This window comes from Narcine bancroftii, chromosome 12, assembly GCF_036971445.1.
Source record: "Narcine bancroftii isolate sNarBan1 chromosome 12, sNarBan1.hap1, whole genome shotgun sequence".
Classification (NCBI taxonomy): Eukaryota; Metazoa; Chordata; class Chondrichthyes; order Torpediniformes; family Narcinidae; genus Narcine; species Narcine bancroftii.
In genome coordinates this window covers 28023670-28167848 of record NC_091480.1, presented here as the reverse complement: position 1 = coordinate 28167848, position 144179 = coordinate 28023670, and the positions used below count along the sequence as shown (strand labels likewise).

At 41.1% G+C, this 144179-nt stretch overlaps 2 protein-coding genes and 1 long non-coding RNA gene across 8 annotated transcripts; 1 reads left to right on the top strand and 2 right to left on the bottom strand.

Moving 5' to 3' along the window:
• Nucleotides 1-52050: 52050 nt before the first annotated feature.
• fbxl18 (F-box and leucine-rich repeat protein 18) lies at nt 52051-109724 on the bottom strand. Of its 5 annotated transcripts, XR_011347503.1 has the most exons (6): nt 98870-99334; nt 85066-86645; nt 79637-79855; nt 61356-62811; nt 58039-58086; nt 52051-52135 (listed from the first exon to the last, which is right to left on the bottom strand). XR_011347503.1 is itself a non-coding variant. In XM_069906675.1 (4 exons), exons 1-4 carry the CDS (start codon nt 109378-109380, stop codon nt 62655-62657), a joined length of 2094 nt encoding a protein of 697 aa, XP_069762776.1. In that variant the 5' UTR covers nt 109381-109724; the 3' UTR covers nt 55671-62654. The 5 variants fall into 5 exon arrangements, 2 of the variants coding, with proteins under 2 accessions (XP_069762776.1, XP_069762775.1); XR_011347501.1 differs by having other exon boundaries at nt 58039-62811; XR_011347502.1 differs by lacking the exon at nt 52051-52135 and having other exon boundaries at nt 55671-58086.
• A 14063-nt stretch (nt 109725-123787) lies between these two features.
• Nucleotides 123788-127353, bottom strand: LOC138746525 (actin, cytoplasmic 2). 2 transcript variants are annotated; one of them, XM_069904766.1, is made up of 6 exons: nt 127247-127353; nt 126109-126242; nt 125790-126029; nt 124840-125278; nt 124554-124735; nt 123788-124425 (listed from the first exon to the last, which is right to left on the bottom strand). In XM_069904766.1, the coding sequence occupies exons 2-6, from the start codon at nt 126229-126231 to the stop codon at nt 124282-124284; spliced, it is 1128 nt and encodes a 375-aa protein (XP_069760867.1). In that variant the 5' UTR covers nt 126232-126242; nt 127247-127353; the 3' UTR covers nt 123788-124281. The 2 variants fall into 2 exon arrangements, with proteins under 2 accessions (XP_069760867.1, XP_069760868.1); XM_069904767.1 differs by lacking the exon at nt 127247-127353 and adding an exon at nt 127079-127176.
• LOC138746527 (uncharacterized) lies at nt 127300-141147 on the top strand. Its single transcript, XR_011347006.1, has 3 exons — nt 127300-127564; nt 127758-127905; nt 141017-141147. It is a non-coding gene; the product is annotated as an uncharacterized lncRNA (long non-coding RNA).
• Nucleotides 141148-144179: the final 3032 nt, after the last annotated feature.

Sequence of the window (144179 nt, the reverse complement as noted above, 5' to 3'; positions counted from 1 at the left end):
CACCTTCTGGGAAATGCAGTTCCTCCTCAACTTCATCCTAAATTTACTACCCTGGATCTTGAGGCTATGTCCCCTAGATCTAGTCTCCCCCACCAATGGGAACAACTTACCTACCTCTATCTTATCTATGCCTTTCATAATTTTATGTTTCTATAGATCTCCTCTCATTCTTCTAAATTTAAGTGAGTATGGCCTCAGATGACTCAGTCTCGCCTCATAAGGTAACCCCCTTATCTCTGGAATCAACATGGTGATCCTCCTCTGGACCGTCTCCAAAGCCAGTACATCCTTCCTCAAGTAAGGAGGCCAGAACTGTACTCCAGATGTGGCCTCACCAGTACCTTGTACAGTTGCAGCAGATCCTCACTGCTTCTAAATATAAATACAGTCCCTCTAGCAATGAAGGCCAACATTCCATTTGCCTTCTTGATTGCCTGCTGCACCTGCAAACCAACCTTTTGCGATTCATATTCAAGCACTCCCAAGTCCTTCTGCATGGCAGTACGCTGCAATCTCTTGCCATTTAAATAACATTTTGATCTTCCATTTTTTCCTTCCAAAGTGAATAACCTCACATTTACCAATATCGTACTCCCTCTGCCAGACCATTGGCCACTCACAAAACCTTCCTATATCTCTATCAGATGCTCCGTATCCTCTGCACATTTTTCTTTTGCACCTGTAGGATGGGAGTTCATGGACCAGAGCATTTTGTAGACAATTATTGTGCACTGGTAAGAGAAGGAATGAATGGTCAGGATGATGGATGAGTTGGCAATCAATTGGGGTGTTTATTTTTGAATGCTGTTGCTGGAACTGCATTCATCCAGGACATTAGTAGGTCCTCCAACACATCTCTGACTCATGCCTTGCAAGAGGCGGACAGGCATGAGGATCAGCAGAGAGTCGTTCACCATGGGATAGGCAGCCTGTGAACTGCCTCTGGTCCAGCTGTGTTTCTGGTCAGAGGTGAATCCAGGATGATGGAGAATTCATTGAAGGTAATATCATTGAATGTTAAGGGTAACTGGTAAGAGTCTCCCTTGTTGTAAATGATCGTTGTCTGGTACTTGGTGGTGTGAATTATCGGCCCATGCTTAAATGTTCTCTTAGTCTTCTGCATGAGAACATAATTAATTTGCTAAGGAGGCTTGAATGGAATTGGACGTTGTGCAGTCATTAACAAACAACTCCATTCCTGAACTTCTGGCCAAATGAACTTCATTGAAGAAAGAATTGGAGGTGCTGACCTAGAACCCTGCAATGCGGATCTCCCGCAGTGATGTCCTGGGGCTGCGATGCCTGATCCTAACCCATCTTCCTTTATTTGGGTTATGAATACAGGAATTGAATATTGTCCCCTTGATACTCATTGACTTCTGTGCTACTAAGGCTCTTTGATGTTGAATACTTGGGTGGCAACAGTTGTGCTACTTCACAGCTCCAGTGACCTGCATTGAATATTGATCGATGTAGTATGTTCTCCCGATGGCCTCATGGGTTTCCTCTGAGCACTCTGGTGTCCTCTCACATCCCAAAGATGTGCCGATTGGTTGGTTAATTGGCCACTGTATATTTCCCCTCTTGTGTGTAGGTGAATAGAAAAATCTTGGGGGGGGGGGGGGGTGGAGGCAGTTGATGGAAAAGTGGGGAATACAAAATGGATTAAATTACATGATGGCCAATGTGGACCTGGTGTAGTAAAACAGCTGGTTCTTTCTATGACTTCATGGCCACCTTGATGTCCATGGCAAGCACTCTCACCTCATTTCTGAAATTCAATTTCTTGTCCAAGTTTGAAACCATCTCTGATGTGTCTGGAACTAAGTGTTTTGAGTGAGACCCAGACTTGGTGTCAGTGAGCTGAGAAAAAATGATTGCATGCTACTTTATAACAATGTCCATAACAACTTCCAACACTTTGCTGATGGTTGAGAATCAAGTGGTTGGTAATAATCTCCCAGATTGAATTTGTCTGAAATTTTGTGATTTTCCACGTTGTTTGTCAGATGCCAGTGTTGGAACCGCTTGGCAAGAAACATGGTTAGTTCTGGAATACAGGTCTCCAGTACTGCAGCTAGGATGGTGTCCTGGCCAATAACCATTGCAGCATTAAATGTACTCAGCAGGTTCGTGCCATCATGTGAGAGAATCAAATTGGCTGAAACCTTATTTCTGTGAGCTAGGCTCGATCATTCATATCTGGCTGATCATGGTTATGAATGCTTCTGCACGTTCCGCTTGTGCTGCTCTAACAAGCTGCAAGACACTTTTGATGATGCGTTGAAGTCCACCATCCAGACTACATTTTGTATCCATGCCACCCTGTGAATCTTCCAAGTGTAATTCAACACTGCATTAACACTGATGCCACTTGAGGGAGGATAGCAGATGCTCAGTAGAGAATCACAGAATCATAGAATGGCCAGACCAAAAATGGAGACCAATTGGCCCTTCATGTTTCTGTTGGCTCCTTACCCAAACAGTTCATTAGTTCCACCCAGCAGCCCTCTCTCCATTGCTTAGAAACTTTTATTCCAGGTGATGATCCCACTGACATCACTGAGGTGGGGGTGGGATGGCGGAGAGGGGTTACGGACCGCACCGGGTGACACCATCAGAGGGGGTGACACCAAAATGACTGTCTATAAAAAATTTGGTGCAGTGTTTCAGCAGAAATTTATTATTTTTTTATAAAATTATCCCTGCACTTAGTTGTAACAACAAATAATTTTTTGTAATATGTATCCATATACCAACAAGGCTAAAACTTTTTGCTAGTTTACTTTTCGAACCTTCTAATATGCTCCGGTTAGAGCCCCATCCCCCTACTTCCCTGCTCAAAACCGCCGCCACCACCACTGTCACCCTGGCACACAAAGAATACACACCTGTTTCTTCTATGCTCGATACATTCGCTCCATGGGGGGAGGGGGAGGGAGGGGTGACATCAACCCTAGTGACACCACTAGATGATCAGCCAATTTGATCGGGCAACATGAGACTTCATGGGCCCTGGACTTTGAAGACTTCCAGGCTAATTCCTTCCTAATTCTATATCCCCTACGGCACAAGTGGGAAAGGATGCTCCAGAGATTGTTATGTGAGCATAATTCCATGAATATGACCATGTCAGGTCTGCTGATTGGGACAGGTCTGCTGAGACTAGTCCCCAGAGGTTTGCTTGTGAATTGTGTCTTAATTTTCTGCTTTGGTCAATGACAAGTGGTCCCTTTAGATTTGCTCCTGTTTCATTATTAGCAGCGATGCTACAACTGAAGGCTTGCTACCCATTTAATAGTCATCCACATTGTGGATCTAAGCAAGAACAGCACAGCAAGTTCAAATTCAAGCTTACTGTCACATGTACCAAGAGGCAGTGAGAACGGTTTTTTTGAGCAGTCCAGCTGGACAAAGCTGGCACTGCCGAAGCGGATACAATGGCAGTGCTGCCATTGGTGCAGACCCACAGAGAATGCAGATCGGTGACACAGTACTCCTCTGTAGGATTCTACCACCCAGTCCTACATCCTACAGCCCCATATGTCCTGCTTAAGAAGCCAACGGTGCTTTATTTAAATCCTGCAACTGCAAGGAACGGACCAAAGATGGCACTGGTTGTGACGGTAGGAGATTTCAACTTTCACCACATTGTCTAGGACTCCCAGACTGTAAAAAAGGCTGGATGGCTTGGAGTTTGTCAAATGTGTCCAGGAAAGTTTTATAAGTCAATATATAGAGGTACCAACCTATATATCCCCTACGGCACAAGTTCATATGCAATACTGGATCTCCTATTAGAGAACGAGGCAGGACAGGACAGGACAGGACAGGTGACAAAAATATGCGTAGGAAAACATAATGCCATTCGTTTCAAGTTAATTATGGAGAAGGATAGGTCCGGGCCTCAGGTTGAGATTCTAAAGTGGAGAAAGACCAATTTTGAGGAAATGATAAATGATCTAGAATGTGTGGATTTGGGATAAATTGCTTTTTGGCCAAGGATGTCTGAGGTAAGTGGAAGATCTTCAAAGGTGAAATTTTGAGAGTATGGAGTTTTTATGTTCCTGCCAGGAACCTTGGTTTTCAAGGAACATTGGGGATCTTGTTCGCAATATGAGAGAGGTGTATAGCAGTTATAGGCAACATAGAGCAAATGAGGTTCTTGAGGAGGATTTTAAAAATGCAAGAAAAAACTCAGGAAGGCTAAAAGGAGACACGTGATTACTTTGGCAGACAATGTGAAGGAAAATGCCAAATATTTCCACCAGAAAGGATAGTCAGGGACAAAATTGGTCCTCTTGAAGATCACAGTGGTCAGCTATGTATGGAATCAGAAGAGATGGGGGAGATCTTAAATGAGGTTTTGCATCAGTATTTACTCAGGAAATTGGCACAGAGTCAAGGGAAGTTAGGAAAACAAGCAGTGAGGTCGTGAAACCGATACAGATTAAAGAGGAGGAGCTGTTGTCTTAAAGCAAATAAGGTTGGATAAATCCCCAGGGCATGACAGGATATTCCCTCAGACATTGAGAGAGGCTCATGTAGAAATTGCAGGGGCACTGGCAGAAATATTTAAAATGTCCTTAGCCACAGGTATGGTGGGGAGGATTGGCAGGTAACGCATGTTGTTCCGTTGTTTAAAAAAGGCTCCAAAAGTAACCCTGGAAATTATAGGCTGATGAGGCTGACATCAGTAGTAGGTAAATTATTGGAAGGTGTTCTAAGAGATCGGATGTACAAGTATTTAGATAGCCAAGGACTGATAAGCGATAGTCATTGTGGCTTTGTGTGTGGTAGGACATGCTTAACTAATCTGATAGAGTTTTTTGAGGAGATAACCAAGAAAGTTGGTGAACGAAAAGGTGTCAATGTAGTCAACATGAACTTTAATAAGGCCTTTGACAAGGTTATGGTAGATTAGTCAGGAAGGTTCTCACTCAGTATTCATGGTGAGGTAGTAAACTGGATTCGACATTGGCTATGCAAGTGGTGGTGGATAATTCCTTCTCAGACTGGAGGCCTGTGACTAATGGGGTGCCTCAGGGATCAGTGCTGGGACCATTATTGTTTGTCACAATGATCTGGATGATCATTTGTAAATTTGCTGATGACACAAAGATAGGAGGTGTTGTGGACAATAAGGACGGTTTTCAAAGGGATCTGGACCAGCTGGAAAATTAGGCTCAAAAATGACAAATAGAATTTAATGCAGACAAGAGTGAGGTCTTGCACTTTGGAAGGAGAAACCAAGAAATGGACAAACACAGTAAATGGTAGGGCACTGAGAAGTGCAGTAGGACAAAGGGATCTGGCAATATCTCTACATAGTTCCCTGAAAGGGATATCACAGGTAAATAGGTTTGTAAAAGGAGCTTTTGGCATATTGGGCTTCATAAATCAAAGTATTGAGTATAGGAGCTGGGATGTTATGGAAAGTTGTCTAAGACATTGTTGAGGCTATATTTGGAGTATTGTGTGCCCTTTAGGTCACCTAACTACAGGAAAGATACCAATAAGATTGAAAGAGTGTGGAGAAGATTTACTAGAATGTTGCCCTGACTTCAGGACCTGAGTTAAGGAGATTAGAACTTTTTTCCCTGGAGCATAAAAGGATGAGGAGAGATTTTATAGAGGTATTTAGAATTATGAGGAGCTAGATAGAGTGCTGCCTGTACAGAATTTGTACATTTTTCCTGTGACTGTGCAGGTTTCCTCCAGGTGACCTGGGCTGGTAGTTTAATTGGCCACTTGTAATTTGCCCCTCATGTGTAGGTGAGTGGTAGAATCTGGAGACAGGATATCATGGGGGGGGGGGGGGGGGAGGGGAATGAATGGGAATGTGTGGAGAATAAAATTAATCTATTTAGGATTGGTGTAAATGTGTGCCAATTGGTCAGCATGGACTTGAGGGGCCAAATAGCTTGCTTTCATGCTGTATGACTTTCATTGATACAACTCTGGCCCTCATGTTGAAAAATGGCAACTGAGACTCTAAAGGTGATCAAAAGCTTAGAAGCAAGCCTAGCTCTCTTATATCTGCACCAATGAAGCAATTAAACGTATCTGCGTAATCACAAACTCCTGTGAATCCAAATGTCCCAAACATTATGTCAGGATGGCTAAGCCGCCTAAGGTTCTGTGTTCAGTTTGTAGTCTTCCCTGGAGGCGTGGGTTCAAATCCCACTCCTGACATTGGTTACCTTTGGGTGGCACGATTGGCGTAGTGGTTAGCGCAACGCTGTTACAGTACCAGTGATCGGGACCAGGGTTTAAATCTCGTACTGGTCAAAGAAGCTGAGAAACAAGAAGAAAACAGTAAGAGATATTGCTCAAACCTGAAGGATTATCAAAAATAAACTGTTTGGAATATCATTAAGAAGAAAGCATACTGGTGAGTTCAGTAATCGCAAAGGGACTGGAGGACCACCACTGCTGAGGACAGAAGAATTCTCATCACAATGAAGAAAAATCCCCAAATGTACATCCAACAGATCAGAAACACTCTTCAGCAGGCAGCTGTGGATACATCAAGGACAACTGTCCGCAGAAGACTTCATGAAAAGAAATGTGAATTGTTTGATTACTAATTTAAAATTGTGGAGCACAGAGGCAAATAAAGGAGAGAGAAAAAAGTGTCTTTGTCCCAAACATTATGGAGGGCACTGCATGTTACAAATTCATATGTTTTCAGTCAGACTTTTTCTAAAGCACCAGATTTGGCTTGAGGATCGACACATCACATTGTGTTTTATCCTTGGAAGTGAGACAGCAAGGTTCATGATAAGATTGAGGCTAAAATGATGAAGGGTTGCATTTTCTGAGCCAGTGTTCTGAGATGCAAAAGATTAAGAGATGATCCAATTGAATGATTTAAGATGATTAAAGGATTTAAAAAGGCAGTTGGAAAGAAGCTTTCCTTAAGTTGAGGAGTTAGAACGTTGTGATTGGACCCAACCTATGTGTGGGGGGTGGAATGGGGGAACACGAGTAAATGATGCTCTACCACAAACACAGAGGAGACTTGTCTCTCTCAATACAGCTGCTGAAGTTGGAGGCTGATTCACAGTCGCTAAGCTGAATTTAAAAGTAAATTATGATGTCTTCATTGGCTCAGGATATTAGGGATACAGAACCAAGGCGGGTAATGGAGTTGAGGGGCAATGGTCCAGTGGGGTAGCAAATCGATCAAGGGGAGGAAAGGCCTGGTTCTCATAACGCAGAAATGCTGGGGGAGCTCAGCCAGTCTCGCAGTGTCCATAGGAGGTAAAGATATCTTACCAACGTTTCAGGCCTGAACCCTTCCTCAAGGCCTGAAATGTCAGTAATGTAATGTACCTCCGATGTTTTGACTACAATCACAGCATCTGCAGACTTTTGTATTTCAAGGCCTGGTCCTGAGGTGTTTAGGTGAATGACAGTGCAGCCTGCACAAAAGATCAACCTTGTGATCTACTAAGCAGCTGTAACCTCATACCTCCAGTGCAATTTGTAAATATGATCTCCATCAGGTCACTCAGAGCACTGGAAGATACCACAACTGTAAAACCCACTACATTAACTGACTGATAGGTAAACCTTGCTCAGGCTCAGTTCCGATGACCAGGCCTCATGCCCGACATTAGACCCTTCTTACCTGTGACACAGGACCAGGAGAGCTCAAACATGCAAGGTGGTCGCCTCTACATCGGAGAGACTGGACGCAAGCTGGGAGGTCACTTCAGTGAGCATCCTGGCTCTGTCCGCCGCAATACTGTGGATCTTCCAGTGGCCACCCATTTCAATTCCCCATCCCATTCTCTTGCTGACACATCTGTCAATGGTCTCATGTACTGCAAAATGATACCACCTGCAAATTAGAGGAACAACACCTCATCTTCTGTTGGATACCCTCCAACCAGATGGCATTAACATCGACTTCTCAGGTTCCATTAAGAAAATCCCCCCTTCTTCCCCATCTGCTTCTCTCTTTTTCTCTCTCTCTCCCCTTTTCCCTGTCTCCTTTCACAAAATCAATTCTCACTTATTTTATCCAATTAACACCTTTTGGCTGTTGGTCTGGATTCCTCTCTTTCCATTCTTCCCCCTTAATCTCTAGTTTTTATGTAAGACGCCTGCCTGCTTTTTGCTTATACCTTGATGAAGGTTTCAAGCCTGAAACGTTGGTCATATATCTTTACCTCCTATGGACGCTTCAAGACCAGCTGAGTCCTTTAGCATTTCTGTATATTTTTAAGGACATACTCAAAACCACCTTGGAAAAAAATATAACTTTTCCATTTGCTGTTGGGAACACCTCACCCACTACTGCTTAATATGGAGCACCTTGCATCCTGGATTCCATCCTTGCATCCACTCCTGCCCACCTTCAGCCTCCTCAGAACCTATAGAAGGGGAGACTGTCTGAGAATAATAGAAGAATCAGAATTTATTGTCATGAACAAGTCATAAAATTTGGTGTTTTGAGGGATCATCATAGGGCAAATATTCATATTATAACCATCTTGTGACATTACTATAAAAAATAAAAAAAATAGGGCACAAAAAGTAAGGCAATGTCTTTGGTTTGTTGATCATTCAGGAATCAGATGGCAGCGGGGAAGAAGCTGTTCTTGTGCTGTTGAGGCCTCATCTTTAGGCTCCTGTACCTTTTCCCAATGGTAGCAGAGTGAAGAGAGTGTGGCCTGGGTGATGGGGGTCTTCGAGGATAGAAGCTGCTTTTTTAAGACACTGCCTCATATAGATGTCCTCGATGGAGTAAAGTCTGGTACCTGTGACGTTACAGGCCAGGTTAATAACCTTTTGGAGTTTATTCTTGTCCTGAGAGTTGGTGTCTCTTCAAATGAAACAACAATTGGAGAATTATCTCTCTAATATCCATACGCACAATTACCTTGTCTGCATTCACACCTCAAACCAAGGGGTTTAAGCTGCTTTCACATTGAGCCACAGCTACTTCAGTTTCTAAATTCACTCCTTTGTTTTCAAATCCCTCCACAGCTTCATGTCTACAACCTCCTCCTGATTACAAACCCTCTACCCTGCTTTCCTTCAACTCTAGCCCCCTTCCCTTGTCTCACCCTCTACATTCATGAAGTTCCTTCGTAATGTTCTTAGCCTAGCCCTCCTTCTTTGAAGGAGCCCCTTAAAACCATGATGAGAGCTGCTTGTCACAATGCCAGCGTTGTTTGATATCACCAGGGACACTTTCACACCCAGAGGTCCTGCTGGTCTGATTGATGTTGGAAGGAAGGTAGTTGAACAGCATCCTCTCTTCTTTCAAATGTCCTTCCAACGCAAGTGGGGGGCCATAGAAAGTAAAAAGTGATCGTCATTTACAGGCCCAAAACGCCAACTGTCTTTTACTTTTGATGTATGCTGCATGACCTGCTGAAGTTCTTGTGTATTGAGCCAGGAGCTCAGATGGGAGGGCGATCAGGGTGTTGAGGCTTAGATGGGCAAGCGGCCAGGGCATCAGGAGCTTGGATGGAGGGCGCCGGGCCATCATGAGCTTGGATAGGAGGGTGCCTTGGATCACACTTACATTGCTCGCCACATTCACGTGACTGTAAGCCACGCCCACTAACACGACTGTACACCGCCAAAATAGCTCCACGAGCCGTACATTCATGTCAAAGAGCATATGGCTCGCGAACTGCAATTTTGCCACCCCTGCTGTAGACCTTAGTAGCCAAGCTCAGCACAGCTTTAAACTTAACAACCATGCCAAAGAAGAAATCAGAAACATTTTATATTCACTCTTATTGCAATTGGCATTAAAAACATTCTAAGGAAAATGGTTTTGCCTCACTGAATATGAATAAAGGCCAAAGATCATGTGTTGTATCTGAAAACATTGCGCTTCTTAAAAACCACTTGTCAGTTGCATTAATGGGGAGCTGGGACAGTAATTGAAACCTCCAAATGTGGATTATACATGAGTATTATGACAGTGTGCAGACAGCAAGTGAGAGGATCTGGCAGAACTGGAAACTTGTTCACATCACCATATAGCAGCCTGAGACTTACCATGTACCTGACAGCAAAAGGCGGCGTTCACGGGGAGAGGAGTGTATTCAGTGACACTCTCCCGTTAACATAATACAAGTTAAAGCAGACAGGACGGAAAATTATTCCTACCTCACATTCAGCCCTCAGATGGAAAAATCTGCACCAAACAATCATTGTGAGGGAGCCCAGCGCGGCCCAAAGACAAGCGTTTTACAAATTATTTATGAGGAACAAGGAACTATTTCATATTGGAAACAAAAACCTTGAAATGGTATCAATAGTCCATACCTCCAGTGCTGAAAACCTCCCCTCCACTGATGAAGCCCTCCCTTCATGAAACCGTCCCCTCCACTGATGAAGCCCTCCCCTCATGAAACCGTCCCCTCCACTGATGAAGCCCTCCCTTCATGAAACCGTCCCCTCCACTGATGAAGCCCTGCCCTCATGAAACCGTCCCCTCCACTGATGAAGCCCTCCCTTCATGAAACCGTCCCCTCCACTGATGAAGCCCTGCCCTCATGAAACCGTCCCCTCCACTGATGAAGCCCTGCCCTCATGAAACCGTCCCCTCCACAGATAAAACCGTCCCCTCCACTGATGAAGCCCTCCCCTCATGAAACCGTCCCCTCCACTGATGAAGCCCTGCCCTCATGAAACCGTCCCCTCCACAGATGAAACCGTCCCCTCCATTGATGAAGCCCTCCCCTCATGAAACCGTCCCCTCCACTGATGAAGCCCTCCCCTCATGAAACCATCCCCTCCACTGATGAAGCCCTGCCCTCATGAAACCGTCCCCTCCACTGATGAAGCCCTCCCTTCATGAAACCGTCCCCTCCACTGATGAAGCCCTGCCCTCATGAAACCGTCCCCTCCACTGATGAAGCCCTCCCTTCATGAAACTGTCCCCTCCACTGATGAAACCCTGCCCTCATGAAACCGTCCCCTCCACTGATGAAGCCCTGCCCTCATGAAACCGTCCCCTCCACTGATGAAGCCCTCCCCTCATGAAACCGTCCCCTCCACTGATGAAGCCCTGCCCTCATGAAACCGTCCCCTCCACTGATGAAGCCCTCCCTTCATGAAACCGTCCCCTCCACTGATGAAGCCCTGCCCTCATGAAACCGTCCCCTCCACTGATGAAGCCCTGCCCTCATGAAACCGTCCCCTCCACTGATGAAGCCCTCCCCTCATGAAACCGTCCCCTCCACAGATGAAGCCATCCCCTCCACTGATGAAGCCCTCCCCTCATGAAACCGTCCCCTCCACTGATGAAGCCCTCCCCTCATGAAACCGTCCCCTCCACAGATGAAACCGTCCCCTCCACTGATGAAGCCCTCCCCTCATGAAACCGTCCCCTCCACAGATGAAACCGTCCCCTCCATTGATGAAGCCCTCCCCTCATGAAACCGTCCCCTCCACTGATGAAGCCCTCCCCTCATGAAACCATCCCCTCCTCTGATGAAGCCCTCCCCTCATGAAACCGTCCCCTCCACTGATGAAGCCCTGCCCTCATGAAACCGTCCCCTCCACAGATGAAGCCCTCCCCTCATGAAACCGTCCCCTCCACTGATGAAGCCCTGCCCTCATGAAACCGTCCCCTCCACAGATAAAACCGTCCCCTCCACTGATGAAGCCCTCCCCTCATGAAACCGTCCCCTCCACAGATGAAGCCGTCCCCTCCACTGATGAAGCCCTGCCCTCATGAAACCGTCCCCTCCACAGATGAAACCGTCCCCTCCATTGATGAAGCCCTCCCCTCATGAAACCGTCCCCTCCACTGATGAAGCCCTCCCCTCATGAAACCATCCCCTCCACTGATGAAGCCCTCCCCTCATGAAACCGTCCCCTCCACTGATGAAGCCCTGCCCTCATGAAACCGTCCCCTCCACAGATGAAGCCCTCCCCTCATGAAACCGTCCCCTCCACTGATGAAGCCCTGCCCTCATGAAACCGTCCCCTCCACAGATAAAACCGTCCCCTCCACTGATGAAGCCCTCCCCTCATGAAACCGTCCCCTCCACAGATGAAGCCGTCCCCTCCACTGATGAAGCCCTGCCCTCATGAAACCGTCCCCTCCACTGATGAAGCCCTGCCCTCATGAAACCGTCCCCTCCACTGATGAAGCCCTCCCCTCATGAAACCGTCCCCTCCACAGATGAAGCCCTGCCCTCATGAAACCGTCCCCTCCACTAATGAAGCCCTGCCCTCATGAAACCGTCCCCTCCACTGATGAAACCCTCCTCTCCCCTCATGAAACCCTCCCCTCCCCTCATGAAACCCTCCCCTCCATTGCCCATACCCTCATAAAAATTAAAACCACTGTACTAAAGCAACAATGTTTGTTTTTAATTCATTCTGTAGGGCTTGTGATGTTTTAAGATTTATGATGTCATCTGAACGGTTTGACTAAATTACAGCCTAGTAATTCATCCTTCTCTCATTATTATCCTGTATTTGCTTGGGGAAGTAAAAATAAAGAATGGCTCTCTATATAGGCTTCAATTTGATGATGAAATATTTGGGGCAGGGGCAGTCATTCTTATTACCATTCATGTAACAAAACACTGCAGTGACTTATCAGGATGCACAAAGTCCAAAGATAATCTTACAATCGGTTTTTTCTCTCCACAGTGAAATTAGTGAGAGATACAGACTGGAGTTCACTCCTGCCACTAAAGCAGATTGCAATTTGCCACACAATCAGGAGCCGCTGGGTATTTAGAGCAAAAGCAGGTTACGGGGTGGCAGGGGCCAAAAGCATGGACCTATTATCAGCGAGCTTTGTAATCTTTTTCTTTGTGTATTCATAAAATGTGTCTTTCCTTCTTTTTTCTCTGCACCATCATCACAAGTTTGCTTCCTGAGCCTTCAATTTTACTGCCACTCAGCAAATGAGCAAGTGTCGCGCAGGCTGACTGAATGATTAAATACTTTGTTCCTCCCCACATCCCCACCCCTAATACATTTCCTCATCGTACTGTGGGAGCTTTCATATTCTGTACTTCCATTACTGGCTCTTAAGAAACTGCAGCCACAAATGTTCAGTTTGGTTCTCATTGTCTTAAAAAAGGAGAGGTGGAGAGACAGCCACGACATGCAGCACATTAGCAGGCCAAAAGTCAACCAAGTGAAGCTAGATATAGTGTTTTTTTTCCAATTGAAATTTAAAAAATTTTAAAATGTAAACAATTCACCCTATAAGTCCCGCCACCCAATACGTTTTTATTTTAAGGGTGGGAGGAAATCGGAGCTCCCAGAGAAAACCCATGCAGACATGGGAAGAATGTACAGATGACGTGGGATTCAAACCCAAGTCCGGTCCCAATCGCTGGTGCCGTCAAGACGTTGCGCTAGCGGCTACGCCAACCGTGCCACCCTATGATGTTCAACAATGTTGCCTGTCGCAGTCAAATTTGATTGTTACCTACAATCCATATCCATAAGAACTATGCTCCTCACACGATTTGAAACCGTGATAAATTGTCAATGCAAAATATTGCAGAATTGTGTACACTTTAGCTGTTTATTCTTTGGTGGTTACACATGAATTTAATCAGTGGGAGGTTATGAATAGAAAGGTTGATATTTATTTGGAAATTGGAGAAAGAGGAGAGATTGAGCCAAGTTGACCAGCTCTTTGAAGCACGTTAGGTTGAATGACCCTCTCTGCTTTGTTGTTCTGGCAGTACAAATTGGAAACACGAGTAAAGAGGAAGCAGAAAGAGTGTAAATGGAGTCGAGGAACAGGGCACCCAGTGTTCAAGTCTGCCAAATATTAAACGGTGTGGTGAAAACAAATTTTTAAACTTTTATACATACTGCACTGTAACAGGCCCTTTCAGCCCATGAGTCCGTGCCGCCCAATTCAGAATCAGAATTTATTGTCATGAACAAGTCATGAAATTTGGGGTTTTGCGGTAGCGTCATAGTGGAAACATTCATTATACCTAATGAACCTACAACCCTGGTACATTTTAAAGGGTGGGAGGAAACCAGAGCGCCCAGAGGAAACCCACTCAGACACAGGAAGAATTACAAAATCTTTACAGACAGCTCCGGATCCAAACCCCAGTCGCTGGCGTGGTTAAAGCATTGCACTTACTGCTATGTGAACCACGCCACCTTTTAAATTAAAAACCGTTAAAAAGTCATCGTAGTCACTGGTTGTCATACAAACTTAAGCAAAGCAGACAGCAATTGAAACATTGAGCATTGTTTTGATCAGCCCATTTGGGAACAGTAACAGTGGAGGGACTTGCAAAGCCATGTGCAGGGGCTAACAGGTTACTCATTGGATGCTTTCTAGATTACAAAAGTCTGCAACAAAATTATTACTGATAAAATGTTTCAGTTGGTCACCTGAAGAGTGACAAGACTAAATAAATTTGAGATAAACACCAAAAAATATTAAATGACTAACGTGGAAAAAATTGCTTTGCATAGATTTATTTGTGGAGAATCCAGAAGTTTGTTAAAAAAAATTTTAACTTCCTCTTGAAATTTATTAAAAGAGTACAGCACAAGGGGAAAAAGAGATTAGATAAATTGACCTTTGTGAAGAATACTAGATCTAGACCTTGATGCACCAAGTATTTACCTCGAGTTTTATGCTGCATTTCTGAGCTGTGAGAAACTTCCAGCAGAGGGGTCAACTAGTTCCGTCCAAACCATGTCACATTCCTTGGCTATTTTGCTGGGTGCACACCTCTGAGTGAAATCTGAGGTCAGCAGCTTTGGACAAATGTATTCCTGGAGATTTCACCACAAGGCCTCCCAGCTAGTGTGAGCCTGCTCCTTCTGTAGCCATTAGTGCGATGCAATTACAGCACCAGTGAGCCAGGTTCTAATCGAGCACAATGTGTAAGGAGTTGGTACATTCCCTGTGACCCGCGTGGCTTTTTCCCACGTGCTCCAGTTTCCTTCCATGCTCCAAAACCTACGCTTTTGGAAACTTAATTGGGTGGTATCGGTTTCATGGACCGGAAGGGCTTTCTACCGTACTGCACCATTAAAATTAACATGTAAAATAGAATACCCGTTATTACTCATCCAACCAGCTCTGTTGCTTGCAATGTGAACAGACCTTGTTTTTGGATATCAGCCCCATAGCCTTTTGATTCAATATCACATGAATGGAGCTATGACAAAAGCATGTACAACCATAGAAAACTACAGCACAGAAAACAGGCCATTCAGCCCTTCTAGTCTGTGTCAAAACATCATTCCTCTAGCATCCATTCCATAACCCTCCAATTATCTAACCAATCTATTCTTAAAACTTAAGAGTGAGTCCACATTTATCACATCAGATGACAACGCATTCCAAACTCCCACCACTCTCTGAGGGAAGAGGTTCCCCCTAATGTTCCACCTAAGCCTTTCACCCTAAAGTCATGTCCTCTCGTATTTATCTCTCCCAATCTAAGTGGAAAGACCCTACTCACATTTACTCTGTCTATTCCCCTCATCATAAACCTCTATCAAATCTCCCCTCATTCTTCTACACTTTAAGGAATAATGTCCCAACCTGTTTAATATTTCCCTATAACTTAACTCCTGAATACCTGGCAAGATCCTAGTAAATCTTCACTGCACTTTTTCAATCTTATTGATATTTCTCCTGTAGTTTGGTGACTAGAACTGCACACAATACTCCAAATTTGGCCTCACCAATGTCTTACACAACCTCACCATAACATCTCAACTCCAGTACTCAATACTTAGAATTATGAAGGCAGAGATGCCAAAAGCTTTCTTTACAACCCTGTCTACATGTGACACCACTTTCAGGGAATTGTGTATCTGTATTGCCAGATCCCTTTGTTCTTCCACACTTCTCAGTGCCCTACCATTTACTATGTATGTCCTACCTTGGTTACTTCTTCGAAAATGCAACACCTCATATTTGTCTGCATTAAAGTCCATCTGTCATTTTTTGTCCCATTTTTCCAGTTGGTCAAGAACCCTCTGCAAGCTTTGAAAGCCTTCCTCACTGTCCACAATGCCTCCAATCTTAGTGTCAGCAGCAAACATGTTGATCCAATTTCCAACATTATCAACCTGATCATTGATATAGACAACAAACAACAATGGTCCCAACATGGATCCCTGAGGCACAGCACTAATCACTGAGAAGCAATCATCCACTACCACTATAGTCCATATAGACAACATCCACAGCCTTTCCCTCATTTACTTTTTTGGTGGTCTCCTCAAAAACTCTACAAGATTCATTAAATACAACCTACTATGCACAAACCATGCTGATTATCCTTAATCAGCCATTGGCTGTCCAAATACTTGTATACCCAATCTCTCAGAACACCCTCCAATAATTTACCCACTACTGATATCAGGCTCACCAGGCTGTAATTTCCTAGTTGACTTTTGGAGCCTTTTTTAAACAATGGAACAATATGAGCTACCCTCCAACCCTCTGGCACCTCACCTGTGACTAAGCACATTTTAAATATTTCCACCAGGGCTCCTGTAATTTCTACTCTAGTCTCTCTCAAGGTCCGAAGAATATCATGTCAGGCCCAGGGGATTTATTTACCTTTATTCACTGTAAGGCAGCTAGCATCTCCTCCTCTTTAATCTCTATAAGTTCCATGCCACTACTGCTTGTTTCCCTTCCTTATACACTATACCAGTTTCCTGAGTAAATACTGATCCAAAAAAACTGTTTAAGGTCTCCCCCATCTCGTTAGGATCCACACATAGATGATTACTCTGATCTTCTAGAGGACTAATTTTGTACTTTACTGTTCTTTGACTCTTAACATACCGTAGAAACCCTTTGGGTTTACCCTCACATGATCTGCCAAAACATCCTCATGCCTTCCTGATTTCCTTCTTAAGTAAATCTCTCACATTTTCCATACTCTTCTAGTACTTCATTTGCTCCTTGCTGCTTATACCTGCTATACACCTTCTCTACCAGATCCCCAAGGATCTTGTGTAAGTCAAGGAAAACCAAGGTTCCCTATGCCTCTTAACTTTGCCTTTAATCCTGACAGGAACATGCAAACTCTGCACTCTCAAAATTTTGCCTTTGAAGATATTCCACTTACTGAACACATCCTTGCCAGACAACAGCTTATTCCAATCCACTCTTCCTGAATCCTTTCTCATTTCCACAAAATTGGCCTTTCTCCAATTTTGCATCTCAACTCGAGGACCAGACCTATCCTGCTCCAAAATTAACTTGAAACTAATGACATTATAGTCACTGGACCCAAAATGTTCACTTGCACATACTTCTGTCACCTGACCTGTCTGGTTCCCTAATAGGAGATCAAGCACTGCATCCTCTCTCATTGGTACCTCTATATATTGATTTAGAAAACTTTCCTGAACATATTTGACAAACTCCAAGCCACCCAGTCCTTTCACAGTATGGGAGTCCCAGTCAATATGTGAAAAGTTAAAATCTCCTACTATCACAACTTTCTGTTTCTTACATCCATCTGCTATCGCTCTACAGATTTGCTCCTCCAATTCTCTTTGACCATTGGGCGGTCTATAATACAACCCTTTCCCGATCCTCAGCTCCACCCATATGGCCTCTGTAGATGAGCCCTCTGGGCTGTCCTGTCTAAAAACAGCAGAGTTATTTTCTCTGACTAGCAATGACACTCCTCCTCCTTTCAACCCTCCCCATTTATCTCGTCTGAAACAATGGAACCCCGGAACATTGAGCTGTTCCTCCTGCAACCAAGTCTCACTAATAGCAATAATGTCATAATCCCAAGTGCCAATCCACGCCCTAAGATCGTTTGTCTTTCCGACAATATTCCTTGCATTGAAATAAATACGCTTGAGAACATTTCTATCATGTACAAACCTTTGATTTTTCTCTATACATGCAGTCCTCAAGTGACTTTATCCTTCTCCACCTCACTATCTGCTCTAACACATGCCCTTTTAATTCATCAATAGTTTTCACCTAGTTTGCTTGCTAAAAGTGTTGGTAATTAACACTTTTTAGAGGCTCTGAGACAATCCTTGGAAGATTGACAATCCAGCCATATCCTTTACATCATAGTCTTAATGACTGAGCACTTTACTGTTAGCATTTGCACTGGAAGGATAACCTTTAATTCTCCATAAAAATTCACCCTTCCACCCCAAGCAAATTGAGTTTCCCTTATCTGCCCCAGCCAGGAAGAAGGTAGAAGGACACATTGGTGCATTGCCTTTCTCTTTGGTTGCAGTGAGCCTTCTGGTGCAATGGGTTCTAGTGGCATATAGATCGTTTGTCAATGTAAACATTCATTACTTTTCCCACTAATTCCACTTAATGTGGGGGAGGAAGCAATAATAATGAAAGGGAATAGGTCCTTTGCACTGTGACCGATTGCGGGATATTTTCAACATTCCATAACTGTTTGTGCAAAAGACGTGTTTTATGAGTTGATTTTCATCACAGGGCTGGGTGGTGATTGAACAGGGAGGATTGGATAGCTATTATAAAAGTCGCTGGTCATTTACTTTGGCCATTTTGCTCAAACATTTGTCTGAAAACAATTTTGCATTATTGTGCATTCTGACTGCACAAATCTATGCAAATAACTGTCATTTTAAAGCACCTTTCATCACTTTGGAGCACAGGAAATTTGCCTGGTCACTTTTATAGGAAATTCAGTAGCTCAGCAGTACACTCCAAGCTAGGTACAGGTTGAGTACCCCTTATCCAAAATGCATGGGACCAGAAGTGTTTTGGATTTTGGAACACCATTTTAAAAATGCATTCATTCACTCAGACTTAAAGATAACATGCATTCACATTACAATACAAATATTTACATATGCACAAATTAACTGAAGTAGACATATGTTGAAAAATCTACATTCAATAATGCACTAATCATGTCTGCTATGTCCCGTTCGTTGATCGGGACTTCTGAACTCTATTACTTAATATCTTATGGGACCACAGATGAAAAAAAGTTTTGGATATTGGAGGATTTTGGATTTTCGGATAAGGGGTACTTGACCTGTACAAGCAGCTTTGAAATAAATGACCAAATAATTCTTTCACTGATGTTGATCAAGAGAAAAGTATATATCACAGCCACAGGAACAAACCCTTTTCTCTTTTTCAAATAGTGCAAGGAATCTTCAACTTTGTACTGGGTGAGAGCTCACTGGATTTTGCTTATAAATCTCTGTAATGGGGCTTGAACCATTTAGACACAATCATTGGGAATGCCATCTAAGAGTAATGTTGGCATATATTGTAGGTTTCAACAGTTAAATTTTTACAGAAAGGTATGACCAGCATTTATGCTTCACCATCTCAGATCACAAAGGCCTTTGCAAGAATTTAAGTATTACCAACAGGAAGCCAAAGTTGAAAAGTCAGAAGGCCAGCAACGTAAATAAGCTTCAGAAATAGCAATGTGACCAGATCATTTATTTCAGTCTTTAGGGCAGCTCGGATAGCATAGCGGTCAGCGCAGTGATTCAGATTTGAATCCAGCACTGTCTGCGTGGGTTTCCTCCGGGTGCCACGGTTTCCTCTCCCCCTCCAAAAATGCATGGGGTTTGTAGGTTATTTGGTGCATTTGAGCAGCACGGGATCATGGGCCAGAAGGGCCTGCTACCATATCTCTAAATTAAAAATTAAATGAAATGTTTTGTGGAGTAAGACTTGAAAATTCAGCAAGAAAGCTTCTTGGCTCTTCAAAATGATTCATGGTATATGTACGAGAGAAAATAGGCCCATGGTTGATCTGAATATAGCAGCTCTCCAAAGTCCAAAACTCCCTCAGTACCATACTGAAATGTCAGCCCATATTTCATTGCTCAGATTTCTGGAGTGTTCTTTGAACCTGCAAATTTCAGAGATACAAGTTGGAGTCTGTTGAGGATTGGTTGGAGTTTGTTGATACAGATGAATGTCAGTAGCTGTGCCTTGTTTCAAGATAGTTTAAATTGAAACAGCAGCTAAACAGACGGGAAGCTCAAGTGGAGAGGCCCCAGTGTGAGAGTGGAGATGCAGAGGCTGAGGACATGCCACAGGTAAAGTCAGTTAAGATCTGTTCATTATAACCCAGAATATGCAATGGGAAAGGCAGATGAGGCGTGTGCTCCAAATGCAGGATGTGGAAAATCTCGAACACCACAAGTGTCCTCGATGACTACACCTTCAAGGAGTGCATCCAACACAGTTCCTTGGAGACCATATTAGTGAACTGGAGCTGGATGAACTCCAGATCATTCCGGTGGCAGAGAGGAGCTATAGAGGAAGAGTCACCCCCAAGATGCAAGAGGCAGGTAACTGGGTGAATGTTAGGAGAGAGAAGGGAAATAGGTAGTCACCACTGTGGCCGTTTCCCCAACAATAAGTATACTGTTTTGGATACTCTTTAGGGGAACAGAGGTCAGGTCTCTGGCAGAGACTGGCCCTTTGGCTCAGAAGGAGAGAGGAAAGAAGTGGAGAGATGTAGTAATAGGAGGATTCAATAGTTTTGGGAACAGAAAAGGGATTCTGTGGACAAGATCAAGTCTCCCAGATGAAATGTTGCCTCCCAGGTGCCAGGGTCAGGAATGTCTCAGATTGAGTCCATGGCATTTTCAAATGGAAGGGTGAGCAGACAGATGTTGTGGGTCTACTTTGGTACCGATGACATAGGGTAAAAAGCAGAACCTCAACGGAGGTACTATCTGGATTGCGCACACTGTTGAGAGCAGATGAATTTGTGGCTGAAGCAGGGTTCGTGGGTTCAGATTTGTGGATCACTGGGATCCCTTCTGGGGAAATGATGACCTGTATAAAAAGGAAGGGTGGAGACCACTGTCCTGCTGGGCAGGTTTGCTGGAGTTGTTGGGGGAGGGTTTAAACTCGTTTGGCAGAGGGATGGTAACAAGAACGAGAGGGAAGGTGATACACAAGTAGATGGGCTGTGTGTCGAGATTGTGAGGAAGGAAAGGCAGTCGATGGGGCAAAATTGCAAAGTTAAGATTTATTATTTAAAATTGGTGCATGTTGGAAACAAAATTGAAAAGGGTGATGAATGCATCACTGAAGAGCTTGTCTTGAAATGCATGCAGTATAAGAAATGAGGTTGATATTCTTGTTGCGCGGCTGGAAATTGGCAGGTATGATATTGCAGCCATCAGTGAGTTGTGGCTGAAGGAAAGTCACAGCTGGGAACTAAACATCAAAGTGTACAGTGTACGGAAAATACAAGCAGGTCGATGGGGAGGGCAGTGGGGGGTGGGTTTGGGGTTCTGTTGATTAAAAATTGAATCAAATCTTTGGAAAAGGAGACATTGAATCAAAAGATATGGAATCCCTGTGGGTAGAATAAAGGAGCTGTAAGGGCGAAAAGATCCTGATGGGAGTTGTGTACAGGCCTCAAATAGGAGCCAGGATGTGGATTACAAATTACAGTAGGAGGTAGAAGAGATGTGCAAAAAAAGGCCATGTTACCCTAGTAAAAACTCAATGCTGGAGAAACTCAGCGGGTCAAACAGTGAGAAGTCTGGTGTAGGCCATGGGCGACTTCAAATGTCGGTTGATTGGGATTTATAAAATGTCTTTAGGGTGGCTTTTTGAAACACCTCGTGGCTGAGCCGACCAGAGAAATGAGGAGCTAACCAAAGTTCTTTGGAAGCGGACACTAGCAGTGATGACGGCTGAGCAGCAGTGGCTGGAGTTTCTGAGATCAACTCGGAAGGCAGAGGACAAATTCACATCAAGGATGAAGAAGTATTGGAAATGAAGGATGAAGCACTGTGACTTGCAAGGGAGGTCAAAGACAGCATAAAAGCAACAACATGGCAAAAATTAGTGGGAAGCAAGAGGTTTGGGAAGCTTTTAAAAACTAACAAAAGGCAACTTAAAAAAGCAATAAGGAGAGAAAAGATGAAATACAAAGGGAAGCTTGCCAGCAACATGAAAGAGGATGTGAAAAGTTTCTTCAGATACATTAAAAAAAAGCAAAAGAAAAGCAAGGATGGAATTGGACCTCTGGGAAACGACCCTGGGAATTTAGTCATGGGGGAAAAGCAATGATGGACGGACTTAATAAATATTTTGCACCTGACTTCACTGTGGAAGACACCAACAGTGTGCCAGGGGTTTAAGGGTCAGAAGTGTGTTGTGGGCACTACCAAAGAGAAGTTGCTGGGAAAGTTGAAAGGTCTGAAGGTGGATAAATCACCTGGACTAGATGAACTATACCCCAGAATTTTGAAAGAGGTTGCTGAAGAAATTGTGGAGGCATTGGTAGGTGATCTTTCGGGAATCGCTGGAATCTGGAATGGTTGTGGAGAATTGGAAAATTGCAAATGTCATTCCAGTCTTTAAGAAAGGAGGGAGGCAAAAGGCAGGAGATTTTTGGCTGGTTTGCCTGACTTCCATCATTCATAAGATGTTAGAATCAATTATTAAGGATAATCTGTTTACAGTTCTTTTACTTGTTTACATGTTTATGCTGGGTACAGTTTATTTTTTGCTCTATCAATCTGATGCCATGTATGTACTCTGACAATAAATCTAAATTTTTTTTTTCATTTCCATCTACATGGAGTTACATGGTAAAATAGGTTAAAGTCAGCATGGTTTCCTGAAGGGGAAATCTTACTTAACAAATCTGTTGGAATTATTTGAGGAAATAACAGAAGGGACAGTTAAAGGAGAGTCAGTGGGTGTGGCTTACCTGGATGTTCAGAAGGCCTTTGGCCGCACATGAGGCTGTTAAGCAAGATGAGAGTCCCTGGTTTTACGTGAAAGATTCCAGCCTGGAAAGAAGATTGACTAACTGGCAGAAGGCAGAGAGTGGGGATAAAAGGGACCCTTTCTGGCTTGTTGATTGTTGCCAGTGATGTTCTGCTGGGCTTGGTGGCTGAGGCCGCTTCTTTTCATTTTATACGTCAATGATTTGGATGATGGATTAGGTAGCATTGTGGCCAATTTTGCGAACAATACAAAGATTGGAGGTGGGGAAGGTAGTGTTGAGGAACCAAAAAGTCTGCAGAAGGACCTAGACAGGTTAGAAGATTGGGCAAGGAAATGGCAGATGGAGTACAGTGTAGAGAAGTGCATGATTGCGGTGTTATGACTACCAGCCTACTGCAGGGGGCGATCTCTGTACCTGCAGGAAGACCACCTAAGGGGCTGATTCCACCTGGCCGGCTGTCAATCAGCCGACCTGAAAAGACCACCTAGGGGGATGACTCCACCTGGTTGGCTGTCAATCAGCCGACCTGAATATAGACCTGAGCCGGCCCCTCCTGAGCCAGCCACACGGGGAGCCACCAAGGCTTGAAATGGTGTCCAGACTTCTACTGGAATAAAGCCTGTTGTACAGTCTTTTGAGTTTTGAGGTAGCTCACTGCTACCTCAGCCCACCACAATGAACATGTTCTTTGGTGGAAGGAATAAAGGCGGAGACTATTTTCTAATAGACAATGCGTTCAGAAATCAGAGGAACAGTGGGATTTGGGAGTCTGTGCTCAACTTTCTAAAGGTCAACTTGCACGTAGAGTCAGTGGTACGGAAGGCAAATGGAATACTAGCATTCATTTTGAGAGGGATACTTTATAAAAGCAGGGATGAGATGTTGAGGCTTTATATGGAATTGATCAGACCACATTTGGAATATTGTGAGCAGTTTTTGGCTCCATATATAAAGAAGAATTGTCTTGAATTGGAAAAGGTCCAGTGGAGGTCAGCATTGTGGTAAACCACTGTATATATGTTTGGATGTACTAGGACATGCCCCTGGCTGACTGTGCCTCCTCCCACTGGCCCCTAAATAAAGGTGACTGTGTCACAGCCCCCTCCACAGTTCAGGGCAGTCAACCAGCATGGATGGACATCCATTCAGGAGTTAATAAAAGCCTATTAGTTTCTCTACAGATTCTAGTCTTTGAAGTTATTAATGGTGCATCAAGAAGACAAGCATGCTAATTTAGAAGAGAGATGAGGAGGACTTTCTTTACCCAAAGGGTGGTGAATTTGTGGCTGCAGACAGCTGTGGAGGCCAAGTCATTGAGGGTATTTAAGGCGCAGGTAGATGTGCTCTTGATCAGAAAGGGAATCAAGGTTACGGGGAGAAGGCAGGAGCATGGGGTTGAAAATTTTTAATTTTTAAAAAAGATTTAATTTAGAATTTTTTTTAAATTTTCAAAGGATAGTACAAATTATGGTGGTACTGCTGGAACGGCAGCACTGCCGCAAGTGTGGACCCACGGAGAATGGGGAGCGGAGATATGGTGCTCTCCTGTGGGGTCCAGCAATCCAGTCTGATTGCTGTCAGTTCTGTACAGGCTTTAAAGGGACTGTTAAAGGAGTTGACGGTGGTTTATTTTAAAATCTTGTGACCGCAGGGTCTGGGCCCAAGATGGCGACGCCTATGTTCGGCAGCAGCCTCAAGAGATTGCAGACTCCGGGGAAGCAGAGGATTGGCGCAGGGCACCAGGAAATGGGGAGAAGTGAGGAGACAACCCATAGGATGGTCACCATGGCAGTGGACCAGTGAGGGGCTGTGAGGCTGAAGAGCACACAGGCAGAGGAGGACTATTGGCGACTCAAGGGAAGAAACACATACAGACTTCTGGCGACTGACATCAAGAGACTCAAACTAGACTGTGGACTACTGGAGACTGGGTCAAGACTGGCTGAAGGGGTACAAGGTATCGGAACCGATTTGCAAGAGGGCGCCAAAGTTGTGGGATGCTTCCTGATCACGTCGAAAGTTTGCATCTGGAGCTCGGGTTGCTGATGGTTTGGACCGTAGGCTGTGTGGCTGTGGAGGCTGCCGGAGTATTGGAGGTGAATCCATGGACAAGCAATGACCCTGGGTGGGGGGGTTGGGGGGGGAATTCTTTTGCTTCTCTTTCCCTGACTATAAGGGGAGCTAGACGATTGCTGCTGGTAGCTAATCTTTGTCTTCCTTACGGTAGACATAAAGGAACTTTTGTGTAATATCACATCTTGTTTTATGACATGACTGTAAAATAATCTTGAAATCAGCCATAATGGAATGGCGAGGCAGACTCAATGGGCCAAATGGCCTAAATTCCACCTCTATGTCTCATGGTCTTGTGATGCCGCTGAACTATAATGAGTTGAAACAACTTATTTTTCGTATTCACTGATTAACTGAGGTAGGATGTTCACCAGCAGGCCAATCAGATGGGAGGCAACCATCAGCAACCCTTTGGATAGTTCTGGGGGGATATTCAGTGTTCTGATCAATCTCCGTGTTTCTCCTGCTCCATGTTCATTTTTTTTTTCAAAGAACAAAAATACAACAGCATTTGGATGGATTACATCGAATTCTGAAAGATCAAAAATAAATTATTTGCACCATTTTGTCAATTATTTTGACAAAAAACAGAGGTTGGCTAACTTTTACAAAGATACTGAAACATTTTGGGGAAAAAAAATTAATGGGGAGTATCTGGAACACTTGGATCAGTGCCAGGACAAAATTTCTTTCATTCACTCCCCCACTGCTAGGCTAAAAATAACCTGCCTTTAAAAGGAATGTAAGAGATCATCAGATATTTTAAAAGCAGTCACAAACCCACAAGGGGACTGCATGTTCAGGCTTCAGCTGAATAGGATGGAGGGATGGGCAAATGAGCTGAACCCATCCATTCTGCTCACTCAAGAGAACATGTTTGGCATGGACCCCTCCACTCTCCTCACTGATGGAAGAACTCAAAGGCCGTGGCAGTGAATCTACTGCCTCTTGTACTTGTGGGAATGAGATGGTTATGAGGGAGAGTAAATGCCTGACATAGAGCTCTCTTGTTCATAATCCTATATTCTGGTCAGACAAGATAAGCTGAATATGCAGAAGATTAAGGAATAATGCAAATATTTAAGATAATTAAATTATTCCATAGAATAGATCAGCAGTTCTCAACCTTTTTCTTTCCACTCACATACCACTTTAAATAATCCCTATGCCATAGGTGCTCTGTGATTAGTAAGGGATTGCCTAAGGTGGTATGAGAAAAAGTTTTAATTGTACCTAATTGACATTATGTGCATGGTTTTACAATTCCAAAGGAAATGGGCCAATGACAATTTTTCTCAAGCAAAATATTTCAATAACAATTGGGTCTAGAGCAGTGATTCTCAACCATCCCTTCCCACTCACATCCCACCTTAAGCAATCCCTTACTAATCATAGAGCACCAATGGCAGAGGGATTATTTAAAGTGGTATGTGAGTGGAAAGAAAAAGCACTGGAATAGATGGAAAGAAATTCCAATAGAATTCATCCTAAATTGGGGCAAGGTTAATTTTGATGGTAAGGGCAACTTGCAAAGTTTGATTGAGAGTGGCTACTTGCACGTAAAGGGAAGTTTGGGAAGTGAAGGAGCAAGAGTTCCAAGCCAGTATGTTCCTGTTAGAGTGAAGGGCAAGGATGGCAAAAGTATGGACAAGAGATCTAGAGGATCAATTCAAGTAAAAGGAGGCTGATGTCAGATATAGACAGCTGAGAACACAAGAGGGAAATCAGGAGGGCAAAAGGGGATGTGAGCTAGGTATGTCAAATAAGAAAAGGAAGAATCCTAAGTGAATCTCAAGTTTGTTTGTTATCATCCAATTGTACAAATACAGCCAGACAAAGCAACATTCTCCAGTTCTCAGTGCAAAAAAAAAATCTGTAGGTATGTAAGAACAAAAGGGCAACTAAGAACAGAATAGGGTTCTTTAAGAATCAACATTGCCATCCATGTGTGGAGCTACATGTTCTAAACAAATACATCTTATCCTTATGAACAGCGGAGAAAGACATTTAGAGTTTTTAGACTGCAGGCATGTAACGGCACAATCAATGAAATCTGCCGTTATGTGGGCAGTCTAAAAAGGAAAGTGCAGGAATTTTAGTCAGTTCCTGCACCGCGATCTATCCTGCAGGACCCCCACTACTTTTCAGGGGAAGCCTGCGGTCTAAATCGCACCGCAAAACTCACCTCATGAATTTGATGTCCAGCCACGTTGCTCCACATAAAAGCACCAGAACTAATTTGCATGCAGTGTAAACAACCATAAGGTGAGTAATTATGTTAATTTATGTTACATTTTTTACAGATTTTTCTAACATTGCAGTCTAAAAAACACTATTGATATGAGGGAACTCAGGAGAGTTAATAGTGATATCTTGAAGAGAGGTCCACGTTATAGAAAAGGAGATGATGCCTATCTTAAATTGCATAAAGAAGATAAATCCTCATGGCCTGACCAAGAGTACCCAAGGACTTTATGGGATGCCAGGGAAACATTACAATTTGCAGACAGGGACATTTGTATCACAGGTGAGATGATGGAAGACTGGAGGATGGATAAATAAAGGTTATACTTTTTTTTAGAAAAACTGCATGGACTATCCAGGAAACTCTAGGGCGGTGAACTTAACATTCATTAGAGGGGATTCTGAGGGTCGGACATGCATTTGGAGATGCAAAGACTGATTAGAATTGTCAGCGTGGATTGAGCATGGGAAATCGTATCTCACAAATGTGACTGTTTTTTTGAAAGACGTGACCATGACAGAATGGTAGACGATGTCAACATTGACTTCAGGAAGACCTTTGACAAGCTACCACATGGTTAGATCATATGGAATCCAGGGCATGCCAGCTGATCGAATACAAACTTACCTTGGAAGAAGGCGACATAGAGTGATGGGGAGGGATTTGTTTTTCCAGATTAGAGGCTTGTGACAAGTGGTGTGTCACAGGGAATGGTGCTGGTTTCAGTGCACTTCATTGTTAATATTAACGATTTGGATGAGAACGTACATGGCATGGTCAATAGGTGTGCGAAAGGCACTAAAGTTGATGGTATAGTGGACAACCAAAAAGATTGATGGGAAAAGAATGACAGATGGTACTTAATTTAGGTAAGTACAAATTGTTGCATTTTGGTAAACCAAATCAACACAGGACATATGCAAAAAATGGTAGGGCTCACCCAGAGAATGCTTATTTGGGGAATTCCCACAGGAATTGGGAGCCAACCGAGGAAGGGAGAAAACTATGTCGTCATTGGGAAACAGTCCAATTTGGAAATAAAAATCTGTGGCAGGCTCTTGGACTTCTACAAGGAAAATATTTTGCCACAGTGATCATGAACTTTTGGCCCTCCCATTCCTGACCGTTGCACGAGCCATTTTCACCCAGAAACAATCAGTCCCTGTACTGTAATTGTGATGTAGACAGAGCTCACGGCTAAAGCAATTTATTTGAAAGCACCCACTAATGTTGTTTTCATCTCTGGCTTATTTAATACTGCTGCCTATCCTATCTGGTAAATTGGTGCAAGCTCTGTGATTGCATTGGATCTGATCTAATGGTAACCATCCGTTATTTTTTCCATTTATAATCCAATAAAGCAGTAGCACGCTCAGCAATAATAAACCAAATGTACTTTATTGTGTTCAGCTGAGCTTGTGGTTTTTGGAAAAATTTAAGAGAGATTGTGCAGAATGGGGGTGATAAAAATCCCACTTCTGCACTTTGAAGTTAGGAATTTACTTTAACAGAGTCACTGACTTTATTATAAAAAAGAAACCTGATTATGGCTCTTTGCATTTCCTATTAAGTTTTCCTTTGATCACACATCAGCCAAAGGCAACAAATCAAAGTTCTCTAAATAGAGACCAAGGTGAGCTGCAGATGTTGCACGCATTACCAGAAAACACTCCATTTTCAACTTAAGTGGAGTGCTTGTTTGCTCCCCCTTTTCTCAGAAGGGTGGCTCTCGAGAGGAAAAGGTTTAGATTTCATTGTTTAAGATCTGCAAAAGCAACAATTAAGTCAAAACTGATTGGGTTTGTCGCAAACACAAATCTACAGATTCATATGAGCTTCACAGACAAAGTGTTCCCTTGGTCACAAGAGATTTTATGCAAAATAGTCTGAGGGCTATACGTAAACAGTGATGAAGTGTTTTGAGAATCTGGTGTTGAAACGTATCAGTTCCTGTCTGAGCAGCCACATGGAAATTTGCCTACCGCAGCAACAGGACTGTGGCAGATTTTACACAAAGCCCTGGAACACCTGGACAGCAAAAATACATACATCAGGATGCTCTTTATTTGCTACAGTTCAGCATTCAACACTGATCAGCAAACTCCAAGAGCAAAGACAGTCCCCATTCCCCTTCCCTCCTTGGACCCCACTTCCCCCCATCCTGGTCCCTGGGTGCAGTGCAGGCCCCATGTAAACTTTCAGGCCAATCAACCCCTCTGCTCCCCTTAACCAGAGTTCCTATACACCTATGTCCAAGAGCTGGCACTCAACACCCCAATGTGTAATTGGATCCTGGATTTCCTCACATCTAGACCCCAAACAATGTGGATTGGGAAGAACATTTCCTCCACAATTGCCATCAGTCTGGAGCACCACTGGGCTATGCACAGCCCCCTGCTCCACTTGCTTTACACTTATGACTGTGTGGCTTGGTACAACAACACCATGTACAAATTTGCTGACAACCCCACTGTAGTGGGCTTCATAAAAAGGAGTGATGAGACAGCGTATGGGGTGGGGTGGGGGGAGACTGAAAATTTGGCTGAATAGTGCAACCTCACTCAATGTCACCAAAACCAAGGAGCTGATTGCAGACTTTAGGAAGGGAAAACCAGAGGTGTGTGATCCAGTGATTCTTAGTGGGGGTCAGAGATGGAGAGGGTGAGCAAATTTAAATTCCTGGGAGTCACTATCTCAGGGGACCTTTCCTGGATCCAACACACTAATGTCATCATGAAGAAACCACATCAGTGCCCCTGCCTCCTTAGAGTATGCGGAAGTTCAGTATGAACCCAGAAGCGTTGCGAAACCTCTCCAGAGGTGCAGTGGAAAGTGCATTATAGCCTGGTATGGGGACACCAATACCTCTGGTGGAAAGCCCTGTGAAAAGTAGTGGATGCAGCTCACAGGAAAAACTCTCCCCACTATTGAGAACATCTACATGGAACGTTGCCTTCAGAGAGCAGCAGCAAACATCAAGGATCCATGCCACCCAGGACATGCTAGTTTTCGCTGCTGCCATCAGGAAAGAGGTATAGTTGCCATATGACTGGCATCAGGAACAGTTACTACCCCTCCAACATCAGACTCCAAAACAGACTCAATCAGCTCATTTAAGGAGACTTGTAGATTATTTATTACAGAATTTTTCTGTATTCTACACTTTTTCTTTGTTTACATTTCCCTCTTTTGCATATGTATCTTTCTTCTTGTGTGCAGTTTAATTACTGAGAAGTAGAAATTCTACCTGCCTGCAGGAAAAAGAATCACAGGAGTATATGTGATGTCATATATGTACTCTGACGATAAATTTAAACTTTAAAATTTAAACATGGATAAGTCCTCCAACCACCTTACCTGGAATCGCTGGATTAACTTTAGGATTGGAATATATACGATGCAATATATACTGCAATATTTTTCTGCAAAAAGAAATGGATTGTTTTTTACTGTAGATCTGGTTATGAGTTCTGTTTGTGGTAATTTTCATGAGATTGAGGTTGTTCAAACAGTGAGCAACACATTTCTGGACGTCACTGAATCAAAGGACAGTATTTTAATGCTGAAAAATAGTACACTGCATTTCTAATTATCTAAAACCACTTAACCGATAATCTCAGATAACCAAAATTTTTTTTGGCAGCAACATGAAGTCACAAGTTGGAAAAAAAAGTCACCTGTGGGGCTTTGATGCGTTGTTTGCACCAGTTTGGTAACAATAGAGCTCAGAACCAGCTGGGAAGACAGACACTGCTGGCTGGATGCCGGCTCAGAGAAGCAGGCTGGAAATCTTGAGCCATCAGTGAGCGACTGGGGGAAGTTAATGGATCAGGTATTGCAAGGGGAGATTGTCCTTGTTTCAGGTTACTCCCTCCCCTCCCTCTTTCCATTTATTCTTTACCTTCCACTGCACTTGGTTCTCCACTGTCCCAGCGTCAACAAGGAAAACAGCCTCCCGGGCAGGAGCTGGGACCTCGGGCTCCCGGTTAGGAGCTGGGACAGCTGCAGGGAGGTGTCAGGGATCGGCGATGGCCAATACAAGTATTCTGCTGATGCTATTGGTTTGCTTAAAGGAATTTCTCAGTTATCAAGAAAAAATACAGTTAACTGATTGTAGAGCTCGTCGAAAGAACCAAAGACTTGTTGATCCAAACCAAGGCTTTTATTAGCAAAAGACCGGAGCTCTTCACAGGTGGCCGACCAGTCCGGAATGATCCGACCTGGCTAGGGACACAACCCTTTAAGGCCCAGACAGTAGGTGTGGCTTAGCTCTCAGCCAATCGCTGTAAGCACAGTCTAGATACAGTAACTATATACACTATGTACATTGGTGATAGATCTGTACTATCACACTGATACATGTCCGGTCCCAAGCATTTCAGATAATCAGAAACTTCGGTAATAAATTAGCTGGGTTCTTGATATATTGGGGATGAGGCTAAAGGAGCCAAATGGCCAACTCCCTACTCTTAATTCTTTTTTTAAATGTTTAATTATATTTAAAGCCATATTTCAAATGATATATTCCTAAGAAATCAAATGAGATTTGCTTTCACTTGCCATTTTATACAAATCTACTGGCCACATGAAGCAATTATTCTTGGAGCAAAGTTTGTTCTAAAGATGGACAAAGGATTCCATACAAATTCAGTGCAAAATATGGCAATAGAAAGCTTCAAAGAAGCAACATAAAAGTGTTATCTGTGTATCCAAAATCTCAAAATAATTGAAATTGAATGCCATTCCAAGACGGAATGAACTTGGTACTGAGTTTATATGGAGGTTAGAGTTGAAGAATGGATCCATGATTTGCTGGCTGCCGAATGATAGTCCCGTGGTGATGTTATCATGCAAAAGATAAACATCTTCTTAAAGCCAGTCATTCACTGTTAGTATGACTCACAGTCCAATTTCCTGCCTGCTCTCATTGAAGTTTATGATTTATACCGATGTTTGATTTGGTAGTTGCTGGCTGGCCTCCAGCCTAGGTAAATGGTTTTAATGCTTTATTCTCAGAGATTTCTAGCGATTTATACAGAGATGTGGTGGAAAGTGTGCTCACGGTCTGGTATGGAGAAACCAATATCCCTGAACGTAAAACCCTGAAAAAGCTCAGGACATCACAGACAAAACTTTCTCCAGGGAATGCTAATGTCAGAAAGCAGAGGCCATCATCAAGGATCCACATCACCCAGCACACTCTCTTTTCTTGCTGCTACCATCAGGAAAGAGATACAGGTGCCACAACACTCATACCACCAAGCTCTGGAACAGCAGCTACCCCTCCACCATTACTCCTCAACAACAAACTCAATCAGGGACTCGTTTAAGGACTTGACTTTTGCACCTTATTGATTTTTTTCTCTCGGTATTGCATAATAGGTTTGTTTACATTTCTTTATTTGTTTACATGTGTATGTTGACTACAATTTTTTTTTACATTACCAAATGTGGTAATTCTACCTCGCCCACAGGAAAAAGAATCTCAGGGTTGTATGAGGTGTCATGTATGTACTCTGACAATAAATCTGAAATGTGAAAAGTTTGAGGATCACCTGACCATTGACCATTCCCTCCAAATAAGCTGACTCTGCACACAGGTGCACACACTCACACACTCACACACACACTCACACACTCACTCACACACACACACACTCACACACACACTCACACACACACTCACACACACACACTCACACACACTCACACACACACACACACACACACACACACACACACACACACACACAAGCACACATCTATGCATACATACACATCTGATAGACACATGTACACACAAGACCATTCGACTTAGGAGTAGAATTAGGGCATTCATCCCATCGAGTCTGCTTGTATATTAAAATCACAGCTGATGTAATTTTTCATTCAACCCAATTCTCCTGTTTTCTCCCCATAAGCTTGGAAGCCATTATTAACCATGAACTTCTTAACATCCGCTTGAAATATGCACAATGACTTGGCTTCTAGAGTTATCCATGTTAATAAATTCTACAGATTCACCATACTCTGGCTGAAAAAAACATCTTATTACTGTTCTAAAGGGACATCCTTTTATTCTGAGGCTATACCCTTTTGTCTTAGACCAGTGGTTCTCAACCATTTTCTTCCCACTCATATACCATTTTAAGTCTTCCCTATGCCATAAGTTCTATGTGATTAGTAAGAGATTATTTAACGTGGTATGTGGGGAAAGAAAAAGTTTAAAAACCACTGTTTTAATCGTACCTCATTGACTCGTTATGTGCACGGTTCATAACTCCAAAGGAAATGGGCCAATGACCATTTTTCTCAAGCAAAATATTTCAGTAACATTTGGGTCCAGAGCAGTGATTCTCAACCTTCCCTTCCCACTCGCATACCACTTTAAGCAATCCCTTACTAATCACAGAGCACTGATGGCGTAGGGATTACTTAAAGTGGTATGTGAGTGGAAAGAAAAAAGGTTGAGAACCATTGTCTTAGATGTTCTCACTACTGGAAACATCTTCTCCGCGTCCACTCTATCTAGTCCTTCGGTATGTTTTGAAACGATCCCCTTATTCATAAACTCCAGCCAGTATAGGCCCAGAGTCATCAAACACTCCTCATACATTAACCCAGTGTCAGTGGCAGAATGAATGATAGAGGGAGGCATTAGCGGAACAGTGGAATGCTCATACACTCGCTCGGCAAGTGGGGGGTGCTGTTGGATACTGGGGCCTACCTGCCGACAAACGTTAACACCATCTGCCTTCCAACGTAGGAGACGAGGGCGCTGTTTCCATTGTGTCAAGCATCACCTAATGCTATTGATACTTGACATGCTAGTGACGTGGGAGGGGTGGGGGATGGGTCTGACGGCTAGTGATAGCTACGACCGTATGGGGGATAGCACCTCTTGGGGGGGGAAATGCCTGCGGATGCCCCCCCCTTGGTGCTTACCCTGCCTTAACCTTCCCGTCCCTGGGATCATTCTCGTAAACCTCCTCTGGACCCTCTCCTTCCTTAGATATGGGGCCCAAATCTGCTTGACATTCTCCAAACATACTCATGTGCCCCCACATACACATGCTTACATGCATCTAAGCACACACATGAACACATGTGTATGCAGCAGGGTATAATTGTCTTTGAGCAGCATTGAATCTAATTTAATACCCTGAGAACTGCCTGAACTGACTGGAGATCCAGTTTTGAAACTTTCTGATCTAAACTGGGCTTACACCAATTTGCAGAATCAATGGTTGACTCTCTCCACTCGCATACTTGCTTGAATATAAATTTGCTTCAACTTTCCCCCCCATATAATTAAATTTATATGCAATTTGCAAAGTGCTTTAAACAAAAAAGGAAGCAATAATATTTTGGCAATAAAATTTTATGTTCAACTTACCATCCAAAGGTTTTTATTTGTTTTACTGAGGGTTAAATTCTCCTTTTGAACTATTCCTTTTTTTTTTACCCACCAATGTTTTTGAAAATTAAGGATACAAAGAAACTACTCTCTTGTAACTTGCAATGCTGGAGTGTATTTTTTAGTTTGTGGTTTACTGTGAATGTAACTAACTGGATGAGTTTTTCAAGCTTTGTTGGGACCAAGGTAAACTGCCTCAGGATCTTCGTGATGCCACCATCATCACCCTGTACAAAAACAAAGGCGAGAAATCAGACTGCTCAAACTACAGGGGAATCACGTTGCTCTCCATTGCAGGCAAAATCTTCGCTAGGATTCTACTAAATAGAATAATACCTAGTGTCGCTGAGAATATTCTCCCAGAATCACAGTGCGGCTTTCGCGCAAACAGAGGAACCACTGACATGGTCTTTGCCCTCAGACAGCTCCAAGAAAAGTGCAGAGAACAAAACAAAGGACTCTACATCACCTTTGTTGACCTCACCAAAGCCTTCGACACCGTGAGCAGGAAAGGGCTTTGGCAAATACTAGAGCGCATCGGATGTCCCCCAAAGTTCCTCAACATGATTATCCAACTGCACGAAAACCAACAAGGTCGGGTCAGATACAGCAATGAGCTCTCTGAACCCTTCTCCATTAACAATGGCGTGAAGCAAGGCTGTGTTCTCGCACCAACCCTCTTTTCAATCTTCTTCAGCATGATGCTGAACCAAGCCATGAAAGACCCCAACAATGAAGACGCTGTTTACATCCGGAACCGCACGGATGGCAGTCTCTTCAATCTGAGGCGCCTGCAAGCTCACACCAAGACACAAGAGAAACTTGTCCGTGAACTACTCTTTGCAGATGATGCCGCTTTAGTTGCCCATTCAGAGCCAGCTCTTCAGCGCTTGACGTCCTGCTTTGCGGAAACTGCCAAAATGTTTGGCCTGGAAGTCAGCCTGAAGAAAACTGAGGTCCTCCATCAGCCAGCTCCCCACCATGACTACCAGCCCCCCCACATCTCCATCGGGCACACAAAACTCAAAACGGTCAACCAGTTTACCTATCTCGGCTGCACCATTTCATCAGATGCAAGGATCGACAATGAGATAGACAACAGACTCGCCAAGGCAAATAGCGCCTTTGGAAGACTACACAAAAGAGTCTGGAAAAACAACCAACTGAAAAACCTCACAAAGATAAGCGTATACAGAGCCGTTGTCATACCCACACTCCTGTTCGGCTCCGAATCATGGGTCCTCTACCGGCACCACCTACGGCTCCTAGAACGCTTCCACCAGCGTTGTCTCCGCTCCATCCTCAACATCCATTGGAGCGCTCACACCCCTAACGTCGAGGTACTCGAGATGGCAGAGGTCGACAGCATCGAGTCCACGCTGCTGAAGATCCAGCTGCGCTGGATGGGTCACGTCTCCAGAATGGAGGACCATCGCCTTCCCAAGATCGTATTATATGGCGAGCTCTCCACTGGCCACCGTGACAGAGGTGCACTAAAGAAAAGGTACAAGGACTGCCTAAAGAAATCTCTTGGTGCCTGCCACATTGACCACCGCCAGTGGGCTGATAACGCCTCAAACCGTGCATCTTGGCGCCTCACAGTTTGGCGGGCAGCAGCCTCCTTTGAAGAAGACCGCAGAGCCCACCTCACTGACAAAAGGCAAAGGAGGAAAAACCCAACACCCAACCCCAACCAACCAATTTTCCCTTGCAACCGCTGCAATCGTGTCTGCCTGTCCCGCATCGGACTGGTCAGCCACAAACGAGCCTGCAGCTGACGTGGACTTTTTTACCCCCTCCATAAATCTTCGTCCGCGAAGCCAAGCCAAAGAAGAACTAACTGGAAGTGTGGGTATGACATGGGTCCTCTACCGGCACCACCTACGGCTCCTAGAACGCTTCCACCAGCGTTGTCTCCGCTCCATCCTCAACATCCATTGGAGCGCTTACACCCCTAACGTCGAAGTACTCGAGATGGCAGAGGTCGACAGCATCGAGTCCACGCTGCTGAAGATCCAGCTGCGCTGGATGGGTCACGTCTCCAGAATGGAGGACCATCGCCTTCCCAAGATCGTGTTATATGGCGAGCTCTCCACTGGCCACCGTGACAGAGGTGCACCAAAGAAAAGGTACAAGGACTGCCTAAAGAAATCTCTTGGTGCCTGCCACATTGACCACCGCCAGTGGGCTGATAACGCCTCAAACCGTGCATCTTGGCGCCTCACAGTTTGGCGGGCAGCAACCTCCTTTGAAGAAGACCGCAGAGCCCACCTCACTGACAAAAGGCAAAGGAGGAAAAACCCAACACCCAACCCCAACCAACCAATTTTCCCTTGCAACCACTGCAATCGTGTCTGCCTGTCCCGCATCGGACTTGTCAGCCACAAACGAGCCTGCAGCTGACGTGGACTTTTTACCCCCTCCATAAATCTTCGTCCGCGAAGCCAAGCCAAAGAAAGAACTAACTGGAAGTACTCGGGAAAATTGCTGTTCTTTGTGTGATAGATTAGTAGGATCTGTGTTCCATTCAGGGTCTCATAGACCAGCCATTCACAACAGGGGCCACAGCACATTTAAGGAGGGGGCCATGGACTGATATCAAAGTATTTTTATGTTTTTTTATGTAGTTGGTAGGAGAGAAGTATGGAAGAAACCAACTGAACTTTACTGCTGCTCAGGGAAGGGGGCCCATAAACTTTGAGCAGTGTCTTAAGGGGGCCACAGCCAAAAAAAAGGTTGAGCACAGCTGTCACAGATAACTGAAAGTTCAGCCATGTATACAAAGCCAATAAAAATAATAATAAAGCATAATTTTGTCAAAAAGCATTTCTTAAGTCAGTTCGTTAAATTTATAGCTTTGAGACTGAGCTAGCAAAGAAATTCTATCATTTCATGGTCTTATGTACTGCAATTTGTTTTAAAATCAATAAATAAAACAAAAGACGAGGTCCGTAGGAAGAAAGCAGATCTTGTTATCTGAGCCACAACCAGGACAGGCCAGCTCCCTGTTTTTCTTGCCCTGGCTATCCATTTCCACTTCAGATTCAGACTACTTGTGGATTAATTTTCTCTCTGTTGTCAAACTAACACTTGGCATAAATGTTTTTGTTATTCCTGTGTTTAAGTAAATACTTTCATTTCCTTTCCTTTCAAAAATTTTCTTGAGGTTACAGGAAGGCCATTTTTCATAAAATGCTCAAGGTATTGACTCAACACAGATAAAAGTGTCAGGTGAGGGACTTTTCCTTTTATGCTATTACATTGGGATTACATTTGTGAATGACAAGAAGAACATTGTTTTACATTTCGAACAGCGATTTTCAAACTTTTTTTTCCCTCTCACATACCATCTTAAGTAATCCCTGACCAATCACAGAGCACCTATGTCACCGGGATTACTTAAGGTGGTATGTGAGTGGAAAGAAAAAGTTTGAAAATTACAAATTTTGAGGCAGCTGAAGATGTTGGCTAGCCCAGAATATGTTGATCATCCCTAGTTCCCGCAAAAATGATCATACTGATCTCCCTACTTTATTTCCTGCCAAAAATCAGATGAAAGTGCTACCATAGTAAAGGATCAAGTCACGTTTATTGTCATCTGTTGCACAAGTACCAACCAATGAAACAGCGTTCTCTGGGCCTCGGTGCAAAACACACAGACACAAAAACAGACAACACACATAAACATAAAAAAACAGACAGATAACAATACATATGCAGGACAAGTTACCTCATTGGCTCTACACAAAGCCCTGTGACAACTGGACAACAAAGCTACATTCATCAGGATGCTCTTTATCAACTAAAGTCCAGCATTTAACACCATCATCCCCTCAAAACCGATCAGCAAACTCCAAGACCAGGGACTCAACACTCCTCTGTATAATAGGATATTGGATACTGGATTTCCTCACCTCCAGACCACAATCAGTGAAGATTGGTGAGAACATCTCCTCCACAATCTCCATCAGTACTGGAGCACCACTGGGGGGTGCGTTCTTAGCCCCCTGCACTATTCACTCTACACCTACGACTGTGTGGCTCAGTGTGACAATAATATTAGGGGCCCTTATTGCCATGATCAAACAATGCTGGTCTGTTGACAATGACAATCGCTCAATTTGCCTTTTGAATTTGGTCTTTTTTTTTCCCCATGCATGAATCAATACTGAGGTGAAGTTTGCATCTGATGAAACTTAAAGACATCATTGATGAGCAAGTTAATATTCAGTATATGTTGCTTGACAGCACTATCTATTGATAGAATGTAAGCTAATGGGGCTTCTCTTGCATTTTCTGACAGTATCCCACATTGTCAGATAGATTCCAATGTTATAATTGTACAGGGATAACATGAATGGAGAATGAAGCTAATTTTGGAGGGGAATCTTCAGTAATGCAAACAATCATTACCTGGCCCCGGGGCCCCAGGGACCTTGGAGCTTTTTATTGGTGCTGTGGAATGATGTGGATTGACTCAAGACTGAATTTATGATGATGAAATAAATATTCCGATTCAGGTGAAGATGCAAGTGATTCAAGCCTCAGTAGATATTAAACTGCCCGACACCATTCTTTATTGAATGTTATAAAAATCCTGGACTCAAACTTATTCCTGCAAAAGACATCTTCTGGTGCTATTTTGTATTCATTCCTTTAAATAGTGCATACACTCTAATCTTTAACATTGTGACTTCCAAGCTATTTTCACTTTCCCTTGTCTTTATATTTTATAGTACAATTTTGAAGATTATTTTTGATTTTTAATACTATCTGTTTTTTTTTCCTGATAAAAAGGAGACCAAGATAAAATAACAGCATTTTTATTTTGCTCAAAATTGCTGATCCTCCATTGAACCCCTGGGGCCACGTCCACAGAATTGTGGAATCATCCAATGGTCACGGCCTAGAACACACATGTCAAACTCTGGCCCGCGGGCCAAATTTGGCCCGCGATATAATTATATTTGGCCCGCAAGACCATTTCAAAAATGTATTAGAGGTGGCCCGCTGGCCGCCGCGCCAGTATAGCGCATGCACAGTAATACAACAAATCCCAGAATGCATTGGCGTCAGCCTGCTAATCACCCCCACCTCCTCTGTTTACGTTGCAGGGTCTCACCGTGGACTCTGGTTTTGGGGCCTGGCTGGTGTCAGGGGAAGCCAAGGCCGCTTCCCAGTGCCCGGAACCGGAGGCCTCGGGCTTGACCTCGCCAGGACCGTTGCCCACTCCCCCTCCCTGCCGCAGGCCGATCCGCGACTCACGGTGACGGGGCCGCTGATCCGCCGAGATGCCGCCCTTCAGCGAGAGCCGATGCCCCCGCACTGTCATTGTCCAACCCGATCGCCCGCAAACCCCGCCCTCCCGCACGCAGGCCTGAGTAAGGATTATGAACTTTAATCTCAGGATAAAACGATCTTCCAATAGTTTCATGTCACAGTGATAAATATATTCCTGGTTAAAAATGGTCCTACACCTGGATACAAGCTCATTAGGCATAAAACTTGAAAAGTGTGTAAATCAAAGGATATCTGTACCAATGGAAAAAGGGCATGGCAAATAACCCTGCTAGAGTTCATGCCCACAATCAGTCACCCATTTGATTGTTTCAGGAATCATGTTATTCTGAGGCCCTCAGATTTTACTATTCGACAGCACACTAGCAACATTTGACAAATCCTCTATAGAGAAATATTATTTATTGAATATTTTATTTCTCATTTGTTAATGCTTCTGGAAAGAGTTTATCCAAAACTATTATTAAACATTTATTTTAATAAGAAAAAGTTTAACATTACATATGTTGAAAGAAGAGAAAACATGCAGATGTTGTTGAAAATTTTCAATAAATATTTAGTTCGGCCCTCGACTTAGTCCAAGTTTTTAATTTTGGCCCTCCGTGAATTTGAGTTTGACACCCCTGGCCTAGAAGGAGAGCATTGAGTCCATTGTATCCATGCCAGCTCACCATCAAAAGATCAGTCTCGTTCCACCCCCCAGTTTTTTCTCTACATCCTGGCAAAAGTTTCCTTATGATTGATTTATCCGGTTCCATTTTAAATATGGCAGTGGAACCTGCCTCTGCCAGGTGCCGGCAATGTATTCCTGATTCCAGCCACACGCTGCATCAAGAAGATTTGTTTTTGTCAGTCTTAATTCTCCTCCTCTTTATTTTAAAGCGTGGATCTTTTTGTCCTCCATCTCCCTTCTCTGTCCCAACCCTCTTCATGTTATATGATTCTGTCAAATGTCTCTCCAAAAAAAGGATCCAGCTTCTTTAATCTATCTTTGCAACTGTAGTCCATCATAAGATAAGACCATCCGCATGGTACAATGTGCATATGCACCAAAAGTATGAAGGTATGGTTATAAAAAAACAATTAAAAACAACTACAGTGGTATATGTAATTGGATTAAAAAGACACAATTAATACAAAAGATAGATAGTAAGTATTTATCCTGGTGCATTAAAAATTGTTTTAGTGCAGACAATCCTTTTGTAGTGTCAAAGTATTCTATGAATCTCTAGGTTTCAAGATGACTCTTGAAAAGAAACCATCTTGAAACCGAGAAGCTCTGTTCCTTCTGCCCAATAGAGGCAGTGAGAAGAGGCTGTGACCAGGGTGAAGGGAGTCCTTTATGATGTTGATTTGTGATTCATTCCTTTAATCTTTTCTAGTCCATCTCTCGTATCTTCACTCTCTTCGTGGCATCCAGAAGTGGACATGATGCTCCAGCCAAGGCCACATAAATAAGCTGGAAGAACTCCAAACTAATTGGAATAGGCTAGGCTTGTTTTCCTCTGGACCAAAGGAGGCTGAGGGATAACTTGATGGAGAGATATAAAATGAAGAGAGGCACCGATAGTGAAGACGGTCAAAATATTTTCTCCACAATTTGATATAAAAACAAGAGGGCATGGATTTAAGAAGGAATTTTAAAGTGGATTTCAGAGGAAAGTTAATTGAAATAGACTAGTTAATATCTGGAGCTCACTGCCAGAGGAAGTGGTGGAATCAGATACAATCAGCACATTTAAGGGAGAGATTTAAGCAGCACTTGGATAGGGAAGGCAAAGAAGGAAACAATGAAGCAAACAGGAGCAGGAAAGGTGGGGTTGGAGGTAGTGGGTCAAAGGACATGTTTCCGTGCTGTACATCTCTATGACCCTAACACCCTGGCATCCTCTTCTCTGGTGAAGATTCAGATTTCAGATTTATTGTCAGGGTGCATACAAGACATCACATACAACCCTGAGATTCTTTTTCCTGTGGGCGCACAAGATTTACGACTAATTGGTAGTACAAAAGAAAACTGAATGCAATGTAAAAATGTAAACAAAGAACTGCAAACAGACAACGAATGTAAATGAACTGAATGTGCAATACAGAGAACAAAAAGAAAATCAATAAAATGAGTCTCTGAGTTTGTCATTGAGGAGTCTGATGGTGATGGGGTAGCAGCTGTTCCTGAACCTGGTGGTGTGAGTCTGGTGGCACAGAGACAAAGTATTCATTTACCAACCTAACCCCAGCACCAGCATTTGTCCTAATGAGACACACTAGTCCAGGTTTTCCTATTTTACTATTTTATATGCTTAAATACTTTTGAAATCCATTTATAGTGGCAGGTCATCTTTATTCATACACTTTTGCTGTCTCTCTTGTATCAATTTTCACTCCGTTTCTTTTCTTATCAGCTTTGTCCTGGAAGTTACAACCCAATAATTGGCGCATCCAGCTTTCTTTCCCCTCCCCCCCCCCCCCCCCCCCCACACTTTGCTTCTTCAGTAAGCTGAGAGACATGGGCTGGGAAGTAATGGAGAAAGGAAAAATCAAGAATATTTATCCCTTCAACATTTTGTATAAGCCATTTGCTTGATACATTACAGAATTAAAAGAAATAGAGGGGAATTTATTCAATATGACACAAAATGGATGTGTCTGTTTGTGGCTTCAAATAAATAAAAACATCATGTCAGTAGAAAAAAATATTCTAACTTTTGTGAGCGAAATCCACAGATAAAATACAGGTACAGCAAGCAATTAGAAAGGAAGGCAGTACACTAGCTTTCATTACGTGTGAATTTGTCAGCTCCCAGACTTTCTTGCTGAATGTATTTATCTGATCTGACATGCCGGTATGTCAGGATGGCGGTGGAGGAGTCGGAAATATTAGCTGAATGGAGACCACAATCTGCTGACATTCGGCAGCTCTGGGTGTGTGGACCATTCTCCTAATAGCACCCTGGTCACAGCCTCTTCTCACTGCCTCTATTAGGGGTGGGTCAGCCATACATGCACAAGCAGTAATACAGTGGTTCATGTATACAATTGAGTGACCTTGGGGCAGCACAGCTTCTGGGAAAGGGGATTGTTTAAAGTAGGGGGGGAGGTGAAGGAGAGAGGGAGGGAGTTGAGAAATCGGAGTGGTCTTGGAGATGGGGAGCAATAGTCATTGGGAAATGGCCCCATCCCCGCTGAGTGAGATAAAGAATGTATGGCAGGCTGGCACTTTGGGATGGGGGAGGGTGTAAGAGATTGAGATGGAGGAAGAGATTCAAAATAAAAAGGCCAAGAAGGAGGAGATGTCCGAAAGGTATTGGATCAGAGGAGTGTGAAGGAGAAGGGAGATGAAATAGAAGGGGTTGACAGATAGTGAGTGAAAGGGAAAGAGCCAGTGACGTGAGAGGCAATGAGATGATCTGTGGAGGAAGGGAGCACAAAGGAGTTGAGAAAAAGAGGATTTGATTGAAGGGGAGGGAACTGAGAGGAAGGTGAGAGAAGGGAAAATGTTGAGAAAGTGCAACATGAACAGGAAGGAGCCAAAGGTGTGGAGGAAATGAGTTAAGAGGAGCTGAGAGAGAGGAACAAGTAATGTCTTCACGCAGAGGGGAACAGAGAATCAGTCACTGAGAACACTCAGGCACTGATTGATAGACTTTTCAAAATGAGAATTCAGGGAAATGAAGTCAAGGTCAGAAGATGATGCTGAGGTGAATGACCAGTCATGGCAGAACAAGTGTAAAAAGATGGGGGTGGGAGGTCATTTCACTGTTAAATACTGTGAGATGGCAAGGCATCCAGAATCATGACTGAAGATTTTCAGGGCTCTTCCCCTGAATTGTATACAACTTCTGGTGGATCTGAATTGCTGATGAGACAGTGGTTCTCAACCTTGTTCTTTCCACCCACATACCACCTTAAGCAATCTCTTACTAATCACACAGCACCTATGACGTAGGGAATATTTAAAATGAGTAAAAGAACAAGGTTGAGAACCATTGCATTAGCTTTTAGGTATAATTCTCAGATATAACTGACAGGATTTTTTTTATGGAAAGTTTGTGGTATGTCACCAATATGTACAACATTTATCGGATAGTATCTTCAAAATGATCTCTTCTGTGTGTTACATCTGATTTGCTTCTTACAATAACATTCTGCTCATATTTTGGTTGACATTGAAGAGTCAACATTTTGGCTGCGGCTCTGAGTTTTACAGACAAATTAAAGGTTGGCAGATTCCCTTTCCTCAAGATTCAAGTTTATTATTATCATTCAATGTGATAAGTACAACCTGACAAAGTGGCATTCTTCAGTCCTCAGTGTAAAAACATGCAAACCCATATATAGTCATAGCACGCATATTTATATGCAGTACATATATAAAAATAAATAAATATTGTTAAATAAATAATACAATCTCAGAGTATCTGAGCAGTTCATCAGTCTCATTGCCCGTGGGAAGCAGCAGTTTCTCAGCCTTGAATCGCTGTTGTGCCTTCCTGACAAGTGAGGAGATGTTGTGCATCCAGGATAGGTCATCACTTAAGTGGACTCCGAGGAACTTGGTGCGCTCCACTCTCTCCACTACAGTTATTGATGCGTACACATCCATTATACGATTAGTGAGCCAAATCAGATTTCAAATGAGAATGTATTTTCTGATTTTGAATTTCTGATCTGCAACAAGTTAACGTGCCTGGCCGTGTCGTGCAGCAATATAATTACCATTCCACCAGATGGTCAGCGGGATTTACAAGCAATCCCTCAAATTTATAAACTCGGTGACAATGTTATCACTGAACTATGGTTGAGTTGGACAGAAAGGTATAAGTATGTCTTACCCCTCCAATAGGTTGTAAATACACTAATGTTGGTCATGAGTAAGGAGGTGACTGGGATCTATGAACATAGTAAAGCATATCTTCTGTACAATGGATTTAATGCACATAACACCTTTTGCAATGAAATTCCTACATTCAAATCCATAATAGATTGAAACAAAGAAAAGTACTATTTATGGATTTAATTTAAGGTCGCACGTATGGTCTACGTATGGTCTTATTACAGTACAGCTGTTTTCAGGGTCCAGAACTCACTTCCAACAGAAGTAATAGATGCCTGAGATTGATTACAAGACTATAATTTAATTAAGGGGTTAAATTGATGTCATTAAGCACAAGTGCAAACCTCATGCAGTTCATGAACATCACATCAACTCTTCAATTAGATTACTGCCTTGTAATTATTCCCAGACCTCCACACATATTATGTATATACTATAAAACTTTACAGGGAAGTTTGAGTCGGGTCAGAATCATTTTTGAGCTTACAGTAGCTATGATTGTTGCTTCCAATCGTCCAGATGAGCCACATTAATGGGCTCTTATTACCAATTTAAGATCTTCAATATTCAGGTTTTTCCAGTATTAATGAAAGGTATTTGGTGGAATCACGGATGGTCATTTGCATCAAGACCACTATGTTACACAATCCTAATATTCCATTTCCCATAGTCTCCAAAAATCTATCGATCTCTCCCTTTAATACAGAGAATTCCAAGGATAACAGCTCCCTGTATAAAGAAAATGCATATCTAAAACCCTTATTCTGACATGGTGATGCTTAGTTCTAGATTCTGTCAGGAAAATAGCTCTTTGTTGTCAAGGAGAGGCATTGAAACAGGCCTAAGACCCAGCTTATCTGTGCCAGCCAAGGTTCCTTCCTGAGCAAGTCCCATCTTCCTGTATTTGCCTCATACCTCTCTAAATCTATCCTATCCATGAACCTGAAAAATGTCTTTTAAATATTACAATTGTACCCACTCCTACCCAGTAGTGGATTAACCATTAGGCTGAGTAGGCTGAGGCCCGGAAGGTAGGGGGGGGGCCAATCACTACCATCGCAGGGATTCAGTGCTGCCGGAACAGAATTCTTAACATGGGGCACAGCAAGGGAGGCGTCAGCGTTTTTACCCACAATGCAAACAGTGCAGAACTGTTCCATCTTTCCCGCCTTAAAAAGAATACATGAACTGCAGCTTAACCACAGGATCTCCCGTAATGTCATCATCCCGCACAGCGCCCACCCACTCATCCCTGCTCCCCATCTCCCATTAATGCTGGACTTCAGAAACCTGTCACTCTCTTGGACTTGCTTCCGCGCATGTCCCAGTTTCCCAATCAGATTTGGCAATGAAAGCTGTCATTCATGCTCCATCGCACCTGCACTGACGGGGAGGGGGACCCTGTTTCTTTTGCAAAGTAAAAACATGAAAATGCTGGAGGAACTCAGCTGGTCTCACAGAGTCCACAGGAGGTAAAGACTCTTAACTATCACTATATTTCTGTGGAGCTGAGGTTTACTTTTTTTTTAAAAAAAGACTCTCTCTTCTCCTGTGTTATTTTGTATCAAGATTTGTTTTAGAACTGATTTTATTTCTCTTTTTGTAACCAACAGACTTTTCAAATTATTCGGGGTTAGCAGACGGCTTCTATAGGGTAAAGTTTTGTTTTGTTTTAATGAAGTTTATTGCTGGACATTTTGGCACTGACAGTTAGTCTACAACAAGTTATTCACTTCTTATATTTATTTATTTTGAAGCCAGGAGCAGTGCTTTGGGCTGTCGTGCAAGACCATGGAGTCGGGACAACGGCTGTTGCTCTGTCACATCAAGTTGACAAACACGGAACTATGGGCACTGGAATGCTTACCAGCATTGAGTAAGTGGTAGCGGCAGCGGACGGTGGGAGGGAACCTGTTGCTGAGCCCTTTCATGGTAGTGGAGGCAGGGGCTGAGGACCGGACACCGATGTCCTCATGATCCCTGGTCACCCTCCACTCCTGGTCCCTGCCTGTTTCCCACCCAGCCCCGTTGACTCATTGGCTCAGTCATTGCTGTAAGCCTCCAGTGTCACGTAGGATGCTTGACCCGACAGAGCAACAGCTGCTGACCTGAGTGCAGGATCCCGCATGACAGCCCGAAGCGCTGCTCCTCGCTTCATAAGTGTAATAAGTGAATAAATTGTTATAGCTTAACTGTAAGCTCCAAGAAACAATTTTAATCAATACTTAATATTTATTATATTTAATGAAAATAATAATTAATTATATGCCATATCCATCAACAAATGCGAGAGCCGGTGCCAAACTGCAGACACCAAAATTCTGAGGGGGCTATAAAAGTCATTTTTTTGCCAAACTGCGGGCGCCAAAATGTCCAGTTCCACAACCAAACACCAACTGGTGTATTCCAAGCACATGTTGTAGCGTGAATAAAAGCACTCATGACTGGAAGGACAACATATACTTTTATTAGCTTATAACTGAGGGTAGGGTCTTATAGTGGTCTTCAGAAGGGTTTAGGCGGGAAACCAGGGTTATATATGGGTAGATGGGGGTGGAGCCAGTCATCAGTATAACACACTATCAGTGAATCTCAGTTCACTGCACATAACCTAGTAGATAAATTTAAAATGAGAGGGCATCAAACAATTTCACTTTATTCAACGAACGATGGGGGCCGTGGTGCAGGGGGGCAAAGAAGGGTAAGGGCCTGGGGTGGGGGGGGTGGGGGACGTTACTAAAGCTCAGCCTAGGTGCCACTGCCTCTACCATTTCTTTGGCACCTCATTCCATATACCCAGCACCCACTGTGGGGTAAAAAAATCTACCACTCAGGTTCCCTTTAAATCTTTCCCTTTTCATCTTTAACCTATTCCCTTTTGCTTTACATTGCCCCAATCCTGGGAAAAAGCATGTGATCATCCACTTTATCCATGTCCCTCATGATTTTAATAAACCTTCATGAGGTTAGCCCTTGGCTTTCTTTGCTGCATGGAAAAAAAATCCCCGCTGCTCCAGCCTCTTTTCATACCTCAAACCTTCCAATCCCAGTTACATTGTTGTGAGACCTTTCTGTGCCCTCTCGCTGTGGCGCGATCAATGACCACTCACAGACACGAAGCACGTAGTCAAAGGCTTTATTAATCAGAAGGTCCAGACATGCTGCTGGCTCTTGTTCAAGGCAGGTATGAGGGAGGAGACTAGGGCTCTCTGCCTTTATTAAGGGATCTTATGGGGAGGGCTACAGGTACAGAAGGCAGGCCAGCCTGCCCAGCCCAGTGAGCACATGCCTGGACATACCTGCAGTACCGTGTTCCACCACACTCGCATAATTACATCCTTCCTATAGTATGCCAACTAGAATTGCATGCAGTATTCCAGGTGTGCTTTCACCAATGTTCTGTACAACTGCTACATGGCATCACAATTCTTGTTCTCGATGCTCCGTCCAATGAAGGCAAATTTGCTTTAAGCCTTCTTCACCACCATTCTTCCAATTTTATCTAAACACACCAGCGTGCAAACAGACCCTTTGGTACAACGAGTCTGTGCCAACAATCAATGTACTCCTAACCCATTTTATTCTCACCATCAATTTCCCCAAGATCATACAATTCATCTGCAATCTACTGGTAAAGATGATTTAAGATTGTTTATTCATAATTAGTTTTGTACCTTAAAGCAAATTCTCTATTCAAGCTCATCTGTTACTTTCAAACCCTTATTTTGTAGCATTCTGTATAGTGTCTTCCCTCACTAATGGTCCGTGGACTCCTGTGTATATTGCCTCTCATCTCGGATTGATCAATAGCTGCATCAATCAAAAGGTCAATAATATTCCCTTTTTTTGTTGTTTCACCTAAATAAGGATTAGGGGTTACGGAGAGAAGGCTGGGACAGGGTATCAGCCATTGAATGGCAGAGCAGGCTCGAAGGGCCGAATGACCTACTCCTGCTCCTATCTTCTATGTTTCTATAACCTAGATGTGTTATAACTATATTTTAAAGATAGAACTATAGTAAGACCCCTGGTATCCAGCACCTATGGGGACTGGTAGATGCCAGATAAGTGAATATTCCAGCAACCTGAGATTGCATATTACATGGTTGGCGCCATTGTTAAACTTTTGTATTTTTTACCTATTTATTTTCCACTTTTTTTTTGCCCGTTGCTTGAATTCCAGATAACGGGGATTTTACAACACATACACATTAAGGCAAATGCTCCCCTGTATTAAATTCTTACAATGGTGATCAACTATAATATGGCATTTCAGAATTAGTTGTTTCTGATGAAGCCTTTAAAGGTTATGAAAGGAATCTACCTGTTTGAGGTTCAGCTGACATACAATCATTCAGCTGTTATAATGTTTTAACATGCAATTTAAAGTGAAGCTGGAAATAACAATAAATCAAAGAAAGTGATGAAAACTGAACTAGTGTCTTGTATGCACAACAAATCTATTCTACAAATAGAATGGCATCAATGTGGAGGCAGAATTATCACACACCTGAAAATTGTGACCACATTTTCAAAACTGTGCCTCAAAAATACCATTTATATATCTTGGAGAAAATATACACTGCAAGCTCTTTCATAACAGCAACCATTTTCCAATGATCTGAACCAGCAATGAAATGGAAGTAGGCAAATCAAGAGATAGTGTGACAGATACGTGCATGTCCGCTCATGTGTTCAGAACATATACCTCAGAGCAATGGTTTAAGAAAATACCCCAATGAATAACATTAGATCTTAAAAGCCAAACTCTGCAGGCATAGTGGATCAAATAAAATTTACAAGGATTTTATTTTAAAAATATCTCTTACCAGGCATCGTTCACATTTTCTTTTTAAAAAAAGGCTTTTTCACATGACTATAAATGACATTCTGCATAACTTTCCTAGAAGGCATATGAGTGACTGAAATTTATTCATCTTGGTTACAACAGGAATAGTACGAAGGGCAAGTATCCTACCACAATATGCTAAAATATTGAAGACTAAACTCACCAGTCATTGAAGTTAAGACCAATGGCTTACTCAACCCTGATGTGCGTTTTTAAAACACCCTAGTTCCCGACTGCCTTTGCGGTTCCTGGCCCGGAAATGACATCGTCCCTGATGATTGTCAGGCGAGTCCGGTACTCAAACCTCAGTGAGCCGGTTCATTGTATAGCGTGGTTCAGCCCACTACAAATCCTTTTTTTCTGAGAAATGGATGGGATTGCAAAAGACAAAAGAGATTAGATTTAACTATAGAAATAACAATTGGATATGAGAAACATGAGAGGACGAAGAAAATAATGAAATGAAACACTGTCGTGGGTGGGTTGAGTTATTGCAGATGTTGAGCTTCAAACATCTTATCAGGTTCGTTCATAACCTACCAAATTTGGAATGGAAATAAATGGTGAGATTTCTCCTTAACACCTTGCAGTTGAAGGCTAATAGAAGGAAATGACAGGCAAGTAGCCCATTGAAATTTACCAAAACTTCAAGAATTGCTTTGATCAACCTACAAAAAAAAAGATACAGCAATGAATGACTATTAGTTCATCATTCCTCTTTACTCTGAAAAATTCATCCCATTGGTCCTCCTCCTTTTATTTTTCTCAGTACAGGCCATCCATGGGTTACAAACATTCAATTTATAAACACCCTGACTCGCAAATGAACTCAGATAATATTATTAAATTCTGAATTCAGCATAGCAGTTAAGCACAACGTTATTACAGCGTCAATGACCCGGGTTCGAATCTGGCCCTGCCTGTAAAGAGTTCGTATGCTCTCCCTATTTCTGCGTAGGTTTGCTCCCATCCTTCAAAACATACAAGGTGTGTAGATTAATTGGGGTATTTGGGTAACATTGGCTTGTGGGCTGGAGGGGCCTGTAACTGTGCTCTGTCTAAATTGAAATATGTACAAGTTTTTTCCCCACCCACCAATGACAGAACAAGATTCCACTCTCTCTCCACATCGAGTAATATTCTTTCTTATTGGTCTTACATACTTTTGATGCTACCCATTACAGTACTGTGGAGTTATGGTTTCCATAGAGTGACTTCTGTGTATTTCTGACATATGGGCAAAATCAACATGGATTGTGTAACAACAGATCCTGCTTGCTATGCAGTGATGGCCTATAATTCTTTAAATCTTCACTTTTCTGTTTTCACCTAATCCCTTAATGAAAATTGGTAATGAGTCTACTTTACCTACTTTATCATTGTGATAGTACAGACCTATCACCAATGTATGTAGTTACAGTATCTAGAGTGTAATGACTGTGCTTACAGCGATTGGCTGAGAGCTTAGCCACACCTACTGTCTGGGCCTTAAAGGGTTGTGTCCCTAGCCAGGTCGGATCATTCCGGACTGGTCGGCCACTTGTGAAGAGCTCCTGTCTTTTGCTAATAAAAGCCTTGGTTTGGATGAACAAGTCTTTGGTTCTTTCGACAAGCTCTACAATCATGCATTCCAGATAATGTCTTCTTCCCCCAATGCTTTTGTCGATTATTGTAAACTCATGTTTTCTAGTTAGCAGTGATCTAACAGTGAAAATAGTTTTTCCTCATTTATCTCATCAAAACTCCTCAAACATTGAACAAATGAGTTTGTTCATTTCTATTTTTGGGATGGAAGGGTATCAGGAGGTAACTCCCAAAATCTAAAGCAGGGCATTTTGCACAAAGCACAAGAAATATTTACTCTGAAGTTTTGGGAACAGGCCTGGTTTTAATTATAAAAATAGAATCCCTCACACGTGTGAATTGGAAGGGAAGAGTCAGCAAATAATTTGATTATGGGCAGATGTTTGATCACAGTGAGATTTCAGACTTCCAATGTACAGAAAGACAAGTTAGGAGTATTTTTAAACAAAAAGATCCACATATAAATCATAAATCATGTGGTTAATATTTTCACAGCAACAAAAAGATACAACTCTTGTTTGTCCTGTCTGAATGTGACCTTGTTCGGATAAATGGCTGAGAGGTCATTGAAAGAATATTTTTTCCCCATTGTGTGAAAAAGAGTCAAGGGTTCTCAGTGCGCCTGCAGGGCAGGCTGTGGAGGCATCCTGGATTCAAAAACCCTCTGCCTACATTTCGGGCTACAGGCTAGAACATCTTGAAAGATTTCTGAACTCAAAAGACTAATTGTCAGCACCATTTAATATCTGGAGGATGAGCATTGCCAAATCACAAGCATCAGGTGACCTTGCTGAAGCAGAGTTGACTGAGATGAGGAACTTTAGGAAGGGAACGAACATTGAGATTACCTGTGGGGCTGCGTGAAGACAAAAATTTGCAGGAAACCTCCTGAGGCTTGGAGACGTCTGGAGATTGCCTACCTGAGTTTGGTTACTGACGTTTTGGGCCCGAGGCCTTTCTCAAGGTACAATGTGTAAAGATAATTAATTAGTGTACATTTGTTACCTCTATAGTCTATGCTGAAACAATAGATAAAGGAATTAATACCTTGGTTTGTATGATGTTGTTTACAATAAATCATAGGACATTTCAGCCCCAGCTGAGATTATGTTAAGGAAATGCATCTTTTTTCCTGAGGAAAAAAAAACAATAGAGCATTCAATGATGCTAAACAGGAGCTCTGAAAACCTTTGTCCATGTGCCAAATCTGAGAATAAGCCAAACAAGTGACCCACGTTCCAGCCTTTTTCCAATTGCCCTGCAAATTTCTCCATCTCAATTATTTATCCAATTCATTTTTAAAATGTATTCCTTGCCATTATTCTTTCAGGTAATGAATTCCAGATCATAACTATGTTAATTTTCTTTCTCATTCCCACATCTGCTTCTCTTGGCAAGATCAATTTAAATCTTATGTTATGTGGTCACCAATTGCTCGGCCAATGGAAACACGTTCTACTTCATGGTTTTTATACTAAAGGATAAGGGAAATAAATCATTTGAAGTAAAAGTCCAAAGATGCTGAGGTTTTTCATATAATGGAATACTGAGAATGGGGTTTGTTGAACCATTTCAAGGTCTTAAGTTGAACCCTGAGAAATGACTCACCTGGCCCCTGAGGAGATAGTAATGGGACATAGACAGCAGCTTTGGCAAGAGAGGATGAATCATTTAACCATTTCACATAAAGGTGTAGGTTTGGTATGGATCGTCTCGAAAAGTGGAAGAGACAGACAGAATCAGAAATCAGGATATGTTGCATATATTACATGAGAAATGTTAGTGAGCCAAATGGAAAGTGAACTTTTGTGGGTTTGAACTGTGAGGTCTGTTACATGGCCCTAAATTACCTCCCTCTTTAGCTCTTTGCATTCCTAAGTAGTTTGTCTATATAATTTAGGTTGTGAGACAGCATAATGATTTTCAAACCTGCTAAAGCAAGACAAAAATTCTGCTAAGTGTAGCAAGATGTGCACTTTTAGACTTAACCATGTGTGCTTTTTATTCGCAAGTGATTCATCTGCTCCAGCAAAAATATCTCTTCAGTTTTGTAACAGTATTAGGCTACGACTGGTAAACAGCTGAGGTGTGCCTTGTGGGATGTAAAGGTCTCTACTTAAACAGAAGCTGCCTTGAAACTTGATTTCCAATTACAGTAATCAAATTAGAAAGACAGCAGAACCAAACAACATGGTCATCACATGAAATGTAACTAGATAACCAATTTCCATATGGGAAAATATCTTTAACCAAATGATTTATCTTTCTGTTTCACTTAAATGGACAAATATGAAAATATATGCGCTAATTTCAGCAGAGATGAACTCTACCGAGAAGCTGCTGCCCTAAAGTAAAAGTAATAATGTACAAAATATATTTATTGTACCGTCAAAGACATTTCAAATTCCAAGAATTCACAGATAAATGGCTAAACCAGTTTAAAACAAACAATGTTTAATATAAAAAGCATCTTAAAAAATATATAATATGGAAAGGGAATTGTAATCGTGACAATTAAGTTTTCCAGTATTTTAGAAGTGAGACCTCTATTAAATAGGTAATAGAATTGAGAAAAAATAAGGGCTATGCAGCAGGGAAATTCTAGGCAGTTGTTAAGAGCCAGTTACTAGGTTGGCAAAACACAGTGGGCCAAAAGGCCTGTACTATGCTGTAGATTTTTATGTTCTAATTATTATAAATGGTGCATTGTAATCAATCAAGGAAGAGGGATCAAAATAGACCCTTTGCCATTCAGTCTTTATGGCATAAGTTGATCTCAAGGACAGATACCAGTGGTTTCAACGGGAGGAATTGCTATAACTTAGATAGGATTGACAATTAAATCTGATTGCAATTTCAAGAATGATTAAAACAACAGAGAAGGTCGCATGTGAATTACCAGCTCATTTATTTAATACCTTGAAATCTGGGCTGGTTCCAACAAGTTTCTGGAAGCCAAGGAGATTTCATTATTTAAGAGGAGATATCAAACCTCTTGTATCTTTGTGGTTCTTGGGTCAAAGAGATCAGGATGTGTGAAGGAAACTGCAATTATAATCTACATGCGGATTGGGCAAACCTCACTGGCAAGGATATATTAGAAGAATCTGTCATTTATATCAGGGACTGCTTCAAAATGTTACAAGATCTAGGTGGACCAAAATCACAAGCAAAGAGGAAGTATTAAAAAGATAACTTCTAGTTAAAGATCACTGAGGAGTTACTGATAATATGATAGAATTTTAGATGAAGGTGGAATTGTCCAAGATGGACTGGGAAAAATCACAACAGATAGGCCAGCAGAAGAACAGTGACAGAAATTCAACCAGCAGGCCAATAACATTTTGAAGGAATTTATTTCAATTAGAATGAGAGATTCCATGAGAAAGAGGCCCTATCCATGGTTAACAATGAAGGTCAAGGACATTATTAAATCAGGAAGTAGAAGTGGCAAGCCTGATGGAAGGTTTTAGGAATCAGACATAAAAAGCTCAATTAAAACAATGAATTTGAGAGAAAATAAACAGTTACAATGGATCAATATAAGGAAGAAAGCATCTAAGTTCTCTAGAGAAAGAGGCCTCTGAATTGACACAGAAAACAAAGTTAGATACGTTCAATCTTTTTTTATACATCAGACTTCACCACGAAGAACATTACATCTCAAATAACAGATGAGCTCATTTCTAATGGCAGGAAAGAACTTCCAGAAATCCCAATACAAGGGATAACATATTAGAAAATTTCATGGAGATATACACTCAAGGACAAGAGTGGTAGACAATGGAATTTAATGAGTGTTGAAAAATATTAACCAGTTTGGAAAAGCTAATGTGACTCGTTTATCAAAAAGACTCACAATTATCAAAGTGGAAATAATAATTTACATCAGCTGAATATAATCAAAGGTAGTCAACAGTGTTAGAAAAGGTAAATTATGTTTGATGGCATGGTTGGGAGGCACAGTTAGCTTAGCAGTTAGGGCAACGCAGTTACAGCGCTAGCAATGGGGGTTCGAATCCGGCACTGTCTGTAAGGAGTTTGTACGTTCTCCCTGTGTCTGCGTGGGCTTCCTCCATTTGCTCTGGTTTCCTCCCACCTTTCAAAATGTACCGGGGATTGGGTGTAATTGGGCATCATGGGCTCGTGGATCAAAAGGGCCTATTGCCCTGCTGTGTCTAAATTAAAATTCAATTTGACTATTTCTTCAACTTCTTTGAAGATGTGACAAAATTTATAGAGGACCCTGTAGATGTAGTACATTAAGATTTACAAAAGGCATTCAACAAGGGCGACCCAATACACAAAACGGCTGGCAAGGGCAGTGACTGCGCCGATCCTGCGGGGGCCAATGGCTTTCGTCACAGGTGACCACCTGCAGGGCAAGAAACAACGAGCAACAGCGGGAACATTGACCAATCCGAGGCCAGCGCTATTGTGATGTAATTCCTGTCGTCAGCAGCGGGGAGAGAATACAAGCAGAGCTCCCAGTGCAATAAATCAGTCTTCGACTTCTTGTTTGCATGTCTTCTTTCCACACTTTGCAGTAGTGCGCACACTACAAACCCAATATATTGTAAGTGTATTAGCATGGATTGAAAACTGGCTCCCACATGAAAAACAAAGAGTTGGAATAAATGTGTAATTTTCAGACAAGAGGCATGGAATTAGTGGAGTACCACAGGGACTGGCTCTTGTCCCTCAATTATTTATTATTCACATCAATGACCTTGTAAGAAGGAATGAAATGCAAGGTTTCAAACTTTGCTAATGGATACAAAAATAACTGCAAGTGCTTCCTGTAATGAGGACATCGAGACCGGTTGAAGTTCCCTTTATTGCAAAGGGGTTGGAGTTTAAGAATTTGGCAATATTGTTGTCGTTGTACTGAGTGTTGATAGGAATGCTGTGTAATTTTGGTCCCCTTAGAGCAGTGGCTCTTAACTTTTTGCTTTCCACTCAAATCCCACTTTAAATATCCCCTATGCCATAGGTGCTCTGTGAATAGTAAGGGATTGCTTAAGGTGGTATGTGGGTCGAAAGAAAAAGGTTGAAAACCACTGTTTTAATCGTACCTCATTGACTCGTTATGTGCACGGTTTCATTAACTCCAAAGGAAATGGGCCAATGACAATTTCTCTCAAGCAAAATATTTCAGTAACAATTTGGTCGAGAGCAGTGATTCTCAACCTTCCCTTCGCACTCACGTACCACCTTAAGTAATCTCTTACTAGGCCATAGGGATATATTAAAGTGGTAGGTGAGTGAGAACCACTGCAAAGGATTCACAGGGCTAGTTTCTAAGACAAAAGGATGATCCTGTCCAGAAAGGCAAGACAGTTTGGGGCTGCACACCTTGAAGTTTAGAAGAGGGGTGGCCTTATACAAACATATGCAATCCTACAAGGACTTGACAAGCTAGATGCTGGAATGTGGGCGAGTTACAAACATAGAGATAGAGTTACAAAATAAAACATTCATTTAAAACCTAGATCCATAGAAAAAGAATAAATCAGTGGAATCCTCTGCCCCAGGTTGATAGAGGAATCCAGATCATTAGATATAATTATGAACTGGCTTACAAGTTTTTAGGCCAGCGTAGTTCAGCCATAATCATTTGAACGGCAGGGCAGGCTTGAAGTCGAAGATGACCTACATCTGGTCCTATTTACTTGTGTAACATGCAGCAATTCACGATGGGAATTTTGTGGAAGAAAAAATATCACAGAACAGTTAAGTGGTTCAAGCTGATGTAGAAAATTCAGCCACAGGTGTCACAGATAACCTTCCACATAGACACGTTCAGCAAAAACTTCAGGCACGCTTATAGCTGGAGGGGTATCAATTAACATGTTATAGTTTAAAATACAGTACTTAGGGTTAGTTGACATGACAATACCTTCCAAACAAAGTCTGTTTCCTCCAGATTTTCAAAATACTCAGCAATTCACTGGAATTTTAGTTATCAATGCTAATTTGATGTTTAGGATTTCAAAGTGGAATAGGGTTGGCAAAATGGGATTACGCTTGCTGCCTTTGTGCACAGGAGTAGAGGGAAAGATGAGAGAGAGGCTTTTCATGACTGAAAGAAGGAAACACCTCTACAAACTGAGAGGGGATAGAACTCTTTAAATTCTCTTCAGCATAGGAATTCTTGAGTTTTCCTTATGGCTACCATCCTTTCACTTCTTCCACATTTGCATAGTTAAGTATTCTCTCAACAAACAAGAAGTTTGCAGATGCCCCAAAACAAACAATACACAAGTTGCTGGAGGGTCTCAACAAAACAGGCAGCATCCATGGAGAGAAATTGACTGTTGGCATTTTGGGATGTAAAATAAAATAAATAAATAAATAGATCGGCCAGTTGCTCAAATATAGATCATTTTTTATAGTTTCACCAGATTGGATACAAGGAGATAATTTGCTTACAATTATGACTGAATATTGACAAAATAGAAGGAAATAAAGTGCATGCTTCCAGATCTCATTCGGAACCTGCACTGAAAAGTTTACTTGAGGGACCCAATATTAAACAAATGATAAAGTTCAAAGCAGACATGGATGTAACATAAATGCTACCATTGACACAGGCAAGCCATGGGCCAAATGGATTCTTCTTATAATGTAATTTATACTATAAATCAAAAAAATGATCCAATCATAAAACAGCCTGCAAAATAAACAATTTTGATTAAAAATAAATGGGGAGGCACAATTAGTGCAACACTGTTACAGCGCCAGTGATCAAAGTTCAAATTTGGCGCTGTCTCCAAGGAATTTATACATTGTCTCCGGGCCTGCATGGGTGCTTCAGTTTCCTCCCATAGTTCAAAACATACCAGGGATTGTAGCTCAATTGGGTGTGATTAGACAAGCACTGGTTATGTCCAAGGTGATGGTGTTAAAACTAAAGACATTTAATGGCTCAGCAGCTCAACCAACAGGAGCTTTGCAGTACTACGACAGGTTAAAATTACCCTTCCCAAAAATACTTTGTTTACAATTGTAGATGTCAGAAATTGTGGTAATTACCTGGATGCCAATGTGCATTTCTGGACTTTCCCCATCTCTTCCCCTATTCTGGAGTAAGGAAACTAGTCTTAATTGCAGATACATAAGACTATAAGATATAGGAGCCGAATTAGCCCATTTGGCCCATCGAGTCTACTGTGCCATTCCATCATGAGTTTATCTACTCATCCACTCAGCCACACTCCCTGCCTTCACCCCTTTCCATTGATACCCTGACTATTCAGATACCTATCAATTTCTGCCTTAAATACACCCAATGGTTTGGCTTCCACAGCTGTCTATGCTAGTAAATTCCAGAGGTACTCTCTGGCTAAAGAAATTCCTCCACATGTCTATTTTAAATAGGTGCCTTTCAATGCTGAAGCTGTTCCCTTTTGATCTAGACTCCCCTACAATATTGCCATATGTACTCTGTCCAGGCCTTACAATATTTGAAATGCTTCTACGAGGCTCCACCCACCCCTCATTCTTCTGAGCTCCAAGAACAGTCCTAGAGCTGTCAAATGTTTTTCATATGCTCATCCCTTTGTTCCAGGAATAATTCTTCTGAACCCTATCCAATACCAGCACATGCTTTCTAAAATAAGGTGCCCAAAACTGTATCCCATACATCAAGTGAGGCCTCGCCAGTGCCTTATAAAGCCTCAACATTACATGTCTGCTCTTTTATCCCATTCCCCAAGATATGAATGCCAACATTGCATTCGTCTTCTTCACCGTTGACTCAGTCTGGAGTTTAACCTTTAGGGTATCCTGCACAAGGATTCTCAAGTCCCTTTGCACTCCTGAATTTTTAAACTTTCTCCCATCCAAATAATACTTTGCACTTTTATTATTTCTACCCACGTGTATGACCACACACTTTCCAACATTGCATCTCATTTGCCACTTCTTTGTTCATTCTCCTAATCCAAGTTTCTTTGCAGCCTCTGTTTCCTCAGCACTACTTTCCCCTCCAACTATCATTGTATCATCTATAAACTAAAAAGTTTCCTTTCTGGTGCATCCCTCCCCTTTTAAATAATGGAGTAACCTTTGCAATTTTCCAGTCCATGCCAAAATCTATTAATTCTTGGAAGATCATTACCAATGACTCCACAATCTCTATAGCTTCTCCTTTCAGAACTATTGGGTGCATTCCATCTGGTCCAGGAGACTTATCTACCATTAGTCCATTCTACTTTTCAAGCACCTTCTCTCTGCTGATCGTGACTGCACTCATCTCTTTTCTCTGACAAACTTTTAATGTCATCCATGGTGAAGACTGATGAAAAATACTCAGTTTCTTTGCAATTTTCTTGTCTCTCATTACAGTTTCTCCAGCATCATTTTCTATTGATCCTATATCTACTCTCACCTTTTTTACTTTTAATATACTTTTTTTTTAAAAAAAAAAGCTTTTGGTATCTTTTTTGGTATTACTTGCTAGCTTCCTTTCAACATTAATCTTTTACTTCCTAATGACCTACTTAGTTGCCTTTAAAAAACGTCCTTATTTTTTGCTTCCTTGTGTGACCTTTTACTTTGGCTTTCACTTTTCATTTCGGCCAGCTGTACCTATTTTTTTTCCCATTCAAATATTTCTTCTTTTTGAATATACTTGTCCTGCACCCAATTTCTCACAGAAACTCCAGTCATTTGGTGCTCTACCATCCTCCCTGATGGTGTACCTTTCTGATCAACTTCCGCTGGTTCTCTCATATCTTTGTAGTCCCTTTTATTCCACCAGTATACTGACATCACTGATTTTAATTTCTCCCTCTCAAACTGCACAATGAATTCTATCACTGCCTCCAAAGGGTTCCCTTGCCTTCAGCTCCCTTATCAACTCTTGTTCATTACACAAGACCCAATCCTGAGTTGCCATTTCCCTGGTTGGTTCAGTCACAGGTTGCTTTAAGAAGGCATTTGATTAATTTCTTCTCTTGGGATCCAGCACCAACCTGTTTTCCCCCCAATCTACCTGCATATTGAAATTCCCCAATACAATTGTAACATTGCACTTTATACATGCCTACTTTATCTCCCTCTAGTTTGCACGTCAGATCCTGGCTACTGTTTGGAGGCCTGTAAACAACTCCCATCTGGGTATTTTTACCCCTACAGTTTTTTTTTTAAAAAAACAGGCATTCTACATCTTCTGATCCAATATTTCCTCTCCCCAAAGATGCAATTCAATTTTTTAACCAGGAGAACCATCCCTCTGCCTACCTTCCTGTCCTTCCAATACATTGTGTATCCACAGATATTTAATTTCCAGCTGTGGTCTTTTTTCAGCCTCAACTCAATGATAGCCCAGCTGGGCTATGAGATCATCAACCTTATTTCTTATACTGCAGGCATTTAAATAAGAGACCTTCAGCGCTGTATTCATCACCCTTTTCAATTTTGTTTCCAAAGTACACCAATTTCAATCCTTAATCTTACACTTGCATTTTTGCCCATGTCACCCTATCCTTCTTCACAATCTTGCTGAATAGGGCATCTACTTGAGTACCTTCTGCCCTATCATTCTGATTCCCATCCCCTGCTAAACAGCTTTACACCACCCCCAACTGCTCTACCAAACCTGCCTACCAGGATATTAGTCCCCAACATGTTCAGGTGCAACCTCTGCCTCCTTCACCAACTTTTCAGCTGTGCCATTTCTATTCCTGCACTCAATGGCCTGTGGCACAGGCAGCAATCCAGAGATTGCCACCCTTGATATCCTCCTTTCTAGCTTCCTCCCTAACTCTTTATATTCCATCTTCAGGATCTCATCCCTTTTTCTACCCATGTAATTGGCACCAACATGGACCATGACATCTGGCTCCTCACCCTCCCGCTTGAGAGTACTGTGGACTTGATCTGAAATCAAGGAGTCTCCATCTTATTCACAGAACCTCCTGTCTGTTACCCCCCCCCCACACTATCAAATTGCCATTCACTATACTTGCCCTCTTCTTCCCTTCTGAGCCAAAGGGCCAGAGACCTGATCACTACAACTTGTCCCCCAACAACGGTATCCAAAACAATATACTTATTGTTGAGGGAAGCAGCCACAGGGATGCTCTGTGCCGACTGCCTATTTCCCTGCCCTCTCCAAGCAGTCACCCTTGCTTCTCGGGTGATACTGCCTTCTTATAGCTTCTATGACCCCACCACCTCCCAAGTGATCATCCAGTTCCCTGAAAGGAGCTAGACCTGGATGCCCTTCTGCAGATATAGTCATCATCATGGACACTTGTTCTGCCCCAGATATCTCTCATGTGCATTTGCTGCATACCACTGCTGCCTTCTCCACTACCACTTGGGATTACTCTGAAAGATCTTACCTGGAAACTGGTTGGTCTAAACGGCTTGGGGTTTTCATCTTAGCTAGCACAAGAGCACCAAAATTTATTTCTTTATTGGTCAAGTCGTTCCACACCTGTACATCATACAAAGAAATATAGTCACACTTTTTAGCAGAGGGACAGATTTTTGACTTTGGACAGGTTCTTGGAGCAGAAGATGAATAGCCAAATAAACAATTTAGCAAGCAAGCCTAGCTAAAAACAAGTCAATAAAATGCTAATTCGGCTAAAAGGGAAAAAAAATTGAAATAAAATGAACCAGTTCGGCACAAGCATTCAGAAATAAATTGTATTTAGCACAGGAAACTAAGAAATATGCAACACTAGTAGACACTGAAGGAGAATGGAATAAATTAAATACTCAGTAGTTCAGTAAAAGCAGGTGGAAGATGTTCAGTTATGATCATGTGAATATAATACTGGCATGAACCAGTTGGGACAAATGGATTCATGGATTCTTTCTGGTGTTCGAAATTAACAGTAACCTCCACAAATGTATAAATAGCACTAATGAGGGATCATTACTTAAAATCCCTTTTTAAAAAAAATATATATAGTATAAAGATTGCCAAACAGATAGTGATATACTTAGTAAGGAGAGTACAGATGTCAAGAAAGTTCAAAACACTCATCCGAGCACATTTGAAGTGTATTTAATTTGACTATTTAATCACACAAAAGAAAGCACACACATACATAAACATTGAAGTGTGCAAAGAACTAGAATGATTCTCATTGAAAGAATCTGAGCTGAAGAATTGCTGAAGTTCATGCACAGTCCAGAAAAGCAGCAGTTAATGAGAGTACAGGGAAAAACTTGGTTGCATCCAGATTTTACGAAGATCAGCCAAGAAAAGTAGAACCAAAGCCTACAATTTACTGAAACAATACTCTTAAAACAGAATGGAACACTACTCTGGGAGAGTTACTGCACAACAGGTTGACAGCTGATGGATTATTACTTGTCCTTGGCTTTGAGTCCTAATCTTATTATGATGACTACAGCAGGCACAACATAAAACTTGTGACACAAAATCCATCACTTCTGGCGCTGACCCAAATTTTGTGAAGTTTCACAGGAAAACAGCAATGAAAAAAAAATACAAAACACTTATGCAGCTTTCCAAACTTTTGCCACTTTTACAGTTTTCACAATAAACAGAGCTTTTATTTTAAATGACAGCATCAACAACAGGCAGAGTAGATTCAAGAAGATGATCACACGCAGGAGTACACAACACCACAGCAATCAGATCTTTTTCCTCCTTGGTGATCTTATCACCACCAGAGGTGTAGAGGGTCCTCAGCAACACGACTTTTAAAAAGTGTTATTTCATCCAAGTGCATCATTGGAACATCCCGGATGACATCAGCAAGTCCTTCGTGTAGCAATGGGAATATCGCCACATTTAACGCAGGCCGTTCAGTTTGAAATCTGGAGGGAAATACAAGGTAACATGTTAGAAATGACAAGTTAATCCTTACTTCCCCTAAATAATCCATGACAATGTTAAAGTTGGAGTAGAACCTATAAAACTAGGACAAAGCATCAAGGGAGTTTTCAACGTTCTGCAGGATTTCTGAGGGAAATTTGGGGAGGACAATATACTCTAACTGGTCTTTCCTCACAATTACATCATTCTGGTGAGTCTCCTTTGTACACTCTCCAGAACTGCACACAATATTCCAACCATGGTCTAACAAATGCTTTTTAATGTTACAAGACCTCCCTGCTTATATATTCCAGATAATGAAGGAAAGCATTCCACATGGAGGGAAACATGAAATTTGCAGAATCTGCGGTCTAGTGCAGTACGTAAAAACGTGCTGGAGAAACTCGGCAGGCCACGCATCCCATTTGCTTTCTTCACCATCGTATGACCCAGTGCTGACACCTTTAAGGATCTTTGGACTTGTATAGCAAAGTCCCTTTGTCCTTCAATGCTTACTCAGGCCCTATTATTCATGGTAATATGTCCTCAACCTTTGGTAACTCTTATGTAACCCCCCCCTCCTACCACTTATCAAGATTAAATTAATTCTTCCATTACCTTGTTCAATTTACCAGTAATCAATATTGTATGTAGCTTATGTTGACATCAGAATTTTTCACATTATCTGCACCTTTACTAATCACACCTTCTACCCTCATTATCAAACTCATGTATATTGCAACCAGCAAGGGCTCTGGAAAAAAACAACCAACTAGTTTACAATAATCAGAATAGAAACCCTCCACCTTCACCCTGTCCTGTTACAAAGCTAATTTTTTTTGGATCCAATTGCCTTATTTTATTAAATGGTTGCATATAAAAACCAGTAGATGTTTGTAATAAAGCACCTCTGAGATTGGCTAGAACACTGATTCATCAACCTCAGACAATTCAATTTTAATTTTACTTTCATTTATGGGATGAAGATTATTGCTCATTCCTAATTTCACCAAACCCCCCCCCCCCCCCCCCCCCAGTGGAAGTGAGCTGACTTCTTCAATTGCTGGTCCATTACTGCGTTTGCCCAACTGAGGAGTCAACTGGACCATTTCACTGGCTGATTTGAAGTCAGCCACATTGCATTGTGGAAGTGGAACCATATGGGCAAGGGCAGTGTATTCTCTTCTCCAAAATTTACTTTGGTGAAGCAAATGGATTTTCGTGACCACTGATGCAAAGATTTTACATTTGGAGAGAATGTGATTTCAAGAAAATTTTTGTGTAAGGCACAGATTTTGAGAAAGGACCATAGTTTAAAATAAGGTAATTGCAAGGAAAATGCAAAATGTAATAAGAAATCTCTCTTGAAAGTGAAAAGGAATTTGAAGAGATTATAATCACCAGTGCTAGAATGCAAAACTGAAACAGAGTTTTTATTGCAATGAAAAAATTTCTAGGGAATACAGAATCACTCCTTCCAGATTCAATGTACAGGAGTAGACTAGATGCCTTTTTCACTCAAGAACACTTATTTCATGAAAAAGAACTGGACTTTACAACTTGGATCTATTACATCCATTTTGTTTTTCAAACCCTTGGTTTGGGAATAGTGCTGTATATTTTAATAAAAAGTAAGGATAGACAGAGACGGAACAAACAACCAAATGTGATCAACAGAGATGGAAGAAGCCATTTCGGCATCAAGTAGTGATAGATCCCAATCAACCTGGAACAACAAAATTATTGTATACCTTTGGAGATCTCCAGTCAAATCAAAATACTGCAGATGAATAATGAAGTATGGTCGTGTAATTTATTGTAGGTCGGCAGAGCATCAACTAATTGCATGCTGAAATTTGTTTTTTTTCCTCCCCAGACTAATTAAATTGATTTTTGGTTATTTTTCTGCTCAATATAAACGTTTAGGTTTCCTTCAGCTTTATGGCAAAATGGTTTAATGTTTTTGGCATCTACATGCACCACTAATATTATCCACTGCTCCCATTTTGAAATCTGTAGCAATACGAAGACATTGCATTTTGCTTCAGCAAAGGTTGAGGTTGGAAACAGTTTAGTATCACTCACTACTTGGCTCAAACGTTTGTCCAACACTCCACAGTATGGCCCACTTTGATTTTACATTTGACATTCAAGGATGAAACAAGACCAGAATACTGATCATGTGTCCTGAGGTACTTGTATCCTTGTTGATATCATCCACAAACACCTTCTTCAACAGGTTTAGATTGTTTATTTGACTGCTTACAACATGACAAACATGTGAACCTTAGAGATAGTAGTGGTAGGTGCCTGGAACATGTTACTGGGGAAATGTTGGAGGCTAACACAATAGCAACTTTTAAGAGGTATTTAGTCAGACATATTACCAAGCAGAAAATGAAAGGATATGGATTATGTAAAGGCAAATGGAATTCATTTAAAATGGAATACAGGAACAGGCCACCTTAGCCCTTTTAGCCAAACGTTTTCTCCTAGTCCCAATGACCTGCACCCTAACCTGTTTAACCTTTCCCTTTAACTCAATTCCTGAAGTCCAGGCAACATCCTAATAAATCTCTCCGCACCCTATCTTATTGATATCTTTCCTATAGTTAGGTGATCAAAACTGCAAACAAATACTCCAAATTTGGCCTCCAAATAACTTCCAAACTCCTGAACTCAATACTTGGATTTATGAAGGCCAATATGCCAAAAGCTCTCTTTATTACCCTATCCACCTGTGATGCCACTTTCAGGGAATTATGTATCTGTATTCCCAGATCCCTCTGTTCTGCTGCACTCCTCAGTGCCCCATGTCCTTTCTTAGTTTGTCTTTCCAAAATTCAACACTTCACACTTGTCTGTACTTGTCTCCATCTGCCATTTTTCAGCCCCTTTTACCAGCTGGTCCAGATCCATCTACAAGCTTTCTTCACTGTCCACAACACCTACAATCTTAGTGTCATCTGCAAACTAGCTGATCCAATTTACCACATTATCATCCAAATCATTGATCTAGATGACAAACAACAATGGTCCCAGTACCGATCACTGAGGCACACCACGAGTCACAGGCCTCCAATCTGAGAAGCAACCTTCCACCACTACTCCCGTCCAGCCATTGTCGAATCCAGTTCACTATTTCATTATGAATACCTAGCGTCAGAACCGTCCTGAGTAACCTCCCATGCAGGACCTTGTCAAAGGCCTTACTAAAGTCCATATATACAACATTAACTACTTTTCCTTCTTCAACTTTCCTAGTAACCTCCTCGAAAAATTCTTTAAGATTGGTTAAACGTGACCTACCATGCACAAAGCCATGTTGATTATGCCTATTCAGTCCCTGACTATCCAAATAATAGTATATCCGATCTCTTAGAACAATAATTTATCTACTACTGATGTCAGGCTCATCAGCCTACAATTTTCACTGTTACCTTTGGAGCCTTTTTTAAAAACAATGGAACAACATGACCTACCCTCCAATCCTCTGGCACCACACCTGTAGCCAAGGACATTTAAAAAATTTCTGCCTGAACCCCTGCAATTTGTGCACTAGCCTCCCTCAAGGACCGCTATAAAACATCATGGATCAATAGAAACATCAGAGTGAGGGGCCTGTTCTAGTGCTGGACACTACATTCAATATCTTCATTATGGCACAAGTGCATAGAACTTTCAGGCATTTTATATTGTCAAATCCAAGGCAGGCTGGAGATTAAGAAACAAACTCCTTTACTGAAAATAAAGAAAAAGTGCAGATGTTTGCCGTCAAGGATAAGCTTGATAACTGCAGCCAGTGAACCTTCCACTGTTGTTACAGAAGATTGAGAGGGACACGTTTAATTGAGAAAGACAGAAACTAATTTGGAGGTATCAACACAGTTTTGTGCAGGAGAGAGAGTGTCGATCATTTTTTTGAGGAGGTAACTAGGGTGACTGAAGAAAGCAATATGTTGTCTATAGGAACTTCAGGAAAGTGCCACACAATAGGCTGGTCTAGAAAGTTATGGTGCAAAGGATCAGAAAAAGACTGGTGAAATAAATTCAGAATTGGCTGGGTCAAAGAAGGCAAAGTATAGAGGTAGATGGGGATATGATTGGTAAGTTAGCAGAAAGCACAAAAAAATTGGTGGAGCTGCAGATAAGAAAGGAAGTTGCCCACCTAAAGTTGCTCCACTGTTTGGTTTTCTGAGCCCAGGTCCCCCTCTCTCTATTACCTTTAATCACATTTTTTTTTAAAACCTAGAAGAGTATGTGCAGAATCGGGTAGAAACAAAACTGGACTTGAGCAGTATGTCCCACCCATGGGTGTGCACACATTTAGAAGGACAAAATATATTTTTGTATCTACTGCAAACTGTAAAGGCAAACTTCGCTCCAATGCTTTTACTGCATGTCAGAAGGAAGGATGAAATTCCAGGTCAGAATTTTTCACTGGAACCGCCTATAAAAGCTCAGAAAATGGATGAAACTCACTTAGGCAAGTTAGTCATCATCAATTTTTTTCTTTTCTCCTCCTCTAAAAAATTTGCCTCAATTCATGCAAGTACAATTTAAATGCAATTTAAAATGCAATAAAGCCTTATTTAAAAATACAGACAAATCTTACAAAGCTCAACATGAGGTGTTAAAGCAGTCTGGAAGGTACATGGTCCCACCCTGACTATAAAGGAACTGCATCTCCATAGGAGAGAAAAAAAGGTTAAGAAAAACACAGACATTATAAGAGTTTTTTAAAAATCAAAATGTGCTTTAATTATACTGGCAGTGTGAATGCCTCAACTGCTCAAGTTTCACACTGTGAGTTAGTGTGCCTGCTCTAACAAGTTATGTTATTTCTCTCTCCCATACCTTTAACATTGCTCATTCTCCAATATCTAAACCTGCTTTGTCCCACTGAAAGGACCTGTCAAGAAATTTCAAATGTAGATCTTGCAATATGGGTGTTGGTCAACCACCAACATTCAATGGTCACACACACACACGCACACGCACACGCACACGCACACGCACACGCACACGCACACGCACACGCACACGCACACGCACACGCACACGCACACGCACACGTGCAAAGTTCAAGAGTTCCAATGTCATTGGACAAATCATGCAACCATATTATGTCCACCTCAGAACTGGTGAGGGAAGAAATGATAGAAGGTTGCAGGTGGGAAAGGGAAAGAAAAAGGGTAGTGAATCATTTTAAAACAATTCAAACTGTGTACACCATTATATTGTTTTGATAGAGTTTCCCATAAATTATTTAAGATTCCTTTATTGTCATGTACAGAACAAGTAATATAACATGAAATTTATTTCTGCCTGCCGCAAGGCAGAAGAGTCACCATTAATGTCACCTTTCAGGACAAGATAAAGGAGCAAAAATAGAGTCCCTTCAGAGTCACTAAGTGATGGTGGATTCACCTCCAGCAGCCTCTGCAGCTGCATAGACTCCTGTTCGATCCATCGGCATCCTGAGCTCCAGATCTTAACCTCCCATTTAATGAGGATGCCTTCAGCACTCAAAGCCTTTCAGCAGCCCTTCTTACCCTCAGCACTCTCTCGAATTCCAGTTTCAATACCTGGTTCCCATGGACCAGTCTCCAGCAGCTTGGAGTCCATGCAGGTCCCCTGACCACAAACCACCCTCAGCCTTTGTGGGTCCCTGAGCCGCTAAGCCCCTAACTGGCACACCACTGTGGTCACCATCCCTTACGGTCCTCTCCTCTGCTTCTCCTTTTTTCCAGTATTTTATTTAATATTCATTCATGCAGTAACTATAATTATTATAATAGATATCAAAAAGGAACAAATTGATTACATACATGGTTTTCACTCCTCCCTCCCAACTAACCTTCCCCCAAAAGAAAAAAATATATACAATTTGAAAAAGTTAAAAAAAAACTATATAGGTATTAAAAAAGAGAAAAAGGAAGTAAAAAAAAAATATTTGGATTGCACAGAGAGATGTGCAGTACAATTCATCAGTTCTAACATACAGAGGAGAATTCTTCCGGGCTAGAGGGATAAAAGAATATCACTACAAATTGAATCCCATTATTTGAATGTATGGATGCCAGATTTGTAAAAAATAGAGTATTTATTTCTTAAATAATAAGTAATTTTTTCCAAAGCAATACAACTTTGAATTTCAGCTTGCCACCTTAGTAAAGTTAAAATATATGTATGATTTCCAAGTAATTGTAATTCATTTTCTCACTACTGCTAAGACTAATTTAATGGAAAAACAACTCCTGTAACTTATTTTTAAAAAATACATAGACACCCAAAAGGGTTTCACATTTGGACAAGACCACATTGAATGCATGAAAGATCCTACATCCTCACCACATCCAAAACATTGATCTGATAAATCTGATTTCAATCTATTCAACTTCTAGGGTACAAGATATAAATGATGTTAAAAAAAATATATTGAACTAATCTATACCTTATATTAATCGTATCAGTCTCAGGATCGTTACATAAATTTTCTCAAATTTGTTGGTCTATCATAATATTCAAATCTGTTTCCCATCTCTGCCTAGATCTATACAGTCCTAATTTAGGAGTTCCCACTTGTAATAACAAATATGTCAATTTTTTTTATATATACCGCTCCTACAATTAGACAAAAACATCGTTGCCCTAATTTCTCTCTCAAATATGCCCTTAATTGAAAATAACAAAAAAAAGAGTATTACGTGGTTTAGCATATTTGTTTATTAACTGTTCAAATGACATTAATTGTCCACTTTCATAGCAGTCTTCCACATCAACAATTCCTTTATGATACCATATAGTTAGAACTGATGATCTCTTGGGGAAAAAAAAAACAAAAGAGGATTAATCAATGGCATTTTAGGTGATAAAGACCCTCCACCAATATCTTGATCTATTTTATTCCAAACATTAAGTAAATTTTTCAAGAGTGATGTGTCTTTATCAGCAACCAATGATTTTGATTCCCACATATATAAATTCTTCTGGTTTCTTTTCTCCAATTTTGATCAGTTCTATATTAAGCCATGCTGGTTTTATATTAAAAAAAAACAAAAAAACTGCCTCTCCTCCTCAATAGAGATTATTCTCTTCATATCTCCATCTTTAGTGACCACTGCCGAGCATTGGCACACTATCAGTGGCTCAGACCCTGTGGCTGTAGGATTTTAACAGGCCATTTGAAACCGCTACAGAACTGTTGGCATGAGAATCAGGTAGGTGATCCCTTCAGAGCAGCACTGTGACTCTGCTCTCCTGGGTCTCCACCAATAGCAGCGCTGCCATTTTTTTTCCTCAATCAAATTGATTGTTGTAAAGCTACTTATTTATTAAGCAGCAAAAAATTAAGCTTTCTTTGATGTTGTGTACTGAACATGGCATGCAATTCAATCTCTTGGCAAATATGGCCAGAATACTGCTGTTTGGTGTATCCCCACAGGAAGAGATGGGCCATCTTCCAGGCTCACTGCATCAACCTACTGGTGAGTACTTGTGGACTGCCACTGGCAGAGACCAGGCAATAAGAGATCTAGCTAAGACTTGAAAGAAGACAAAAAGAGAAAAGAAAAGACGATGGAAGATTTTAAACATTATTCAAACTTTCTTTAGATCTTATCAGAATTTCCTTTTTAAAATGACCTTTTCTACTATTACTTGAAAACAGAAAATTCTTTTCTTGATGTACATGCACTTTATTTTATACACAAAAAAAGTCTACTAGAAAAGCATCATTAGGAGAGACAGAATTGTCAGTGTTTCAGATCAGAATCCTTCATCAAAATTGAGCGCTGAGCAGAGATAACCAGTGTGAAAGGGAGATAGCCAGTATAGCAAGTCCTTGAAGAACATCATTTCATTATAATGTTGTTGAAAAAAAACAATCGTATTTTACAGCAATTATAACACTGGTTTCATTTAATGTCATTTCACTTTCCAAGAATATATCAAAAACATTAAGTGAGGACCTGCTGTAGTTCATATTGACCACTTTCTCTCTGTACTCTCAGTCTTAATGATGGTTTCTGACCTGAAGCATCAACAAATTTTTTTCTCCCACTGATAAGTTCCTCCAGCAGATTCTTATTTTGCTTCAGATGCTTGCATCTGCAGGCTTGTATATCCATTGTATATTCTTCTTCTTTGGCTTGGCTTTGCGGACGAAGATTTACGGAAGGGTAATGTTCACGTCAGCTGCAGGCTCGTTTGTGGCTGACAAGTCCGATGCGGGACAGGCAGACACGGTTGCAGCGTTTGCAAGGGATAATTGGTTGGTTGGGGTTGGGTTTTTCCTCCTTTGTCTTTTGTCAGTGAGGTGGGCTCTGCGGTCTTCTTCAAAGGAGGTTGCTGCCCGCCAAACTGTGAAGCACCAAGATGCACGGTTTGAGGCGATATCAGCCCATTGGCGGGGGTCAATGTGGCAGGCACCAAGAGATTTCTTTAGGCAGTCCTTGTATCTCTTTGGTGCACCTCTGTCACGGCAGCCAGTGGAGAGCTCGCCATATAACACGATCTTGGGAAGGCGATGGTCCTCCATTCTGGAGACGTGACTTACCCAGCGCAGTTGGATCTTCAGCAGCATGGATTCGATGCTGTCGGTTTCTGCCATCTCGAGTACTTCGATGTTAGGGATGAAGTCGCTCCAATGAATGTTGAGGATGGAGCGGAGACAACGCTGGTGGAAGCGTTCTAGGAGCCGTAGGTGATGCTGGTAGAGGACCCATGATTCGGAGCCGAACAGGAGTGTGGGTATGACAATGGCTCTGTATACGCTAATCTTTGTGAGGTTTTTCAGTTGGTTGTTTTTCCAGACTCTTTTGTGTAGTCTTCCAAAGGCACTATTTGCCTTGGCGAGTCTGTTGTCTATCTCGTTGTCGATCCTTGCATCTGATGAAATGGTGCAGCCGAGATAGGTAAACTGGTTGACCGTTTTGAGTTCTGTGTGCCTGATGGAGATGTGGGGGGGGGGGCTGGTAGTCATGGGAGCTGGCTGATGGAGGACCTCAATTTTCTTCAGGCTGACTTCCAGGCCAAACATTTTGGCAGTTTCCGCAAAACAGGACGTCAAGCACTGAAGAGCTGGCTCTGAATGGGCAACTAAAGTGGCATCGTCTGCAAAGAGTAGTTCATGGACAAGTTGCTCTTGTGTCTTGGTGTGAGCTTGCAGGCGCCTCAGATTGAAGAGACTGCCATCCGTGCGGTACCGGATGTAAACAGCGTCTTCATTGTTGAGGTCTTTCATGGCTTGTTTCAGCATCATGCTGAAGAAGATTGAAAAGAGGGTTGGTGCGAGAACGCAGCCTTGCTTCACGCCATTGCTAATGGAGAAGGGTTCAGAGAGCTCATTGCTGTATCTGACCCGACCTTGTTGGTTTTCGTGAAGTTGGATAACCATGTTGAGGAACTGTGGGGGGCATCCGAGGCGCTCTAATATTTGCCAAAGCCCTTTCCTGCTCACGGTGTCGAAGGCTTTGGTGAGGTCAACAAAGGTGATTAGCTGTCAAGCATTTTCACAAATAATGTAAAATTTGAAATTTACGAAAAAAAACTCTTTTGTCCAGCAGTGAAGTATAAAACATGAAGTCTGCATGTTAAACTATGCCACTCACTGATCTTTAGATACTTAATGTTACAAATTACTGGCACTAATCTAGCTTCAGTGAGAACACCTTACTTGCCAAATGGGTGTGAAAATGACATGCAACTTCAGCCATGAAGTATTCTAAGTCTGAGTCTTTCCTCTTTCAAAATGGAGAGGAAACATCCCTATAATTTATACAATTACACACAGCTGAGCTTGATTACAGCAATCTAATTCATTCACTGGCTGTCAGTTCCTTCAATCTTGTGTCTAAACATCAAATAGTACATGCAAGCATGACCTGGAAGGAGTTACTATTAAGATAATGTTCACTGCACAACAAAAATACTTTTTTGACTTCTGGATTAGTTGATCTAAAAAAAACAAAATGATTGCTTCACAGGGAAGATACCCATAAACTTTAAGCAATCTCAAGGGGGACATAGCCAAAAAAAGTTGAGAATGGCTGCTCTGGACCACGCACTGAACGTCAATAATACCAAGCCAAAAACCATACTCAACATAGTGTCCTCTCCTCATGAGCTCATCAATTCAGCCAAGTAGTTCAATAAGGGGATTGTTGTTCAAATAAATGGAAATCATACTGTGCATCCCAACATTATATTAGTTCAGCAAGCCAGAGTCCCTTAAGCAGCTGCTTTCAGTAGTATCCAAATGATATTACAGTGGACTATATACTGATGCCTTGTTTTCTTGCTACTTAATTTGATATTAATTTATGCATTTTATTGCCAGTTTAACAGATTGCTTCTTGGTCAATATATTTTTTATTGCATAGAATTAGTGCTATATCATTTTCTAAAACAAGCTCAAACATCATTCATTCCTGTTTTTCCACAGATGATCCCTCCTTCCCCTGTTTGATGGTATGCCCTCGCTCCCTTATCCACCTATTACCTCCTGCTTTTGGGCCCCAAATCCTCCCCCGCCCCACCACCCTGTTCAGAGGCCTGCCCACATATGGTCCATATCTTGATGAAAGGCTCAAGCCTGAAACATTGGTTATACATATTTATCTTTGCTAGTACATGGTTTGACCAGCTGAGTTTCTACAACATTGTTTTTACTTTTCATCAATTAGATTGCAAGGTTTATCGCAAAGATATTTCATATAATTGGAGAAGTGAAAACAAGAGCTCATCCAGTTTCTCCTAAACTAATTGTTGTTTTTAAAGCATATCATTCTCTAAATTTGAAATAATGGCCAGTATCAGGATTAACCAGGTTACTAACAGTCACTTAGAAAAACACTTCATCACAGTCTTGCTTATGAGGAGCTTCAAGGATGGTTAATTGTAGCTTAATGGCAAAATTCTCACCTCCAGGGCAGCAAGGTAGGAGACCATCAATCTCTATGTGGACAAAAAGCATACTTTAGTGTACCTTCAAGATCAGGGGTATTTTACTTTGACATATTGGCTAATGATTTATTACCAGCATCAAAATACCGAATACCTGATGGCAACACTTGTTTGTGGGAGCTTTCAGTGCAGATAGCCCTCTGGAGCAGCTTGAAATTGTTAAAGGTATTTGCATTTTATGAATCCTGTTATAGGATGGCTCCAGTGGCTCAATGCACAAATCAAAATAATCCCTTTCCCAATGTCCAGTTCAAGTTTCGGACTGCATCCATTTGGCAGTGAGATGGCAAAAACAAGACCAGCCAAGGCTCCTGCTTTTCTAAAGTTGTCCAAACGAGACCAACTGAACTTGCCATTTAACATTTCATTTGTGATTTCAGGATTCAGAGAAAGGAAGGTTAAAATTCAAGCTAAGAAGAAGAATGTTTAAACAAATTTAATCTTCTGAAGAATTTCATATTTCCAATACTGTTTATATACTGTGCTCCTCTCCCTGCCCCTCCCCACCATTTTGTTTGGACATCTGCCTATAATTTTTATACCTGGTTGAAGTGCTGAAGCCCGAAACGTTGGTTATGTATCTTTATCTTTGCTATATAAAGTACATTGTTTGACCTGCTGAGTTTCTCCAGCATTGTGTTTTTACTGTTTATATATGTGTTAAAGTGAAAAAATATTATTTACTTTCATGCATTTAAAGAGTTTAACAATTAACCACTAGTTTCAATATTGTTCTTGTTTTAAGATCACAAGATCTCCATTGCTGCTCCTCCAACAAGATTTGTGCAAAGTTTAGTCACCATTTGGAAAACTACATTGAAGATACATTCATAACAATGAAGCAATAAACAACATTAAATCCCTTAAAAGGTACATTAAGCCTTATCCTGCCTGAGTTGCCAGAGCTAAATATATTCTAAATTGAAAGAATCAAGTACAACGTTGCTGTCCACAAATGGATGAAGGCATCTCCCCCTTGCTAAGTAAATGAGTGCTTGTTCCGTATGGGTAAATCCATCTAGCAGTTGTTCACAAGTTAGTTGCTGGTGATGCTCCCATTGCAGAACAAAGACTGCCTTATTTCCGTGCTTATTTTCATCTTGCTGCTGAGATTGTAGATGACAGATACTGCTAGCTGGGCTGAGAAATCGGGTCTTCAATGAGGCGTAATGCATGGCTAATGACTGAGGAACACATCTGTGCTTTTCTCATATGTCAGGGCACACAGTATTTGTGTTATAATTCTTCAGTCAGGCTAAACACTCTTGGGCTCCCAATCCTGCAGCTTTTATATACCTATATTTTCCAAGGAAAACTTTTGCCTACTGTGATTTTAAAAGTTTAGCATCTTAACAACAGCAGGTGTACCTTCAAACATTTTTGTTACATAATGCATACTCTCCAGTTACAAAAAGTATTGTCTTTAATCATTAATTCATAGTAAATTAGTTCAAAATTGAACTGTTTCATGATTTTAAAAAAAGCAATATTTGAGATGTTTAAGGATTATACTTCAGAAGTTGGGGCAAGTTTTAAATCTCTTCGGTGGAAAGAAAATAAAAATAAACAAAAATGTGAGCACTAGATCTACAGCATTAAGTCAATCCAGAAAGCAGGAGGTTCTTCTTTTCCCTCATCTTTCTCTCTCTTCCAGAGGTTGTGACTTAAACAGTTAGGATTCTATCTGTGCAAGCAGGTCACCTCAACTCAATAGCATTCCTTAAGCCTGGTTAGCAAGATATCAGAGTGCCTAGATTTTGTCACGCGTCCCCACGTACTTAGTCCAACAGCATTAGAGAAAGAGTAATCAGATACGTTTCTACCTTCCACAGGAGCTGTAACTGCTCTGCAGTCACTAATGCCACGTCCCTCAATTAATTATCTATCTCAAAAGAGGGCAACAATCTCAAAAAGTATGGCAAAATATCACCCTTAAACAATTGTAGAAACTTTCATTTTAAATAGAACTTCAATGCTTGGAAACATAGTCATTGATCGGTTCAAGAGGAGTCAAGTGAGAATTTGGTGTCATCAAATTCAGGACTGCTAAGGTTGCTGTCAAGGGGCAGCACACAGACAAAAATAAATATAAATATGAAGAGCCCAAGGACAGATCTTTGGTAACCATCAGGGTTAACTGCACAGGCACAGCAGCAGAATTCATTTCAGTTGATTCTCTGGATACAATTGAATTGATAGAATTGAACAAAGTATGATCCCTCTCAGCAGGACACTGATGGAGACACTGGAAAATTATTATCTGGTCAACAGTTCCTAAAGGTTTAATACAGATTAGGAGCATGGAACAGCGATTAGTAGTAGAAACCTGATTGAAAGGATTTACATAGCCAGTGAATAAACGGCACTGGGAGAACAAAACTTCAAAGAAAATAGAAGCCGGTAGTACTGCATTTTGCTTTAGTCAACTAAATCATAGTAAATGCCAATACTAATAAAATGCCAATAACTCATTGGTGGGTAAATCCTCTAAATGCTATTTGGCAAAATGCTTACTGTCTAGTTTCCACTGAGCCTCTAGATGGTGTGCTTGCTCAGCAGTCAGTCAAATGTCTGAGTTGATTTCAATACCTGGTGACCAAATGGACTAGATCTTTCCAAGTCTGTCCATCACGGAGTACATTCCAAAGCCTTTCAACCTGTTTAGTGTTCTACTTCAAGCATAATCATCTTCTGTATTGAGCCATCTTGCCTATAATCACATGTTCAAAATATGCCACACTGATTAATCTGTGAATGGACATTAAAAAACAAGAAATGAAGTGACTAGAAATTTGAAATAAAATCATAAATGCTGGAACATGCAGCAAGGCAGCAATTGCAGAAAGAAAAAAGTTTCAATTTGAAGTCCCTTCATTAAAACTGAAAAATAAAGGAGAAAATAGACGTGCTTTCAGATGTGGGAAATGGACTATATTCTTCTAAATCTGTTAATCGCTCGAATTTAATTGGTAAATCAGAGATGTTCTTGATCAACAGAACTCATCTCAAGCCAGAGAAAGAATTATACATTTGATTCATAATTTCTGAATTGAATTTTTCCTGTTTGCCAGTATAACTACATATTAATTTTTAAATTCTTGTTATTTTCTACATTAACCCATTATATTTCTATCGAAGCAGAAGCTCTCACATAAATAGATGTCATTCTTAATGTACCAAACCAACCATCATATTAAAATTATCTGCCAGATCTACACAGCATGACTGATACCCATCTCATGGATGCACCGATAAATGTGGCAAGTGTGCCTGAGTAGAGTTTCTCTGCATATTCCCACCAAATGATCTGTGAAATTACAGGAAATAAACTATGCATCATGAAGATACTGCAAATTAAAAATCACAAGGGTCTGTCTGGTGTTAAGGTGTTCAAGAATGTAAATATTCATCCAGATATTCACCACAATGGAACTCAAAAGAAAGTTTATTGATTTTACTTTTAAAAGCATTTTCCCATCCAAAATTTTATTACCCCAAGAAGCCAGCAATGCATATGTTTTGCCTTGATATGAAGATTCTCACAAATGCTGCTAAGCACCAGATCTAATAGCTGTACTTGGTGTGACTGCGGTTTATTTGAATTTAGCAGAAATTATGAATCAAAAATTCAACTGGATCTAGCTAGCAGATACCATTTTATTTTCTGAACCTTAGTAATTCAATAGATTTTCATGTGATCAGCTTCACTGCTGTGAAACCATAGCATGCAGAGTGAATGCAAAATCTACAGCAACATGGGAACCTAGGAAAATAAAAAGTGTATCTGCTTCAGGCTGTTTTGTAGACAGACACCCATAACTGAATCAGCAATTGGTTTCACATAAGCAACAAACACTAAAATTCAAATACTTGCACTAAAACAGACCTTTCTTCCAAAGAACCTATGAAGAACTCAAAAGCTTGTCTTACAAAACTTAATGCTTTAGAAAGAGGAACATCTGCTCAATTCAAGACCTTTAGTGGAATACAAGAGTGCAATTCACCATACTGTTACATAATATATATTCATTGCACCTCCCATCATTGCTGTTAATTTTTTTCACAATATTTTTCTGATTGTGGTCTTTTCCCCGGCTTTCTGCATTTTACGATTCCTTGATCAAAAGCCATTTTTCCCCTCCTATTTCACCTTCCAGCGTTGCAGTTACCTCAAGTACACATACATCACACATAGGAATGTAGATTACAGATAACATTTTCAGGAAATCCAGAGGGATTAAGTACCTCTATCCATTATGAAAAGGATAATGTACACATGAATCATTTATGAGTCCACATCGACCATATAAATCAAACAATCCACTAATAACTTTGCAGCACTGCTGCTCCTTTATTCACACAAAACATGCTCGGGTGATGCTGTACAAGAGGGAGGCAGTAAAGGGAAAAAAATCCCAAGCTATTTGCAACCTTTCTGCTGAAACATTACTTAGAGAATAATGTCACAATGTTGCAGTTAAACACTTACAATACTTCAGACCCATTCATATTCTGTTAGAATTTAGGTACAAGAACAGGCTTCATGACACCCATGTCTAAAGGATGGAAATGTATCTCCAGTCAAATGCCTCTGACAATACCGCCCTCTACTGTCAAAGAGAAGATTTCTCAATATTATTCAGATTTATGCTCAAGCTCTAATTAGACAAACCATCTTTGTTTAACCCTTTGGACTCAGTGACCCTGTTTTAATGGACTACCAACAAGTACATATACTCCATGTCCTGGTTGTCAGGGTCTACAAACAAACTTATTTAATCCGTGAACCAGTTTTATACCCAACTATCAGCTGCTTCGTACTGGTGTTCGTATTGTAGTTTACCCCATGAACCCAGTCTGGAGTATATATTATGAAAGGTCAAAAATGGCTGGAGTCCAAAAGATTAAAAGATACAGGAGAACAGAAAATGATAGCATTTGTCAATAAACCATTATCAAAAATGGAGCAAGAAGTCAAACACAGCTTTAATGTGCTTACTCAGCTTTAAAAAAAAATTCCAACTGCAGAACCACCTACTATATATATTGTGATGGCAATATTTGCAATTGCTAAGAGACTGTGCAAGATATATGCACTTGGAACCAAACACATTAATATCACCCATTACTCACATCTAAAAAAACAGAACTCGAAATAAAAGGCATTTTACAAGCCAAGCGCACCTTCCCTCTTTTTTTTAAAAAGGAAAAATTTTAATATGTACATACTACTGGAAGCTTCTCCTAGCTTCACATCTATTAGGTCTGTAACATTATAGGCTGATTGACCAGAATGAATATTGGATATGGCAGATTGGAATCTACCAAATTAATGCAAATTTAAACATTCCTACTTTTAGCCAAAAAAAATTAGCATAGAACATCATTTTGTTTTTTTCTTTCTTCCATAGCACAGTACCACTGATATTACCTGCAAGTCATTCTGGAGCTACTCAAACAGATTTGTATGCAAGTGCCACATCAGGTATTGCTGTCGGCTAGAGTGAAGCACCAGCAAGTGTTAGCACTTATATTCTAGTGTTAAATCATAGAAATAAAAGCTGAAAACTGGAACAGAATCTTTCACCATGTAACAAATATTAAAAAAGGTGTCAGTCAGTTATGAATTTTAAAATGATGGTTAATTCTTTTAGAAAGCATGTTAAAATCCATTAAATGTAAGGATGATAACTAGGACAAGTTGCTGGTTAATCAGAACAATTGTTTTGACATTTATCAGGCATATTAACCTTCTGGCATACCCTTATACAGGGTATCAAGTATCTTAGTCTATTGCTTTCTTTTTGCATCTCATTGGTAACTTATTGCTTGGGAACACAAGCCATTTCAATCACTTACCCTCGAATCAGTGCCTGCTGGAGCTTTTTGCAAGCCACCAGAGTTTCTCCTGTGAACATGTGGCACATGATGACATCCCGGCACTTGGTCATATACGAGATCACAGCATCATGTTGGAAAGTTCCATGACGAGAAACTATGCATAATCTTTTCAGAGATGAACAGTGGCTCAGTGCCTGGAAGAACTGTGCACATGCTGACAAGTATGGCTGTTCTAGTCTGCAAGAGAGATGAAAACCAGACAATGAAGTCTAAATCTTCACAAATGTATTCTACTGCCTTACAAAGTGTCAGCTATGAAAACAACCACTCAGATCTATCCCACACAAAAGTTCAAATGTGAAATATTTGGATATTAATTATAGAAATCATAATTAATCATAATCATAAAGACTCTCTCTCTCTCTCACACAGAATTTAACAATGGCAGGAAGTTTTGTTTCTATCTGCTTGGGTTATCCAGTGCCAAGTTGACTACAAAAATATGAACATTCAGAAAAATGTTAAAACTCCACAATTCTTGTCACCTTATCCCCAACACACTCCATTTCAACAACAATATGCAAAAGTCTTTCAATTTTGCCTATCCCATTTTAGTCATCTTGAATCCATCAGGAAGTAACTGTCCCATCAAAAATAATCTTCAACAGTGCTGCATCCCCTCAGTCAAATAATCCAATAAAACTCACTGAATACAGCAAAAATAATCATCTCTTGAGCAAGGAGGGGCTTGCAGGTATAAATGATATCTCAGTTTCTGACAAAGTCTTCAGATGATGTTTGGAGAATTCTGGAAGGAGGAGGAAACTGCATGCCTCAAATGTACATGCTCAGATAAGTAAACACTTAGTTTTGTGACATTGCTTAAACATACAACATTTTTATTCAACAAAATAAAGTGCAGGCTTTTATCACAAAAATATTCAAGGGGACATGGCACCGCAGGATTGGTGTATCACAAACGTGGTTCCTCTGTTTAAAAAGGGCTCCAGATGTAGACCTAGCAATTATAGCCTGTACGTTTGACATCGGTGGTCGGTAAACTAATGGAAAGTATTTTTAGAGACAATATGTACAAGTATCTAGAGGCAGGAACTTATCAGGAACATTCAACATGGGTTTGTGTGGGGAAGGTCATGTTTGACAATTCTTGATGAATTTCAGTAAGGCCTTTGATAAGGTTCTACATGGAAGGTTGGTAAGGAAGGCTCAGGAGCTAAGTATTAATGTCAAATGGGTTCAACAGTGGCTAGAAGGTAGATGCCAGAAAGTCATAGTGGATAACTGTCTGTCAGGATGGAGACCAGTGACAAGCGGTATGCCTCAGGGATACCCAGTGTTGAGTCCCTTGTTGTTCGTCATTTACATTAATGATTTGGATGATAAGATTGGTAAATTGGGTTAGTAAATATGTGGACAATACAAAAATAGGGGGAGTTGTGGATAACGAAGATGGATTTCGGAGATTGCAGAAGGATTTGGATGGCTTATAAGAGTGGGCTGAAAGGTGGCAGATGGAGTTTAATGTAGATATGTATGAAGTGCTTCATTTTGGGAAGAATAATCATAACAGGACAGATGCAGTGAAGAGGAGGGAAGTTAAAGAGCTGTATTTGACAACACGGTTCATGTCCCCAATTATGAATGATGAACCTGGATTTCTTCTGTCATTCCCAAACCAACATACATTCATTCCAGATTCTTGCAAATTGTGTACCTCTACTTTCACTGCCCAATTCTTCACATCTGAACCTTGCACGGAACTCATCCATGTACCTTTGATATATTTGTAAATTTCATCAACCCTTCGTCAATTTCTCAAAACCTCTTGGCAGTTTACTCCCTGTATTCTCATCTTACAAGCAGTTCAGATATAAATGTTCTCCTAACAATTAGACTTGAAAATATTGTGTGATCTAGTTTCCTGATAGGAATTACTTCAATGACTTTTGACTCCAATATGTTCATTAAAGCAAAGCACTTCTGTTGCTCTACTTCTCTTCCAATACATGTGCTCTATTACCATTCCTAGCTGTTTCACAGAACAAGCCTCAAGCCTGGCAAATTTGAAAATAAGTGAATGGTACAGAATTTGAAGACTGGAAGAATAGGAACAGGTGGAAAACGGAGAAAGAGAAAAAGAAACTCAGATGGACTTACATAATGACAAGACAACAAAGAATTAAACAAAACAAAAGTGACACTGATGGCCAAACTGAAAATTTTGAAACACAAGTAAGCACAGTGAACAAACTAGAGAACTGGACCAGAATGAGAATTTTATTCTCACTCATCTCTTGGACAGCACCACAAATCATCTTGCATGCACCATGCAAACTCCACAGTTTTAAAATATTTTATCCAACCTTACACAAAATTCAGTGCAAAATGGAAAGTATCTGTTACAACAGGGCCTCTCAGCACAAAAATCCTAATTTTCTCAAATCTTCAAAAGGAACCAATCAAAATCAGTATCTTCCCCTCTCTCCCTACTATAATAGACTAACTACTCTTCCTGTTCCATTGCTGTATTTTTATATACAACAGCATCATTCACCTGTCCACATTTCCCCCAAATGCAGCAAACAGCATCATGATTGGCAATTTAAAATTTTTTTAAAGATTGGACCATCTGGAACTGGACCTGGCTTACCATCTGGACACCACCTGCAATCAATGCCTGCCCACACTTACTGTTTCAGATGCAGAGCACTGAACAGACTCACCCTCTGCACCTGAGAGGTGAGCAAGAAGGCATAGCAAGAGCTCACAGCTCAGCCCCAATCTCTCTCTCGCCACCCCAGGATGCCATGTCAGCCTTTGACAGAAGCAAAATATGTACATTTTTATTGAAACCAATGCCTCAGATAGACAGGGAATCTTAACAATCATTAAGATTTCCATGGATTTCAATTTTAAATTTAGACATTCAGCAGGGTAACAGGCCCTTCCAGGCCCCCCCCCCCGCCCCCCCCAAGTACACCAATTAATCTACAAACTCTGCACATTTTTGACGGTTGAGAGGAAACTAGAGCACTCGGAGGAAGCCTACGCTGACATGGGAGAACATATGAACTCCTTACAAATCATGCCAGATTCAAACCCTAGTTGTTGGGATGGTAGTAACATTGCGCTAACTGCTACGCCAACCGTGCCACCCAAACATTAAAGTAACAGTAAACTATGAAATAATTTAAAAAGTTTAAGTTGAAATAAAAACAGAAGTTAAAACTTACCATTTTCTTCCTCACCTCCAAGCTGAGAATACCTTTTCAAATAGGTATTCTAAACAAAAGTCAGGCCTAACTGGTGTAGGATGGGAGAGGCAAAACACCAGCTTTTCCAATTCTGATCCATCAGACCCTGATCTACAGCGAGTACATATGTCCAAAGTTTTACAAGTTGAATGACATTAATATCATTTGGGACCTGCTGTCAATTACTAGTCCAATTGAACCCAATCATTTCTTTGTCCCCAAAGATGACAGTACCTCCAGGATTTTTTTAGTGTGGGAAATCAGTGAATGAAAATGCAAAATGAGTACTTAAATTTTCAATTTGAAAATCAAATTGAGTGTGTAAGAGAAGAAATTATAAGGGGCAGGAAAGTAGAAAAAGGGAAATCAGCACTCTGAAGAAAGAATAAAGAAGGTATCCATAGTGGTTGTTAACGGACATAGCTAGAATTCTGGACCAGTGTTGACCACTGTGGTAAGTGAGGAATTTAAGTAGTTAAATACAGTAAAATCCCCATTATCTAGAATTCAAGCAACCAGCAAAAAAAAATATAAAATTGTGTAAAATGGGTTAAAAAAAATACTAGTTAACATTGGTGCGCCTCACTGTTAGTTCTCCATTCGTACAGCCTCAAGCAACCGTAAAACTTGCTTATCCGGCATCTACCAATCCCCTGTAGGTGCCAGATATGAGGGGTTTTACTGTATATCGAATTTGGAAAAAAAAACTACTCTCAGTAAAGAAACAGATAAACAACTGGCTTGTCAAAACCACATCTGGTTCATTAATGTCCATCAGCAAGAAAGAAAGATCAGGAAGAAAATTGGGGAAGCAACTTTGCTGAGGAAAGAGAGGGAACAACCTTGACAATGGTGGAGATGAGAAAAATATCAAAATGTGGCAAGGAGGAATGAGGGAGGGCCAGTTTGAAACACAGCCAAAACAGGGAGAGATTGCAGAAAATGGGGCCTTTGGCAATGCTTTCTTGAAGTCATAAAGGAGAGATCAGGGAACAAACAAAAAGAGAAAAATAGCATAATTAAGATGACAAATAAGACAGACACTTGCAATATATAAATAAATGAAACATACAGCAGTAGCAGTCGGACTACAGCTGCCTGGCCAGTCCAAGTAACATTAGGTCGTTAATAACTACTGGCAGTTAAAACCTGCAGAATTCCCTACAGCCACAATCCCAGTCTAATCACATAAACATTATTTAAATGCGCAGTTTTACTTATGTTAATTGGACTCCAGAATGAATAAGCATTCATTGGGACAAAAATATTACTCCTAGGGGTGCAAGTAGGTCTCAAAATTGATCTCTGCAAAAGAACAAAGCAGTGCCAAACTGCTCCGGAACAGAATAGCCAAAACACAATAAAAGGCAATCCACCTCATTAATGCAGTTATTTCATTTTCCATTCCTTGACACAAAATACAAACATGCAACAAAATAAGATATGGTAGATTAACAGCACCTTGAATGAGATTGAAATACATCCAAGGCCCAAAAAAATGTGGAAAAAAATGAATGCAATGCAATTTGATTGCATTACAACATCTAGATAACTATAACATGAGCAATAACAATAATTTTACACATTGTTTTCAGTTGAAAATGTGGGGATTGCTGACAGCTGAGAAAGTTTTTGACACAACCAGAAGATAAATATCCTTTTTGAGATTATCCTTTATGAGATGGCTATTTCAGAAGTCATTGTAGACCAAGGGTCATTAATTAAATTCCCAAAAGTGTCCAATTTTAATGAAATCACTTTTTCCCTGTACTTTTTTTAAAAAAAGAATCAATCATATTCTTCATCCGCCATAATTGGGATTTGAACTCAGTTTATCCAGTTTAATCCAAACCTCAGGATCCAAACAAGTCCCATAACATTTACTGCAAATATTTATTTATCTCATTGCTATTTGTGGGACTTTCCATGCAAGCTGCTGCCATACTTGTCAATGCAGTAAACGACATAACATAAAAATCACAGGCTGATGTCCCTTGAGGCAATCCAAGCATTCAGTAACACGCGCTATAAAATGGGATCTCTCTTTCTCACATGGAGGATTACAAATTGTTTAACAACAAGATGCAAAATGTTGTTATATCTCACAGAAAGTGCACCCTTCATTTCTGTCACATACCTCAGAATCAGATTCCAGTAAACACATGTGCTCACCTCAAGTCCTTCAATTGCGTGCAGTGTTTCAGCATTTCACACAAGGCTGGCATGTAGGCAACGTTCCCCAGCAGACCAAGGTTTGCCAGAGACAGTGTCTGCAGCTGCTGGCACTTCAATCCAATGGCAATCAGACCTGACCCAGTAAGAATTCCAGGAAGCTGAGCCAAAGTTAGAACGCGCAAGAACTGCAATTGCCCAATGAGCATCAAATCTTCATCTCGGATCCGTTGTGCTCGTTCACAGGGTGGTTGCATATTCCTAATGGCAGGCTCATTTCGAGGCACATTTGAGGAGAAACTGGACCCAATCAGTTCAAGTTCTTCTAAAAAGGGAATATTTTCAAGGAGAGTCCCAAAAACAGTGGTAAGCAAATTCAACGACGGCTGCTCTTGAATATTCTTTGGATAGGTCGGAACTCCAATTCGAACCTTCTTCCCCAAACCCCGCCGCACTGATTGTGCGCCCAAAGTTGACACAGTATGATTTGGCAGCTTGTCAACATTTTTAGCACTTTGTACAATGCAGCACACGGGGAGTGATAATGAACGTAACTGTTTCAATCTCGCTAACAGCAGGCACAAGTGTTTACCTGACCCCTCGGGGCTGTGGTGATGAGCTGCAGAGAGATTCAGGTGCTTCAGGTTTGGACAACAATTTACAAGTGCTTCCACCACATCAAAATCAATGTCATCTTTGGCCTTGCGAAAAACGGAGCAGTCTGAGAGTAAGCAGTGGACGCACCCACTGAGATTCAAACTAACCAACGACTGAACGTTTTTGCCACCATTAATTATTTGATGGCTCAGCTGGCAGCCAGAGAGTATGCAATGGCTGAAGTTTAAATAGATTGGGTTACTCAAGGTAATGGTGTGCAGAAGTGAGGAGTGCAGAAGCGATGACCCATTTAACCAAGAACGAGGGAGCTGCAATGCCTCCAGGCTGAAGTTTTTAGTCATACAATCTAAGAAGTCCCGTGTGGAGCATCCAGTGTCAACAAATATCCCAGGGACGGATAGGATAAAGGCACGCAGGTTCTCAGGAGTCCGAATACTCAAAACTGACAGGTAAAACCTCCCAACTTCCTGGTTAACATAACCTGGTGATAACCTTGCATAGAATACCTTAAGGTTTTGATAGTGGGGAATGTTGCTTTGTCCAACCATCAGCTGGCCTGAGAGCATCTCACCCTCCCGAGTCCGGTCAGGGATTTCAAAGTAAAGCAAGAGACGCTCCAAATTGGTGCAACAAGGGACGATACCATAGGACGGAGTAAACAAAGTCTGCTTGAGTTCAGTTACTTTGCCAAGATTTGCCTTACATTCACTACTAAGCTGGCCAACATCAAATCCCTGGTTGACATCCAAAGCAAGAGAGCGAAGATTTCGTAGTACAGATAGCATCCTCGAGAGTTGCAGCGATGTCATGTGGCATCCTGTCAGATCAAGCTTCAGGATGTTTTTACACTTTGCCACCAGATCAACGGTTGACCCAGACAACCAATAGCAGCCACTCAGTTTCAACAGTTGAATGTTACTGGCTATTTCTTTAAGCAGTGAGGTCACCTTTGCATCACTTTCCTAGAAACAAAGCAGAGTTTAATTTAAAACTATGGAAAAAAAAAATCTTGTGGTGGAGAAACTAAATTTATCGCACGCACACACAAAATCAGCATTTTGACCATTGAGCCATTGTGCCATTTTCTGTCTTGGTAGCATCTGAACAATTTTGTTTCATTTATGGCTAATTACCTACCTCATCATTATGACACCTTGGTTGTCACAAAATTTGACGATAGGTGAAGATCTAGCAGCTTAAGTAAAAGATGGTCAATGTGATGGAGGGTCTGTAATTAAGACTTGAAAATACAGTAAGTTCATACCACTGGTGAGGGTGCTGCATTTTTAGGTTAAAGAGTAGAAAACAGAACAATGCAAGAAAAACATTATTTGAAGGTCCTCTCATACAAACAACCATCAGCAAACTTACACAAGGGACTGATTCCACCTGCATTGAATTCGCCCATCGTTATTGAATGAAGATCTACCGGTGATCTCAAGATCGGTGAACCGGTGCGGACTCGAAAGGCCGACATGGCCTGTTTCCGCTCCGTAAATGGTTATATGGTGCATGTGTAGGATACTTAGCCCCTTAAAATTGGATTGCAAATTAATACACTTATATCTAATCTGATTGTAAACTCATTTCTGTATTCCTAGCCACCTGCAATAACCTTTCATTCCTTTACTAATAAAAACTGTCTGTCTCTTGTTAGGTCTGCTTTGTTCAAGAATGAGTGATTCAGACACCAGACTGAGTCGAAATCAAGGTTCTTTATTACCGGATTGTAACACTTACAACTAACAGTGTTAGTTGGAGAAGGCGCATTCTCCTGATATCAGCAAGTGGTGTTTTTTTATACCTCAGGACACATACTTAGTAAATTATCATACCATTACACTGTCCAATGAATAAGATGTTGCTACCCTTCACTGTTAGTCTGCTGCTCATCAGCTTGTTAGTGCCAAGCTTATCTTGAGTGTACAAGGTCACATCTGCATTCTGTTACTCCTTAGTACTGGGTGACTCCTTCTCCGGTCCCATCTCATGATGTTTTTACCTTACACTCAGAAAAATATTCACTAGTTCCTTAGTCTTTCCAGGAACAAGTTAATAAGGTCATGATTCTCAAACAATTAAGAACAAATCTCTGCCTTAAATGGACAATCTCTTATTTTTAAAATGGAGGGCTAGCTGCAGATTCTACCATTAGAGGAAATATTTCAATCTATCATCTGAATACTCACTTATACCATCTCTCCCCCCACTGCAGCCCCACCCCAGCTCATTCTTCTAAATTCAAATAGATATAAGCCTTAGCTGTCCAAGCTTTCTTCATAAGGAAACCCACCCATGCCAGTAAACTTTCTCTGAATTCCATCGATGCATTAACCTCTCCTTACAAAAGCTAATACTTTAGTTAAGGTCTCATTAGTCCACGTACAATTGAAACATAACTTGCCTTCTTTTGTATTAAATTCCATCAATAATAATAATACTAATATTTTGCTACCTTTCCAAATTACTAAAATAATCTACACATTAGTTCTTTATGGGCGAGGATACCCAGATCCCTCGACATCTTCTCACCATTTAAATTATATGCAACTTCTTTACTTTTCGTAACTAAAAAGACAATTTCATATTTTCCTCACGTTATACTCAATTTACCAGATCTTTCAAATTTATCTTCAATTTAAGTTTTTAAATTTAGACATTCCGCACAATAAATGTCCCTGGAGTTTCCAATTTGCCATTCAATCTATCCATACCACATGTTACCTTTTACAATAGAAGCTTTTATTTTTCACATTAGGGTGTGGTACCTTCTGGAAAGCCAAGTACAGGTATAGTGCATCCATAGTTATTTTATCCATAACATGCAATTTCTTCTAAAAATTCCAATAAATTGGTCAAATACAAACTTTCACAGAACCACGTTGAATCTGTCCAGTTAATGTTTTCTAAGTGCGCTGTTGCGGCACGTTTAATGATAGCCATTATCTTTTTAGAAAAATGTTGGAAGCTAACTAGCCTATAGTTTTACGCTTTCTATATCCCTTCCCTTAATTCAAAGAATCCGTATGAATACAAAATGACAGGTAGACCACAATCAGCCAATCACAATGTTCTCCATGACACAAGTTTAGGCATCAAACATGAATGATGTCATTTGTACAAAGTACTGATGATTAACCATGAAAACCTATTTCAGATATGCCCACTAGCTATAATATATGCCACCAAATAATTGATAATAGATTTACTGACCACACATGCAGCTTTCATTCCTGGCAACTCTGAAATTTGCATTTGCCAAATACAGCAAATTTACACCCTTGTCTCTATGGTTCAGGAAGTTTATTTTGCATTGATTAAATCATACAGAACTCATGATCCTAGATTTAATCCTGAAGGTTTTTATTTCTGGTTGAAGAAGCATTAATTTAGTTAAGGGCAAACACACTGTGCCCACTTCAGTTTATTATCCAGCAGTGTGTTTTGGTGGACATAGCTCTATTTACCTTATGAGAGAGATGAATGACATACCTCATTTATAGTGCTGGATAAGGAGAATTCACAGATCCCTATCCCAACAGATTAATTTATTTTCAAGGCTCACACATGAACACAGGTGCACGAGATCACATGCTTGGTAACACAGACATCCAATGTACGAAGCCTCAATCACACAAGATGTCAATTGAATTTATGTAAGATCTCTCCACAAATAAAATCTGTCAAGACAACTGAAAACTTAACTCTCAATGCTACATTGTAGGATTCATTGCAAAAGCTTAAATCTATTTGTTTATTCTGATAAAATTCAAGCATTTCCTTCATTGTTTATCAGGGTTAAAGGTCACAAACAATATGTAATTATTTTCCTTGCCTGTGAGATTTCACTACCACAGACAAGCCTTTTAAGATCAGAATTTTGATGATTAATTTTGAACAAAGGGAACTATGCAAGAGATCTTATCCAATTCTACAAAAAAGACAAAACCTGTGTCTCAGCTCAGCATTAAATCGCAAAGCAGCAGAAGAGAAATCAATATTATTGCAATATATTTTAGTTCTCAATTTAAATCTTTGTGTTCATATTAAGATCAGTACTTTGGCTTCAACTCTTTGATCTCAGTAGAGGAGATGGGCAACATATTTTGAAGGAATATTGGAGGAGATAAGTGGATGGATTATAGCCCCAAAGAGAAAATGGAAAAACCATGCGCTAGATGACCTGGAATGTCTTTTGTTGCCATAAAACTACTTGAGGGGGATAAAAAGATGAAAAAAGATGAAGAAGTTCTGTTAATAAAGGACATGTTCAATACAATGGTTAAAAAAAAACATCTTGGCTCACAAAAATTAAGATACAGAATAAATACAGGAGATAAGAAATGGCAAGGAATAGAATTCACTGGTGGGATTAGTCCGTACACTGTTGGCTGCTAAAAAAAACAAATAATGGAAGAGGTGGCTGCAAGAAAGTTACGCTAATTATTGTGGGGAATTTTAGCCTGATACAAATTAAAGATATCAAACTGATAATGTCAACTTCAAGAATGAGGTCTTCGGACAGTTTTTATGAACAATTTACTGCAAAATTAATCAAAGAACATACTATCTTAGTTTTGCGTATATGTCATGAGAGAAGATTAAGGATCCTCTGGGTCAGAGTGATCACATCACAACAGAGCTGAAAATTCATTTTCAGTGGAAAAAAATTAATACTGAAACTGATATCATAAATTGCAATAAAATTGATTTCTGATTAATAAAGACAAAATGTTGAACTGTACTGCAATAGGAACATACCAATCTGCTTGTGATGTCTATACCAAATATGATACCAATTTAAACTGCACATCTTCTTGAACCTGGTCTATATACCTCTATTCCCTGTTTTTGTGTCATCTCAATGCCTATTAAATTGCCATCATATTTACTTCCTTGTCTGCACCAGGTGCCAGGCACCTATCATTCTGTATGTGGGGGTGGGGGGGGGGGAAGGTGGGGGGTGGAGAAATAGTCCTTGTATATCTTCCTTAAACTTTTCCCTTCTCACCTCAAAGCTATGCCCTCTGGTAGTTGACATTTTCAGCCCAGTAAAAAAAAACACTCCATCTGCTCCACGTTTCTCATAATTTTATAAACTACGACCAAGTCACCCTTCAACAATTTAAGTTTGTCCAAAATCCCTTTATAACTAATACTTGTGAGCTCCACTAACATCCTGGTGAACCACTTTCAGCACCCACTGTTCATCCTTTCTGTAACTTGGTAACCAGAACTGCACACAATATTCCATATGTGGCCTAAATAAAGCCTTATACAGCTCCAAGATGACATCCTGCTTTTTATAATGAAGGCAAGTATGCAGTACACCTTTCTCTTGTGTTACCATTTTCAGGAACCTATGGACAAGACACCACCTCCCCCCCACCCCCCACTCCCCAGATCCCTCTGTACATCAATACTCCCAAGGGTCCTGTCATTTACTGTGTAGTTTCTACTTACTTTTGACCTCTTAAACTTCTCTCTTGTCCAGATTAAACTACAAGTGCTATTCCTCTGGCCCAAATTTCCAACTGGTCTATATTCTACTGAATCCTTTGACAAGCTTCATAACCATTCATAACTCTGAAATGTTTATGTCATCTGCAAACTTAATCATCCCACCTATATTTGTGTTCACATCATTCATTTATATCACAAACAACACAGCCCCAGCAATGATCCTTGCAATATTATATAGATAACACAGTTAACACAATGCTATCACAGCGCCAACGACCTGGGTTTGAAATCTGACACTGCCTGAAAGGCATTTGTACATTTCCCCATGTCTGCATGGGTTTCCTCTGGGTTGTCTGGTTTCCTTTCACCCTTCAAAAACATACAGGGTTGGAGGTTAATTGGGGTATTTGGGCGGCTCAGGCTTGTGTGCCAAATGGGCCTTTTACCGAACTGCATGTCTAAATTTACAAAAAAAAATCAATTGTCACACATCCCCATCAATATTCCCCATCTTGGAAAAACCAATTTTGCATACAATCTACCAGGTCTCCTTGGATTTCATGTGCCTTAATCAGCTGACTATGATGGATCTTGTTGAAAGCTTTTCCCAAGGTCAATGTAGACAATATTAATTGCCCTAACCTCATCAATTGTCTTTGTCACTTCAAGAAACTCAATCAAGTTTGTAAGGCATGACTTCTGCATTCAGCCATGCTGACTAACCCTAATAAGTCCATTCTTTTCAAAAGGCGAGTAGAACCTATCCCTAAGAATCCACTCGAGTAGCCTCTCCACCAAGGCTTAGTGCTCTCTGATGTTCTGGTTTCCTCACTGTGTTGCTTAGACTGAGGCACAACACTGACTCTTCTCCAGTCCTCTGGGACCTCGCCTGTGGCTAAATGGATACAACGATCCTTGTCAAGGTTCCAGCAATCTCCTCTTTTGTCTCAATAACCTGGGATAGATCTCAACAGACCCGAGTGGCTGAACCACCTAAATATTCATCAAGAAACCCAGCATCTCTTTTTTTAATATCAATATTTCCCAGAATATCACCATACCTTTCTATGATATCTCTATCCTTCATGTCCTTCTGTATGCTTGGTTAGTACTTTGTGCACTTCCTCTACTCCAGAAATAAATGACCTCCTTTGTCCTTGAGTGATCCTATCCTCTCCCTAGCTACCCTCTTGTTTTCAATGTAAAAAATGCCTCAGGATTCTCTCTAATCTTACTTCTAATAAAATTTTATGACCTGCTTTACCCCTCCCGATTCCCTGTTTCTTTCTATCTGATTTGAGCTTCTTAAACCTTAATATACTCTTTTGTTTTTTTAATTAAATTTGAAATATGTTTCATGACCTAAATTCTGACCAGCTAAACTTTAAATTACTTCAACATATTAGATGAGGGCATGCCCAACTAACAGCCACTGGCAGTCCAGTCTTCTCCTGAACCATAACTACCTGAAATCTTCAAGTTACAATCACGGTTTCCAAAATGCCCTTCACTGAAACTCCTGTCACCTATCCAGGCTCATTTCCAAATTCAATGGGTAGTGAATTAAAATTTATTTGTTTTAATGTGAATGGATTTCAGAGTCCCATTCAAGGAAAAAGAGTTTCAACATATATTAAGAACTTGAGAGTAGATATTGCTTTTTTGCAAGAGACGCATTTAACTGAAAAGGAACATCAGAAATTAAAGAGAGACTGGGTAGGTAAAGTAGTGGCATCACATTTCAATATGAAAGCTAGAGGGGTTGCAATTTTAATAAATAAAAATCTTCCTATTGTGAGACATAATATGACTTTAGACCCATTTGGTAGATTTGTTTTAATTAATTGCCAGATTTTCACTGAACGACGGACATTGATGAATATCTATGTGCCAAATCTGGATAAATTTATACAGGACACTGTTCTATATCTGGGGGAAGCAAGTACACCTGTAGTAATATTTTGGTGGGTGGGGATTTTAATTTTTGTCTGGACCCTTTAATGAATAGATGTAGTGAAATCAAATGCAGCAAGGATGACTATATATTTAATGCAAGAACTTAATTTAGTTGATATTTGGAGAAAGATATATCCTAGAAAGAAGGACTATTCATTTTATTCTAGTCATCATGATTCATATTCTAGAATTGATATGCTATTAATATCAGCAAAACTTCAAGGTAGGGTTCAGCAGGTCCAATATAAACCGAGACTTATTTCTGATCGTTCCCCATTGTGTTCAGTGTTAGGTTTAGAGGACAAGTGAGATGAGACTTTTAAATGGAGATTTAATAGTATAATTTTGAAAAGGCAAGATTTTTGTCAGTTTATTAGAGATCAGATAAAACAATTCTTGGCTGCTAATGAAAATTCAATGGATAATAAATTTGTTCTTTGGGATGCTATGAAAACTTTTATTCATGGTCAAAAAGGAATATATGGCTCGTTAATACTTTAGAGAATACTATATTGACCTTAGAGAAAGAGCTACAAAGACAACCATCAGAAGATAGGAAAATAATTTTATTGAATAAAAAATTACAGTATTATATATTGCAATCTTATAGAACGGGAAAAAAATTGATTGGGAGAACAGGCACTTAAAAGTTTTGACATAGCAACTGAAAACAGGAGTCTAGAATTATTACTGCTAGCTGAATGGAAAAAGATTGCGTATCTTACTAACCACAAGAAATAAATAATTCATTTAAGCATTTTTATATGAAATTATGGGCCGTTGTTTCAGAAAATTGAAGCAGTTTTAAAAAGGTGGATTGAATTACCAATTACATTAATAGGTTGAGTAAAGTGTATTAAAATGAATATTTTTCCCCAGGGTTCAATATCTTTTTTCAATCTTTACCTATTGCCGTATCTAAGAAGTTTTTTTTAAGGATTTAAATAAAATTATACAGAAGTTTTTACAGAGAAACTGACTTGAAGGTTTGAATCAGATGGTCTACAACTTTCTAATTTTGAATAAAGCAGTCCAACTGCGATTTCTCTCCTTTTTTGAGGAGGAAGATAAAGTGCCGTGGGTTAATCCTGAAATGAATAAAATAGGTGAACAAAAGCCTGAAGTATTATATAAATGGAATTATTATTAACGGGGAAGTAGATACACCAATATTGAGACATTTGATAAGAGTATGGCATAAGGTACATAGATTGATGGGAATGAAGGGATACAGATTAGCAAATATGCCATCGGTAGAAAATAGATTGATGCCTTTTACATTGGACACTAAGAATTTTATTGAGCGGTCAAAGAAAGGATTAAAGTTTATTAAAGATTGTTATCAAGGTAGACGTTTGATCAATTGAAAACTATTTATGGAATACAAAATAAGACAATATTTGGATATGATCAATTAAAGGATTTTTTGTGAGAGCATTTGACTTCACTGTATTTATTACCACAAGATGATGAATTGAAATTATTATAACTAATCCAAATCTTAAACAGTTTATATTGGTTATGTATCTTTTACTTCTAAGAGGAGCTAAGAAAAAAAAGACTTTCATAAATCCAAGCAGAAGTGGGAAGATAATTTAAGTATAGTGACAAATAATAAAATTGGGCCCAGGTGTGTCATGACAGTAGGAAAATACAATAAATGTTAGATATAGAATGGTTCAATACAATTTTTTGCATCAGTTGCATATTACACCTCAAAAGCTGAAATTAGACTTTTCAGATAAATGTTTTTGATGTAAACAGGGCATTGGTACTTTCTTACATTCCATGTGGGCATATCCTAAATTTAATTCCTTTTGGACCAAATTGATCGATTTCCTACAACAGGTAATAGGGACTCCACTTCCACAAAACCCTATGCTATTTCTACTAGGAGATATATCAAAGGTTTACTGGCAGTCTAATTTGGATTGGACTCAGAAGGAGTTTTTAAAGATTGCATTGCCAGTTGCTAGAAAACATATAGCCGTTCCTTGGAAATTGGAAACAGATCTAGTATTAGAGCGTTGGCATAGTGAAATTCAAAGCTGTATACCTTTGAAAAAAATTGCATATAATTTAAGGAACAAGAATGCAGAAATTTTGAAAATTTGGTTTTCATATATGCAAAAGATTGGTGTGGTTACTTTATAATTAATCATATTATTATTATTAGCTAATTTTGGGACAATCTGTAATATGCTTATTTTATATTTTATTCCATATTGAAGGAATAATTTACATTTATTACAATTTTTTAAATTTCTATATTATGTACTTACTGTTAGGTTGTGATTAACATAATATAGTTTTATAATGATATCCAGTATCATTATTATTTAATTAGTTTAGTTCTTTCTCTGTCTTTCTCTTTTTTCTTCCCTTTTTTTGTTTTCTTTCTTTGGGGGTCTCTGTGGGAGGGAGTGGGTGGGTGGGTGGGGGGGGGGAGGGGAAAAATGAAAAAAGCATGTATGTCTTTTCTTGACTAGATTAATTTTGACATATGTATGTAATTTTGATTACGCGTTAATAAAAAAAATTTGGGGAAAAAAGGACCAGCAGAGCCTCTTTCTGGTTGAATTATCACAGTCAGCTAACATGGACAAAGAAGATAAAATGAATAGACAAGAGACTAGATCAGCAGTGGCATAATCAAGGATATATTTCAGTTTTCAATGACATATCCCACTGAGAAATACAAACTAAAAGAGGGACGAATAGTATCAGATTGCCAGAAAGATTAGTGGCAGTTGAGAAAACTGAGAAAACATTCAGACTCAGCAAAGGATAACTAAAAGAAAGAGAAAATCAATGACAAGATGAAGTTAACAAGAACTTTAGAAACTGTCAATAAGAGCTACTACTAAAAAGTAAAAAGAAAAGTAGCTGCGGTCAATATTGTCCCTTTAAAGTGTGAGGAGGGACAATTAATAATTGGATACCAGCCATCTGTGTGAAACATTTATCCCTCAGATCCTCTTTAAACCTCCTCTCTTTCTCTTCAAACCTATAACCTCCAGTTTAAGACACCCCTACCACAGGAAGGAAATACTGGCTATATTATCTATAAACTCTAGGATGTCATCTGTCAGCGTTCTCCCCAAAGAAAAAAATGACCAGCCTATCCAATCTCTCCAGATAATTGAAGACCAATCCAGGCCACATCCTTGTAATTACACTGGAAAGGATTCATATCTTTCCTATAGCTAGGCAACAAAAGTGCACACAATACTTCTAAGTATGGAATCTCCAACTTCTTTCACAACTGTAACATGAGATCCTAACTTTTAAGCTCAAGATGTCAGCCAATGGAGATGAGAACATCACATGTCTTCTTCACTATATTGGCTACCTACATTACCAATTTCAGGGAACTATATACATCCGAAGATCTCCATGTTCAACAACATCCCACAAGGATCTGCCATTCACTGTGCGTGTCCATTCCCAAAATGAATCCAAACTAAATTCAATCTGACATTCCTTTCCCCATTTTCTTAGTTGATCCATATCCTTTGTAAACTTTGATGACTTTTTTCACTGATCACTAATTGTGGCGTCATCTGCAAATTTACTAAACACTACTTACTTTGCATCCAAATCATTAATAAATAACAGGACCTAGCATCAATCCCTATGGCACATCACTTGTCACGGGCCCCGACTGAAAAGCTGCCCCCCCACCCCCCCGCTTCATCCTCTGCTTCCTATCACCAAACCAATTTTGCATCTAACGGTAAAGGTTCCATTATTGTCACATATTGCTACATTTATAATGTAATATACATAAAATTCTTTGACTTTTGTCTACCATAAGGCAGACAGAGAGTCGTCTCCTTGTCCTGTGTCCCTCATAGAGACCTACAGCACCTGGTGTTCCTAGGCAGTCTCCCTTCCAAGTACTGACCAGGCCTGAGTCTGCTTAGCTTTCGAGATCAGACAATCTCAGGCATATTCAGGTTATTATGTATTGTGATTAGATCACTCAGCTTGTTCTCCACATCTTGGATGCCACATGTTCTAACATTCCATTCCACCCTTCCAGAATGAAGAACCTCAACATTACATCCACTCACTGACACATCTGACCAATCTGAGAAATAAATATGAAAGCTGGTGCCTCACATCTAAATCATTGAGTAATTGTTTTCTTGAATGTGAATTATGCACATGATGCAGGAGAAATTGATTTTTTTTGGCTCATCCTATTTTTATGCTAGAATTAGATAGTTGGTTAAAGGACTGCTTCCCACCAAAAGTTGCCAACCTGAATTAGCAATTTTATCACCTGACCAATAAGTAATTCCAGCATTTTTTCTTCATATTTCAACCTGTTAATTTTCACATCCAGACGGAGCACCAAGTACTACCACACAGTCATTTGACCTTACCTCAAGGCTCTCCAATTTCATGAGCAAAACTATCTTCCAAATATTGCCAAATTCAAAGCCATTCTTATGGTCTTCATCCATTCCCCATCAATAACTTCATTCTATCATGAAACACACTTTACCTGAAACGGTTAGATCATGTTTGACCTGCTAAAGTTCCAAGGATTTTGTGTTTTATTTTAGATTTCCAACATATACATTCTTTTATTTTCAACTCCATCCTACACATTGATACCTTTAATAAACTGCAACAGATTGGTTGCAGCAAAGGTTTTGACACAAACCCTCTAATGACTCACAACAGAACTCATTTGCAGCTTTTGTCTTTCTTCTAGTAACAAATTTGCCTGTTTCCATTTCAAGATGAGTCTCATGGCTCATCTGTTGTCCAAACAATTATCTATTCTTTGTCCACACTTGATTATTCCAAAACACAGTCCCTTGTTCTATTGTATCCAATCTTTTGTTGGTCTGGGCTCCTCCTCCAGCCACTCTGGTCTTCATTCTGATACCTTCCGGTTCTTTGCTTATTCCTTTAAGTAGGGGTCAGGCCCAAAATGTCATTAATATATCTTTATCTCCCTTGGATGCTGAAAGAGCAGCTGAGTTCCTCCAACATTTCAGTATGTTTTTACCTTTGATCTACTCATCTTAAAATTGAGGTCATCCAAAATTCACTGCACCTGCCCCAATTACACTATCCTATACATACATCGCCGCATGTCCTTGCTTATGGAGCAAGGTCTTACTATTTAATGTTGCATTCTGGTTTCAAAAGGTCTCCCTCGTCATACCCACCCCCTCCTCTCGACTGCCCATCTTACAATCTTACAAGAGACTAACACTCTTCCATCCATATTCAAATGTAAGCACCCCACCAGTGGCACATATGCTTTAGCCGCCAAGAACTCAGGTTCCACTCTTTATGAACTGAAAATGTATCTGGAGGAAATTTTGCCTCTCGTTTTAATGTGACTTGAGCCATCGAATTTCAGTTTTTGTTCCATAAGCCCTTCTGAAAAATCATTTCAACTGTTTCTCTGATTTAAAGACATTATTGTTAGAATGTAATTTCAGAATTTATTTGTCATGAACATGTCACAAAAATCGTTGTTTTGTGGCAGCATGACAGTGCAAATATTGCGATAAATTACATTCCAAAATAAATAGTGCAAGGAAAGAGGATCAAGTGAGGCAGTGTCTGCGGTTCGTTGTCCATTCAGAAATCTGATAACTAGAGTCACAGCACTGGTGATGATTTTTAAATAATCAGAATGTCTCCACGTCCCATCGAAATATTTCATCTGACTGGATAGGCAAATCCATCAGGATCTTCCAATAACTGCAGGGTGGCCCAAGAAGAGCGAGTAATTTACCTGGTACTCTTTGTGCAGGGAGATAGAGTTGATCAGGCTCTTATCCACACACAGGGCCGCTAACTTTCTGCTCACTTTCCTGACATTCAGCAGCAGGTCACACCTGGGCACGAACCCCAGTATGTTCAGCAGGATCTCGTCCGAGAACTCGGTCAGGTGGAGTGACTCTCCTTGCTTCTGCTCCTCCGGCTCGGGTCTCTGCTCCGGTCGCTGCCTTGGCCGTGGGTCCGGATCGGGATCCAGGTGCAAGTCCAGGTCGAGTTCCAGATCCTGCTCCGGGTCCTCCCCGCTCTCCATCCTCCCTCAAGGCACACGAAGCCCAGTCGAGGTCGCCTCGCCCAGTCAAACAAATTTTACCACCAACCGATTCGTTGGGAGGTGCTGTTAAAAGATAGAGCCCACAATAATACCGGGTCCATGCACCGCACCGGCGCGGAGCAACTCACAGCGCCGTCCCGGAACCATTTCCGCCCACGCAGCCTTACTTCCGGCGAGCGCCGCCCGCCGGGAGGGATGGAGTGAGCGGCCATTCCGCCCATCAGGTCCCTGTACCTCGACTCCTTCAGCAAGGAGCCATTTCCAAATTTCCAAAATCGAGGTTAAATATATACAGCGTCTTTCAAAAATTAATAAAACTTAAACCTATTTGCAAAAAAACAACAAAAGCAACGCACTCCTTTTGGAGTGGCCACCCTCTGTTGGGTTGCCATGGTATTACCAATATAATTAAACTGCACATCAGGCAGAGACGTAAGTCAAAAGTCACTGTATATGTGTGAAAATGAAAAAGTGAATATCATGGCTAACGTGTTTTATGGTGTGAAAAAAAAAGGCAGAGACGTAAGTCAATCACGGAAGCCATTGGGTCGGATCAAAAATGGGTGGCGCGGTTAGTACATTGCTGTGATGGCGCTAGCGACCCGAGTTCGTATCCTGCACCGTCTGTAAGGAGTTTGTACGTTCTTCCCGTGTCTGAGTGGGTTTCCTCCGGGTGCTCCGGTTTCCTCCCACCCTTCAAAATGTGCGAGGGTTGGAGGTTAATTGGGCGGCACTTGCAAGTGGGCCGAAAAGACCTGTTACCGTGTTGTAGGTGATGTCTAAATTTAAATTCAAAACATGCAAAGTAATAAAGAAATGCACCTGTTCAGAAATTCAGCCTAGATTTGACACATATTTCTCTCTGTCTTCAAAATTTAGTTCCATGACGTTAAAAATGTACCAACTATTTCATGTCGAGGATGGACTCTCTGCTATGCACTCCAGTCTCTGGGTGGCCAACAAGTACGTAGAGCTACCAGCCATCTGACAGGTGTAAGGTGTCACCTGAGTAGCTCCAAGTATGAACTATTCACATTGGCCCACTGCTTTCTTCATTTTCATAGAAGCTAAAGCACAGAATATGGACACACAGCTTTTCATGCCAGAGCTGGTTTTGTTCAATTGGATGCCTTTTGTGAGTATTCAATTCTGCTTTCAAATTACCATCTAATCCATTTCCACCATACCTTTAGTAAATTAGTAAATGAATTCCAAGAACATTACAATGTTCAAAGGGTCAAACAGAATCAGAACTTATTGCCATGAATACGTCACGAAATTTGTTGTTTTGCGACAGCATCACTGTCCAAACATTTATATCAACCACCTTAAAAAAATAAATAAAAATAGTGTTAGAAAAAGTCAAAATAAGGCAGTGTCTGTGGTTTATTGTTTATTCAAGAATCTGATGGCAGAGGGGAAGAAACTGTCCTTGTGCTTCTGAGTATGTCTTCAGGTTCCTGTACCTTTTTCCCGATGGTAGCCGAGTGAAGAGGGCATGGCCTGAGTGTTGGGGGTCTTTGAGGATAGAGGTTGCTTTTTTAAGACACCACCTTTTGTAGATGTTTTTGAAGGAGTGAAGACTAATGCCCATGATGTCGTAGGGTGAGTTAACAAACTTCTGGTGTTTTTTCCTGACCTGAGCTTTGGCATCTCCATAACAGACAGTGATGCTCTCCATGGTACAGTTTTCAGGAATCTTCGGTGACATACCGAATCTCCTCAAACATCTCACTAAATATAGCCACTGCCAAGCCTTCTTCATGATTGCATTAACATGGAGGCTCCAGGACAGATCCTGGGCAATGTTGACAACTCACTCCACTGCTCAGCCCTTGATGTGGATTGGATCATGTTCTCCTGATTTCCACGTGAAGTCCACAATCATCTCCTTGGTTTTGCTACCACTGAGTGCACGGTTGTTAGTGTGACACCACTCAACTAGCTCACAGGGTGGTGCAGTACCGTTGGAATTGACATCCCATAATTGAAATTTTAAACTGTAGTAAAAGCACACAGAAATGTTGGAAGAACTCAGGTTGCTTCACCGTATCCATCGGAGGCAACGCTATATTACCAATGTTTCAGACCTGTGCCCTTATTCAAGGTTTCAACAAAAAATCGGAAGGCATCTTGATAAAGACTGAAGAGAGAAAGGTAGAAGAATGGAAGGGGGAAGAGTCCAGACCAACACACTAAATGTGTTAATTAGATACAAGAGTAAATGTGAGAATTTATTTTGGCACTGAGAAAGGAGACAGAGGGAAAAGGGAAGAGAGGGAGTGGGAGAGAGAGAGAGAGAGAGAGAGAGAGCTGGGGCAAAGGTGACAGGGGAAGAAGATGGGGGCAGGGTTTATCAGAAACGGGAGAAGTCGATGTTAATGCCATTCCCTTGGAGGGTGCCCAGTTGGAAGATGATGTGTACCTCCAATTTGTTGGTGGTCTTAGACTGGCAGTGCATAAAGCCATGAACAGACATGTCAGCAAGGAAATGCGACGGAGAATTGAAATGGGTGGCTACTGGGAGATGTTTATCTCCTGTAGCCTCATCTGTCTATTTAGATGGACGGAAAAAAAATCCCAATGCATTATTATTGGAAAAGCAGGAGCTATTCTCTCCAGCATTATGTCCAAAATTTCTCTCTCAAATTACATCACTGGTCACAGGATCAGTAGGATATTGTTGAACACAGGATCTTGCTCTGTGGAAAGTGACCACAATGTGTCCACATAACAGAATAGTATTTCACTGAGACAAAGGTACATTTTGTCTGTCTTGGGGTTGCGAACAATATTTTATAAATGATAGGGCAATCCATTTATATTAACGAGATCTTTAAAATGTTAATTGTTCCAGAAATGAAATCTGAGATTTTCCTAATAGTGGTGCAAATGCTGATTGATCTACAGAGGAAGATCCAAGATACCAGTTAGATAAGGCCATAGAGGAGAGCTTCAGTGCATTGCATGTCACGAGGTCAGGATTCCTACTGTTCGCTCTAAACTGTGCGCATGTGGGTGTACGCACACGATTGGCAGCCAGCACACAAAGGAAATTAATGTGAGCCTGAAAGGTTAGTTACCTAAAATAATATAGTAATTAATAATTATACTTATTGAAAATAATCTCTTAGCTAATTTTCTGTAAATTCGTTAGTCAGTTAAACAAGTAGTTAATCATACTTATATTAAAACATGCCAATATAGTTTTAGCAGCCAAGTTTACATTTGCACAAGCATTCAGTGCACACATACTCCTGTCACAGGAAAAATAAGGTGTACAACATAAGATTTTTGCCCACACTGACGACTAAAACTTAGAAGGAACATTGCATCCTTGCGTTTATATATTTGAAGGGTCTCCAATTTTTCAAAATAACATCTGCGTCAGCAAGATTTCCTGATGCCTGAACAAGCATTGATCTTTCAAGTGGGAGTTCTGAGTTACGATAAATAGCGTTGCTGAGGTTAGCAAAGCCCAGCATCGTTAAAAGATTGTGTCGCTGCACCACCTACTGGGATCCCAGGCAGCAGAGAAAACGCCAACACTAGAAATCTGAACTACCAGCAGAAAACGCTGGATGTACTGGACAGGTATTTGTCAGCTTGCCGGCCTTTTGTTAAACGATTACATGAGAATTGTCTGTAAGATTATAGAATGACGTTGAATTTTTGAAATAATTCTGGTTAAATGTTTTATCTATCCATAATGGGATTAATGAAGCTTGTTCAACTTTTAAGAATTCAGTAGTTATTGATCAAAATGCTTATACCAAATGTACAGTATGTAAATATTCACTTATAAGATGATGTTTCCAGTTTATGGTTGTCCTGTTTTGTTCTTCTTTGTATTTCAGGTAAAATCAACCTCTATCAAATCCAAGAATTTACTACAAAGCATCACTTCCTATACATTCTTCCACCATTTCATCCCCAATGCCTATCAAATGACAGTTCACCCACACCTCAACTCACGCAGGCCATGGCGCTGAACCCTTCTTCTGTCTGATCTGTCTCCATGCCTATTTTTGTCCATTATGATTCTCCACCCCCCCCCTCCCCCACCCCACTACAGAACCCTTCTCCTGCCTTAAACCTTCTTCCTCCTCCTGGATACTTCATTGTAGCCTTCTGCCAGCTCTGGTTCATTATATTTCCAATTGCCGCCAAGATATCAACCATCTTGACTTCACCACTCCCTTTACTTATTCCAATCTCACCCCCTCAGAATGCACTGCCCTCCACTCTTTCCGCACCAATCCCAACCTCACTATCAAACCCACTGGCAAATTGGCACTGTTGTGGTCTGCCTTCATAGTGAATAATTGTGAACTGACCTCTGTCAAGCTGAAGCCAGGCAACAATTCTCAGACACCTCCTTTTACTCATCCCTTCAACAGGATACCCCCAAAACTCATCAAACCATCGTTTCATTCACAATCTCTGAACTAATAACTTCTGGCCATCTCCCTTGTATGCCCTCCATCCTGCACTGCCCAGTATCACCTCCTGAGCAAGATTGTCCTGATAGATCCATTGCTTTGGCTTGTTCCTGCACTACTGAACTGGTATCTGCTTATCTCAATTCCATTTTGTCCCCCCCCGGTCCAGTTCCTCCCCACCTACATCCCTCATACCGAAGGCCTCTAACCTCGTTTTCCTTCCTCGACACCAGACCCAACCAATCCCTATCCATCACCACCAGCTTCTGCCTGGCAGAAATGGTTCTCACCCTCAACAACTCCCTTGACTCATCCCACTTTCTCTAAGTCAAACCAGTAGCCATGGGTACCCACATGGACCCCCATCTATGCCACCCCTTTTGCTGACTATGTGGAGCAATCCATGCTACAAGCCTTCACAGACAAGATACCTCAACTCTTGCCCCGTTTCATTAACGGCTACATTAGTGCTGCTTCATGCATCCATGATGAGTTCATCAAATATATCCACTTTGCAGCCAACTTGTACCTCAACCTCAAATTCACTTTGTCCATCTCTAACAAAACTCTCCCCTTTCTTCATCTCTCTGTCTCTATCTGCAGTGACAAACTCTTGACAGACATTTTCTACAAACCCTCCAACTCCTATAGCTACCTCAACTATATCTCTTCATGTAAGGATTCCATTCCTTTCTCACAATTCCTCGTTCTCCATTACATCTGTTCGCAGGACAAGGTTTTACGTGCAAGACATTCTGAGGTGACATCTTTCTTCAAAAACAGTAGCTTCTGATCTACTAACATCAACTCATCCCTCAATGGCATATCATCCATTACCCACACAGATGCCCTTGTCTCCTCCCGCCCCACACGCAATAAGAACAGGATTCCCTTTGTCCTTATCTACCACCCATGAGCCTTCACATCCAATATATCATACTTTGCCATTTCTGCCACCTATTCCATGATCCCACCACCAGACACATATTTCCTTCTCCTCCACTCTCCCCCCTCCACTGGGACCACTCCCTGAGTGGCTCACTCGTCTACTCCTCCTTTCCCACTAATTTTACCCTTGGTGCCTATCCCTGCAACCAAAAGAAATACTACACTTGTGCCCACACCTCATCCCTCACCACCATTTGGGGCCCCATACAGTCCTTCCAAGTGAAGGAACACTTCAGGTGTGAATCTGCAGTAGTCATCTACTGCATCTGATGCTCCCGTTGTGGCCTCTTCTACATTGGAGAGACAGGACGCAGACTGGAACATTGCTTCGTTGAGCACCTTTGCTCAATCCGCTGCCATAGCAGGTATCAGCCAGTGGCCACCCATTTCAATTCCCCACCCTATGTTCATGGTCTCGTGCACTGCCAGACAGAGACCACCCACAAACTGGAAGAACAACACCTCATATTCTGTGTGGGCACCCTACAACCAGTTGGCATTAACATCAACATTTCTGGTTTCCATTAGCCCCTCCCCCTCCTCCATCCCCATCCCTATGTCTCCTTTCCTCTAGCTTTCTTTCTCTCCCGCTTTCCCTTTCCTTTTGTCTCAGTACCTCCAACTCAGAACCAACCCCCACCCACCAACCAACTGTCACCTTTCCTTTCCTGTTCTTTTTATTCAGGCACCTGTCTACCTTTTTTTCATATTTTGAAGAAGGGCACGTCCAAAATGTTGGTTTTCTATCCTTACCTCCTTTGGACACTGCTTGACCTGGTGAGTTCCTCCAGCACTTTTGTGCTTTTACTATAATCACACTGTCTGCAGACTCCTGTGTTTCATACAGATTTCATGGACTTAATCTTAACAAAAGATAACATTCAACTCCATAAAAGCCAAATTGAGTTGAACTTAAAACATTACTTTGATTTTAGTAGCAAAGTTTGCTTACCAAATATTGCAACGTACTCCTCATAACCATCAAGGGATTGATGGCTGAATTAGAAGAGCTTCCAAGAAACATACTTTATAGACAGTTTGGCACATTCCTTCATCAAAGCCTTGAATAAGTCCTGTTCTGCAGTAGAACAGATTGATCAAAAGGGATGCCATGGTGGTGTGCAGGCAAGAGAATATCCAGCTTTGATTCCTCCTGAGATCCCAACTGTCATAAAAATCAAAGTCCAGCTAATTTAATTAATTCTACGTGCTATCAAGAAAAGGCTGAAAAGTTATCGAGTGAAACACAGAAGTCTGCAGACACTGTGAAATCACACAGAAATGCCGCAAGAACTCAGCTGGTCTTGCAGCTATTGTTAAAAAATGTTATTAGATAACACTGCAGCTGTAACACTGAAGATCTGTGTTTCAGAACTAGCTGTGTTCCAGTAAAATTGTTCCAGTACAGTTACACCTGGCAATGTAGAAAATAACCTGGGTACATCTATTCACAAAAAAAAGAACAATAATACAGACATAGAAGTGAACGTGTCGCTGGTAGTACTATCAAGCTGCACATACTCAGAAATATTCCACCCACTGGTGACACAGTGGCATAACAAGAGTAGCCACTGCCTCAAGAGAACTGGGTTCAATCTTGACCTCACATGCTGATTATGTGGAGATTACATGATGTGTCTGAGACTGCTTGGCTTTCCTCCATGTGTTCCAGTTTGGGGTCAAAATCCATGGATCTCTCAGATTGATAGGGTGATTAAGAAAGCTTATGAGATTGAGTTCGAGAGTCAAAAGGTAATGTTGCAGCTCTATAAAACTTTGGTTAGACCACACTTAGAATATTGTGTTCAGTTCTGGTCGCCTCATTACAAGAAGGATGTGGAAGCTAAGGAGAGGATGCCGAGGACATTTACCAAGATGCTGCTTGGATTGGAGAAGGTGCTTCATGAGGCAAGATTAACAGAGCTAGGGCTTTTCTCTTTAAAGCAAAGAAGGATGCGAGATGACTTAATAGAAGTCTACAAGATTATGGGAGGCATAGAAAGGGGGGACAGAAAGCAACTTGTTCCCAGTGCGAGGCTAGCAAACACCAGAGGACATCTGTGCAGGGTGAGGGGAAGAAAGTTCAGGGGAGATGTCAGGGCTAAATCTTTTACACAGAGAGTAGTGTGCCTGGAATACATTGCCGGGGCAGTGGTGGAGGCTGGTACAATAGGGACATTTAAAAGACTCATAGACAGGCAAGTGGATGCAAGAAAAATGAAGAGTTGTGGTTGTGAGGTGGGGAAGGTTTAATTTGTTGATTAGGTTTGTTTAGGTTGGCGCAACATTGTGGGCTGAAAACCCTGTATTGTGCTGTAATGTTCTATGTAAAGTATTGTACATAATAAAAACAATGTTTTCAGAAATGTTTTAATTACTTTAAGATGGCTAATCATCTTGGGTCTTATTATTTAATTGCTTATTTTGCTTATTATAATTTTTTGGGCGACACGATTGGTGTAGTGGTTAGCACCAGCGATTGGGACCGGAGTTCGAATCCTGCGCTGTCTGTAAGGAGTTTAGTCTGCATGCGTTTTCCTCTGGGGCTCCAGTTTCCTTGCACTGTTCGAAACATAGCAAGGGTGTAGGTTAATTGGGTGTAAATTGGGCATCAAGGACTTATGGCCGAAATGGCCTATTAACATGCTGTAGGTCTAAATTTAAATTTTTAATATTTCTGGATATTATGGATAAAGTTAGGGAATTGCCTTAGCTGTCAGTCATTTCAGGGGTGTTTTATAAATTTTATTTGTTCTTACCCATACATTTCAAGTCCCTGGTGTGGATGACACTTTCCATATTGTAATATATCTTAATTTCAAACTATCATCTTCCAAAAGCATGAGCTATGATATTCTGAATTTCAATCTCTTTAATCCAATAAATCAAACTCTGTGGCTGTTACTTTACGTAGCTTTAATTTGTTGATAAAACAGATAAGCATTTTGCATAGCTTCGCATTAAGACTTTCATAATGATGAATAACAAAGCATCTACTGTATAATGAAGACATAAAATGTATATGGAGATACTCAAACTTTAAAGGAGATACACAAAAAGGTATTTAAAGAGATGCAAAAAATTCAAAGAAAAATTTCTCATGCTCACGCTTCCTTCATATCTGGTTGAATAATGAGCAAGTTGTTAGTCTGGATGGATGTTACAACATTTTACATCATAGTCACCATGGTAACTATAAACAATAGTTCTCTTAAAGAGACAGGCAAAAAATTAACTAAGAGTTAAAAAAACACAATGTTTTAACCTTTACATTCTGGCCCCTAATTATTATAATAGACATTAATGGCTAATATATAATAATTACTATTACAGAATCACAAAGTAAATATAGTAAGTATAAGGTAATAGGTCTAATTAAGTAACCGGTCTTGGTTTTAATCCGCACTTGTCTAGAACTATATCCACGATTTTCCCCAGCAACCAAGAATTTCAATTTTCATCTGCCATACAACCATATATTCTTTCAGCCTGTTTATATCCTTTTGAAGTCCATAACTAAATTCCTTGCAGTTCACAGCTATTCTAATTTCATGTGCTCTGCAAATTTGGAAACTGTGGATCTTTAAGTATTTTGTTCATCACATCAAGGTCACCTCTCATTCTTATTAACTCTAAACAGAGGCTTAAATTACTCAAATTTCTCCTCATAAGACATATCCCCAATCCCAAAAACCTGTCATAATCAAAAAAGTATTTAGCATTTTATTTCTTCTACAAAAATGTACTCTTTCTTTATTGGTCCTTTCTGAAACTGTTCTATTTCTTGCCTTTGCATTAGATATCTTTCCAAGTCTTCAATGCACTTTTTCATTGTTCAAATCTGATGTGGTTTAAATACCTCGACCAATAAATCAAGCAAATCTCTCCACAAAGACATTAATCCTAGCCTTGCTTTCTGTAACATGCCTGGTCTGTATCAATCCCACTACCCCAAAACTGGTGCTAATGCCTCAGGAATCCATAGCTCTCCATTCTCACCATCTCATAGGCTAATCTGTACCATCCTACTTCTAGGTAACAGGAGAAATTCAGAGTTTGAGAGTTTTCCTGTAGTGCTTTGTAAATTCTTTCTCTGCAGCATTTCATCTTTCTCTGTCTGTCCGACAACTTTTGTATATCAGCACCCCTCCCCCTCCCTCACAGTTATACACCCCAGAATATTTTGCAACCACTCCATGTTATCATCGATCCTGATATTGTTGAGGCAGCATATCATCTTGGAATCATGTCTGCTGATACAGAAATTCCCTGTACTCACTACCTTTAGAATTCCCACAACTATTTTATGGTATCCCAGTGACCATTAGTTATGAATTATTAAGGGTCTATAATTATTTGAAGGTTCTATTGGTTTATTTATCATCATACAATAGGAGTTAGAAATTTTAATTACTAACAAGAAAATCAAACAGATATTTGTGGGAAATATATATAGGTTGAGTATCCTTTATCCGAAATGCATTGAACCAGAAATGTTTTGGACTTTGGATTTTTTCAGATTTTGGAACACCATTTTAAAAATGCATTCATTCACTCAAACTTAAAGATACATGTATTCACATTATAATATAAATATTTACATATGCACAAATTAACTGAAATAGACATATATTGAAAAATCACACTCAATAATGCACTACTCACGTCTGCTATGTCCCGTTCTGGAAAGCCTCTGATGCTTACTGAGTCCATTTGATTTCTCTCTTGACCTGCCATAAGGGAGAATAAAGGTTGCATGATGTGGACGGCCACCTGTATGAAGCGGTGATAAAAATTAACCATACCAGCGAACTCTTGAAGGCCTTTTACTGAAGGTGGCTTTGCAAAAGACCGGATGGTCTCCACCTTTTTGGGCAAAGGCCTGGCCCCATCTTTATTTATTCTATGTCCCAGGAAACTGATTTCCTCTCATCCAAATTGGCACTTGGCTGGGTTGATTGTCAAACCAAATGCACTCAGGTGGGTGCACAATGCCTTGTTTGGGCCGTATGCTTGGCACAGTTGTGGCTGGCGACTTGAATATCCTCCAAGTATATGAACATTGTTACAGAGTTCTGTGTTGTGTATTGGCCTATGTGTTGTGTGGTTTTATGTTAAAAAGTGACAGTTTGCCTTAGAGAGCCAAGGTGAAGGTGGACTGCTGAGAGAGTGGGAAACGGACTGAGCATGTGCAGAAAATGAAAAAACTTTCTGGACTTGGATGATAAACCACCACTAGGGGTGCTGTGGAGTGGAAGGAGGCCCAGAGCATGAGTCATGGTCTGGAGGACAGTTTAGAATGTTGAGATTTCAAAAAGGATGAACATTCCGAAGGCAGCCAGAAGGATCCGGACCAAGCCAGTGTTTCCTCTCTCTGCAAGCAACACAAGACAACTTTGAATTTTGTGCTCTCTCTCTCTCTCTCTCTCTCTCTCTCTCTCTCTCAAAGATCTTTTGGCTTCAGTTTACCAAACAAACTGAATTTTGTTTATGATCTTTGCTTCGGTTGAGATTGAAGTTTTGTGAGTCTTGTGTGTTTTGTGTTTGTTTTGTGTCTAAGATTTTCTGTGGGCTGGTTGGATGTGTAGCTTAGACTTCGATTACGTATGTTATATTTAGGCTGGGAAATTTATTAGTTTTACACTGTTATAGAAATTTGCATAGTAACCAGTGGGCATTGTTATAAAAGGGGGGATTTTGAATTAAAGTTTGAAGGTGAATTTTTTTTAATAAAGTAATCGTTCATCTTTACCCCTATGTGATCTGCCGTCTTTGTGGTTGCTGGTTTGATCTTATAACATTATTTGGGGAAATCATCCGGGATCAAACCAATTTGGAAACTTTAGGGGCGATTGACTTATGCTTAGTTATCATTCGTCTGAGTTTGACTCAACCTCCAGTTTGAAATTAAAAATAAACGGTGAATGTATAAATCACCAGCAGAAAAACCAGCAACTATGAATATTGACCAGTTCATAGTGAACCCTTCAGTGGTTAATTTTAAAATGGCTTAAAAGTCAGAACTGATGGTTATAGTTGGCAAGTTAAAACTTCTTTCAGTAAGAACTGGGATGAAAAAAAAGGAAATTGCCCGAAAGATTGTTAAGCACTAAGTAGGAAAGGGGGTATTTGAAGAAGTTTCCAAAGGAGAAAACTTTAGAGGAAATAAAGTTAGCTTTGCGAAAACTAGAGTTAGAGGAAAAAAGAGAGGCAGAAAGGAAAGCCGAATGGGAAGCAGTAAGGCAGGTAGAAAGGGAGGAAAGGGCAGCCGCAAGGGAGGAGAGAGCAGCCGCAAGGGAGGAGACAGAGAAAGAATGGAAACATGAGCTAGAACTAGCTAAATTGAGGCAGACCCTAACCCAAGGAGAGGGAGAAGCCCAAAACCCACATGCTGGTCTAGAGGAGAGGCTTCTGGTCAGTAGAAAAGTGAGGTTAGTTCCTCCATTTGAGGAAGCTGAAATAGAAGTATTTCCAGCATTTTGAAAAAGTAGCTGTAAATTTAAAATGGCCACCAGACCAGTGGTCACTCCTGGTACAAAGTGTTCTTAAAGGGAAAGCCCAACAGGTGTACTCGTGTCTCACTGTACAACAAGCAATTGATTACAAATTTGTAAAGCAGGCTATACTCCGATCTTATGAACTAGTTCCAGAGGCTTATAGACAAAAGTTCAGGAGTTTAAAAAAAGCAGCAACCCAATCTTATCTGGCTTTTGCTTATAGGAAGGTTGTGTGTTTTGATTGGTGGTGTGCCGCAATGAAAGTAGAAAATAACTTTGATTTATTGAGGGAAATCATTCTGATTGAGGAGATTAAAAATTGTGTTCCGGACGATATTCACGTGTACTTGGCAGAGAAAAATATTAAAACTTGCTAAAAATGGCTAAATTCGCAGAGGAATATGCTTTAACCCACAAGCCTAAGTGGACACCAGGGAAAACCTTTCAAAGGAATACTGCTAATAATCCAAGTAGAGTAGAAAGAAAATCTAGAAGTGAGGTTAAAGGAAGAGAGGAAGAGAAATGGGTGAAGGAAAAATTTTTGAGTGTTATTTGTCACTATTGTAAGAAGCCAGGGCACATAATAGCAAATTGTCCTGTACTGAAAAGGAAGAAAGAGAAAGGGGTGGTACCAACTGCCTGTGTTCAGAGTGAGAAAGTTAGGGATATTTTTAAACCATTCATGACTGAAGGTTTCATTTCGGTTAAAGAAGGATCTAGTGAAGTGCCAGTTAAAATCCTGCAGGATACTGGAGCGGCCCAATCACTTGTATTAAGCAAAGTTTTGAATTTTGGTGAGGAGACCGATACTGGAGATGTGAATTTAATTAAAGGCATTGTTGATGAAGCAGAATAGTGATGAAATCCGACTTAGTTAATGGGCAGGTTACGATGGGGATAAGTCAAGTCTGCCCGTGGATGGAGTTTTTCTTTTGTAAGGGAATGATTTAGCAGAGGGTAAAGTCATACCTGCGGTGAAACTCACAAGTAAGCCATTGGTTTATGAGTCTGAAAAGGATTTGGAAATCTATCCTGCATGTGCCATTACTAGAGACATGTCTAGAAAAAAGGTAGAGGTGGAGAAAGTCTGTGATGATCCTGTAGTGGAGGTAAGCATTGAGGACAAACCTAAGGATCCAGCTTTGCTGTTGTCAAGAGAGGAATCAATAGCCAGACAAAAGCATGATCCTGATTTTGCTGGGATAAGAGATAAGATTCTGTCTAACCAGGAAATTTAAACTGTACCAGTAGGTTACTTTGTTCAAGATGGAATATTGATGAGAAAGTGGAGACCACAAGTGATACCTGTCAGTGAAAACTGGGCAGTAGTAAGGCAAGTTGTAATTCCCAAAAATTACAGGAATGAAATATTAAAGTTGGCTCATAGTACATCTTTAGGTTGTCATATTGGAATGAAGAAGATGGTAGAAAAGATAAGGAAACAGTTTTATTGGCCGAAATTAAGAAAGGATGTTATGAACTTTTGTAGAACCTGTCACACTTGTCAACTGGTGTGCAAGCCTAATCAAGGACTACCAGTGGCACCTTTACAACCCATCCCTGCTTTTGGGGAGCCCTTCTCAAAAGTGATAGTGGATTGTGTTGGCCATTGCCAAAAACCAAAGCTGGAAATGAATATTTGTGAACATTCATGTGCACAGCTTTAAGGTTTCCAGAGGCTATCCCCCTGAGAAACATTGAACAAAGACGATTGTGAAGGCTATGCTAAATTTTTTCACATTGTTTGGCCTACCATGGGAAATTCGATCGGACCAAGGGAGTAATTTTATGTCTGGAATATTTCAACAGGTGGCATATGAATTGGAGCCCATCAAATTGTGTCATCTGCCTATCATCCTGTAAGTCAAGGGGCCTTGGAAAGGTTCCATTTAACTGTGAAAAATATGATGAGGGCTTATTGTGTGGAAAATAAGGATTAGGGTGAAGAAATCCATTTGTTATTGTTTGCTGTTAGAGAGGCAATTTAGGAGTCTCTTGGCTTTAGTCCATTTGAGTTGGTGTTTAGTCATGAAGTCAGGGGTCCATTACTATTGTTGAAGGAACAGTGGATACATAATGATATACAATCAAATCTGTTGGATTATGTTTTCAAATTTAAAAACGGATTACATCAGGCTTGCAAGATGGCAAGGAAAACATTTTAAAATGCTCAGGGAAAAATGAAAATTCAGTATGAACAAAAAGCAAAAAATTAGGGACATTAAGCCTGCTGACAAAGTTTTGGTTTTGTTTCCAATGCAGTCAAACCCTTTGAGAGCTCAGTTTTCAGGATCATATAAGGTGAAATCAAAAATTAACCAAGTTACCTATATAATTGAGACACCTGATTGTCGAAGAGAGACACAAGTCTGTCACGTGAACATGCTTAAACCTTACTTTAAGAAAATGACTGAGGAGGAGACTAAGATTCCAACCAAGGTGCTAATTATAGAGGAAAGTAAGGAGGAGATAAGTTTTGTGGAAGGTCATGGAGCACAGAAAGTGATAAGCCCCAGGCTGGAAAATTCTATAGTTTTGCAAAACTTAATGCATTTGAATAAATCAGAAAAGGAAGAAATGAAGACATTACTTATGAAATTTAAGGATATATTCCCAGATATTTCAAGAAGAATTACTGTGGCTTGTCATGATGTGGAGGTTGATGATGCTACGCCTATTAAGCAGCATCCTTATCGAGTTAATCAGGAAAAGAGCAGATTGTTGGATCAAGAGGTGGATTATATGTTCAAAAATGACATCATCTGAAAATCAAGTTCAAATTGGAGTTCACCCTGTGTTCTGGTGCCTAAGCCGGATGTCTCAATTAGGTTTTGTTCAAATTATTGAAAGGTAAACATGGTGACAAAGACTGATGCGTTCCCTATACCCAGAATAGATGATTGTATAGATAAGGTGAGAAAGCTAAATTTTTTACAAGATTGATCTCTTAAAAGGATACAGGTGTGTTCCTTTGACAGAGAGAGGCAGGGAGATTTCTGCATTTGTTACACCTTCGGGATTGTATGAGTATAATGTTATGCCTTTTGGGATGAAAAATGCACCTGGCACATTTCAGAGAATGATTAATACAGTAATTCAGGGTTTAGAGCACTCAGGAGGCTATATCAATGATTTAGTAATTAGTATGGATACATGGAAAGAACACATGCTTAAATTAGAGCAATTATTTCAGATACTGGTGGAAGCACACCTCACAGTGAATTTGCACAAGAGTGAGTTTGGACATACCACTGTAATTTATATAGGTTATGTGGTAGGACAGGGAAAGGTGGCACTGGTGAAGCAAAAGTATTGGCTATCACTGGGTTCCCTATCCCCGGTAATAAGAAAGCTCTTGGGAGATTTCTAGGTATGATTGGCTATATCTTCTTGAAAAAGTTTAACGACCATCAACAAAATTATTCAACCATTGAGGAGTTATTAGAGCTTGTTTTAGCATTGCAACATTTTGATGTATATATTTGTACTGCTTAAAAACCATTAATAATATATACAGTTTTTCAGTCTAAAATGAAAAATAAGAACAGACGGTTATTGAACTGGAGCTTAATGTTACAAGAGTATGATTTAATTATTACACACATAAAGGGGACAGATAATGTAATAGCAGATTGTTTGTCAAGATGTTAATCTGGGTAGATCTAATCACATACTTATTGTAAAAAAAATGGAGTGTTTAGTTTATTTTATTTTATTTATGTAATACTTTCATTAATTGTTAAAAATTTGTTCTTGTGGACCAAATTTTTTTTTTAGCAGGGGAGGTGTTACAGAGTTCTGTGTTGTGTATTGGCCTATGTGTTGTGTGGTTTTATGTTAAAAAGTGACAGTTTGCCTTAGAGAGCCAAGGTGAAGGTGGACTGCTGAAAGAGTGGGAGACGGACTGAGCATGGGCAAAAACTTATCTAAAAACTTTGGACTTGGATGATAAACCACCACTGGGGTGCTGTGGAGTGGAAGAAGGCCCAGAGCATGAGTCATGGTCTGGAGGACAGTATAGAATGTTGGAATTTCAAAAAAGGATGAACATTCCGAAGGCAGCCAGAAGGATCTGGACCAAGCCAGTTGTTCCTCTCTCTGCAAGCAACACAAGGCAACTTCAAATTTTGTGTTCTCTCTCTCAAAGATCTTTTGGTTTCAGTTTACCAAACAAACTGAATTTTGCTTATGATCTTTGCTTCGGTTGAGATTGAAGTTTTGTGAGTCTTGTGTGTTTTGTGTTTGTTTTGTGTCTAAGTTTTTCTGTGGGCTAGTTAGAAGTGTAGCTTAGACTTCGATTACGAATGTTATATTTAGGCTGGGGAATTTATTAGTTTTACAGTTATAGAAATTTGCATAGTAACCAGTTTGAAGGTGAATTTTTTGTTAATAAAGTAATTGTTCATCTTTACCCCTGTGTGATGTGCCTTCTTTGGGGTTGCTGGTTTGATCTTGTAACAACGTAAACTTGAGGTCCTGGCCCACTGCACCCATTAGTCTTTGGAAGGTTTGAGAAGTGTTTTTCAGTCTGAAAGCAATTCTGATACACTTGAACAGTCCGAAAGGGGTAATTGGGAAGGTAAAACCTTGTGTTTTGATTCTTAGTTAATTTTGTGCCTGTCTCTTTAAGAGAACTATTGTTTGTAGTGTTACCATAGAGACTATAATGTGATATGTTGTAATATCCGTGCAGACCAATGACTTGCTCATTATTTTACATGATGTGAAGGAAGTGTGAGCATGAAAAAAATTTCTTTGAATTTTTGTTTTTAAATTCATTTTATGTATCTCTTTAAAGGCTTGTGTATCTCTTTAAAAGCTTTTTATATCATTTGTATCTTCATATACTTTGTTATTCATCGTTATGAAAGTCCTAATGCAAATCTATGCAAAATGTTTATCCTTTTTATTAGCGAATTAACCCTACATAAAGTAACAGCCACAAAGTTTTATTTGTTGGATTAAGGAGATATAAATTTGATATATCACAGCTCACACTTTTGAAGATGATACTTTGAAATTAGGATATATTAGAATAAGGAAAGTGTTGTCTATAGTGATAATTGCAATTTTGGCAATGTCCTTTGGATGGACCGGGATCTGATCATAGCCCCTGATGAGGTTACCTTTGAGAAGATTCATGCCCCTTGCAGGTTGGCGGTGAAGTCCTGGATGTGGGGCACTGGATATCTGTCTGGTGTGGTGGATTTATTGAGCTAGAGGTAATCCCCGCAAGGTCTCCAATCTCCTGCCGCCTTGGGAACTATGTGGAGTGGGGAGACCTAGGGGCTCTCGGAGCCCCACACAATACCGAGCTCTTCTATTTTTCCAAAATCCTCCTTTGTGAGGTTGAGTTTTTGGGGGCAAGGCGGCTTGCTCTGGTGTGAAAGGATGGGCCCTCCATGAGGATGTGGGTCCACATCCATGCTTAGATTCTGTTGAAGTAAAGTGAGGCATCGTACGGAAGGAAATACGGTCACAATCCAAAAGAACTCATTGTTGGTGTCAGTTACTGAATGTAGGTGGGGGTGGGGGTGGTAAGCTCAGTTCCCTCAAATGAGAGGGTTTGAAAAGTTTTGGCATGCACCAGTCTATGCCTCTTGACATCCACCAATAGGGAGTGCGCCCTGAGGAAATCTGCCCCCAGGAGTGGCTGTCTCAAACGAGAGGGTTTGAAAAATTTTGGCATGCACCGGTCTATGCCTCTTGCCGTCCACCAATAGGGAGTGCACCCTGAGGAAATCTGCCCCCAGGAGTGGCTGTCATACGGTCACCAGTGTGAATTTCCAGGTGAACAAGTTGTTCCTGAAGCAGAGGGGTATGGTGCAGGTGCTGAAAGTCCAAATTGTTGGTCGCCCTCAAGCCTTGGCCCACACTCCATTGCAGTTATCGGACCTGGAAGGGGGAAGTACCCTGACTTCAGCCTCTGTGTCGACCAGGAACCAGTGGCCCAAAAAGGAGGCAAGGCAGGAGGCTGTCTTGTATTCCGGCCGCTGCAGCCATTAATGACGGTCAGCTCTGGGATTTCCCTGGAACACACAGGGGGAGAGGCATTAATGGGCCTTAGAACATCACCATTGATGATAGAAACAGTATTGCTCAATTGTGGGATCCACTGGCCGGTTGGTTGGCTGTCTTGTCTCTCGTTGTAGCCAAGGTGTGGTCACTTGCTCCAACATTCTGCGTGAGTCTCTTTTCGCCGCTCAGAGTGTGTACCTTTCTGGGATCACTGAAGTCCTCCTCTGTGATCAGCAACCGGATGTCCTCCAGCAGTCACTCCAGAAAAATCTGCTCGTTGGTTAAAGCGAGCATATTGCTCATGAGGGTGAAGCGGCCTTGTCCATTTGCAACAATTGGGCCATACGTTCACACTTCAAGAGCCCGAAAGTTCAGTTTACCAGCTCTTTGAGGGCCACATTCTTCCCTTGCACTGGAGGAAATCGATGATCCTTGCTGCCATCTCTTGCTCGAGGAAGCTCACAACCAAGTAGTAATGCATTGTGTCGGCAGTGATGTGTCAAATGGCAAATTGTGCCTTGGCCTGTTGGAACCACACCAGTGGTGGCGACATCCAGAAGGTCGGAAGCTTCAACAAAGTCGCGTTGATTGAAGGTTGTTTGTCAATCTGCTGGTCCAAATTGCCGCCAGTTTGGCTGTGGTTATAGCTTTGGGTTAGAGCTCTAGAGAAGTCACACACATTCGAGAGTACAAACAGTACTGATTTATTGGGTCATTCGCTCTGCCTTTTTTCGGTCAGCAGAGCTTTGCTGCTACGTCATCAGCGGGCGTAGCCTATGCTTTGCCGATCATTGATTGGTGGCTCTTTGATTTGCTGATTGGTCCGTTTCCTCCTTGCCATTGTGGCCTATGGAAGAAGGCAGTCTAGGCCCGTGCTTGATCGTGGAGTAAGCAGCAGGTCTCTACAGTACAATAAATTGAATCTTGATAACGATGGCAGAGAGAAACCTTCAATTAGGAAAAAGTAGGGTGTGAAAAGTGACTTACCAGAATACTTACGGCACAGCTAGAGAAACAGGGAGAATGAGGGAGGTCTCGTCAAGATGGCTGTGGGAGTTTGATGTTTGCAGACTAGGGGGTAAATTGTCGCATATACTTAAGGAGGTAGATGAATTTTGAAATCTAAAATAATGCAAGATGTATAGGAAGGAAGCAGGAATATGATATGGAGATAACGGGGGTTACTCATAATCAAAATAAGAAGTGGAGCAAGCTGAATTGACTACTCTGAAACTATTTTCTGTATTTCTAAGTTTCATTGCTGTGTTTTTGTTGAATGATAATGTGAGTATCTGCTCTATTTCTTATGTTAATACATGATGTTCTTGCCATTGCCTGGGAGTGGAACAAAATAACCCCCTTCTACCACACTTTCTGGAAAAAGTACAGTGACTTCTTATGTTACTTTAATTTAATTTAATTTAATTTAGAGATATCGGCCCCTCAGGCCCAGAAGCCAGGGTTGCCCAAATACACCAATTCTTCAATAAACCCCTGTGATAAGAACAAGTGCAGAGGATCCAAGAAGTGACGAGTATGAACACAATGTAATCACACAAGGATCTTTATACGTTGGGGGGGGGGGGGGGGAGGGTGTCTGACATAACAAGGATAGCACTCACACACACAAACAAGGAGATCACACACGGTTCATATGCACCGGACGCAGCTAAACAATCAATACTCACTAAAACCCACAATAAGACAGCATGAACAATACCCACCACCCTTCGCTAACTGGCAGGCACAGCGATCAGTTTGGTTACAGATGTATTACAATAATGATCAAGTCACAATAGTCTTTCTAAGGATACACTACGACAGCCCCCCCAACCTTTGCCCTCACACACCTCTTTAACGACACTCACATGGAGCTAGAGTTCATCCCCAGGATAAGAGAGAGCGAGCTGCTCCACATTGTAGGTTTTATACTGCAACCAGCTGGAGGGGCTGGCTCAGGTATGCCCAAATGAGGCAAGGTGATCAAGAGAGCCAATTGCAAGATGTGTGCTCACCTATGGGTGGACTAGACCTTGATTAGCAAGTAAGGTGGCCTCCAACTATGATCTTGCCAAGGGAGTCACATTCCACAGCTTGGGAGTCACAACATCTTGCCAATCTATTCATAGGCTAGTGGAGCCCCTGCAAACATTTTATTAACTGGCATATGCAGCACACCAAGAAAATCCCACTATCATGAAGCCAATGGTAGAGGACCAATGAATAACAACTTGCTAATGCCCCAAAAGCGACCAGCTCCCCCCCCCCCCCCCCCCCCACCGAGGCGTTGTGTTCAAGGTAGTGGTCCCTAGCTTTTTCAATGTTGTTAACTCACTCTCTGATGTGTTCGGCCAAGTTAATGATATTTCCCCGATTCATCAGGAATCTACCAACCACAACACAGATACCACCCTCATCTGTGAGCAGGTAATTCAGGGCCATCTTATTCTGCAAGATCACCATCAGAACAGCCATCAGCTCGGCTGCCACCTGACTCAGTGCATCTTCCACATGTCTCAAGGCCACAGTTTTTTCATTGCCCAACCATATGGTGCTATATTTTGGGAAGGCAACCATCATGAATCTTTCCACCTTACTGATTACCCTTCTGTCATGGTGTACACTGTAAGCTGGGTGCTCCTGAATTCATCGATGAGAATGTATGGCATGACATACTCCGGATAGCAGCAGCCAATTCATCCAATGGGGAGCCAGGGAAAGGCCCAGCGGCCACATATCCAGTGTGTAATGTTCAATGTCCAGGGAGCTCCCAACTTCACGGGACCATTGGCTGTAGACACTTGCAACTGGGAACCAGTCCTGGTTGGACCATCATTGCCTACACCAACATTCCTTTGCCCTGCTAACCATTTGGGGAATCACTCTAAGCGTCAGGCATTGTATGGGGAGAAATACTAGCTGTTGAAACACCCACCCCACTGTGGGTCACTGGAGGTGAGGTTGTGAATAGAGAAGGGCAAAATTGGTTGGTGACCACTACTGGACTCCCCCAAAACAGGACACCAAACCCCGTGGAGCTGGAAAGTTTCTCCCAACAGTTCATTTCTTTAATGTTGAACAGGATCAACATCAGCAGCAGTGCTTTGGTATCCAGCAGTCCAATTTGTTGGTTTTGCTGGTGTATTCATAGGCCTCTCAATGGAAAGTGTAAGATGCCCTGACGCTGAATGACACTGCATTTTTTCTGCCAGAATCCAGTACCCCATGAAAGGGGAGGTTAGTCATTGTGTGTGTATGCACATCAATCTCAGTTCTCCTGGTAACATCACCCATGTCCCCTGGTCTGCATGCTACTACCTCCTCCCTTCCTGACAGCCCTTGTGGCTGCTGCATCACACCGTCCCCAAGTCCGCTGTGAGCTTCATCTTCTCTGACTTAGTTGGGTCGGACGCGATAATGGAGACACCCCCCCCCCCCCCTGACAAGTTGGTTGGGAGTTCAGATGGTCACCTGCTTGATCTAGCTCACTGAACCACCCCTTCAAGGTATGGGTGAGTGAGTGTCCAGATTTGTTGCTTCAGCGTCCCGTTCATATGCTTGAAGTGTCCCACTGCCTGAGGGAGGTAAGAGGTGTGCAGAAGTCACGAGATTTTGGTGTCCACAACCAATTCTGGACCTTAGTGCCAATGAAATGGGAACCCTGGATATCCCAATGCACCCATATATGGAGGAGAGTCATTGCCACTAGGACTCACGAGTAGGCATCCTACTTCTAGTTTTGGCGCGGGAGAGCCCTGAGATATTCGATTTGCCATACCTGCTCATGTCCTGGGGCTGCAGTTGGCCACCCCTCGGCCCTCTGCCCATCATCAGGTCCCATCCACCCCTAGGTGCCCAGTTTTGAAGTGTGCCCAGGCTGCCAAACTGTCCTCAACAGGGGTGGGATCACTACATAGTTGTCCACACTGAGGTCATGCAGGTGGTGATGACAATAAGTGGAAATTCCAGTCTTGCTACAAACCATGAAGAAAACACAGCTGGAGTATTTCATAAAAATTTGATCTCTGTATTAACGAGTGATGCAATTACATTAAAAGCATTTCAAATGAAATTAAAATTCATGATGAAAGCATCTTATAAAAAGTGAGTACATTAGGCCTATATTCATTTAAAAACAGCTGACGTTATTGAAGCATAATGGTCCTCGGGTGGGAATCTGGCAGGATACGTGCTGATAATGTTTCCTTTCATTAAGTCTGGGTGCAAAAATACAGATTTAAAATGAGTGAAGCTGAGGGGGTGGAGTTACAGCAAAGTGCAATTGAGGACAAAATCACATCAGCCATGAACCAATTGAATATTATAGCAAGTTTAAAAGGCCACGTAAATGATATCTTATTCTTACAGATCATCACATCTGACCCATTGTTAACATTGAATGTCTGTGGAACTTGGATCACTTACTGATAACTTGAGTCTGCAAAATTATACAAAATCTCAGCTTGGAAACTTCATGTTATACTTTAGACATTATGTACTGAAGCCCATGTCCCCAAAATTATATGCCTCTTGATTTGTACTTTGCACTTTTACTGTCTTAGAGAAGTAACAATGGCAATCCTCCCAAACAAAAAAAATCAGTATGATTTCTCTTCCACAATCTATTGTTTTATTGTTGTCAGTTAAACAAATAATTTACGGTAACTAATTTTTGCCAAACTCCACCTGGTTCAAAAGGACACTCATCATACCAGTGCCAAAGATCAAGTTGACCTGCTTTAACAACTATTGGTTAATGGCACTTATATTTTCTGTGAAAAAGTGGCTTTGATCCATCCTAACAGTGTAGGTCTCAAACTGGCCCTCCAGTTTCCAGAGTTAGATCACCTGGACTACAAGAACACCTACATCAGGCTGTTGTTCATTGACTGCAGCTCAGCATTTAACAATAACCTGCAAAACTAATTTCCTCACCAGCAGATGCCAATCAGTACAAATTGGCACATCCCCTAATCAAGTCGTATACACAATTATGTGGACAAATTCAGCTTCAACAGAATCTATAAATTCACTATAAATCCATTGACAGCTAATAATGGTAAATGAGTCAGAACATAGGATGAAGATTGAGAATCTGGTTATGGTGCCAGAACAATCTTCCTCAATATCAGCAAGACCAAGGAGCTTAATGTGTACTTTAGAAAAGCTGAGGGATCATGCACCTGTAATCATTGAAAAGGACAGCAATAGAAAGGAATTTCTGTCAGAGGTGCTCTCCTGGAGCCAGCACCTCAAAGCAACCATGAAGGCAAACTAACACCTCTACTTTCTAAGTCTGAAGATATTTGGCTTGTTATCAAATGCTCTTATCAAACATTCAGGTGTACTGTGGAAAGCATACCAGTTGTTTGCAACAGGGCCCAATTTGAAGACTCCTAGGCCAAAAAAAGTGGGAAATCAAAGTCCTCCAGACATTGATCTCATCCTTTGAATGCATGAGGCCCTGTCAACACCCTGAGGGACCCCCCCCAGCACCCAGGTCACAATCTCATCTTACTGCTCTCAAGCAGAAAGTACGCAAGGCTTAAATTCAGCTCCACCCAATTCAATATTTTATGCAATAGTTAACAGGTAATTAAGATGCTACTTCAACCCAAAAATACATTAACCAATATCTGCACTACTGAAATGTCACTTTTCTTTTAAGTTATCCTTTTATATTTCAGTGTTGCATTTTAACGGTTGTAGTTGGTGTATCTTAACATTTTACCGATTTACTGCAGCCAGGCAGGCATCTGTCTGAAAAATGCACTCATGCTGAATTTCATTATAGCCGACATTTTTTGTATTACTAGTTGGAAAGGCAGCAATCTATGTAGAACTCATCCCAAGATCCACTTTCCACTCACCTGGCAGCAGTTAATATAGCTGTTAACATAGATAATGCTATTACAGCACCAGTTGCTTGGGTTTGAATCCAGCCCTGTATGTTCTCCAAGCCTCCTCCAGGTGCTCTGCTTTCCTCCCACCCTTCAAAGTGTTGTAGGTTAGTTTGCTTGCAATTAGATGGTACAGATTTAAATGGCCATTGCATAAAATAGGTAAAATATACAGCAGAGCCACAATTTACCTTGGAAATGGATAGATACTGAAACCTTAATTTTTTTTTAAGGTAATTCACAAGCCATCTACTTGTATTGCCAGTGATAAATAAGATCCAACTTTGTGAAATGACTGAAGGAAACCCTACTTCAATAATATTTATAAGCTTCAACTCAATACACTAATAGTATTCTTTGTGACCTCAATATACTTAACAGTCTATGTAATGCATAATCAGATATCACTTTGTAATGAAGACAACACTTGCATACATCATAGTACTAATTTTCAAAAAGGTTAATGGTGTATCAAAAATTAAGGGGAACAGAAATTTAGTTCTAATGCTTTCTTAAACTCAGCTGTTTAAAAGGAAATACTCATGACAATTAACTGTGGGGAAAATAGTTTAAGTTCTAACAGCACATCAACTATGAACCTGATTATACAACAGACCTTCTGTCTGGTTATTAAAATGCTTTCCAATCTTTATTGGTAGACAGGGGAAGATTACAATTGACATGGATGTCAATCTCTGCCAGTTCCCAACTGAAAATAAAGCATCAAGCTCCAGTTCAACCAGCATCAAACCAATTTGAAGTAAAATAGTCCAAAAAAAAACTCTGAAGTTCAAATTTTCCATTTAAACATGTGCACTTTATTTTATTAGTCAGTGTAGGTCCCACAAACTGGCATCATCAATTTGTAATGTTTTGTTGTGTGCCCAGGGGGATGTAAACCTCACTTGTTTGTATAAAGGTAAAGCTTTCGCATACCAAAATCAAAGAGGACCGAAATTTTAAGGCGGATGTACAAAACGGGACATTTTTTTTTAAAGATCGGTTACATAATTTACATATAAGCAATACTACACAAGGTTAAGTATTTGCTCCCACTTTTGGGCAGCCTTCACAGAGGCTTTATAACCTTAAGACAATGCAATCCTTTACATCAATATTTGGAATGCCTAATGTACAATTCAGTCCTTGAAACTCATTGCAGAACTTCTGGGATGCTTGTTGCCAAAAATATCACCAACACCTTCACTGTTCCAGTTTTTATTCCTGAGACAAGCACTAAAGCCATGCCAATTCATCTCGCGCAATCATTTGTGACAGTTACAGTCCACTTAGAAGCATTTACGGTGGACAATGGAAGGCCCAGACTCATCATATTCTTGTTTGCTGATCCACATCTGCTGGAAGGTAGACAGGGAAGCTAGGATGGAACCTCCAATCCAGACAGAATATTTGCGTTCAGGTGGAGCAATGATCTATAACAAAATAAAGTTCATTAGTACACAATGCAAATAGTTTAAAATGAACTTCAATGAGATGAATATTATCTGTCAATTTGTCCAATTCAACACAATTACAACATACAATCTAGAATCTAAATTACCTTGATTTTCATGGTGCTTGGAGCCAATGCAGTTATTTCCTTCTGCATTCGGTCTGCAATACCAGGGTACATAGTAGTACCACCAGACAGGACAGTGTTGGCATACAAGTCCTTCCTGATATCAACATCACACTTCATGATGGAGTTAAAAGTAGTTTCGTGTATACCACAAGATTCCATACCTGTTGGGACAGACATTTTAATGAACAAACTGCCAATATCTCATCCAAGTTAGCAAATACCAGGCCATTTCATTGGTAAACATCAGTAACAGTACATCACATACCCAAGAAAGATGGTTGAAAGAGTGCCTCTGGGCACCTAAATCGCTCATTGCCAATGGTTATCACCTGCCCATCAGGCAACTCATAGCTCTTCTCCAGAGAAGATGATGAAGCAGCAGTGGCCATTTCTTGCTCAAAGTCCAGCGCAACATAGCAGAGTTTCTCCTTGATGTCACGGACAATTTCTCTTTCAGCTGTGGTGGTGAAAGAGTAGCCTCTTTCTGTCAGAATCTTCATGAGGTAGTCTGTCAGATCACGACCAGCCAAATCTAGACGCAAAATAGCATGGGGCAGGGCATAACCTTCATAGATGGGCACAGTGTGGGTTACACCATCACCAGAGTCCATCACGATACCAGTGGTTCTACCAGAGGCATAAAGAGACAGCACAGCCTGGATGGCAACATACATTGCAGGGGTATTGAAGGTCTCAAACATGATCTGTAAAGAGACAAGCAAACATTCAGCATGGTCATTGACCAAGATTTCAAGTGAATGTCAAGAAATCAAAGAATTAGAATAATCAACATGCTAAAACCCCCAAGACCTGCAGTACATTGGAACCAGTCAAAAGTTAAGCATGCAATGGTTTGCAGCAGTTACTGTTCAAAAAAAATGCAATATCAGAATTTTGCTAGATCATATTCCAGCTACAGGGACTTCCAGCCAGTCTCCCTAATTGTAATCTTAAGACAAATCCATATCTACACAAAACCCTAAAGTCAACCTGCAATACCAATTAATAACCAACTTTAGATTAGAACAGCACACAAAACATGCACAAGTTAATGGAACTCAAACAGTGAGAAATCAAATGAAACCTTGTAATTTCCAGCAAAGAATTTCACCTTGGAAAGATTTCCTGTGAACAAGGATAGGAAAGAATGAAAAGAGTTTTCAGAAAGAAAAAAGCATGGACAAAAAGGTACCACAATATGGTCACTTTCAGTACCTGTGTCATCTTTTCTCTGTTGGCTTTGGGATTCAGGGGAGCTTCTGTAAGCAGAACTGGGTGTTCTTCAGGTGCAACTCTCAGTTCATTGTAAAAAGTATGATGCCAAATCTTCTCCATATCATCCCAATTAGTTACAATGCCATGCTCAATGGGGTACTTCAAAGTCAGGATACCTCTTTTGCTCTGGGCTTCATCACCAACATAGCTGTCTTTCTGCCCCATGCCAACCATGACACCCTGAAGAACAAAGGCACACTCTAGTATCGAGATATCAGAAAATACCAATTACAATCTACAGTGCCAGTCATTTCAATACCTGATGTCTTGGGCGGCCAACAATGGAAGGAAAGACAGCACGTGGGGCATCATCTCCTGCAAAGCCAGCCTTGCACATACCAGAGCCATTATCAACAACCAGTGCTGCAATTTCATCATCCATGGCTAGATCACCTGAAAAGTAAGAGCACAAAATCCAATTGCATCCAAAAACGTGCAAGATAAAGGTCAATCTCTCCGTACAAGTGAAAAGAGTCATCAATTCTACAAGTCTGCAATCATCCCTTGACCATGTCGTCTCCAGACGCCCCCCCCCGCCGGTCTCTGGAGACGTGTGGGCACCAACACCAGAGGGCGCTGGCACTGCACGCCCGGCGCCGAAGACAAAGGAACGCCGGCCCTATCATTAGAGGCAGCGCGTGGTCGTCCACGACCACCCCCCCCCCACCCCTCCTCACGAGCTGAACGCCGACGCCCTCGTGGCCCAAGGCTCCGCCGGGCGGAGCGAACGAACACCCCAGCCGCGCCAAGTTCGCAGCTCCCGGTCAATCCCGTCATTAACCGGAGTGGCGGCAGGCGGCGCATGCGCAGCCGGTGCAGGACAGCGATAGTAGCGGTTCCCGGCGCGCCGGACCACGAGGGGCGGGCCACCCCCGGGGGGAATGGGGAGGATGCCTCCACACGCCCCCCCCAAAAAACCTACCCCAGGTCGGAACTATTAACGTGGTTGCTTTCCACCTGCTCCCCGCCGATGGGAGACCTTCCCCGGTACCCCCCCCCCTCCTCGGGGGTGGGGGGGGCTGGATGCCTGGTGACACACCCAGATCGCTGGCACCCACCCACCCGCCGAACGCTTCCAGAAAGATCCATACCCTCGCCCGTCCTGTCCAACCCGCCCCCCCTATCATCCTCTCTTTTTCGCCCCCCCCCACAGAAAACCCGCAACCGGGAGGGGGGGGGTAATTCGCCGCTCCCCTCCCCAACGGAATGTTAACGGCAAAGGCGCCCACCTCGAGGATGCAAACGGTGCGAGTTTCTCCCCTCCGGTGAGGGGCGGCTTCACACAAATGGGATGGAGGGGGGGGATTTATTGTTGGGTGTGGGGAGGGCCCCCGCCTTCCTTCCTCTACCCCCGCCTTCCTTCCTCTACCCCCCCCCCTCACTGTTTGAACCCTTACCGTTGGTTTCCCTCTGCAGGTGCAAGCGTGGCCGCGCGCAATGAGCCTGTGCGGATCCAAGAGCCCTCGGTGCCTCGAGCCGGCGCGTCCGCGCCTCTTATACCCGCCTCGCGAGCCGGGCCCGCCCTCCCCCTTCGCTGACCATAAAAGGGAACGTTTGCGAAAGCGCCGCGCCCATTGGCTGAGCGTCAGGGGCCTTCCTCCTCCCTCCTCGCCATCATTGATTCTTCCCCCCCCACCCGCCCCCCCTTCTCCTCCCCCCCACACTCCCCAACCCCGCCAGTAACAAGGCCGACGATCATCATCATCTTCCCCAAGGTGATCATCCCCCCCCCCCCCCTCCCCCATGTCGGGTCTTTTGTTGCCATCGAACACAAAAGATGCGGGCAAGTAGGTGGGATCAGGAGGCACTCGAGTTTTGGGGGGGGAGGAGGGGGGGAACAAAGGGATGGGGAGAAAGGGCGTTGTGAAACAAGTACCAAATCCGATGCCCTTCTCCCACTAATGACAGATCATTTCGCTCGAGGAACCCAGCAATCGGACGGAGCTTGGGAGCTAACGGCCATGCAATAATAAGATGAGACTGTTCGCGTTTGCTTTAAGGGTGGATCAGTGTCGAGATTAATCTGCTGGCGAACTACCATGGTAACTCAGCAAAGGTAAAGATGCACCCCACTTCGTCAAGGTTCCCCTCTTCACAATTTCCCCCCTTCGTCAAGGTTCCCCTCTTCACAATTTCCCCCCTTCGTCAAGGTTCCCCTCTTCACAATTTCCCCCCTTCGTCAAGGTTCCCCTCTTCATAATTTCCCCCCTTCATAATTTCCCCCTTCATAATTTCCCCCCTTCATAATTTCCCCCCTTCATAATTTCCCCCCTTCATAATTTCCCCCCTTCATAATTTCCCCCCTTCAAAATTTCCCCCTTCATAACTTCCCCCCTTCATCAAGGTTCCCCTCTTCACAATTTCCCCCCTTCGTCAAGGTTTCCCTCTTCACAATTTCCCCCCTTCGTCAAGGTTTCCCTCTTCACAATTTCCCCCCTTCGTCAAGGTTCCCCTCTTCATAATTTCCCCCTTTCGTCAAGGTTCCCCTCTTCATAATTTCTCCCCTTCGTCAAGGTTCCCCTCTTCATAATTTCTCCCCTTCGTCAAGGTTCCCCTCTTCATAATTTCTCCCCTTCGTCAAGGTTCCCCTCTTCACAATTTCCCCCCTTCGTCAAGGTTCCCCTCTTCACAATTCCCCCTCTTCATCAAGGTTCCCCTCTTCATAATTTCCCCCCTTCATCAAGGTTCCCCCTTCATAATTTCCCCCCTTCATAATTTCCCCCCTTCATAATTTCCCCCCTTCATAATTTCCCCCCTTCATAATTTCCCCCCTTCATAATTTCCCCCCTTCATAATTTCCCCCTTCATAATTTCCCCCTTCATAATTTCCCCCTTCATAATTTCCCCCTTCATAATTTCCCCCCTTCATAATTTCCCCCCTTCATAATTTCCCCCCTTCATAATTTCCCCCTTCATAATTTCCCCCTTCATAATTTCCCCCTTCATAATTTCCCCCTTCATAATTTCCCCCTTCATAATTTTCCCCCTTCATAATTTTCCCCCTTCATAATTTTCCCCCTTCATAATTTCCCCCTTCATAATTTCCCCCTTCATAATTTCCCCCCTTCATAATTTCCCCCCTTCATAATTTCCCCCCTTCATAATTTCCCCCCTTCATAATTTCCCCCCTTCATAATTTCCCCCCTTCATAATTTCCCCCCTTCATAATTTCCCCCCTTCATAATTTCCCCCCTTCATAATTTCCCCCCTTCATAATTTCCCCCCTTCATAATTTCCCCCTTCATAATTTCCCCCCTTCATAATTTCCCCCCTTCATAATTTCCCCCCTTCATAATTTCCCCCCTTCATAATTTCCCCCCTTCATAATTTCCCCCCTTCATAATTTCCCCCTTCATAATTTCCCCCTTCATAATTTTCCCCCTTCATAATTTCCCCCCTTCGTCAAGGTTCCCCTCTTCATAATTTCCCCTCTTCATAATTTCCCCTCTTCATAATTTCCCCTCTTCATAATTTCCCCTCTTCATAATTTCCCCTCTTCATAATTTCCCCTCTTCATAATTTCCCCTCTTCATAATTTCCCCTCTTCATAATTTCCCCTCTTCATAATTTCCCCTCTTCAAAATTTCCCCCTTCATAATTTCCCCCCTTCGTCAAGATTCCCCTCTTCACAATTTCCCCCCTTCGTCAAGGTTCCCCTCTTCACAATTTCCCCCCTTCGTCAAGGTTCCCCTCTTCACAATTTCCCCCCTTCGTCAAGGTTCCCCTCTTAACAATTTCCCCCCTTCGTCAAGGTTCCCCTCTTCATAATTTCCCCCCTTCATAATTTCCCCCTTCATAATTTCCCCCTTCATAATTTCCCCCCTTCATAATTTCCCCCCTTCATAATTTCCCCCCTTCATAATTTCCCCTCTTCAAAATTTCCCCCTTCATAACTTCCCCCCTTCATCAAGGTTCCCCTCTTCACAATTTCCCCCCTTCGTCAAGGTTTCCCTCTTCACAATTTCCCCCCTTCGTCAAGGTTTCCCTCTTCACAATTTCCCCCCTTCGTCAAGGTTCCCCTCTTCATAATTTCCCCCCTTCGTCAAGGTTCCCCTCTTCATAATTTCTCCCCTTCGTCAAGGTTCCCCTCTTCATAATTTCTCCCCTTCGTCAAGGTTCCCCTCTTCATAATTTCTCCCCTTCGTCAAGGTTCCCCTCTTCACAATTTCCCCCCTTCGTCAAGGTTCCCCTCTTCACAATTCCCCCCCTTCATCAAGGTTCCCCTCTTCATAATTTCCCCCCTTCATCAAGGTTCCCCCTTCATAATTTCCCCCCTTCATAATTTCCCCCCTTCATAATTTCCCCCCTTCATAATTTCCCCCCTTCATAATTTCCCCCTTCATAATTTCCCCCTTCATAATTTCCCCCTTCATAATTTCCCCCCTTCATAATTTCCCCCCTTCATAATTTCCCCCCTTCATAATTTCCCCCCTTCATAATTTCCCCCCTTCATAATTTCCCCCCTTCATAATTTCCCCCCTTCATAATTTCCCCCCTTCATAATTTCCCCCTTCATAATTTCCCCCTTCATAATTTCCCCCTTCATAATTTCCCCCTTCATAATTTTCCCCCTTCATAATTTTCCCCCTTCATAATTTTCCCCTTCATAATTTCCCCCTTCATAATTTCCCCCCTTCATAATTTCCCCCCTTCATAATTTCCCCCCTTCATAATTTCCCCCCTTCATAATTTCCCCCTTCATAATTTCCCCCCTTCATAATTTCCCCCCTTCATAATTTCCCCCCTTCATAATTTCCCCCCTTCATAATTTCCCCCCTTCATAATTTCCCCCCTTCATAATTTCCCCCCTTCGTCAAGGTTCCCCTCTTCACAATTTCCCCCCTTCGTCAAGGTTCCCCTCTTCACAATTTCCCCCCTTCGTCAAGGTTCCCCTCTTCACAATTTCCCCCCTTCGTCAAGGTTCCCCTCTTCACAATTTCCCCCCTTCGTCAAGGTTCCCCTCTTCACAATTTCCCCCCTTCGTCAAGGTTCCCCTCTTCACAATTTCCCCCCTTCGTCAAGGTTCCCCTCTTCACAATTTCCCCCCTTCGTCAAGGTTCCCCTCTTCACAATTTCCCCCCTTCGTCAAGGTTCCCCTCTTCACAATTTCCCCCCTTCATCAAGGTTCCCCTATTCATAATTTTCATGAAACACTTTGGAGAGTTTTTTTTTTTTGCAAATCAGAGTAGTGAAAAATCGATACCACAGCACCTACTGCTCAAGTAATACCTAAGTGTGATGGATGATGAAATACTCGACAAAAATACCTTAAATTTAAGTTTGCTGGGTACCTCTCTGGTCAACAAAAAGCCCTCAAAGCACGATCAAAAGGTTCTTTTCAAGTTTAAGCCTTTACATCACTACACTGGGCACGTTATTTTAATAACAGAGATAAATGGTATCGCCGATATTTATTTAGATTAAAATAATATTCTTCTGGGACAACAGCAGGATTATTTAACCACTTGTAAGTGAGTATTTTTTAAACAATTAGTACAAACTAGTATCTGCAAAACCAATCTAAACTCGACAGTGACTTGGATTCCATCTATAATCCTAGAAAAGTCTGTTGAATTCTGTTAAATTCAAAGATGGCCCAGCTTCACTCCCAACATGAATCAAAGTCTTGTGTTTTTGAGCAAGGGAGTGTGTGGAAAAACAGTCACCTGTTCATTATAAAGTGGCTTTCTTGTCATCGGTATATGCGCAGGTATTTTTCTGGTGAACTTCTATATGGATCAGTATTTATCCTATAGTAACATATTGATATTTTGATGAGAACTTAAAATAACAACAGGATGCGAGAAAAACTTGGAAGTTCAGTTGGCATCTGTGCAGAGACTAACAGTTCACGTTTCATGTTGATGATGACAGGCCATTTAGCCCATTGCTGGCTCCCAGGGAAGCAATCCCATCAGTTCCATGCCCCCCTTATTATTTGCAGCTCTACTTTTGATTCTTTTTTCTATAAGTTCCACAAATGGGTAATTTACAAACAGATGTCTTTGAGATGTGAGAGGAAACCAAAACACCCAAAGGAAATCCACATAGCCACAGAGAGAGCTTACATAGATAATACCTATGATCAGGATTGAACAACTGATTCTAGAGGTATGAGCCAGGAGCACCGTGCCAATCCTAAGAAAGTGAACTGTGAGTGGACATAATTGTCAAGTAGGTTAAGAGTGTGGCCAAAAACAGCAGATGGAGTATAATGCAGGGAAATGTGAGAAAAATAAAATGATCCCAAAGGGATCTGGGTTAAAGGTATACAAAATGTAGAAAATTACTCAATTTTAATTATGTTTAAAACAGTATTATTTATTGCCCACATGCTATGTTTTAAAAGTCCCATACACATGACAATCTTCAATTGAAAACATTAGAACATTACTGCACAGTTCAGGTCCTTCAGCCCACAATGTTGTGCTAGTAAACATAATCTCAACAATCTAAGCCTTTCCTACCTCACACCCATGCCCTCTATTTTTCTTGCAATCATGTTTCCGTCTAAGAGCTTTTTAAATATTCCCATTGTAGCAGCCTCCACTAGCATCCCTGGCAATGTATTCCAGGCACCCAATACTCTGTGGGGAAAAAAAAAAAGTACCTGACATCTCCCTTCTAAACAGAAATCCTCTGATATTTGCCTCTATCACCCCAGGGAAAATGTGTTAGCTCTCCATCTTATCTGTGCCTCCATAATCTTTTAGATCTCTTATCAAGTAATTTCTCGTTCTCCTTCACTCCAAAAACCTTTCCTTATAAGACATAAAACCATGGTCTAACCAGAATTTTATAGAGTTGCAATATTACCTCACAGCTCAAACTCAATCCTTGACTAATAAATGCTAGAACAGTGTTGTCCAGTATCCCTGTGCAATGCCATCTTGTATAATTTCCAGCCTCTACTAATTTATTGCAAGATCTTGCAACTTCTTATTCTTAGCCCAGCAGCTGCATCTATGATAGACAGCCTTTAATGGGATATGCCACAATAAGCAGCATTCTTGAACCTACAGGGATATGTTACTGGTTAAAGAGTGATAGGTAGGTCAACAATGGAGGGAGGAAAGGTTTGCAAGACTGTTCTTAGGGGCACAGAAGAACCTTGACAAGCTGGTCAAAACACTACAAACAAAGGGGCCACAGAGACTCACCAGGCCCTCAGACATTAGTCTGCTCAAACAAGTAACTTAAGTGACCTCTCTAAGACAGAAATAAGATGCATTCTTTGAGATGTTGCAGAGATCAATAACAGTGGTCTGGAATGGTGGTTTGGGAGCTGAGAGTAGCAAAGCATTGAACTGTACAAGAAAAGCATTTCAAGTGCAAATGTGAGGTGGTGTTTGAGATTTAGGAGGCATCAGATCTCAGTGTGGGCAAAATCATTTAGTATGAAGTTTGGTCCTTTTAAGTAGCATGGTTTTGGTGAAACCATGATTAAGCACTATGTTTGGTGAAAGATCTTGTAAACAAGAACTGTAATTTTCAGAAATCCCTCCAGTGCTTCATGTCATATTTCCCACCAATCTCTCAGTTCCTGGTGAGAATTTGAACTCTTGATTTTCAATCAGGATTCAAATTCGTACCAAAACTTTTCCCTGTGGAACTCCCCAAATGAAGTCAACAGCAGTACAATGGTAAAAGTTTGTCTCTGTCCTCACTTACAACTTCTCTTGTCTTAACAATGAAAGCCATTCATGTAATTGGGACACAATGCTGGGAACTTCTGCATCAATGTCCTGAGGTTGGGATGCTTGATGTTCAACAACCAGAGGGTTTCCCCATTGATGTACATTGACCCCAGTTTTACCAGGCCTCCATATTGTCACACCTAATCAGTTTCTGCCCTGATGGCAGTGATGGCTACACTGACCTCACCTTTGAAATTCAGCTCTGTGGTCCTTTTTTGGACTGAATTATGGTCGAGTGACCTGGGCTTAAATCCAGTGCTGTCTTTAAGGAATTTGTGTTTTTTCCATGCCCACATGGGCTTCCTCTGGGTGCTCCTGTTGCCTCCCACATTTCAATGACATGCAGGGTTATAAGTTTAATTGGACACATGGGTACAAATAGGTAGTGCGAGCTCATTGGCTGTATCTCTAAATTAAATTAAATCCTTGCAGAACCTGAACTCAGCATTGACGAGTGAATAATTGGTAGTAAGTTCTTCACAATACATAGTCAGTGATATTTCATCACCTTGTTGATGATTGAGAATAGATTGATTGGATAGTAATTAACTGGATTGCATATGTGTGGTTTTTGTGAACACAACACATTGGATGCCACAGTTGTAATGGCCAAGAGCTTGGACAGAGTTCTGGAAGGCAAACTAGGATGTTGTCTGGGCATTCAGCTATTTCTATTGCTTGAAGTGAATTGAATTGAATTGGCTGAACATTGGCTTCTGTGATGGTGAGGGTTGAAAGAGGCAGTTGCAATGGATTATTGATTTGACACTTATAGATGAAAATGCTTCTGTCTTTTCATTGGTCAAGTGCTGGGCCCTGCTATCATTGATGTTTTTGGAGTCTCCTTTACTCAAAAGGTCTTTAACTGTCCACTCCCATTGATGACCAGATATCGCAGGGCCATGGAGCTCTGATTAAATTTGTTGTTTGTGGATCAATTTGGCTCTGTCTTGCATGCCATATTTGTTGTTGAGCATGCATGTTGGCCTATGTTTGTTCCAGTTACACTGGGTTAGCATCTCACTGTTACCTATGTTTGATGCTGCTCCCAGCATGCTCTTCTGCATATATTATTGAAAGCAGATTGGTCCTTGGCTTGAGAGTAATGGTTAAAAATACAAATAGTGTTTACAAATTATGGTTGCATATGATTTTGCAGTTGATTATAAAACATTTCATAGATGCCTAGCTAACTACTGGGTCAGGGTGCATAGTCAGTATCGATCAAAAAGTAGCTGCTTCTTCTTTGTTTTACCTCCTGTTAAAAGACCTAATGGGGTTTAAATTTAAAGTAAGGTTAAACAAAATGTCTGAAGATGTTCGAGAAATGGAACAGTACACACAAGTTCCAGAGGAACTCAGCATCCATTGAAAGTAATAGGCAGTTGATGTTTTTTTTTATTTTTCACACCATAAATCACATTAGCCATGATATACACTATTTCTTTTTCACACATATACAGTGACTTTTTCTCCCCCCCCCTTTCCTCCCAAACCACCCCCCCACCCCCCCCCTCTCATCCATTTTAGGTATACAATCTAGGTTGCATTAAGCCAGTCAGACAATGTTGTCATTCAACAAAATTACACCAGAAATTCTACTGAGTCCATTCTTTTCTTTCCTTCTCCTTCCATCAACTTAGGTAATGTTTGTCCCCGGTAGGTTTTCGCTATTGTATTTAATGTAAGACTCCTATACTTGTTCGAATATTTCAATATTATTTCTTAACCTATATGTTATTTTTTCTAATGGAATACATTTATTCATTTAAATTTAGTAGTTTCTTCCTTTTAATTTGGTTATGTATTCCATTAATATTTAAAGACATATAGTTCAGCGTAGCCCTTTTATATTTTGTTTATCTTCTCTCTCCGTTTTTCCATCATTACCTTTCCTCCTTTTCCATTTCTGTTTTCTTATTTTCAACTCTTTATAAGACAACATTCCTACAGCATCCAACATTTTCCTTATTCTCCTATTTCTATCTTATTTATCCCCAATCTCCCCTTCCCCTCCTGAGTTGTCCTTTATCCCTTGTCGGACAACCACATCTCCCCTCTCCATTTGGATTTGCGAATCCACTCGCAAGCGTCAACTGATTTTGCAGTGACTGCTATTTCCCCCCACCCCGCCTCCCCCAGAAAAGATTTCACTTTTCATATGTCACAAAGGTCACTCTTTTAATTCCCTCCTTATTCTCTCTATTCTATTACCTTCCCTTATTAATTCTTGTCTATACTATCTATATTTTCCTCTAAGTACAGATAGATTCATGTATGCTCATTGTCTCTATTCACTCTTATACCTCTTTACCCGCATACATATCAATCGTGATCATTTTTACTCTCATTACCCGTCTTCATCCCTCAGTCTATTTTTGTCTTTACCCACATACATATCAATCGTGATCATTTTAACTCTCATTACCCGTCTTCCTCCCTCAGTCTATTTTTGTAATTGTTCTGCAAATTTTCGTGCTTCTTCTGGATCCGAGAATAGTCTGTTTTGTTGTCCTGGAATAAATATTTTCAATACCGCTGGATGCTTTAGTATAAATTTATACCCTTTCTTCCATAAAATCGCCTTTGCTGTATTGAACTCTTTTCTCTTCTTTAGGAGTTCAAAACTTATATCTGGATAAATGAAGATTTTTTGCCCTTTATACTCCAGTGGTTTGTTGCCCTCTCTTACTTTTTCCATTGTCTTCTCCAGTACCTTTTCTCTTGTAGTATATCTTAGGAATTTTCCTACAATAGATCTTGGATTTTGTTGTGGTTGTGGTTTAGAGGCCAATACTCTATGTGCCCTTTCTATTTCCATTTCTTGCTGTAGTTCTGGACATCCTAGGGTCTTAGGGATCCACTCTTTTATAAACTCCCTCATATTCTTGCCTTCTTCATCTTCCTTAAGGCCCACTATCTTTATGTTATTTCTTCTGTTTATGGTTTTCCATTGTATCTATTTTTTGAGCTAGTAGTTCTTGTGTCTCTTTAGTTTTTTTATTAGATTTCTCCAATTTCTTTTTTAAGTCTTCTACCTCCATTTCTGCTGCTACTGCCCGCTCTTCCATCTTGTCCATTTTTTTTCCCATTTCTGTTAAGGTCATCTCCATTTTATTTATTTTCTCTTCTGTGTTGTTTATTCTTTTTCTTAAATCCTTAAATTCCTGTGTTTGCCATTCTTTAAATGACTCCATGTATCCTTTAATAAGAGCAAGTATATCCTTTACCTTGCCTTTCTTTTCTTCTTCTATTTCCCTGTACTCTTCCTCTTCCTCTTCTTCTTCCTCTGGGTTGGCCATCTGTTGTTTCTTTGGTGCCCTTTCCTCCTCTTCTTTCTTGTTTCTATTGTCTTCTGTGTTCTCTTCTTGCTGCAGGTGTTCTGTAGCTGTCGTTGCCGGCTGTGGAGATCGACTCCCCAGCTGGTCCCCCCTCCCGTCGGTGTGTTTTTTTTCATGCGCGGTTGCGCACTTTTACTCGGCTCAGCGAGCCATTTTTGTAGTCCATTATTTACCGACCTGAGGGAGCGGGTTTCTCTCTCCGCAGCGGGCCTCTTCGGACAGGTAAGGCCTTCACCTTTTTCCTCCTTTGTCTTCTCTTCCTCTCTTCTTACCGTTGCTTTCGATTTTTCTTTTTTTGTCGCCATCTTCTTTCCACCTTTATACTCACTTTTCTGTAACTTTTATTTCTGTGCCTTTGTGTTTTCTTTTGTTTTTCCCGACTTTTCTGGAGAGGGCTGGAGTTCACCGTCCGGCCACTACTCCATCACGTGACTCCTCCCCGGCAGTTGATGTTTCAGGTTAAATTAACTGGTCTGCAGTTATTGGGTTGACTCCTACACACTTTTTTGAACATTTGAAATCTCCATAATAGCATCACATAACCTCTAGAAGCCTGGCAAATTACAGCCAGGGCTTCTGCCATTTCCTCCCATGCTACTCACTGTGATCTTTGATACATTCAATCGGGACCATGTACTTCCTCTACTTCAAGGAGAGCTAGCCTATTTAAAATCTCCTCATTATCAAGTTTTATCTCATCCAGAATCTCGGGTTCACTATTATTAATTCTAAACTGATCCTTGATCATTCAAGGATCTCTCCAGTACTCTACTATTCTTCTTAATCATTGCTGCCACTTCCCTTCTTTTTCCACCTTTCTCATTTTTTCCTGAATACTCTATATCAAGGAATACTTACAATTCATTCTTGCCTTTCATTCAGCCTGTTATTGCCATAACATTGTGATCCTACCTGGCAACTCTATAGTCTCACTCAGTATGATTTTGAGGTTTGAAACATTTTTACGTAAGTCATCTTGAACCTTCTCTTACCCTCTTTATAATATAAAATGCTAGCTACCTTTTCTAATTCTTTCTGCACCTAATTCTCCCCTTCAGTGCTACCTTCTTCCTCATTGTTGACCATGTCTCCTTGATTTGGTATCATCTGCAAATTTACAAATTAGGTTTTTGATCTCGCAATCTAAATCTTCAATGTAAGTTGAGAATTACCATCTACTATGAGATGGTGTCCATCATTTTCAGAACTAGGGGGAACTGCAGCAGTACCGTCAGAGAGTTCTCCATGTGCAGGAGAAGTTGGACCTCTAGGAAAAATGATTTCTCACAGAATACTTTACTCATTCAATAGAGTCAAGAGTAATCTGTGAAGCAGTGCCTGAGGACACAAATTATTTCTGACCTCAGAATCAGAATTTATTGCCATGAAAAAGTCCCAAATTTTGGTGTTTTCCCACAGCATCACCATGCAAACATTCATATTATGAACCATCTTACAATAATAACATATAAATTTAAAAAATTAAATAAAAAATAGTAGTGAAGGAAAAGTAAGGCAGTGGCTATGGTTCATTGATCATTAAGGAATCTGATGGCAGCGGAGAAGAAGCTGTCGCTGTGCCAATGAGGGCTCTTAAAGACACAAGGGCTCCTGTACCTCCTTCCTGATAGTAGCAGAGGGCATGGCCTGGGTGGTGGGGATCTTTGAGGATAGAGGCTGTTTTTTTAAGACACCGCCTCATGTAGATGTCTTCGACAGAGTGAAGTCTGGTGGCTGTGATATTGCAAGCCGAATTAACAACCCTCTGGAGTTTTTTGTTGTCCTAAGCGTTGGCATCTCCATACCAGGTCGTGATGCCACCAGCCAGAATGCTTTCCTCTGTGCATCTGTAGACGTTTTGGAGAGTCTTCGGTGTCATACCAAATCTCCTGAAGCACCTCACAAAGTATAGCCACTGGGCGGGCCTTCTTTGAGTTTGCATCAACATGAAGGCTCCAGGACAGATCATCAGAGATGCTGACACCCAGGAATTTGAAGTTCTGAATCCTTTCCACTACAGAGCCCTCGATGAGGACTGGTCATGTTCCCCTGGCTCCCTCCTGACGTCTACAATCATCTTGTTTTTGCTAATGTTGAGTGCATGGATGTTGACACCATTCAATGAACTGATCTATCTCCCTCCTGTTCACTTCTTCATTGCTGTTTGTGATTCTGCCGACAACTATGGTGTCAGCGGCAAACATGTAGATAGCATTGGAATTGTGCCTGGCCACACAGTCGTGGGTGTATAATGAGTAGAGCAGTGGGTTGAGCATGCATCAAAGTTGCATAGAAGGTGTCAGTTCATCAGATAATGAAGCATCACAACCATCTATGGTGTTTGCCCTCGCTTTGTAGGCTGTATTGTCCTGCACTCCCTGCCATAGCTGGCATGTTTCTGTGTCTAGCTTCCTCTGGAATTGCCACTTTGCCTCAGAGATGGGCTTCCGCAGATTGTACCTGGTGGTCTTGTAGAGATCTTGATCCCTGGCCTTAAATGCCCTTGTTCTCACCCGCAGAAGGTTGTGAATCCGCTGATTCATCCAAGGCTTCTGGTTGGGGAATACCCTGTATGTGCGCATGGACACACACTCATCCACACAAGTCTTGATGAAGTCAGTGATACCTGTTGCACATTCATTCAAGACTATGGATGAGCTCTTGAAAATGTTCCAGCCACCAATTTAAAGCAGTCCTACAGATGTTCCTTCACCTCGAGCATACTTTCGTCGACGTCTCTATTGGTGTTGTCCTCAGTCTCTGCTTGTAAGCCAGGAGTTGAAGTATAGCCAGGTGATCAGACTTGCCAAAGTGCGGTTGTGGCATGGCTTGGTAGGCATTCTTCATATGGTGTAGCAGTGGTGTGTGTTGGCTCCTCTGGTCTCACATATGACGTGTTGATGGTAGTTTGTCAGAGACTCTTTCAGGTTGGCCTGATTGAAGTCCCCTACGATGATTGGGAAGGCATCAGGATGTGCTCTCCTATGGCTCTTAATCTTAGTGCTCAATCCCTCCAGTGCCAGCCTAAAATTAGCCTGGAGTGGAATATACACTGTGACCAGGATGATGGGTGTGCATTCCCTTGGCAGGTAGAATGGGCAGCACTTGATCGCCCGATGTTCCAGGTTAGGGGGAACAGGACTGGGACGTGACCATCACGTCTGTGCACCATGATGAATTACAAGAGGAGACTAATTCCGGAGAAGCAACACTTCTCTTTTAAGCCTTCATCCCTCAATATCTCATATGTTTGCTTTGGATTTTTAACTTATTGTCATCACCACCTGCATAATCTCCATGTGGACCACTATGTTTACATTTCATCATGTTTTGGGCAGATTTTTCTAACAGAGAGGCAAGGAGAGTTTTAAATGCCAAGTAGAGGTAGGTTTATGTGTGAATCTTCTACATAGTTTGGAAATTTTAAAAAAAAAAGGTCAATGACAAGTATAATTTGAAGAAGTGATATTAAGCAGAGGAATGTAGAGAAAAAGAAAATGCAAGAGGTAGCATAAAGATGTAGATGTGAGATGTATGTTACAAGCTGATAATTGCTTAAGTGATATTGGTGAAACATAAAGAAAGGAGGAATTATTACTACTGGTGTTGTAAGGTAATGGAGCCTCTTGATATTCTGGATCCTGTTTCTTCTGCCATCTCAAATAATCAGCTGCTCCCAGGTGCTGATTTTATTGGAGGCTGTAAGTCCATTTTGTATTCGATGTGGTATCTGTACCACCTCAATATTGTAATGAATAATGTGAAAAGCACATGGCTGGTAAGAAAAAAACAATTACTAAAACTGGAGAGAGAGAGATGGAGAAAGGAGAGGAAATTAATTTATTTATTTGTACTGTATATCTAAATTTTATATTATAGGAGCTTATTCATATGTTGGCAGGAGGGTATAAGTTGGGCATTCATATCTCAATGAAGACCTGCACACACATTTAAAGAAATGGTTAACATCTTTCTGTGTTCAGGAAAAGCAGTTATTTCTCTTCAGAAAGGCTTCTGAAAACGTGGCAACTCCAACTTATCTTTCCAGCCAAGTTCATGATCTGATATAAGAAAAAATGGAGAGAGAAACACCCTTTAATAGCTTTCATTTTCCTCTCAACTGCAATAGATATTCTACAACATTGTGTGCCTCTGAGCAGAACACGCAAGAGTAGCAAGCAGATGGCAACATCACCGCCTGCAGGATCCAATGTATGTCACATTCTATTCCTTCATTAAAACTGGTTCTAAACCCTGGAATTCTCAGCATCAATCCAAACATATCAAAGGTAGAATTGCATTAGTTCAAGAAGATGGCTTACCACCATCTTCTCAAGGCCAATCAGGGTGGGATAATGAATGCTAGTCTTGCCAACAATGCTGAATCCTGAATAGAAAAAGAATTCCAGTTAATTGATCTTGCAACTATAAGGTGCAACACAATTGCCAGTGAATTCCATAAAATACAATAAGAAATCTGCAACAATATTTTACAACTATTGTAACATCCATCCCTTATTCGATTCAACCTTCAACTTTGGACAAATTTCATTCACAATCACCCCCCCCCCCCCCTCCATTGTAGGGTGAGACCGCATTGCCTGGTTGCATGTTCCATTCTTATCTATTCAGTCATAGCTATTGGAATCCTACACAGTTACCTCTGGTGCTTCTCAATGATCTATGCTTGGTCCCTTCTTATGACTATAATACTTTTTGAGAATATTGCCTGGAAATAAAAGTTTAGTTTGCCCATGAATTCTGACAATGCCATGCTCTTCCTTACCTTGATCACTCATGATTATTGCACTGTCTCTAAGTTATTACATTGCATGACCAAAGTATATTTTGTTTGGAGAAATTACCATCAAGGGGAAGCTCTTCCCCTATATCACAGACTCTGCCCCCTAGCTACAGAGACCATCACTGTGCTTGGTATATTTTACAAATCAACTTGTTTGCAGTCAGAATTCAAAGATAATCCTAAGAAAATCACTCCAACTCTTCTTATCAAAAGTAAAGCAAACACAACATTTTAGAGTGAACAATATGTACAGAGCCACAAAGTACACTTCTGGAAAAAGCTCTTGATATTTTGGGTGAGTCTGGCCAGCTAACTGCAAAGCCATTTAAAAACTGATTTTGGTGGTTAAATAAATGTGCTAATTCTAAACCTTTAGTTGCTGGTCATCCCTTATTAAGAAATTAATTACTTTCCTGCTCATGGTCACTCTGACATGGCAACCTCAGCAGAATGAAAAACAAGAATTGATGTTTCTACTTGGAGAATTTAAACTATGTTGCTTGACAGAAGGAAAAAAAACAGGAAAGGAGAGATTATCCACTGAGCATTCATGATAGCCAGAGAAAAATGATGAGATTTTTTCCCACCCCCAATCCTAATCCCTCCCATGTGACCTCCCTGGGTGAGGCCATAAACCAAAGCAAAACCAAGTGCCAAGAAAAATAATAATCTGAAAATTTCCCTTGTCCATTTAAAACCAGTTGAGGAGATCACATGCACAACGTGATATCTGTTAATTTTGATAGCGTTCCACAAAGAACACTAGCAGAACTGTGTTCCACAATGTTTGTCCTGGATTTGAATATTGGTTTCCAGTGCACAGATATGTAGCCACAGTAACAGAAATAGCAGGAACATTTGAACGTACTCTAGATACGTACACCAGTCATTAGAGAGAGATGGATGTGCAATGAGAGTGTTGTATGCATCTTTAACACAAACATTCTGGTACTTAAAATATAAAATCAACAAAATTCAACTGTCTCTCTTAAAATAATTCAAAAATGGTTTAATAAGAGGGGAAAAGGGGAGAAAATGACACTGTATATTCAAGAGGGAAATGTTTGTGTGTATTTTGGTCAGTATGGTTCATAGTATGAAAAATAAAAATAAAAATTTTTTAAATGGTTTAATATTGCTCAGGAGTTTAAACTAATTACCTTCAAGCCTTAAAATGGATAGGGATAAATACAGGATATGAAGCAGAGATGCACATGAAAATCTTTTTTTATATGGACTTTTCTTCAGTTGTTTGTTTTAAACGAGGCAGTGGTGTCTTGTACATTGGTTGATCAATATCATCAAAGAACCAGAAGTTCTTTGAAGCGGAAACTCACATCCTGAAGTAATGAAAAGTTCAGCTCAGTCCAGGGTACAATATCCTCTCATGACTGAAGGGAAAGGTCAGAACGTTAACCCTCTTGGTAAATGAAACATTAATGTGTTGTTGCGCTTTTCATTTATAATATGCATTTTCAATTACAGCTTGATAAAAATGTGACTTTTAAAGTATCAGACATATTATTAGAATTAGCCTATTGCGCTATTTAAATATTAATACAAATTGTTCAATGGAAAGTCCATTGAGCAATAAACATTATTGAAAATAAATATAAATAGTAACGGGAAAGTCCCTTTTTTAATTAATCTATTTAAATTACTTTCCCCCTCAATTGTTTTATCATTTGAAATAAACTTTTGATTTTCTACAATTTTTTATTTATAATGCTCACCATAATATTTGGGACAGGCACTTTTTTTTCCTTTATATGCTCCATATGGCACAGTTTTAAATTTGTAATCAAACCATTCATATATGATTTAAGTGCACATTCCAGATTTTATTCAGGGTAATTTGTACACATTTATGTCAACATGCTGCACAGAGGGCACCCAGTGCAGAAGCAGCCAAACGCAGAGCTAGAGACATAAATTTTTGGCCAGGGATGACTGAGAACATAGACCTGGAGGTACAAGCTTGCTTGGTGTGCAATAGCACTAGACTGCACCAACAGAAAGAGCTGCTGCAGCTTTACACAGTGCCAGACCACCCCTGGTCAACCGTGGCAACACATCTTCGAATGGCACAGTCAACAGTATTTGGTGTCTTGTCGATTCATACGCTGGATGGTTTGAGATACACCTTTTACCCAACTTCCTCGTCAGCAGTCATTATCAAGTTAAAAAGACACTTTTCAGTGCATACTCTGCCATCAGACAATGGCACCCAGTTCACCAGTGAGAAATTCAGACACTTTGCAACAACGTGGGATTTCACCCACATCACTAGCAGCCCCAAGTACCCACAGTCAAATGGGTTGGCTGAAAAAGCCTTGAGGAGCACGAAGCAACTCATGGAGAAGTCCCATGAGAAGTCCGGATGTGTTCCTAAACCTGCTGAACATAAGGAACATTCCCGGCGACGCCATATTGGACTCTCCAATGCAACGACTCATGTCCAGGCAGACACAGACAACTCTGCCTGTGG

What these genes read in the sequence shown, in the direction of transcription:
- fbxl18 (XM_069906674.1), bottom strand. Translation starts at nt 99,166, where the DNA reads ATGGAGAGCGGGGAGGACCCGGAGCAGGATCTGGAACTCGACCTGGAC. An exon ending in ACGCAATTGAAGGACTTGAG is followed by an intron (nt 79,856 to 85,065) that starts GTGAGCACATGT and finishes TCTCTCTTGCAG; the next exon opens with ACTAGAACAGCCATACTTGT. An exon ending in CAGCAGGCACTGATTCGAGG is followed by an intron (nt 62,812 to 79,636) that starts GTAAGTGATTGA and finishes ATTTCCCTCCAG; the next exon opens with ATTTCAAACTGAACGGCCTG.
- LOC138746525 (XM_069904766.1), bottom strand. Translation starts at nt 126,231, where the DNA reads ATGGATGATGAAATTGCAGCACTGGTTGTTGATAATGGCTCTGGTATG. An exon ending in ACAGAGAAAAGATGACACAG is followed by an intron (nt 125,279 to 125,789) that starts GTACTGAAAGTG and finishes GTCTCTTTACAG; the next exon opens with ATCATGTTTGAGACCTTCAA. An exon ending in CTTTCAACCATCTTTCTTGG is followed by an intron (nt 124,736 to 124,839) that starts GTATGTGATGTA and finishes CTGTCCCAACAG; the next exon opens with GTATGGAATCTTGTGGTATA.